The 121896-nt window shown below is 52.9% G+C and overlaps 1 protein-coding gene across 5 annotated transcripts; it reads right to left on the minus strand.

Annotated features, from left to right (window-relative positions):
• Positions 1–955: 955 nt before the first annotated feature.
• RIN3 (Ras and Rab interactor 3) lies at positions 956–120184 on the minus strand. 5 transcript variants are annotated; one of them, XM_033850700.2, is made up of 10 exons: positions 120065–120180; positions 82462–82669; positions 66112–66229; positions 37993–38065; positions 33618–33709; positions 24503–26071; positions 22261–22569; positions 10198–10329; positions 4876–5039; positions 956–2090 (listed from the first exon to the last, which is right to left on the minus strand). In XM_033850700.2, the coding sequence occupies exons 1-10, from the start codon at positions 120133–120135 to the stop codon at positions 1770–1772; spliced, it is 3057 nt and encodes a 1018-aa protein (XP_033706591.1). In that variant the 5' UTR covers positions 120136–120180; the 3' UTR covers positions 956–1769. The 5 variants fall into 5 exon arrangements, with proteins under 5 accessions (XP_033706591.1, XP_033706592.1, XP_073656201.1 ...); XM_033850701.2 differs by lacking the exon at positions 120065–120180 and adding an exon at positions 119460–120057; XM_073800100.1 differs by lacking the exon at positions 10198–10329 and having other exon boundaries at positions 120065–120184.
• Between the last annotated feature and the right edge of the window lie 1712 nt (positions 120185–121896).

Here is a 121896-nt window from a genome sequence, read left to right on the forward strand (position 1 = left end):
AGGGAGCACTGGAAGCTCAGGAAGGCAACAGTGTCTGCACTGGGTGGTGGGTAGGGGGCTGGGGAAGGAAAGGGCAACCTGGGATCAGAGTCGGCTACCCTCAGCTTCTGATCTGAGGGTGGCCTCAGAGCAGCAGCTGTTTGCGTTTTGTCATGTCTGTTATACCGAGCCCCGGCCTGGAAAGTCCTCCAGGGCTGGCCGGCTGCATCCTGGAGCAATCCCTGCATCTCACACAGGGCTGGCCTGGAGCCAGAGTTCGACAGGCGTTTGCTGACTGGTGAACGAGCTGGTTGCTGCCCAGGGGTATAATCCGGGCGAGTCCAGCCCACCTGCCCTGGGCGCACCGCTCACTGCTGTTCACACTGGGGCTCCACGTGAGCTTCGTCTGTTTTGCTCTCTGCTGTTTCCCAGGGCCTAGGAGAGTGCTGACATTTAACAGGCACTCAGCAAACACATATTTTAATCAGTGCTGAGGACACAGACATGAAGGGTCCAAATTCGGTGGAGAAAGCAGAAATATCAACAGACAAATGCAATTTGATGAGCTATCTCTTGTGAGAGAGATGATCCGAGGGGGCTGGGGGCCAGAGACAGGGACTACCTGGCCAGCCTAGGAAGTCAGAGAAGGCTAACTTCCTCCAGGGGGAGGAGACGGGCTTTGAAGGATAAAGAGAGTTGGGCCACGCAAAGACTATATGGAACGGTATTCCTGGGCTAGGCGGCAGAGGCAGGAATGATGGGAACCGTGGGTGGGAGGAGACAGGAGATGACCAGGCTGAGGGGCAGACAGGGGCCAGGGCCCGGAGGGCTGAGAGTACGCTGCAGATTCTGTCAAAACATAGGGCCCTCGGTGGAAAGGAGGTGGTCTTCTGTACTCCACCTGGGAAGGGGATTAGGCTGTTAACGGGGGGCCTGGCTGGCTGAGCAGAGCTCTAGCCCAGGAAAAGGAGACGCCTTTTCAAAAGGACTTTTATTAAACACTCCCCACACGGTGCCTCTTGCCACAGCCGTGGGGTGCCCCCCAAGGCGACGGCCCTGTCAGTGTCCCCCGTGGCCGAGGCTGCGCTCACCCACGGAGCCACGGAGCCGGCTTCACTTGGAGGTCCCAGTGCACGTCTGGCTGCTCCTGGAGGGGCTTGGGAGCTGCGGCGGGGCTGCGGGTGCTGAGAGCCAAGTGCAGGCTCTTATGCAGGGATCGGGGGAGGGCTGTCTCCCCACACACCCTGAGCTGCTCCTGAGATGCTGGGAGGGTCCAGAGCATCCCAGCTCCATCCTGTGGGAAGAGGGGCGTGGGAGCAGCTGGGGCCAGGCCACTCCTCCTGAGGACAGTCCTGGGGAAACGGGAAGCCCTCCCCGGAAAGACTGAGGATCGGGCGGGCATGGGGGGCAGGGGCAGAGGGACTGGCCTGAGGGGCTGTGTGTGAACAGGGGCCGGGCTTGGACTCTGCTTCAGGGGGCTGGAGAGTCCCTTCTCCCTCTGAGACGGTTCCCTTTCTGCCTAATGAATAACGTGGCCTCTAGGGGGCTACGACTCTCCTTCAGGAAGCAAGCTGGAGGCCACTGATCACGTTGCTTAAGTCACGCTGGTCTACGCGCGCTCAGTGGGTTGTGAGCACGTGTGACGCGTGGGCATTCCTGTTGGGAGAGTGTGTGCGTGCGTGTGTGGGTGTGGCTGAGTGTGAGTGTGTGGGGTGAGGGCGCGGACCGGCTCTTCTGACGGCTTCTCCACCTGGGTGAACACTGCCTTTGGAGGGGCTGCAGCCCCGGCCTCACAGGAAGTTGGGCTCCCGCACCACGAGGCAGGGCGGCCCCCCGCTGCCCCCGCCGCCGTCCAGGGGCCGGTACACAAAGTGGAAGTCGCGCTTGGGCTCGCTCCGCAGCAGGTAGCCCTTGATGCGGTGCGGCAGCGCCTCGTCGGCCAGCTGGAAGCAGCGTCCGTCCACCAGCACGAAGAGCCGGTGGTCCTGGGGCTGCACCACCTCGAACTTCTCTGCGCACTGAGCGCACAGCACCTCGGCCAACGTGTCCGCCCGCGACGCCAGCGTCCGTGACTGCTGCTCGGGCTCCAGGTACGACACGCAGATGAAGTCCTATGGGGCGAGATGCAGGGGGCGTGGGTCACCGGCGTCGGGTCTCACCCCCGTCCCGATGCTGGGAGCTTGGGCAGGAGTGAGGAGCTGCGTGGTCTTGAACAAGTCCTTTGGACTCTCTGTACCCCAGGGGTCCTCTCTGTAGAGAGCGGATGGATGGCAGGAGGGGTCGTGAGGCTGGCAGTCGGGGCACCTGCAGCTGACCCTGCTGTGTGATCTCAGGCAAGGGCCTTCCCTCTCTGAGCCTCAGCTCTCGATGGGGCCGACCATTCCAGGTCAGTCGGTTGGCTTGCAGTCTCGGCAATGAGTGAGAGCGCCCGCCCCCTGGTGGCCAGTCCACGTGCTCGCCATCATTTATTCATCTGTCACTCGCTTTCTCATCTCTTCCTCCCTGAGCCCCTCTTCCTCCCAGGTGCTATGCTGGGCACGCAGGGCAGCATAAATAAAACCAGAGGTTCAGACCCACCCCCAGCATCCATGGCTCAGCTGGGGCAGCTAAGGCAGGTAGAACAGTTCAGGCCTTAGGGCTGGAAGAGCCTGGGGGTGAGAAGCGTGGTGTTCCGAGGGGGAGCAGGCAGGCAGGCAAGGGCGGGGGGGGGGGGGGGGGGGGAGAAGACTTAGGGGAAAGGGATTGGGGAGCTGGGCCTGAAGGATGGGGGCTTTAGGACAGGTGGAGGAGTTGCACCTCATAAGCTACGTGGGCAAGGGTGAGGCGATGCCTGCGAGGCTGGGGATGGGAGCATTCGCACAGAACATCACACTCACACCTTCCTCCACCAGAGATGGTGGAAGGAGTCCCTGCCTGGCTTTGAATCTGCTCCCACTGTGTGACCTACACCTCTCTGAGTCTCCATTTCCTCAACTGTCAACTGGGGATAAAACCAGTCCTTACTACGTGGCTGTGAGGAAGCACATAAAACTAGCTCAGAGCCTGGAAGAGTCCCCCTTCCCCCGAGGACCCAGAGGACGGGTAGGAAGTGGTGTGTGCAGGGCTGCCCCCTCGTGGAAGGATGGTGGCAGCACAGCCGTCTCCTGATGAGGGGGAGGCGGACCATGAGGGCGATGACCGCTTCAGAACGGTGGTAATTATGGCTGCAGAGTAGTGAATGCGTGTGAAGGGCAGGCTCTGTGTCCAGAGTCTTTCTTCCGGGAGAGGAAAGCCCACCCACTTCCTTGGGTCTCAGTGGCTGCCTGTGCTCTCCTTGTCCCCCGTTAGGCCTCCCAAGGGCCCTTTACACCTGATGACGGTCAAGCTCCGGGCCTTCACTCCCAGGGGAGGGATTTAGGGCATGGAGTGCAGAGGAGGCACTGGGGGAGGAGGAAGAGGGTGGTGACCTCCCCCGACCCCAGAAAGAGTGCTGAGAAACTCCTCAGCCCAAGCCTCTTCCTGAGCTTCGCCTCCCTGAGCGGGAGGCACTGATGCGCTGCCTGTCAGCACTGGGAATCCACAGGGTGGAAGCAAGAAGTAAGGAATGCCTGGGTCAGGCTTGGACCAAGAGTGTCCACATTCCAAGAGCTGGTGGAGGGACAGCTGTCCCAGGAGGCGGTGGGGAGTGGTGGTGTGCTGGAGCTGGTACTTGCCAACTCATGCTGGCTCATACCCGCTTCCCAACTCCAAGTTCAGTGATGCCAAGTTAGTAGCTTGAAATCAGCCATGGTGGGAGCATTTATACCATGGAAATCGACAGAAGCTGAAATCAGAGGGTTTTTTTTCTTCCCTCCCCAGAGAACCAGTTACTGAACATTATCAAGACACCATTGATTAGAGGAGAGGGGACATCAGCTTGGCCGCCTAGAACAGGTACTGGGGAGGCAGAGCTCAAAGAGTCCAGAGTCCCCCTGAGCTGATAGGAAAACTGAGTCCCAGAGAGGGCAGACACTGCTCGGGGTCACACAGCAAGCTAGTACAGAGCTGGGTCCACACCTTGAGCCTCTTGCCTCCCAGGCCTGGGCTCTGCTGGTTACAGAAGGGCCATCTGGAAAGCCAGGCGTGGGGTTCAGGTCCAGCGAGCTCTGGGTGCCAGGTAAGTGAGTCTGTAGAGCTGTTTACAGCTCTGGGTTGCAGCCTGGCTCACTGTCCTAACTCTGCCCATTCTGCATGCACCCCAGTCTCACTCTGTCCCAGGCCCTGGGCTTGGGACCCCTAAGACACGTGAGCAATGGGCCCTGCTCTCTCAGGGTGATAGCTTCATACACAGATGGTTACAATACAGTGTATATGTTCTGTAAAGGGCGAAGGAGCAGCAGGAAGCACAGAGGAGGGCATCTAACCCAGACCATAGGGAATGAGGGGCAGGAATGGGAAGGGGTGGGAAGCACAGGTGGGAATGGGCCCTCGTGGGCTTCTCACTGGGACGACTTACTGTTCACATCTCCAGCCCTAACAGCCTGCTGCGACATCATAGGTGCTAAGGAAGAGTGGATAAATGTCCCATATCCCTACCATGTTTGCCCACCGAGGCCTGCTGATACTTTTGTAGTCTCCACCCCTTAACTTCCACTCCCACCCCGCAACCGCCACTGGGCTGGGCACACGCTGGCAGGCGAGAGCCGGTGTCTTTGCCTCCCACGTGAACGCCCCTGGGGGCTGGGCTGGCTGGCCAGAGCAGCCAGTCGGCGTCAGGCTTGTTAGCCGGCGGGCAGTAGGGATGGTCTGGGGCAAGGTCCGCCGGCCCCCTCCCACCGTCTGTCCCAGGCGTCCCCCCTTCCACCGTCTCTCGCAGGCGTCCCCCCCTCACCGTCTGTCCCAGGCGTCCCCCCTCCCACCCTCTGCCCCAGGCGTCACCTGCACGGAGGAGCGGGAGGCCCGGGCCTTGTTGAGCGTGCGCCGGCGCTCCCAGCGGTGGATGGAGTCTTGCACCTCCACGCTCAGCTGCCGGGTCACCGTGATCTTGTCGTAGTTCTTGATGTGCTCCAGGGCCCCGTAGGTGGTGGTCAGATAGTAGGAACCTGCGAGGGGAAAGGGTGTGGAGGCTGAGCCAGGACCGACTCCGCCCACCCCCAAAGGGAGGGGGCTGGTCCCAGCTCGGCCCGCCCCGCCCACCTCTGTAAGCCCCACCCATCGCCGCTGCAAGGAGGCGCCTGCCGCCCCGTTGGTCACCGGCCCAACTTCAGCTCTGTGCCCACCGCAGCCTCACAAGCTTCAAGTCCAGCCCTGATCTGTACGGCCCCGATCAAAGCTCGTTCCTTTTGGGACGTAACTCTTGCTTGTATTTAAGTGATGTTTTAAAATGAGTTTTTAGTTTTACAATGAGCTTTACAATGTAAAGATACACAAGAAGCACGGATGTCTTTAGGGTGGGGAAAGGGGTGCCTTGGAGACATGGGTGGGTGGGAGACTCCACACTGTATGTGTCATATATACCCTATTTTAAAAAACGACTTAAAAATATGTGGAGAAAATTTTAATTACGGTCATACTATCACACACTATTTTTTAAAGATTTAAGGAAAGTAAAAACTTTGATTCATTTATTTCTCCATTTCTTTTTACCTTAAGTTAATTCACACATATTCCTAATACCTAATGTTTCCTAATTTAAGCTTCGAAATACTTCAGACTACAAAATTTACATGAAGTGTTAAGATAAAAGATAACAATTTGCGCAGATGCTTACAAGTTTCCTCTCCTTGGCTCGCTGGAGGCTTTGGTTAAAATGTTTCAGAAGCACTAGCCTTGTTTCGCCCCTCACTCTAGAGGAGGCAGGGTGGCTTGGCCAAGGACTTGCAGTGCTTCCCTGGGCCTCTTTCCCACTCACCAAGCCTCTCCCCAGCCCTTTGGGTACCAGGGCAATGAGTTTTGACATGAGGCCCATCTGCTAGTGAGCCGCCCAAATCCCATCTTCTCTCTCTTCCTAATTAACTGAACTCTACTTTTGTGGGGTAAAGCCGCACTCAACTGAAAATGCTCACTTCCTAGATTCTCTTGTAGTTCAGGGTAGAGGGCAGGAGACCCCGTTCTGGTTACTTAGATGTAAGTGGAAGTCCCTGAGTGGCGCTTCCAGGAAAGCCTTTTGCAAGGGACAGACTCAGTTACTGTATCCCTTCTGGTTTCTGTCTGTCCCCCTTCCTCTTTTCTGGAACACAGAGGTGAGCCTGGCGGCACAGCGGCGGTTTGTGATCAGAGGTGATAGGCACAAAGACAAAAGTTCATATCCTGAAGAGCAATGGAAAGAGCTGGGTCTACGATTTCCTGATGGCGGGGCTAAAAGCTGCCACCATTATCAGCTGCTTACCCCAAGACTTCTTGATGCAAGAGACAAACCAGTCCCTCACTCTGATTTAAACCATTATTAGTTACATTGTAATTATTTGCAGCCCAAAGCATTCCTAACTGCTCCACTGGATGAAGCTGTCTACACATTCCTACAAATTTCACAACCAGTATGGGAAAAGTTCATACCCTGACTGCGGTGGGCGGGGGACGAGATAAAGGGGTTTATTGCCGCAGGATCACTCGCCCTTTCATGGCAGTGTAGGAAGAAGACAGCTTTTGAAATAGGTGTATCAAGGCCAGCATGGAACTTGGCTTGGCGTCCCTTATCAGAGAAGGGCCGGCAGACCTCTCATGGGTCTCCTTTCCCAGCCCAGCTCAAAGCCTGGGTGTGCAAGAAGCCTTCCTTGGTGCCTCCAGCCCTTGCTGGCAGAGAGCCCTGTCCTCTAGTTGGCATTCCCCCATGGTCCTGTTTCCCATCGTGATCACATCCCCCTGGCTGGGAAGGGAGGAGCTGAGTGCAGTGTGCTGACTGCGAATGGTCAGTTTTGGAGTCAGAGAGCAGGGTTTAGGTCTCGGTCTTCGGCAGAGAGCCCTGTGCTCTCAGGTGAGTTAGTGTCCTCTGTGCTCCCATTTCCTCATCTGCAAAATCCATAATGTTGTGGAAAGTAAATGAGATCAATACACATGAAGTGCAGTGCTCGGTAACATGCGAGTATTGCACGGTGGTTAGGTGACCTAAGGGAGCTGCTCTGGAGGTTCCCCACCCTCTTGGGCAAAGGGGAGGAACTCGAAGCCCTGCCAGTGCACTCCTGCCTGCTCAAGCCCTGCTTTTTTTTTACAGCCTCCTGGCTCTCCCAGTAGACCTCCCTTGGACTTGGGGGTCCGGCAGTTCCTGCCATGACCACTAGGTGGCAGGCAACTCCTCGCACTGTGAGTTTTGGAGTCGAGCGTTCTCTTCAGGGAGAGGGTGCTGTCCATTGATGGGAAAACCTCATTGCCTCTCTTAAGAGATTACTAGCCCAGGATGGCCAGCTGTCAGCCAGGGTGCAGCCGGGATGTGGGTAAAGGAATCTATGAGGGTGCTTCTGGAGAGGTTTGTATTTTGAGCTGGCTCCAGCCAGGTGCCCAGCAGGTGCCTGGGTCTCCCATCTGCCCTGTAATTGCCCAGAGTGGTGGGAGCTGCAGAGAGACGGGGGAGAAAGGGGTCAGGGTCCCATCAGGCCAGCGTTCAGGTCCTCTCTACTTCTTACAGGAAGTCCCTGATCTCTCACTCTCCAGAAGCCTGCTGCGAAAAAGTGGGACCCAGTCACAATCTTTGCCAAATTCCAGCACGTGGAACCAGCTGAAAGAATGTGACGGCCTTGCAGGCTTTTTGGTGAATGCAGATGTGTTTGTTCAGACTGTGAAACACAAGAAGGCAGAGGCCCCCTCCACCTCTCATCCTTCCCCCAGCTGCCTCTGCAGAAGGTGCCCAGATGGTCTGAAAACCCCAAACCTAGCCCAATGCCTTCCCTTTTCCAAGCCAGAGAGGTTAAGTGACTTGCCCAAGGTCTCCAGCCGATCAGAGGCAGAACTGGGACCAAATCCAGCCTCCAAACTGCTCTTTTTTCTACACCCTGTGTTAGTTCTCCTCTTAGGATGGAGTAACAAGTTCTCAAGAGCAGGGACTTCCCAGGGGCCTGCCCTTGTCCCGGGCATGTCTGACTCTGCAGAGCATCACGGGCGGGGACTGGCCAGCAGGGGCTCTGCTTCTCCGCACCCCCCCACCTCCCAGGCAAGCCCCTCTTTTCACTGCACCTCAGAGGCTTTGGTGACGGAGCACCCTGTGGGCCACCACCCAGCAAAGACAGGAGGGTGAACCTGGGGAAACTCAGGAACACTGCCCGCCTGGCGCTCCGTCCTCCTGCTCTTGGGCCCAGATATGTCTAGATGGAGGTCTACCAGCTGGCAGACTTGGGTGGAAGCTCCTGCCCATGCTGGAGACCCCCAAGTCATCCTTCTGTCGGAGTCCAACACCTGTGAGGCTGGGCTGTCCTGGCTGCTGTGACCTCCCACCCTGGCTATGGGCGTAGGAAGAGAGAGAGGCACCCATGCCACACAGCCCACCTCCTGGTGCGTGCAGCATGGTCCTCAGAGCTGCCCTGGGCAGGGTCTGCTGGGAGGGGCGGTACGTGGTGGCATGCGAGGCTCTGCCCTGCCATCTTTTCTTCCAGCAAACACCTCATAGATCCCTTAGAAATTTCCCCACAGGTCCAGAGGTGGGGCAGGGGCTCTGACCCTTAAGTCTAAAAGGGGCAGGCTACAGGGTATTCAGGCAGCTTTGGGTCAGAAAATGTGGAATGTTTAAGATCTTTATGTATTCATTTGTACTTGGCTTGCCTCAAAAATACTTAATGTAGTCCTATACATAAAAGAGATGGCAACAAGGATTTACTGTGTGGCACAGGGAACTATATTCAATATCTTGTAATAACCTATAATGGAAAAGAATCTGAGAAACATATATATATATATAATTGAATCACTTTGCTGTACACCTGAAACACAATCTTATAAATCAACCATACTTCAATTTTTAAAAATACTTAATGTAGCCCCGAACAGACTAGCTCTCCTGCCTGCAGGACCTCCGCTTTCCCACCCGAACCCCCTGTGGGTTTCGGGAACAGGAAGAAGGATCGCAGGAGGTTATGACAGGATTGGGGCAGGGGGCTTCAGGTCCATAAGGAGAGGGTAGTTGGGCCAAGGATGTCCCTGTCCTGTCCCTGTCCGCCACTGCGCCTGGCCTGGAGTCCTGTCTGGCAGCAAGGATGCAGGCCGTGGACGGAACAGGAGCCACGGCGGCCAGGGCAGGGCCGACCACTGCCAGAGAGACGGCCAGTGCTGAGATCAAGTGCAGAGCCCCACAGCCTCGCTCCATCCTTCCACCCGCCAAAGGGCTCTTTCCCTGACACTCTCTATGACTCTACAACAAACCACGGGGGCGGGCCAGTCCTGCACAGCTTTACACGCTCCCCTGAGCTTCCAAGAACTCACAGAACCAACCACGTCATACTGTCCCCCCCAGAGAGCGACACAGTCTAAAAATGCAAACAGATGCAAAGAGGGCCAGCTTATCTCAAGAACCACAAAGCCCAAAGGGGCCACTGGGGGCCTAAGAGTCTCTTCACCCTTTTGGGGGTGGTGTCTCAGAGGGAGCCTGGGGCTCCCTCAGAACTGCTATCTGGGATGGCTGCACCTCAGGGATTCTTGGTGGAGGGGTGGCCGAGGCTAAGTGTATGGGACGAAGTGACAGGAAGGAGGAAAGGGAAGGGGAGGTGAGGGTGGGACAAATTACACCCCTGTCATCACCCTACAGGAGAGTGCCTGGCCTCTTGCCCACACCACAGCATTATCCTCCTCCCACTGACGCGTACCTGGCCCAGATCTGGATGAGCAGGGGGCTGAGTCCCCAGGGCCACCCCTGTCTAAGAGCTGACCATTGTTCCCTTATCCTGTACACTGCCAGCAACTGCTGTTCCCTTTGTGAAGACTGCCTCTCCCCCTTCTTTATCTGACTGGCCCCTATTTATCCTTCAATGCTCAGCTCAGGCATCACCTCCTCCAGGAAGCCTTCCCTGATTGCACAGCCTGAGTAACGTGCTCTGGTACTCTCTGGGCTTCCCTTGTCTAGCATAGGTGACAAGGTCTCTTTACTGGCCCAGCTCCCCTGCTAGTCTGTGAGTCCCCCAGGACAGGGGCTGTGTCAGGCACTGTTGTGTCCCAGGGCTTAGTGGAGTCTGGCATCCAGGAGGTAATTGTTGGGCCCTCCAGCAAGCCTTTGGTGTGGCTGGGTCAGGAGTGGGCGATGGGCCCCAGGGTTCCGGAGATGGGCCTGGGGTGGTGACTCACCCTCCCCCAGCTGCAGGGCAGGGTCCATGAGCTCCATCATGTACTCCACGTTGAGAAGCATCTCCGTGAGATTGCTGCGGGCCAGCACATACATGAGCACCGGCAGGAAGTCGTCTGCCCCGTAGGACTTCCCTGGGAGAGGAAGGAGGCAGAAGGTGGTGAGTGTGAGGCTCTCCTTGTGAGCCGCTCCCTGCCAGGGCAAGGGGACGGTGGTTTGCTGGGTGGGGGGTGGTCACCCCTGGAAGAGGAGCCTTCCTGTTTTCTCCTGACTCTCATGACAGGGGGCGACCCTGGGATCAGCCTGGTCGGGAGGCCTGAGACACAGTCTGGGTTTAGGAAGAAGGAACTGAGAAAAGTGCCCTCTGCTGCGTAGGCAAGACCCAGTCCCTTCCCCTTTCCCAGCTCTTCCCCTGCAACGCCTTCAGTTAAGTTCACGTCACACTTATTCATGGAAGCACCCAGAAGCAGATGTCTGTCTAACACTGACGTCTTTTGGGAACCACACATCTCTCTCTCCACTTGCAGAAGTGAAGCCCTCCCTCGACCAGATGCTACCAGGCCTAAAGTTTCCCCTCCAACCTTCATTCTTTTGGGTTAAGCAGTGCCTTTTCCCTAGGGTTTCTTCTAAAACGTAAATACCTCTGAAAGGAATAACTTATCACTACTGCTTTTGTGGGAGATGTTCCCGGGGCTCAGAGCCTCTTGACAGTAATAGATACCTTGGGGAAGGAGGGGGCTGGAGATGGGCCTAAAAGATGCCCTGACAGGGGCTTCCCTGGTGGCTCAGTGGTTGAGAGTCCGCCTGCCGATAAGGGGGACATGGGTTCGTGCCCCGGTCCGGGAAGATCCCACATGCCGCAGAGCGGCTGGGCCCGTGAGCCATGGCCGCTGAACCTGCGCGTCCGGGCCTGTGCTCCGCAACGGGAGAGGCCACAACAGTGAGAGGCCCGAGTACCACTAAAGAAAAAACAAAAAACAAAAAACAAAAAAAGATGCCCTGACGGCCTTTCACGTTTTTTGAGAGAATGAAATGAGAAAAAGAATACGAAAGTGATTCGGTACCCATGAGCGCAATGGAAAAGTCAGCTATTATTGACATATCTGTTCCGCTTTCTCAGGCGGCCTCAGTTTTTCCACCTGTAAAATGAATCGGCTGATGGGGTTGGTAACACACAGCACTGAAAAGCAGAGTCAGACCCGGACTCCTTACCAGCTATAAGACCGTGGGCTAAGTGTTCTAGCTCTCTGAGCCTGCATTTCTAGACACATGTGAACTGACACAGATAGCATGACATCCAATGGGGTTTTGGTGAGAATTCTAGGAAATGATTTACAGTGGAGTGCTTCTGTACCGCCTCCATGGAAATGCCCACTAAGGAAGAATGTCGTTCCTCTTATTCCAGCTCTGTGTTCTGAGCTCTCTGATCATTTCTTTCAAGGTTCTTGTGCCTGTGCACAGAATTAGTCAGTTTTGGAGAACATCTTCCATAAACCTTTATGAGCCTGAGACACGACTAAAGAGTTCCTGGGGAAAGATTATTTTGTGCCTGCAGTTGTCTTCCACGTTGATAATTTAATCATTAGAATTCTGGCACATGGGAGATTCTTTTCTTGTTTGATTTATGAATTAGGGAACAAGGCATGTCCAGCAGCATGGATGTGAAACAGTTCTGTGCCTTTTGGAATTCACCTGTAACTCATGCATTGGTTAAGAGCTGATTGAATTTTTACTCCGCCTCCAAGAACACCAATTTTTTCTTGCTATTGTATTAACAGCTCACCCAAAAATACAATCAGGCAAGTTCATTTGCTTTGGAGCAGTAGTTCTCAACCAGGGTGATTCTGCCCTTCAGGGGCCACAGCACAGCCCTCCATAAAGATGAATTACTCAGTCCCCACATGTCTATAGTGCTAAGGTGAGAAACCCTGCTGGAAGGGACAGTGACGTTCAGCCAGAAGGATGGTCCAGCTCCAGCCCAAGGTCTGAGGACTCAGAGAGATGGGGAAGGAAGCCCTCTGGACTGCGGCTCTGTGCCTGGTGGGGATGGAAAGTGCTTTGCCCTTTTCTTCTTCTCCCCAAGCCCTTCTTGAGGATCTCGGCTGATTCTCAGGAAGGGCTTTGGGGCCCATCTCCTTGGTTCCATGACACTGCGTTCAGCTAGCCCACTGCAGGGGACTCCTTCGATCCCAGGTCTGTCCCTCCAACTACCGGTGAGCACTTCCTCTCCGTCTCCCCAGTACACAGAGCACGCACGGCAGAGGTGGTGCTGGGTGAGTGAATGAATGAATGCTGAGCTCCCAGCAAGAGCTCAGAGCCCGGGCCTGGCACTGACTCAGACGGGCCTCTACACGGACTCCAGGACTCCTTCCCCCATTAGGGGGAACTCAGAACGACAACTTCCTACTCAGAATGGCATTCTGCCACCATCACACTCCCATGGGGCACCCCACTGTGCTGAATATTGGTTGAACTCCTCGGGCACTTTCACTCCTCTGTGCCTTTGCACACACGGTTCCCTCTGCCTGGACCGCCCTCCCTACCTTTCCCTTACTAACTTCTCGTGGCCTTCCCACATCCTCAAGCACAGTTGGATGGTTCCTGCTCTAGTGCCCACACCCTTGACTGTTTCAGAGCCTGCCCTTTTCCTCGGATCGTGAACTCCCTGAAGGCAGGGTTGGAGGCTATGTGAGCTCGGGCAAGTCACTTAACCTCTCTGAGCCTCTGCCCCATCACTGCCTTCCCAGTCTCCAGCACAGAGCTTGGGATGCAGGACACCGACAGTGAGCTGAACTGGACCCACATGTGCTCCCACCAGGCACCACTCTGTCTTGCCCATGGTTGGGGCCATGGTCAAGGAAACTAGGATCCATTATGGGCCTTAGACAGTGGTGTGACGAGAATCCTTAACAACCGGCCCTGCTAAGAAAAAAAAAAAGTTCTGATTTGCTGCATTTGCCAATTTGCATGGCATAAATCTTTCCACAACGGCCAGCTTCAAGCTACCAACATGAACATGGAGTGGGGAAGAGATGCAGATGGCTAGCTCCCATGAGATGGTTCGTATCATCGCTGACTTAGCACACCAGTGGCCTTGGATTCATCAAGTCCAACCTCACTGTGAGGAAACTGAGGCTCAGGGATGGGAGAAATTTGCTCCAGGCCCCACAGCTGGTCAGCAGAATCTGGGTCTCTCTTCCCTGATGTGGTGAGAGATGCCCACACAGGATCCCTGACCTGAGAGCTATTTGTGGACAAACATAAACTTTAAGCATCATATAAATGCACTGGCTCCCACCCGACATCCTAGGGATGGTTAGGGCTGCATTCTCCTTCCCTGAAGCCTGGAGCCCAAGGCTTAGGGCTCGGGGCTCAGCCCTGCACACAGTGGGGCCTCGGGCAGCAACACTGAGAGGCTGGGGCACAGCTGCCAAATAATTCACCTGTGGTCGAAACATCTGTCTTGCGTGGATCAGGGATCGCATCCATCAGGCTGTACCTCTGAAAGGCCTGCTGGGCTGCAGCCTGCATTTCCTGCTGACTCCTGCTTTCTTTTTGCCAAAGTCACATCTGTTTTCCATCTGTAGATGCTGGGGGAGCCGATTATAGTTTAAAGAGCTGGCTGGGGACCTGATGCGTGTTTCATAAGCTGGGGGATTTTGGAGGAGAAGAGCTCTGATAAAAATGAGCTAAAGCGTGCACACCTGGGTCTCACAAACCGTGAGGACACTGGATCAGGAGGCGCCCGACTCGGCCGCTTAACCAGCTATGTGATCTCGGGCCACTACCTCTGAGCCTCACTTTTCTTATCTGCAAACCAGAGGTAATAACAAAACTCAGTCTGTTACTCAGAGCCCTTGTGAGCGTCGAACAAGTGGCTGGATTAAAAATAAAGTGTTGTCTTCTAGGAAGCATTTTCTAAAAGAGGGCTTGGCAATTTTTTTCCATAAAGGGCTGGATAGTAAGTGTTTTTAGTTTCATGAGCCACATGGTCTCTGTCCCAACTATTTGACTCAACCATTGTACAGAAGCAGCCAGAGAGACACTGTGTAAATGAATGAACGTGGCTGTTTCCATAAAAATTTATTTACGAAATCAGGCGGCAGGCCAGAGTTGGCCTGCAGACCCCGATCTAGAGGAAAGAATCTATCATCTTATCATAACTGCCCCTTGAAATGTGTTGACTGGGTTCTTATTGAAAGTGGGTGTGGCTGGTGCAACGATCCTGGGGCAGCACACGGCTGCTTTGGCCCTAACCCTCCGCCACGATTCCCACCTGAAGCCACTTCCTTCCCCCAGGAAGTTTTAACCCAAGACCCCCACTCCCCACCAGCTAGGTTCAGTGCCCTTATAACAGGTTTCCCTGGGCTTGTCATTGAAGAATGGAAAAACAAATACATGTTAACTCAGAGAGGCCTCCCCTGACTTCCCAACCCAGAACAGCAAACTCCTTCACACTCCCCAGACCGCTTAGCCTGTTTTATTCATTCTAGTGGCCTGTTTCAGCATCTGATGATAGATTTTGTATTCCTGTTTCCTTGTTTATTAGCTGTCTCTCCCCAGGTAATGAAAGCTTTACGAGGGCAGGGACTTTATCGTGCTCACTGTTTATATCCGATGCCTCAACAGTAGTAGGTGTTTGATAAATATACTTGCTAAATAGGGCTTCCCTGGTGGCGCAGTGGTTGAGAATCTGCCTGCTCATGCAGGGGACACGGGGTTCGAGCCCTGGTCTGGGAGGATCCCACAGGCCACGGAGCAACTAGGCCCGTGAGCCACAACTACTGAGCCTGCGCGTCTGGAGTCCGTGCTCCGCAACAAGAGAGGCCGCGATAGTGAGGCCCGCGCACCGTGATGAAGAGTGGCCCCCGCCTGCCACAACTAGAGAAAGCCCTCGCACAGAAACAAAGACCCAACACAGCCAAAATAAATTAATTAATTAATAAACTCCTACTCCCAACATCTAAACAATAAATAAATAAATAAATAAATAAATATACTTGCTAAATGAATGAATGAATATCATTTATCTCACTGCACAGTTGTCGCCTGTTGAATGCTCTGTTTTTCCACTTGAACTGTGACCATCCTAAAAACAGGGGCTGGGGTTTCCTGTTAACATCCATACTGTCAATAAATGTTTGTTGAACTGCTGAATGAATGAACTTATCTGATAAAAACACAGGATGGCAGGAAGTAGAAAGCCTCTAGAACAGGAGGTTTTCAATTTCCTTTTGCAGTGGAATCCTTTCGTTAAGGGGTAGATCTTATACAGAACTGGGCTGCTCTGGTTGATCAGAGTCGGACAGCAGGGCTGGCTTGCTGTTTCCCCTCCTCCCCCTTTCCCCTTGCAAGATGTCCCCAGTCCCTCGAGTCCCTCGAGAGTTCCCCGGGACCAGTTGGAAAACCACTGGTCTAGTTTGAACTCCCAGCTGCACGGATGAAAGAGCTGGAGCCCGAGGGAGGGAGGTTCCCTGTACTCTGTGGCTGACGTGAGACGAGAGGCCAGCCTCTCTCCCACTGAGCTTCCCAAAGCGACCCTGTTGGGTTGTTTGTGCTTTTTGCAGATGCTGCTTAAGTCTCAGTTCTGCTTTGAGCAACAGTGGATCCCTGAGGAAATCACTCCAGCTCCCTGGGTTCCTCTTCGGAGAGCTCAGCCCACAAGCCAGTCAGCCACACAGGCTGCGGGTGCAGAGACCAGAGGCCAAAAGTCCCAGCATGGCTGGAAAACGTGTGAAGCCACTGTGATTGGGCCTGGCCTCCCTGAGGTCATCTCTGACCCCAGGGCACCCTGGAGAGGCAGGAGAACACAGCAGTACAGCACAGGACCTGGATCCAAGTCCCAGGGCCCCACTCACCTGCTCAGGTGTGACCCTGAGCTTGCTGCTTCACCCCGCCGAGCCTCAGTTTCCTTGGCTGTAAAATGGGGATAACAACAGTGCCCACACCTCGTGGGGGTGGTTGTGATGTTTCAGTGACAAGACAGATAGAAAGTGATTAACATGGTGCCTTCTGGGTTACATGTTACACATGGTTATTATGCAAGACAGGAGGGTAACGTGGCTTCTAATCCTCAGAACGTGACATCTTAGAGGTCCTGAACCCCATTTCTGTTGTGGGCATAAAAACAAGGTTATGCTTTGTTTCCAGGCCTGGCACATATGTTCTCTGTCTGTCTCTCTCTGTCACCTGCATGTCGATGCCCAGGGGGACTTAGAAAGCCTCCCTCAGCCTGGATCCCTGGATGGCTATACGGAGCAGAGCCCAGTCCCCACTCCCCAGCCCTCCTCCATCCAACTGGACTTCCATGCATGAGAAATGAATTTGTACTGAGTTAGAGATTGCAGGGTTTATCTGTTATAGCAGAAAGTATTTCCTTAACTAATTATCTATTTACTTACCTATCTATATCTACTTCAAAGAGACCAGATAGAAATCTACCGCAATACTAATCATCCTTTTCTACAATAAACATTAGTGACTTTTGTCATCAGAAATCAGTTTAGATTTTTTAACATCGATTTTTAGAAACCAACAGACTGACCTCCCTCTCTGTCCTGTCTACCCTCAGTCAATGTCATAGGCCTGTCGATCCCTGCACCTGGGGTCTCCCAACCCCCGCCTCTGCCCTGCCTGAGCCAGATACAGACTCTCGAAGGAAGAGAATAGCCTGCTGGCCTTCACTGCCCTCTCGGATGTTGCCTGCTCTTTATTCTTTTAAGAAAGAGCCCCACATTTGTGTGCACTGCATTCTCCTTTCCTCCCCCCAACGCCTATCTTATGGAGGAGTTCTTGGGTTTGAAGCTATTTCTCCCCAACAGCAGGGCCAGCCTTGAATGCTGGGTCTTAGACACTGAAGAGGTGGGAAGAGCTTGTCTGTCAAAGTAATGGGACAGATGATTCTAGAAGTTCTAACTGCTCTCACCGAGCCTCATGCAGTCTGCTCCTGGCTGCAGGACAGAGGGCCAGGTCTATCCAAAGCCACTGTCTCTGTGAGCTCCCCACCCTCCCTGACACGGGCCCCTAAACCTGCTACAGTGGAGGAAGCACTTGATCAGGACTCGGGAGCTTTGGGACCCGTTCCCAGGCTGGCTGCTTGGGACAGTGATGGAAGCACAGGCTCTGGAGTAAGGATATCCTAGCTTTGAATCCTGGCCCATCTGTATCATGGGCATTAACAGCAACTACCTTTCTGGAAAAGACAGCCTGGCCGTTACCTCAGGCTTTGTGTCTCTAAGTTCTGCCTTTCCCACTGTCCCAGCCAGTCTCGCCAGCAGCCAGGCCGTGTGGATACCAGTTACTATCGCCAGCATCGTGCAGTGGGAGAGATGGGCCGGTGGAGCTTCTTTCCTGGACTTGAGGGGCTGGGGCAGGGCAGGTGGGGGGAAGGGCAGTTTTCTGCGTAGAGTGGGTGTCGGTGGTGGAGGCCGGCGGCAGCCAAGCCGGCGCTGTGCCCTCCACGGGGTCGCCCATGCCTCCCAGGGCTTCCATGGTGGGGCGGGGGGTGCTGGGGACCACACTCAGAGTAGCAAAGCTCTGGAAGCGTCTGGTGGGTGAGGGGGTGAGGGTGCGGGAGGGGAGCGGGGCCGGGTGGGCGGAGGTTGTGAGCAGAAGACCTGGTCCTAAGGTCACTGCATGTCAAAGCCAGAAGAGAATTTAAGAGTCAGTCCAGATCTGACTGAAAATGCCTAACCTCAGTCTAATCATGCGGAAACATCTGACAAACACAAAATGAGGAACTTTCGTGACAAAGAAAAGATGGGGAGGGGGCAGGGAGGGAAACCTGTATTCTTTAAAGATGCCAATGCTATAAAAGACAAAGAAAGGCTGTAACGTTCCAGATTAAAGGAGGCAACTAAATGCGATACCTGACCTTGGATCGGACCCTGAACTGGAGGAGGAAATGCTAATGAGAGCCTTGTTAGATCAGTGACCACCTGGAATACAGGCAGTGCAGTGGAGAAAAATATTTTATTGATGTAAGTTTACGAAGCAGACAACTTTAATGTGGTTATGTGAGGGAATATCCCTATTCTCAGAAGTATTTAGGGGTAAAGGGCCAAGATGTATGTAACTTGCCCTTATATGATTCAGGAAAAAATTACATATGCACAGAGAGAGTATAAATGATAAAGCAAATGACGTAAGATATTAACAGTCCACAAGGGGTAAGTGGATGTTCCTATTTTAATGTACTATTCCTATTCTTGAAGTTTTTGAAGTCTGAAATGTTTTCCAAATGAAAGGTTTTCTCAAAAGGCCAAAAAATTTAGCAGCAGAACTGGTTATTTCAAACAAAATCCCAGGTGGAACCCTGTGTGTAAAAGAGGGACAAGCAGGTTTGTCTGGGGTCAAGCCCAGTCCTGTGTCCCTCTGGCGGCCCCTGGGGTGCCTCGGGGAACCCAGCTTGGAAACCACTGAGTGGCTGCATCCTCCACATTTGGAGCAGCCGTTCCTGCATCTTCACATCTACTGGACACTCACCCACACACCTGTTTGCCTCTGAGCCTCGCCACAGCCCAGGTGAGAGAGGTGTTCCCAGCCTCTTTTTGAACGGGGCTAGAAACCAGAGGCTCTGGAAGATCAGTACCTCCTTGGGGCCACGCAGCCCAGGTGTTTTCTGTGTGCTCTCCCCACCTCTACCCCGCACGGCAACCTGCAAGGTAGGTCTCATCATCCCCATTTTACACACAAGCAGAGGCCCCATGAGATTCAAGTCTAAGGCTACAGCACCGGAACGGGGTTCAAACCCACGTCCTTGAAGGAACCCTCAGACCCCTGCTCTTCTTGGCGGAACTGCTTCCTCTCAGGGAAGAGGCTGAGGTTCCGAGTGGGGCAGCCCAGGCCTGCAAGATTGGGAGCCACTGGGTTCACAAGGCCAGTGCTCACTCAGCAGTGGGAGGGGAACCCACTGTCTGGCTCTTGCCAAGAAACCCATCTGTTCCTGGTGGGTCTGTTCCTGGTGGGGAATCTTCACACGGAGCCTTGATCCCGTCCTGAATTTCTGGGCTCAGAGTCTCCCTGCCTGGAGCTGGCTTTTGAATCAGCAGAGGTTCCTGTCTTCCTGCCCCTGCCAGCCAAGGACAAGGAAGCTATGATCGTCCTTGTTCTGTTCAGTCTTTCACGGGCTGAGCTCTGGCAGTGCCTCTCTGTCTTTCTTTTCCCTCAGATTTAGCCATTCCCTCCCCCATTCCCTGCTCGCTGGTAAGTTTTTAGTAAGTGAATTCATTGTCAGCAAAACAGTGTTTGAAGTCACTGCCAAGACACTGAGTGTTTAAAAGAACTGCAGGAAGCTCAAGGCTTCTGAGTAAACGGGGACTCGCTGAGGACGCAATTGCCCATTTCAGGCCCAAAGCTGCCTCCCTGATAACGGCTCAGGGTCTGTAGAGCCCTGGGTCCTGACTTTGCCCCGAGCCCCCTCAAGGCAGGGAGAATGACTGCCCGAACGAGAAGTTCAGAGGGGAAGGTAACTGTCCTTGTTAAGTGCCAGCCACTGGGCTGGATGCAAACTGCAGGCTCATCTCAGTCTCACAACAGCCCCGTAACGCGGGTGTAGCTGTGCTGACTTAACACAGGCAAAACTGAGGCTCAGAGCACCGAAGTTACCTGGACACAATCACACAGCTGGGAAGGAAGCCCGGATCTCTCTCTTCCACATTCCCCCAAGGTCCCAGGCCCGCCTGTCTGTTCTCGCTGAGGCTGCTCCCAGCAAAGGGTCCTACGGGGCTTTGTCTCTTTTCCTGCCCTGATCCAGCTGCCCCCTCTGCACACCACGCAGGACACCCCCTGAGCCTGCCTCCCTCCCCCGCTGCTGACCTGGGGCCGCCTCGCTCTGAGAAGGTTCCTGGCCAGCCCTCTGCCACGCCACAGTGGGGACTTAACCTCCAGCCTCACATCGCTGCTGTGGGCTCCTGGACAGCTTCCCAGGTTCTGCACCCCTGGGACAGAGCAGGTCCACCTCTGAGAGCTCTGGGGGGTGCAGGCTGCCTGCTGACCCCCACCTTACTTCCTTGGCGATTTCTGAGGCGGTTTCTCAGCTGTGGAGCTCACACGCTGGCCTGTTCTCTGGACTCTGCACCGCATGGGACATCCCATCTCGAGGTCTGACTCCCACTCCATGAAGAAAACCCTCCACTTCAGCACCCCGACTCCACTGCTGTAACCCTCTCTCTTCCAATCACATTTCCAATATTATGATAAAGGGTTAATGTGCAGCTGTAAGTCAGGGTGGCATCTGCTTACGGGGAACAGTATTCATTCTCACAATTGACTGTTGGACCCAAGTCAGTTTAATCCAAAAGAGTGACTCCAACCTGGAACTGTGGCCTGTTCCAGGCCTGTGAGGAAGTTTTTCTAGGGTGAGGGGACCTTGCACCATCCCCCAGTCACACACTAACAGATGTTTTCTGTTGGCCTGTGGTCACACTGGCCTGCCCTTCTCCAAGGCAGATGGAGAATCCCTCCCCTAAAACAGCCACCACTGGTCGAGCCCGCCAGGCACCATGCACTGAGGTTGACATTTTACATATGCTGTTTCCAATACCCACAAGCGACCAAGTGTGGCTTCTGAACCATTAGCGGCCTTAGTTTTGCCTCTTTGTAAAACAGCTTCCTCAGATGAGGAAACTGGGTCTTATGGGGTTAAGTAAATCACTCAAGGTCACACAGGTAGTAAGTGACAGAGCAGGAATCTGAACCTAAGTCTGTATGGCTACAGAGGTTAAAACTCCCTCCACTCTCCATTACCATGGCTGTCATGTACAGTTACGCAGGTTGCTTACTGCACAGGGACATCCAGCTGAAGGGGTAGTCAGGGGATGAAATCCAGCCAGCATTGTGCTCAGTGTAAGGTGTGCACCACGGTGCAGTGATGCCTGTGCTTGTCTGCCTGGAGGAGCACTGGGACAGACTGATTAGAAATGGTCCTAATGATGCCCTTCCCAACATCTGCACCCCCTGCTAGGTGCCTTTGCAGCTCTTCTCATCAAGCAGGGAAGTCTGGTTCCTCACCCCTTAAATCTGGGCTAGTCTTGTGACTAAACGAGTCAGTGAAATGTGTCAGACCGGCGTTGTGCCAGTTCAAGTTCATATCGAGAGGCCTTGCAGGCTGTACTTGCCCACTTGGACCCCAACTACCGCCATGGGTACAAGCTTGGGCTAACCTGCTGGAGAATGAGAAACACGTGGCCCAGTCACCCCCATCCGAGACCAGTCAGTAGCCAATCGACCACCCAACACATAAGCAAGGCCATCCTAGCCCAGCCGGCCTCCAAACGACCCCCTCCGACCACAGACCCTCGAGTCAGCCCAGCCCAGCTCGGGCACACCTGCCCCACTGGCTTCTGTAACTGAGTTACGTGGCCATTACGGGTGGAATTGTGTCCTTCCAAAACTCATATGTTGAAGTCCTAGCCCTCAGTACCTCGAAATGTGACCTTACTGGGACATTGGGTCTTTGCCGATATAATTAGCTAAGATGAGGTCATACTGTTGTAGGGTGGGCCCCTAATCCAATATGACTGACGTCCTTATCAAAAGGGGAAGCGTGGACACAGACACGTACACAGAGAGCACCCCATGCAAAGACTGGAGTGATGTTGCCACAAGCCAAGGAACTCCCAGAAGCTAGCAGAGAGGCCTGGAGCACCTCCTTCCTTACGGCCTTTAGAGGGAGGAGGGCCCTGCTGACACCTTGATCTCTACCTGCCAGCCTCCAGAACTGTGAGACAATAAATTTCTGTTGTCACCAGTTTGTGGAACTTTGTGGCGGCAGCCCTAGCAAACGAACGTAGCACCTTTGCCTAATTCATACGAAGGTACAGTATGGGCTGGCTTCCTTGGCTGCTTTCAGTGTGGCAGCCAACCGTGGCTCCCCTCCCGGCCCCCAGGGAACCCACGGTGGCTACTCCTGCCCCAACAGCCTTCTGATTCTGGGAAGGCTTCTCCAGTGCCTTCCAAGGGCTCTGGAGTTGTCGAGGGGAAGGGGTCCCAGCCTCATACGATATCGCTGCTCCAGGGATCCGGAGAGCGCCCCCAGCCCGGGTCCCTCCCGGCTGCCCACCTACCTGGGTTGCCAAGGGCCATGGAGTCGTAGATGAGCTTACAGGTCTTGAGCAGGGTGGAGATCTTCTTCTCGGGCGAGTAGGCCTTGTGCATACTGGCAAACTTCTGCAGGATCTTCTCCATGATGGGCACCTCCGGCACGCTAGTGGTCACGCCCAGGTCGGTGGTCGTGGTGGCTAGGATCACCAGCTGGTTCTCCTTGAGCTGCTGCAGCGAGCCGTCCTTCCTGTGGATCTCACGCAGGCAGGAGTTGATGGCCTCCTTCAGGGGCTTCAGGACACACTTGTACAAGGCAGACTCCACGATGGCTTCTGCAGGGGAGCGAGAGCAGGAGGGTGAGGAAACCAGCTGCAGGGATCCTGCCCCCACGTCTTGTTGCCTGACAGTGTGGCTATCCCCATGCCATGTCCCTGGAAGGACATACTCACAGCCCCGGCAGGTACAGCCCACAGTTCTGACAGGTGAGACAGTGTAGTACATTCAACAAAAGCCAACACTGCCAAGGGCACAGGAGCCACGCATGGTACGTAATGCTTTTCACAGGGCCTGGCACACATGAAACTCTCACAGGGCTGCTTACTAGCACACCACCTCAGAGAGCACCATGTACATGGGAGTTGTGCAGTATACAACCTGTGCAGCTGTACCTGGAGGGCCTGGGTGCCCAATAAATGTTTGGTAGAGTTATTCTTGATGTGTCTCTTTCAATGACCAGATCCATCTGAATCTAGTCTCAAGAATACAGTATAGCCAGAACCTGACTTCTTACCATTTCCACGGCTACCACCTTGACCTAGGCTGTCATCATCTCTTACTTGAGTTATATGAATAGCCTCTTGCCCTGGCTTCTTTTAGTCCATTCTCAACACAGCAACTGGCATAATCTTGTTATGCCGTGTTTGATCATGACATTCCTGTGCTCAGAGCCCTGTAAGGGCTCCCATCTCATCCACCATAGAAGCTGCAGTCTTTCCCGTGGCCCACAAGCCCCCTCTGCGACCTGTCCCTGTGACCTCTCTCACTCATCACCCATTTGCTCCCTGTGCTCATGCTGCCCCAGCTACCTTGGCCTTCTTGCTGTTCTGCCAAGCGGCCGGGCTTGCTCCTACCTCGGGGCTTTTGCACTTGCCATTCCCTTTGCCTGGAGAAATGCACGTGGCTATCCACATGGCTTATTCCTTCATTGTTCAATGTCATCTTATCCCAGAGGCGTCCTGATCAGCTAGTGGAATGAGAATTAGTCATCTCTGGTCTCACAGCGGCTGTGCAACACACATGCCATAATCCCCACTCCACACATGGACCAACGCAGGCTCTGCCGGTGCAGGTCGCACAGCTGGTTGGGGCCTGAACGAGGATTTGAACCCACGTCAACTTGACACCAAGGCAATGTTCAGCTTTGGTTGACAGTAGGGAAATATTCTTGGAAAGTCTTTCTGGCTCTGTCCGATCCCCAGGGTCTCAGCTACTGGCCCAGCAGGGGAGGTCCCAAGTCCTGTCCCTGTAGGGAGACACCTGAGCTGCTCTATCCCTGGGAGGTGAGGGAGGGGCCCATGTCCCCACGGCTGAGTCTCCGTAGAGGCCAAGATAACCCTTCCCTGGCACGCAGGCCTAGGCTTGGCCCATGTCTGGGTCTAGGGCTGGTCCTGGCTGTCTTGGTCCTCATCCTGCTGCCTCCCTCTTCCCCTTTGCTTCTCCAGCCTCTTCAACAGGACGACGGCTGCCCTTGCCTCCGTCACCCCACTCCTGTCTGTCCTTCCAGGCCCTCAGAGCCTCTGCAGCTAGAGGCGTGGTGACCCGGAGGCAGGGACCTGCGGTCAGCTTCCCCATCGCCCCTGGCTCCCGTGTAACCTTGACCAAGTCCGTTCCCCTTCCCGGGCCTTTTTCCTCATCTACAGAATAAGAGGGTCCATGCCCTCTAGGGTCTCTACATCTCTGCAGCCACCAGATCTCCTGCAGGGACTGCCTCTGACCCTCCGCAGCCATGTGTGTTCGTGCTTTTTTTTTTTGGCCGCTAATCGCTCCTGCTGACTTGTCTCCCTAACAAAACCAGGAGCATCCTGAGGGTGGGGTCCTGCCCAGCTCTCAGGTGGTTGAGGTTCTGCCATCTAACTGGGCCCATGGGCCGAACTCGGAAGGAGGAGACAGAACAGCAGAGGGGTTAGTTCACGGAAAGGGAGGACCATCTGGGTTTATCCCTGGCTCCCCCCCGCTCCCAGCCCCTGCCCCAGGATGCGGACCGACCTAGCTCCTCCTCGGAGTGCAGGGCAGGGTCCACCAGGGCCTTGAGCTCGGTGCTCTGCAGCAGGTAGCTCTTGAGCTGGGTCATCATGGTGCGGATCTCCTGCAGCATCTCCATGCTGGAGGTCTGGTGCGCCATCATCTCCAGGCTGTACACCTTGTAGTCCTGCACCAGGCTGCCGAAGTACGAGGCCTTGTCCTGGGCCAGCTCCACCACCTTCTTGTACAGCTTGCGGTTGTTGGAGAGGAAGGCGCTGAAGACGCTGGAGAAGCTCACGAAGCTCAGGCGGTGGCGGGCCTTGCCCAGGATCATCGACGACTTCTTCTTGATGCCGGGGCTGCTGAACTGCTCCAGCTCCTCCTCTGTGCTGCTGGTCGAGTAGGAGTCCTGGTCTGTGGCCGAGGCGGGCACCCCCAAGCTGTCCGAGAGGGAGGCCAGGGAGCCCTTGAACTCCGGGGTGCTCTGGGGCCGGGCCCCGGGCCGGGCACGCGGGCTCTGAGTGCCAGCCGTGGGGGCAGGACCTTGGCCTTCTCCCAGTGGACCGGGCCTGGGGTTCTCGGGGGCCTCCCCGTCCGTGGAAAGCTCGGCAGTCTCCAGGGGAATTGGAAGGACCGAGACCAGCTGCCGGGAGAGCCGTTTCTTCCTGGGAGGTGGGACCGGGGGTTGTCGAATCTTCCTCGGAGGCTCTGGCATGCTGCCCGGATCGCCGGCTTTGGCCGCTGCTTCCTGGCCTTGCTCTGTGGTTCTCTGAGGCCCGTCCCCAGGGCTGCCGGAGGTCCCCTGGGGAGGCAGGCGGAGCGGGGATGCCCTGGAAAGACCCGCCGGGTCCCCCTCCGCTGCCGCCCCCCTGTCCGCCTTCCCTGCACTCGGGTCCTCCAGGGAAGCCTTCTCCGCGATGCGGCGTCTGGGAGGGGCGGCGGGGAGGCTCTTCTTCGTGGGCGCTGGAGGGACGGGGGACTGCAAGGGGCTGGGGGCTGCCCCCGGCTTCATCTCTTCCTCCCTGAGGGGGCCCAGGCCTGCGAGGGGACGCGGGAGCCTCTCACAGGCTGTCATGGGTGGCTGGCTTGGAAGCTCCGGGGGGCCTGGGGTGTGGGGTGCCAGGCGGGGGGCAGACGCTGGGGGTGAGGGAGGAAGGGCCTTGGGATGCGGAGGCGGGCGAGCAGCCGCTGAGGGAGAACCAGGCAGAGGGCAGGCCAGAGGGGGGCCGGGGGGAGGAGGCCGGCTGGAGCTGGGGGGATGGAGGGGGAGCGGCGGGGGAGGGGGGGCTGGGCGGCGAGGGGCCCACCTGGAGGTGGGGGAAGTAGCCTCGGAGGCGGGAGGCGACGGCAAGGGGCAGCTTCCCGGGGGTGGCTGGTCAGCCGGCAGGGAGCTGCCGCAGTCCTCGATGAAGGCTGGATTCACAAACCACAGGCGGCCGTTTCCTATGGGCAGCTCGATCTCACACGAGCAGTTTTCGTAATGGGCGGATGACCTGAGAATGGAGGCGGGGGGCGCTCCCGGGGCTGGGTCTCTCGGGGCCTCCACTGGGCTCCCACCTCCTGGCCGGGGGTTCAGCGAGGAGTCCCAGAAGCCTGTCGAGATGAGGGAGGGAGAGGCGGTCAGTCCTGAAGCCGGGCCCCAGCCTGGCCCGGGCGGTGTCTGTGGGCTGCACGGGGGGCAGGGCGAGGGAAGGCCACACAGTGCTTGCTTCACCGCTCAGAGGGTTGGTTTCCCCTCTTGGACTGTTTTAAACCTCTCCCACTACTTCCTGCTTTGAGAGGGGAAGCCCCACGCCATCCTCCCCTGCGGTGTCGGGCTGGGGCCTGGACGGTGCTGGTGACAGGCTCAGCTTCAGTCCTGTCCCCTGGCGTGTGAGACCCCACGGTGGGGGGGGCACCCATGCCCCGGGGTGCAGGTACGTACGGGGATGGAGGGGGCAGAACCCCGGAGCTCCCGATGCTGACCGGCTGGGTGCTTTGGGGCAGGTCACCGGACCTTTCTAGGCCTTCATCTAGTCATCCCTAGGATGGGGTCCCGACAGAGAAGTTGCTTTGGGCCTGTTTGGGCCACTGCAGTTGTCACAGCGGGAAGAATGAACTATGGATTGTAGCCAGTGAGCTCAGACCTGACCACCCAAGTGGGGGAATGCCTGCCCTCTGCAAAATGATTCTGCCTCTGGCCAATCTGTGTTAAAACAGGAAGCTGCCCTGTGCCCCCAGCTCAGAGAGCTGGAGCTCCTGCGCTGCTGAGTTAAGTCCCAGCACATGCCTTGCTCTCGACTCCGCCCTTAGCTGGGGCCACCAAAGCAGGCCTACACTGATGGGCAGCACCAGGCTTGTTCTGGGTAACGGGCATGGGACGTCCAAGCTGAAAGGGCGCCGGGGCTTGACTAGCTCAGAGGAGTTCTTGACCTCTCGGTACCAGGCTCTATGGAGAATCTGACAAAAGCTCGGGATGCTCCCAAAAGGCCACAGGAGCACATTTTGAGAACAAGGTCACTTGGCTGGCAGGTCACTGCAAGCTCCCTTAAGCAGCTCCTTTCGGAGGAGTTTGGAACCCAGGTCTCGTTCCACGCGTTCATTTCAGAGATCGATAGTGCAAATTCATTGTTAGTGATTGAGACAGGCCTCTAGCCTCTCACCCAGGGCTGTTTACCTCTGGGAGGGAGTCATCAGTAAGAAAACCACCAAAAACAGCATCAAAGACAATACGAGGAACAAACGTGCACTGCGTTCTGGCTGTTGGGGATTCCTTGCTCTACAGGGACCATCTCACCGATCCCTGACCACAGGCCTCTGGTGTAAGTCCTCATGTTGTCCCCGTGTGGCAGATGAAGATGAGAAAGCCAGGGAGATGAACGGTCACCGGGGTGGTGAGTGAAGGAGCTGGAATTTGAACTAGGTCACACTAGCTCTAAAGCTGAGAGTGGCATGGACATATAGACACTACCAAACGTGAAACAGATAGCTAGTGGGAAGCAGCCGCATAGCACAGGGAGATCAGCTCGGTGCTCTGTGACCACCTGGAGGGGTGGGATAGGGAGGGTGGGAGGGAGATGCAAGAGGGAGGGGATATGGGGATATATGTATACGTATAGCTGACTCACTTTGTTACACAGCAGAAACTAACACACCGTTGTAAAGCAATTATACTCCAATAAAGATGCTAAAAAATAATAATAAATAAATAAATAAATAGAGCCGTGTGCTGGGCCGCCCTTCATAGGAACTTGCGACACTTCCCATCCTGGTTGCTCTCCTGGCGTGAGTGAGTAGTGGGGTGGTGAGCACCCCAGAACGGGGAATGTGGTAAGAACACAACAGGCTCTTGACATCGAAAGACAGGAGATGTTGCAAGATGGCCAAGGGCAGCCGTGCATGTGTGTGCACGTGTGCGTGCCCGCCCTAAGGGATGGGCACTCTCGGGGCTGTGGGTGTTTGCCACCTTGCTGGCCAAAGGGGTCAGAAACCCAATGAAGGTGAGCAAGGTGTAATCCCAGGACGGTGGGGCTGCCGAGAAACTGACTGAAAGAGAGCCGTGCGCATCCACAGGGGAGCAGGGCAGGACTCATGGTTCAGCCCCGTCCTGGGCAGAGGCTCCCAAGCCTGGAAGTGCCGTGGCCGGCTGTCTCCACAGCATCAGATGACGAATTTTTGTGGGACTTTCTGACATGCCAGGCTCTGTGCCCATGCCAGCCACCACCTGAGGACGTAGAGAGCCCGGAGGGGGAGGGTGCGTCTCCAGGCTCTCCCTAGATCCAGGCGGGTTGTTCCTGAGGGCTGCCCGGGCCCTATGCTTCACTTTCTTGGGCAGCTATGACCCCTCCATGACCGGTCCATTCTCTCGGGTACTTCGCATGGTCTCCTTGGAAGGTTTCTTAGCAAGGAGCAGCAGGCGGCCAGTCTAAGGTGACTGGGCTGCAGCCCCATAGGTGAGCTGAGGCCCCTGAGGCTCACCTCCAAGTTCTCATAAGACCCTTCCTTTGGGAGAAGGTGCAAGTTATGGGGTAGACGATCAAGAGAACCGCCCACCCATGCTCGGACACTCCCATTACCACTCACCTAGCTCGTGGCCATAGGCTGCCTCCATGCCCCCATCCCGCCCCCAATCCATTCTACTCCTTGTGGCTCTATGCTGGGCGTACGGTGGGCCGTTGATTTCTATTTGTTCAGAATCGCTTCCCAACCTTTAGCCTGGCATTCAAGGCCTGTGGGATCTGGCCCTGCACACCCTCCCAGCGCTGCCTACGGAATCCCCACCCGCTCTCTCTGCTGTTCACTTCTTCCTGAACACGCCACGGGCCACCACACCTTCAGGTCTTGGCTAATGTGTTCCCTCTGCTTGGAATGCTTTTCCCACCCTCTCCACCTGGCAAATTCCTACTCATCCTCCAACACTCAGGTCAAATGTCCCCTGTTTGGTGGAGCTTTCCTGACACGTTCAGGCCTCACCTACACTCCCCTGGGCTCCGCAGTCCTGGTGCACACTGACGGGAGAGACCAACCCTAGGACTGTACTTCTCTGGTTTCATCCTGAACCATGGGAAGAGGTCTAAAGACAAGAAGAGAAGAAGTGAGAAAATGAGAAGAGGGAGGCAAAAAGGAGGGCAAAGAGCTCCATAAGTGATGGACCACCAGCTGGACTGCCCGCCTCAGGAGAGCAGGGGGGGTCCATCATGCACAGAAAAAAAGAACACATTCTCCACCGCCCAGATCTGTGTTCCTACAAGAGTGGAACAGACAGTGGGGTTCACAGAAATGGGCCCGGGGCCTGGGTGATTAGGAACCACTCCCCTGCCCCTAAGATAGGCCTGGTGGTTGTACCTCGCAGGGCAGAGGCCCCAAAGCGAATGCCGCTCTGAGGGGTGAGGAGCTGCACCCTGGGGTCTGAGGGCCTATTAGGGAACTCAGTGGCAGCATAGGTCTTTATGCTTAAAAACAAGGAAGTAGGGCTTCCCTGGTGGCACAGTGGTTGAGAGTCCGCCTGCCGATGCAGGGGACACAGGTTCATGCCCCGGTCCGGGAAGATCCCACATGCCGCGGAGCGGCTGGGCCCGTGAGCCATGGCCGCTGAGCCTGTGTGTCCGGAGCCTGTGCTTCGCAACGGGAGAGGCCACAACAGTGAGAGGCCCGCGTACCACAAAAAGAAAAAAACAAAACAAGGAAGTAGGTAACATTCTCTGCAGCCTACACAATGCCAAGGCCAGGGGAGAAGCAGAACGCTGTCATGCAGGCCTTGCGGTTGGCCCGGCTGTGGGCATCTGTGCCCACCGGCACTGGGCAAGCTCAGCTCAGTGGTCGCAGTTCCCCTAAGGGCCTGTGCCCTCACTGCCTCTGTGCTGCCCTCGGACTGAGGCAGATGTTTTGCTGGCCCTGTGGCTTCCTGTGTCTCAGCTGGGGATGCCTTCTGCCAGGCGTCCACTCCTACAACCCTCAGAGGCCCCGGGCCAGGCCAGGTACTGGGCTGTAGACCCTGAAGGCAAAGGTGACAAAGGTTGCACACTTGAGGAGCCCTGGGCTACCGGCAGAACAAAGAGGGGACGAGTAAATGCAGCCAAGTATTCCAGATGCCATGGAAACAGCTAGAAAGTCTGGTGAGATCAGTGGGTGAATGTTGTTGTGGCATCCTAGAGACGGGCTGTTGGACAGCTGTTCAATCTGGAGTTTTCAATGAATTTTTAATAAGTAGGAAAATTCTCATTACATAATGTAAAGGAAAAAGCAAGTTACAGGCAAACTTGGAAGCACTATAGAACATACGCTTTTTCTAAACATATTTTAAAAATATTAAAACATATACATACTACAAATATGTCTGAGAACCTCTGCAAATCTAACCCCTATCTGTCACCGCTTTCCCTAGATCCCTTTTGCACTCAGATTCAACTGCATGCAGTTTAGTGCCGAGCTGCCCCCTATGTTAGTTTTGCGGGCCCAAGCTTACACCTACATAGACCTTTTGAACGTTGGCTTTTCCAAGGCCAAACTCAGACTTTCTTACATCAGCTCACGAGCAAACATTCTGTGCGATCCCATGGTGCTGAGCCTGTAGGTCGGTAGCCCCGTTTCAGCAACGTCATCCCTGTCTGAACAGCAGGGCTTGTGCAATGATTTGGATATTCATGACATTCTATTCATTTTGTAAAAAGTGAGTAGACTGCCAGAAAAAGAACCACCGCCGACACTAGCGACAGAAGACACATACGCCTCGTAAACGTATTCCAACTATGAGATCACCAGGTCGGGAGTCAGAGCCTGGCCGGTGGCAGGTCGGAGCGGGAACCAGGGCTTAGGGAGGAGGCTGAGCTGCGTGCAGAGATGAGCGTCTGCTGCCTGCAAAGCCCGGCTGACCTTCTGCTCCTATCACGGAGATTTCCCGGCAGCCTTTCACTAAGCCCCCTTTTATCTAAGCTCGTTTGAGTGGGTTTCACTTCTCTGCCGCAAGAGTGCCTTGCCCAGAACAACGTGTGATGCGCTGGGCACAATGCCTGGTGTGTCTGGGCCCTTGGCAAGTGCTGCTCTTGGCATACTTATCATCACAACCGCAGGTGAAGGTCAGGGAGGTCTGCACATCCCAGAGCCAGGGCCTCTGGCCTCTGACAGGATGTGCCCTTTTGGCTCCGGGTCTCCGTCCATTCTGGGGAAGGACTGAAAAGTTAACCGTTCCTCGGCTCCAGGCAAAACCTATTCTGGTGAACCTCGCTTCTGACCTTCAGCCCTTGGGGACACCAGGCCTGATCAGAACCCTCCGGTTATTCGGATTTCCCTGGCAGTCCAGTGGTTAAGACTCTGTGCTTCCAACACAGGGGGCGCGGGTCCGATCCCTGGTCGGGGAACTAAGATCCCACGTGCCGCGTGGCGTGGCCAAAAAATTAGAAAAAAGAACCCTGATTCCTAAGCTTCAGTGCACTCAGATTCCATTTAAATCCCCTTCGCAAGGACACACAATCGGAACTGCCACCTGCTTCCCAGAGGGCGCCTCCCCTCTCACTTCCTCAACGTGCCCCAGGTGAAGCTCACCCAGGATAGAAGGGCTTGTCTATTCCAGAAAGGAATGTGCTTCTTCCCAGAGGAGCAGCTTGTCTTTCATACAGCCGTTCCTAGGGCTTAGGGGCAGCCCCGTCCCTGCACCCCAGGTGAGAGGAAACTGCGGGTCCCTGGGGCAGTGGGTCTTAGGGACGCCTGCCCCAACCTACCCACAGTGAGGCTGCTCACTGACCCTCCTCTCAGAGGTAAGTCTCTCCTGATGCATCTCACTTGCCCTCCCAACTTGGCCTCAAAACTGGCAGCTGACTGCTCGTTGCAAAAGAACTGAGAAGGTCATGAGGTGCAGCTGAGGGGCAGTGGAGGGGCTGAGCCGGGAGTCAGAAGCCCCTGGCATGCATCCCAGCTTCGCTCTTGCCTGCCTGGAGCACCCTGGCCAAGTTTCTCGGCTGTGCTAAGAACTGACTTTCTATCTTTAAAATGGGGATGCAAGGATTGCACAAGATAGCGCCAAGGGCGCGGCAATGAGAGCGTCACCTGTGGCATTTTAGACCTTAGGAGGGGTGTCACTTGGACTGTATGAGTTACAAGACTCTCACCTGTCCCACATGAAGCTTCTGGAAGGGTAAGAGCCCAACAACTATAACATCTGGGGCCCAAGTTCAGTGTTTATCCCCAATATCAACTGAAAACTGGCCCTGAAGTTTATAAACTGGGTCAACCGGACCTAGGAGAGCCTGGATAAGGAGTTAAGGGGCAGCACAAGCTAGTGGGTGAGGGCTGGAGCCCAGCTGCCCAGCCCTCCATGGACCCTGTGACACTGGACATGTCACTCAACCCCTCGTGTCTGTTTCTTCTGCCATAAAGTGGGGATCACAATAACAGAACCTGCTTTCCAGGGTTGTTTGAAGATCTGATGCATCAGTGCAGATGAAGAGGTCAGTGCTCAGTAAACGCGGACATCCGAGGGCCTGGACTCCTCCTACTTCCTGGCCTTTGACCACGAGCTGCCTGTGGCATCTCTTGCATTGCTGTCTAGAGGCCTCTCTGGGTGGTGGACAGTGGCTGGCTTGGGAGCCAGGGGGGATCGCCTCTGATGCCAGGTCTGCCTCTAACTTCCTCTACACCCCGGGTCCGCCCTCTCCATCACCCTCTCCTCCGTTCAACCAGCACTGGTGAAGATGTGCTGCTGTGCTCAGCCACGTGTGGTGCAGGTTCCTGGGTGCGGTTTAGACTTTTTAATAAAAACATCGAGGTACAGTTGACTTACAATATTATGTTAGTTTCAGATGCACAATAGAGTGATTCAAAATTTTAATAGATGATACTCCATTTAAAGTCACTATAAAACACTGGCTACATTCCCTGTGTGGCTTAGTCTTGATGAGGACTTATTAACTGCTTTGTTTATAAAGAGACCTGACCTCTGCCTAGGACTGGGGGCCCGCAGAGGCGGCTGGCTTGTCTTCCTGGCAGCTCCAGACTTGGTGAGCTTGGGCTCCCTGACGGTTAGCATGGAGAGGCCGTGTCAGAGGTTGGCACTGGCTCCGCGAAGCCCATCCCATGGAAAGGGCCCGGTAAACGTGAGCTCTTCTTACTATTACGTGGAAGGGCTGGGATCAGAAACGCTCCTGTCTTTTACTCTCCCCTCGTCATCCCTCAAAAGGTCAGAAGGGTAAGGGGCAGGGTGGGTGTGCTGAATCAGGACAGGCAAGGGAGTGGGGGCACACTCTAGCTCATGATCACGTTCACGCTGCTTTTCCTTCTGACGAGGGCGGGGCTGGGGCCCAGGTTCCTGGCCATCGCTGAGAAGTCCCCTGGCGTTTGGTCCAGCTTCTCCCGGGCCGCGCCCTGCCACCAGGTCAGCCTGTGTGGGTCCTGACCAGACCCAGCTCCCTCAGACCCAGCAAGGCTGTGCATCAGACCTCCTGACAGCTGTTAAGGGCGCCACTCCGAAAAGAGGGAGAATCTCCCTGCTACAGGGGCTCAGCACCTGGGGCAGGGGTGCAGGTGGTCCCGTGGGAGCTGGGACTCAGGATCCAGCTCGGGGTCAGCCTGACGGGCCGTCCATCTGCACAGGCGGTCAGCGGGGGGCAATCCAGGGGCTCCATTTCCTAAGGCCCAGCCACCTCCCCTGACCCCAGAGGGGACTTACCCAGGCCCAGGTTGGAGATGGTCTTGAGGTCTGTGAAGCTGCTGGCCTCAAGGATGGCCTGGGGCAGCCTAAGCTTGAAGGGCAGTAAATCTCTGTGGAGACACGAGGGGTCGGAGGTCAAGTCCGGGGAGGGGCCTGTGTGTCCATTCTCGGCCCCCCACCGCCCCCAAATCCTCAGCCCATAAAGGAAGAACTCTGGCAACCCCGCTGGCGGCTGGGATCGCCACACAGACTGGAAACTTCCCTGGGGCCAAGGGGAGGAGTCCTGAGACTGAGGGAGCAACCAGTCAGATCCGGGTCCTGTGCCTGCACTGGCCTCAGGGATGCTAAGACCCTCCTTGGGCATGGAGAGGGTCGGGGGAGAGGCTTTATCCCCAGTTTTCTTGGCCCTGGAAGTCCCGGCAGCTTCTTCTAAAGGTGCTATTCTGGGTAAGGCGAGTGACCCACCCCTTCCAGTCCTCTGACCCCCGCTGCTCCGCGCTGAGACCTGCAGCGGGTGCACAGACAGACTCCCCTGGTGAACCTACAGCCAGGAACCCGCTGGCGAGCACACAGCCAGACAGACACCTCTGACGACATAGCCAGCTCTATCTGCTGCCTTTGGTCTGAATGGGGATCTTTTCAGCGATCTCTCCAGAGATCTCCCAGAAGGGATCTAGACACTCTCCCCCTTTATTGTACAGATGGGGAAACTGAGGCCCAGAGAGGGAAAGGAAGATGTCCAGGTCTGGACACATGGTGGGTGGAGGGCAGAGTGTGCTGAGCCCCAGGCCTCCTAACTTCAAGCCCAGGGCTGTTCCTTGGGGCAGGAAGGCGAGTGTGGCCCTGCAGGGGCCCCAGGATGGCTGGTCCCAATTCTACGTCTCAGACTGGCATTCAAGGCCTGTCACAGTCTGACCCCGACCCCCATTTTCAGCCGTATCCCCAGCTCTGTCAACCTTCTCCCCAAACCCTGATTCGAGTCATTGAAATCCCATCCGTCCAGGCCCACTGACAGCCTTGCGTGATGGCCGCCTGTCCCCGGGGGTCTTCATGGCCTTACTGTCTATACCGCACCCGCCGTCTCCTCCCTTTGAACTACATGAGAGCCCTGGAAGTTCCTGGAAGGGGCGGGCAGCTTTGCACGTCTCTGATGCCCCCAGAGCCCTTAGCACACACCACAGAGGCTCCAAGAGTGTTTGCCGAATGGACCCGTCTAAACTTGGGGAACTGGATTGGGGGAGAGCAGAGCAGAGGCCGCCTGGGATGTGGGTCGCCGGGGAGCTTCCCAGACCACCTCTGCCCATCAATACAGGCTCTGCTGCTCCGCGGGGTGCCCCCACCCCTTCATGGGAAGTGTTTTCACGGGGGAAAAACACTCTGCTTATGGAATAGCAGGATGGGGGAAGGTGGGAGAAGATCCTGGGCCCTTTTTTGAGTTCCTGGGTTGTGGCCTTTGGCTTCTCCATTGTCAATGGGGTGGGCGTGGCCCATCGATCTTTGCTTCATTGTCATAGTTGTGTGATTCTGAGCATCTGAGGCCGTCTGTGGGCCTCCAGTCAGCCCTTCCAGCCAGGCCAGGCCTGGACCCAGACCGGACGGGCCCTCAGTGCCGCATCCCCGCCTCAGGCCCTGCCCGGTCACCACTACCTCGATCTCTCAGTTTGAAGGGTGGCAGAATTCATCCCGGTGTTGCCTGTCTACCTGGTTGGCTGTCTGGCCTGCCACTGGGGTTTCCAAAGGCTCCTGGGCCACTGCATATATTGAAATGGCCAGCAGAATCGCTCGGCTCATCCGGCAGCCACCCCCTCCCCACCTCCTCTGCGTACTGCTCAAGATGCTGCAGTGGCGGCTGCCGACCACGGCCCAGCCCGGGACCCCGGCGTCCAGGGCCTGCCCCAGCCTGCTCCCCCCTCCTGCCCACCACAGAGCCTTCCCTTGCACTCGGGGCCTCCTCGCTGCCTCCCAAAGTGTCATCTTCCTACAGTGACTGTCCCCTGCTCATTGCCACCTCTGAGCTCTGCAGAGAGGGAACGCCCCCTCGTCCCTTCCACCTACGTCTACTTAGACCCTACACATTCTTCCAGGCCGCACCACGGGCCCCCTCATTCTCCATAAGCCAGTCCTGCTCAAGGATTTCACGCACGTCTGCCACCCCACCTCCAGCATCCAGTTCAGCACTTTATCCAGGGGCCACCTCTTCTGATCCAAGGAAATGCATACACAGGATGGGGGTGTTCGTTGAGCATCTACTATGTGCCAAGTATCGGGCTGGGTGTTACCCAGTTTGGTCCTTATATCACATCATGTTATTATTATTACTACTACTGTAACACAGCAACCCTATGGACAGGCATTAATACTTTTGTATTAGTTCATCCTGGATCAGCTCCTGGGGGAGCTGCTAAGATGCGGATTCTCAGATCCACGCCCAGGGGTTCTCAGCGTTGAGTCTGAGTGTGGGTCAGGAATCCACATTTTTAAACACCTCCCCGGCAGCACCGTGCAGGGTTAGAAAGAGCTCTGTGGGCAGCGTGCAGCACAAGCCTGACTTAACACAGACGCCCGGTCCACAGAGCTGGTTGTAGCAGTCACTGCCACAGTCCCACCCGGACCCCTCGGATGCCTTTCACCAGCTCTGTGCACCCATAGCCCAGCCTCGGAGGGGTTTGCTCCTGAGGGCCAGCACCCGTGACCCTCAGAGGCTCGTCCTGACACACTGGAGCCTCACTGCCTGCCCCAGTGGCCCTACAGAGAGCCACGAATGCCTGGGTGTGCTGGCTTGGGGGTACAGAAGCCCAGCCCCGTGGCTTTATAGTGGACCCCGAGGTCTGCTTTATGCTCCAGAGCTGCTGGAGGGATCTGGCTGAGGCTGGGACGGCCCCTGCAATGGACCCTTGCTGGGTTTCTCTCCGGTCTCTGTCCTGCTCCCCACTTCCTGGTCGCTTCCTCCTTGGGGGCAGGTCCTTTAGCGCCCCCTGCACATGGATCCTCCTTTCCAAGTGTGCCCCTAGGAGACCCCCAGCTAAGCTGTCACTATCATTTTCTTAGAAGCGGTTGCCAAACCCTGGTTTGCAGAGAGGTTTGTTATAAATGCAGATCGTCTGTCCCTTTATCTTACTTCTTCCTCCAGCCTCTACAGCATGGGTATTATCGTTCCCATTTTACCGAAGAGGTAGTTGAGAGATTAAGATTAGCTCAAATTCTGGGCTCTGCAATGATGTCATCATTCATTCACTCACTCGCTCACTCGAAGCACCCAGCATGGGCCAAACACTAGACTAGTGCCTTGTACTGAGGTAGAACTTCTCAGAATAGGAGAGGGCCTGACTCTGAGAGCTTGACGTGTCGTAACTTGCAAAGGGTCAGGGAGCCGCAGATGCTTTGCTTTGTGGGCCTAGAAGGACACGCCAGGTCACAGGAATCATCGTGGAGTGCACACAGTGGGGCGGCTGTAGAAAAGATCATGGACCTTGGAGCTCTATCTACTTTGAATCCCCACGCTGCCATTTACCAGCTACGCGACCTTGAGCAAGTTCTCAAAGTCTCGGCTTCCTCATCTGTAAAATGGGACTAAGAAGAGCACTTACCGGGTGGAACTGTTTGCAAGATTTAAAAAGAGAATGGATATAGAACTCTAGCGCCATGCTGGGTACCTGGAGGGCCCTCAACAGGCAGCAGCTTATTGTCAGCGTCACCTGTTCTGCCCACGGGGTCCAGGAGGGTCCTGGTAGATGGGGGTGGTGGTGTTCTGGGTTGAGTGAGGCTTTCACCAGAGGCAACATGAATGGTCTCTTTGAAGCAGGGGGAGGTGAGCCTGGGGCCCTGGACCCCAAGACATCTTGCCCAGCTCTGCTTAAGTCCCTGTAGCTTAAGCCATTGGGTTTTGGCACCAAAATGTAGTTTTCAATTCGTGTCGACCTGCCACCGGTCCTGAATAAATAGAGCAGCTCTGAAGGTGGTTACCAGACACCCTCTCCACCCAGCAGCTGCTTCACAATCACAAGCCCTCTCCCACGGAGGGAGGGTATCAGCCCTTCCTGCTGTTCCCACAGGAAGTTCCTTCTATAACTCCTCCAACGGGGCGGGTCAGGTCCACACAGGACTCCAAGCTGTCCTGGAAGCCGGAATACAGGAAGCTGCTATGACGGGCAGTGAGCAAAGGGGGCAGGTGGTGGTGAGGGAGGGGACTTTACTGGCCGGTCCAAGCAAGCAGCAGAGCCAGCACCCCCCTTCACAGTTACCAGGGTGAAGCCAGGGGACTGTCCCCTCTCTCTGCACCCTGTGGGCGGCACACTTCCCTCTTGGGGCTTCTCTGTGACAACCCTGTCCCCACCCAAGGTCGCATGGACATCTGTTGCCATCAGATGCCCTCCTGGGGGCCTGGGCTACTCACCTACTGACACAGTAGAACGCGATGAGTCTGAAGATGTCCTCAAACACAAGAACCGAGCCTTCCAGGTACAATACTGAGGAGAGAGGACAGAGGCCTTGGATGAGTGTCCCTGTCAAAGGGGAGGAAGGTCCCTGGAGGGCGTGTCTGCCCTGTGCTCACGGTAGGTCACAGCACCTGCTGCGGCACCCGGCCCGCTGCGGCCGCATGTGCATCTGCTGCCCATTGGACCACAGGGAGGTGAGAAATGAACTTCTGTGGTGTTAATCCACTGAGATCCCAGGGGCCTTTCTATTACAGCAGATGGTGTTACCTTACGTAACACACATTCCTCATTTTGAGCAAAATAACACAGAAGGCTCTAGATTGTAAAAGCAGAATTTGAAAATGTCTTGAGGGAATTCCCTGGCGGTCTGGCGGTCAGGACTCGGTGCTTTCACTGCTGAGGGCGCAGGTTCAATCCAGGGAACTAAGTCTGGGAACTAAGATCCCGCAAGCTGCACAGCGTGGTCAAAAAACAGTCTTGAATTAAACTTTCAAGGTCATCTCCACTTGACAATTCTGAGGGCTGTGAGGGGCCAGCAGGAGGACAGGTTCCCTGTTCTGCTGTGGCCTCCAGGAGGTTCACTGGTCCAGGGGTGCTAGACTGGGGTCACTGGCCTTTTACCCAAGAACCCCAGGGCCTGTTAGAACCCCACTTGGTTTGATTACACATGTAATCCAAGAGTGAGGGTGACCCAAATACTTTCCAGCTTTGACAAGGAAGAGGGGTCAAAGCATTTGCCAAAGAGCCCACCCCAGGGTGGACACGGCTGCTCGGAGGGGCAGGGCGCCGGGGTATGGCAGGCAGTGCCCGAAGCTGGGGTGGACGGCCCAGAGGAAAGCGTGGCACTACACCGTGCACTGCTGCAGAGCCCCAGGGCAAGGGGCCCAGAGCACCTGAGTGAGCTGCGCCTCAGGAATCTCAGCATCTGTGCATCGCTCATCTCCCGACTCTCGTCCCCGGGTTCCACATGCCCAACAGGTGATGCTCCCTGCACGTGGGACCCCACAGGGTCCTTTCTTGGGCCTCAGAGGGGCCAGGAAATATGTGTGCATCACACTTCAGTTCCAATTTCCTGAGGTTCTTCTAGCGTCCATGGGGCAGAGGCGGAAGGCAGGACCCAGGTTCCAGGCCTGGCTCCAATCCTGGGATCAGCAGTGTGATGCTGGGTACACCCCTTCCCCGCTCAGCACCTCAGATCCTCCACCTGCAAAGGGAAGGAGCCCTTCCAACCCTAAACACTCGTGCATCTAGGTGACAGCAGCCTGCTGTCCTATTTTCAAAGCCTAGGACAACTTTCCGCTGCATTGGTGATCTGTGAGATGGTCACAGGGGACACATGAACCAACACGTTTTGTTCTAATAGCTTTATTTTAATACATTCCTTCCTTCTAATACTATTGCACTGTTCTACACAGTTAACATGATTTTTTAAAAGATTACATTCATCATTTATGGCAAAGAGACCATGGTATCCCATTAGGATAGATATAAAAATTTAAAAGGGAGTTTAAAGAAAAATATTAGATAGATTACAGTACTCGGAGGTACCGGGAAGATGCCCATAAAGGACAAGTCTGCGAAACATCAGTGCATGGAATTACCACCCTCTATGAGTTAACGGCCATGAGGCAGCCCATGGCGCCACCTAGTGGCCCGTTAGTGCATCGCCCACTCTCTCCACAGGAAGCAGCACAAACTGGCCAAAAGATCTCCCGTAGTTGGGAGATATTGCTCCAACTGCAAAATGGGAATGTAAAGACCTTTCTCAAGAATCCTTCAAGGGGGGATTAGTGATGATGCACGCAAACAGCCTAGCCTCCTATGCCGGGCCTGCTCAACAATTAGCAGGTTTTCTTCATCATTGAGACATGGTCTGACCTCTGCAGACACAGATTAAACCCTTAAGATAGTCAGTCCCTCCCTCTGCTGTGCCCCTGGCACTTTCTATAAAGCCTGCAGCTCCTTTAGACTTAGTTTACCCCACTCTGGTCCGCTCCTCGGGTGCAGGGACCAGGGCTCATTCATTTTTGTAGCTGGGGCCAAGCAAACGTCTAGCGACCCAATCACATTTTTATAGTGAAAACTGTAGATTTGTCAAAGCACAAGCAATGGTCAAGGCTCATGTCTGTTTCTTTGTAACCAGGTCTCTTCTGCCCCAGCCCCCAGCTCGTACCTTCCCGTCCTGCTCGTGGGAATAGCATCTCTGCACACCAAGGACACACCCGGGGGAGCTCCTGTATGCCAGGGCCAGGGCTTTGCCCACATGTGAGTCTCCCTCAGTGCCCAGCACAGTGTGTGGCATGCGGTTTGGGAGATAATAAATGTCTGCTAAAAGTCTGTCTGGGAGGGAGATCCCAGAGGAGTAGAGGCCCCCAGGGGCATCTGGTTAGAGTCTCAGACCTCCCACTGTGTAGATCAGGGTCTTCCTTGCAGGGGCCCCACGGGACACCTGGGACTTGAGGGAGTCCCGACAGGCAGCCTCCCACTGTCCTGGAGCAGAGGTGAATGCAAACCGGCAAGAGTTAGACAATCCTCTGTTCCGGTGGGTGGTGGTAGAGCTCAGCTTCCAGGACCGCCCTGTGTCCTGCCCTGGCCTGGTGGTTGTATGCAGGTGCCCAGGCCACACAGCCTGAGTGTGAACGTGTCTCCAGCACATTATTGCTTATCCTCCCTGCGCCTCGGTTTCTTCAGCTGTATAACAAGGATAGTAAAGTACCCACATGTTGTGGGTTGAACTCTGTCCCCCCCAAAATACTTTTCAATCCGAACCCCAGGTACCTATAAATGTGACCTTATTTGGAAAGAGTGTCTTGTCGGGTGGAATCAAGTTAACACAAGGTCAGAATGCATGGGGTGGGCCCTAAATCCAATGATTGGTGTCCTTATAAGAAGACAGGTAGGACTCCCCTAGTGGCACAGTGGTTAAGAATCCACCTGCCAATGCAGGGGACATGGGTTCGAGCCCTGGTCCGGGAAGATCCCACATGCCAAGGAGCAACTAAGCCCGTGTGCCACAACTACTGAAACCCGCGAGTCACAGCTACTGAAGCCTAGAGGCCGTGCTCCCCAACAAGAGAAGCCACCACAATGAGAAGCCCGTGCACTGCAATGAAGAGTAGCCCCTGCTCGCCGCAACTAGAGAAAGCCTGTGTGCAGCAACAAATACCCAACACAGCCAAAAATAAATAATAAATTAATTAATTTAAAAAAAAAAGAAGACAGGTAAAGACCTGGGACACAGACACAGAGAGGAAAAGACCATGTGAATGGAGGCAGACACTGGAATACAGCTACAGGCCAAGGATTGCTGGCTGTCACCAGAAGCCAGGAGAGTGCCTTGAACAGATTCTTCCTGGTCTCCAGCAGGAGCCAACCCTGCCAACCTCGACTTGGGATTGCTGGCCTCCGGGCCTTTGCTCGTGCTGTCTCCTCGTGCACGGAGGATCCAGCTTCCCCCTTCCCTGCCTTGAGGGATCAGCTCCAGGTCCACTTTCTGCCTCAAAGCCTTGCTGGTACCCTGACCTCTCCCACAGGAGAGGCCACACGCAGGAGGTACTGTCCTAATCACACATTCTGGCTCAGGAAGCAGGGGATATGTGGTCACATTGTGACGTGCGCCGAGGCTTCTCAGACGGTGAGACTGAGAACAGGAACGGGTCTCACTTTGCCCATCACCTACACCGTGCCCAGCCCTGCGCCCGGCATGCAGGGAAGGCTCTGAGAAGGACAGCTGGGCTGACCAGGCCTCCTGGTGTCAGAATCAAGAGTGAACCAAATGTCCAGAGATAGAAAGTACATCCTATCTAAGGAGAAAGGGGACAGGGGACAGGGGATGGAGTTTCTTTTTTTTTTATTGTGCTAAACTATGAAAAACAAAGTTTAGCATTTAAACCATTTTTAAGTGTACAGTTCAGTGGCATTAAGTACATTGACACTGTGCAACACGGGGCTTCTTTTCTGAGGTGTTGAAAATGTTCTCACATTGACCTTGGTGAGGGCTAGACAACTGAATATACCAAAAGCCACTGAATCGTACACTTTAAATGGGTGAATTGTATGATACTGAATACATGGAATAAAAACATGTCAATAAAGCCATTATTAAAGAAAAGAAAATGCACACATACAGAGTGGACTGAATTTCACTTCCTGTATTACGTTTTTCTGGGATTTTTACAATGAGCATATATGAGCATTTATAATGAGCACATATGTAAATTCTCTAAATTTTTCTTGAATTTCCTAAATCTCTCCGTAAATTGTTCTCAGAAGCCGATGGGTTTCCAGAGTCCTCTCACTCATGCTGCTTCGGTGCCCCTCCCAGCACTGCGGGCACAGCTGACAAGCTCCCCGTGTCAGCCACTGCCGGCTGGCTCCTCCCAACAAAGATGCCGGCTCCCCTCTGCTCACCTTTGCGTCCTTGAGCAGCAACTCCTCCACTGTATACAGCTTCCAGCCTCCTCACCAGAAACCACAGTGGGAATACGCCAGACCCTGTCTAAACCATCCCGCTTTCAAAGAGTGAGGAGAGAGATGACCAGACCCACCTGCTAAGTCCCGAGGTGACAACAGGTGACAACATTGGGGCTCTGTCCCTGCCTAGAGAAAAGGAAACTTTTCACCTCATGACTCACCATCAAGGCTGAATCGGGACAAGGTGGAGACTCCGGGTCTACACATGCCGGCCTGGCTTCTAGCATTTACAATCTCAACGTCAGCTGTCCACGAAGAACCGAAAGCCGTTAGAAGATGTTTTGTTTTAAGAAATTCCATTTTCTCACTCAATAATACAAATGAACTGCCGAGGCAGGAACTGTGTATGTATCTTTTGTTCTCCATGGTACCTCCGGCACCAGGCATGGCGCTTTTAGCAAATTGCTCCATCTCTGTGATGACATTATTGAATGTCGTAAATGGAGTCATGCAGTACATATTCTTTGGGATGGGCTTTTCCCACTCTGCATAATTTCCTCGAGGGTCATCCAAGTTACTGAGTGAATCGATATCCCGTTCCTTTTTAGTGCTGAGTAGTAACCTATGGTCTGGATGTACCACAGCTTCCTTGGTCATTCACCCACTGAAGGACATCTGGGAATTTCCAGTTTTTAGCTATTATGCACAAAGCTGCCGTGGAACATTTATGTACATGCTTCTGCATGAAAATATATTTTCCTTTCTCTGGGGTATGTGCCCAAGAGTGCAACTGCTGGGTCCCATGGTAAGTCTCCCCTTCATTTTCAAAGAAAGGGCCAAACTGCCCTCCCGAGTGGCTGTACCATTTTACGACCCATCAGCGATGAAGGAGTGATTCGATTTCTTCCCATCCTCGCCAGCTGGGTGTTGTCACTATTTTTTACTGTGGCCATTCCACTAGGTGTAGAGTGATATCTCATTGTGGTTTTCATTTGCATTTCTCTAATTTGCATTTCAAGAAGATGTTGCATGCCCTTCCGTGTGTACATCCTCTTTGCTCAAGTGTCTATTCATGTCTTTTCCTATTTTCTAATTGGACAGTTTCTTTTAATGTTGAATTTTTAAAAACCGTTTAATTAAGATATCATTCACACACCATACAATTCACCAATTTAAAGTGCGTGATGATCTTAGTATATTCACAGGGTTGTGCAACCATCATCACGATCACTTTTAGAACACTTTCATTAGTCCCCAAAACAAACCCTGTCCCCATCAGCAGTCACTTTCCACCTCTCCCTCCTCCTAGCTTCTGGAAACCACTAATCTACTTTCTGTCTCTGTGGATTTGCCTGTTCTGGACTTTTCATATACATAGAGTCATACAGTATGTGGCCCTGTGGGTCTGGCTTCTTTCATTTAGCATCATGCTAAATGTTCATCCACGTTCGTCCATGTCCGCGTTGCAGCAGGGGTCAGCACTGCATTCCTCTTTATGGATGAATGATATTCTGCTAGACGGATACACCACATTTTGTTTATCCATTCATCACTGATGGATATCTGGGTTGTTTCCACTCTTCGGCTACTACAAAAAATACTGCATTGAACATTTGTGTACAAATTTTTATATGGACATATGTTTTCATTTCTCTTGGATATACTCCTAGAAGTAGAATTGCTGGGTCCTACAGTAACTCTACATGTTTAAGAAACCGCGGGACTGTTTTTCAAAGCAACTGCACCATTTTACATTCCCACTAGCAATGGATGAGGTTCCACTTTCTCCACACCTTTGCCAGTACTTTGTCTGTCTTATTGATTCGAGTCATCCTAGTGGGTGTGAAGTGGTATCTCCTTGTGGTTTTGATTTCCATTTCCCTAAGGATTAGTGATGTCAAGTATATTTTCATGTGCTTATTGGCTATTTGCATATATACTTTGGAAAAATGTCTATTCAGATCCTTTGCTCATTTTTATTTGGGTTGCTTGCTTTTAATTTTGAGAGTTTTTTTTTTTTTTAAAGACGATGTTGGGGGTAGGAGTTTATTAATTAATTAACTTATTTTTGCTGTGTTGGGTCTTCGTTTCTGTGCGAGGGCTTTCTCTAGTTGTGGCAAGCGGGGACCACTCTTCATCGCGGTGCGTGGGCCTCTCTTGTTGCGGAGCACAGGCTCCAGACGCGGAGGCTCAGTAGTTGTGGCTCACGGGCCTAGTTGCTCCACAGCATGTGGGATCCTCCCAGACCAGGGCTCGAACCCGTGTCCCCTGCATGAGAAGGCAGATTCTCAACCACTGCACCACCAGGGAAGCCCTGAGAGTTCTTTATATTATAGTTACAAAGCCTTGGTCAGATGTGTGATTTGCAAATATTTTCTCCCAACTATAGCTTGTCTTTCCATCTGTGAACAGGGTCTTTCAAATTTTATGTTAAGAATGAAAAAAATGGGACTTCCCTGGTGGCACAGTGGTTAAGACTCTGCGTTCCCAATGCAGGGGTCCCAGGTTCAATCCCTGGTCTGGGAACTAGATCCCACATGCATGCTGCAACTAAGAGTTCACATGCCACAACTAAGAAGCCAGTGAGCCACAACTAAGGAGCCCGCCTGCCACAACTAAGCAGCCTGCCTGTCGCAACTAAGACCCAATGCAACCAAATAAATACATAAAAATTTAAAAAAAAAGAATGAAAAAAATGAATACTGTTCAAGTTTGCGAAATAGTAAGCACTCAGCTGGTGCTGCATAAATGATTCCGCAGGGATATTTCCAGCCTGCTTTAATGAACAGTCAACTCTTCTTTGCATTTGGCCGTATCTATTGTTATAATTGATGTATGAGGGGTCTTTAACCCGTTATTATCCTTATCTAGACCAAAGTCCCCTGTGCAATCTTACTGGCACTATTAAGTCCCTCTGCAGACATTTTCTTCATAGTTGGTCCAAAGGTAAAGTTTAGCCAAGCCTGGCTTAATTACCACACATTCCTAGTGACTGAGGTGAGTGAAATCGACCAGTGAGACATTCTACGTCATGTTCATTTTAAGCAGAGAATGGCTTTGGCATGTGCCTTCTTTAGGGTCTGATTTGTCTTTACTAACAAGTGAAGGATGAGCATCTGTTCACCTAAGCTGACCCTGGGCTTTGATGAGGAAAAGATGGTCACACGAAAACGTGAATGAAAATATGCCTTGCCAACAGTTATTAAGATTGTGAAACGTACAGATCACTCGGGAAACGCAAACCGTCTTCCTTGTTGGCAGACGCCCTTGTTAACCTAAGAGATCTCTGTTCAAACACAGTTCGGTTGACAACAGGAATTATACCTAAATCTCCAGGTATGACCCTCATTTGAAGGGCTGGGTCAGAGTTATTCTTTAGCTAGGACACTATGTATTCAACCACTGACAGATATTTATGTGCTCATATCTGTAGAAATAAGGGGAAATGGATTTAGAAATCGAGAGGAAGGCTCACGGTGAGCAGGGTGACAGGGAACTGGCTGGTGGTTTTGGCCACAGGACCCAGCTGAAACTCCTTCCTGAGGGGCAGAGATTCTAAACAACCCGCTCATCCTCTTTTATGATTGAAAATTTGGTTGGGTGAGGGTGGGAGAGATGTTCATTGATTTTTATCTGAGAAAAAACCCTGTACTCAGCAAGGCCTGTGCGTTTATGGAAGGGACACATTCCCAGATGGATGAGAACTGCCCGGGAAGGACAGTGTCCCCAGAGGGACACAGGAAGGGCCGGTGTTGGCAGAAGAGATCGGGTCTCGGGCCTCTCAGAAAAGGCCGTCACATCTGGCTGGGGGAAGTCTGGGCCCAGGAAGTGGCCTCACTCCAGAGCCTTATGTGACACTGTCGAGCCAACCTTCTCTAAAACGGATCACCCTGAATGGGCTGGAGGACAGATGCTAGTGGATTCTGATCCCACTTCCTAAAAGGGGCCCTAGGTCACCAAGCTGGGTCCCTGACAGAAAAGGCCAGGAGTGCAGAGCCTGAGGATAGAAAGCCAATGTGACCAGAGGCTGGGGAGTGGTTCACACCTGGAGCAGGACTGGGGGGTCACCTGCGGGCCGGACAGGTGAGGCCAGGCCCATTCTTCCAGGTGTCCCTCCCATGCCCCCTCAGCTCCTTCCCCACTTGGAAGGTCACAGGTGCCTTCTGGCTCGTGGGACCCACCGCTGCACGGCAACACCATGGTTGCCAAGGGAGTCACCACCTGGACAGTTTGTGGCTGAGGAGTAAAAGGACTGTTTGCTGCTATCATCAGGCCCAATTTTCTGTGACAGATGAAAACTACCTGCCCCGTTCCCAGGGGTGGAAGTGGGGAGAGTGGCAATTTCTCTGGAGTCCAGGGGACCCCGTGACTCCAGGCCCAGCTGTGGTACCACTTACTTCAAGATGCTGCTGCAGTGCAGCTGGGTCACCTGTGAAATGGGAGAATGGCTCTACCCCCTCCAGAAGGAAGGGTGCTCCTGGACTAGGGCTTCCGGAAGCTCTGGCTCGAGCAGAAGGAGAGTTGCCAGGAGAAGTGAGAACAAACAGGCCAGCGCCAGGCAGCAGATCTCCTGTGCTCTGGGAGCTGACTTGCTGCCCAGCCATACAACGACTGGAGCTCGGAGCGGGGCAAACTCCTGTTCCCGTTCCAGGCAAAGCCCAAACCTAGACGGTACCGACTGGGCAGGGGCTCCTGGTTCCATCCCCCACAAGCCTGGAGACCAAAGCCTTCAAGTCTCTGAGACTTGACTTCTCTAATGGCCAAGTGAGGATACGAGTAACTGAGGCCCTCCCGGGCCCTGCCGCTGGCTGTGCAGAGGCTGAGTGGTACCCTACAGGCAGGCCCTGAGGGAGGAATAGCAGCTCCTCCGCCAAAGATGACACAGAGGTCTGGAAGCTCTGGGGTGGGGAGTGGAGGGCAGGGGGGCGAGTTAGAGCTCAGGGACCTGGGAGAGGATGATGATCTGCAAATGTGCTGAAAGCAGTTCCCTTTCTCTGTCCCTGGCTCTTACTGTTGGTCCAGGGTGGGCATCTTAGCCCCTGGTTCACTGGCTGGGCCTGGAGTCCCTTCCCTGTCTATTTACCAGCCTGTCCTCTGTAAATCCCGCACACCCCCACCAGCCCTGAAGCCTCTCAGTGTACATTATCCCTCCTTAGCCCTCAGTCTCCCCCATCAGCCATGGGCCCCTGGGGGCAGGACTTGCTGCAGGGCCTTCTGTTCAGAGTTGGGGCACGGCAAGCCTTTGCCCTGTGTACCTTTGACTAGAGGCCAATGGGAAAGGAACACGGGAGGATCTAGCAGCCACGGCCAGGGGCCCAAGCAGGGGGCCACTTCCACATGCTCCCAGTGCCCCATTACAGCGTTTGGCAAGGGAGCAAAGAGGTGGCTGCAGCCCTGCACAAAACTGCGCAACCTGACGAGCAGAACGTCAGCCGGATTTAATCCTACCCGGAAGTTTTGAGCAGTGCACAAGCTGGGCAACTGTCCATGGCAGCCCTGGGTATGAGTCATGGCCATCTATGCTGGTTGTTCTCGGCATAAGGTGCAATCTCCTCTTGATTTCATCTTAACAATTTTAGGATGTAAAAGAAAGCAATGTCTTTTTACTGAGTTCTCTACCACACCCCAAATTTGCCCCGACTAGACCCAAGCACACTCAACTATGCCTCCCAGTGGATGGGGAACTATTGAAAGTCAGAATGAAAGGGCCCTTAGAGCCAGCTCTGGTTCAAACTCCCTCACTGCACAGATGGGGAAACTGAGTCCAGAGAAGGTGAAGCAGCACCAGTGAAAGAGGATTAGCCTGGGTGTTTTCTGCAGTTCGATTCTGTTGCTCTCTGGAATCTAGATCCTGAGCCTGGACTACTGTTGCTCTGCCCCCTTCTTCCAACTTCGCAGTGTGGGCTTTGTTCAGATTTGAGCCTCTTGACTAGTAACAGAGGGTTATCATTTTCAAAGTTTTAACAACAACCATAATAATATCATCTACCATTTACCAAGTGCCTACTGTGTTCTAGCCTCTGTATTTCTAATCATCATGGCAACTCCATTATCCTCGTAAGCAAGGAAACTGAGGCTCAGAGAGTTGAAGTAACTGGCCCGAGGGCACAGCCAGCCATGAGCAGGTACCACCAGCCTGGGAGCCTGGAGCACTAGGCACCTTTTGTTCAGCAGAGGTGGCATGGGGCAGAGGGAGGGCATCCCGGTGCTTCACACCCAAATGCACTCAGTGTGACTCCCTCACCTATCAGCTAACAGAGACACCTTCCCATGGGTCACACACCTCCTCAGTCACCAGGCAGGCCCCCTGTTACCCTCGGAGAGGGCTTCCTGCACAGAACTATGCTCCCTTCCCTCTGGCCCCAGCACTGGACACACGCTCCAACGTAGAGCATGACTACACCACATCATGATGTGTTCACAGGCCTGACTCTGGCCCAGAACGAAGATCCCAGAAAACAAGGGCCAGCCCTTTCTTCTTTCCCAGATCCAGGGCCTCGCCTGGATCACCCCCTGTGTTTAACCGGTCTTGCCATTATTGAAAGCCTTATCTCTGAATCCACATTGGCAGCCACATCTGCAGCCACTGCCACTACACTGTCCAAGCTGTAATAAGAGATTCCTCACATTGGATGGTGCACTTCCGTATTTAGCAACCGTGTCGATGAGGATTTCGGTCTGGGAAAAGGAATACAGGATGAATGGTCACAATGCAGGTGGGACTTGGCCTGGGAACTATTTATAGGTTCAGATGCCGAAACAGAAGAGGAGACATTGGACAGATGTGCGAATTGCCAAATGGTGGGGAAGACTAAATAAAGAGTAAGCAACAGGGAGGTGTTTGGGGGGAAGGAACAGGGAGGGGTGGAGGAGAGATGCTGAGCAGAGGCCCGCCATCCCAGGGCTTGAATTACCCGCAGGGAACGGGCTGCAAGGCTGAGAAAGCAATCAGCCAGCTCCTCTACTCAGACTGTAGGGGCGGGGAGGCATCTTTGATTGTACCCATCATGAACAAACATGGCTCTCTCTGGGAGCAGAAAGGACAGGCGGAAAGGGAGGTGGCCCAGGGCACCACCCTGATCGCAAGAACAGCCCCGAGGGCCACGGGAGGACCCATCGAGAAACTACCCCACCCAGAAAACAACCCAGCTTCAACTTCAGGAGCTTATAAGGTTCATCCCACCTCAGAGTTTCGGAACTTTTATCTGCGGTCTAGAAGAACGTGACTGCCACTTATGAGAGCTGTGAGACCCAGAGAGGTTAAGTGGCTCACCAAAGGTCACAGAGCTGGGAAGTGGTACCAGGATGTGACCTGCAGCGAGCCTGACTCTGCAGCCCGTGACCTCACCCAGCACACCGGGCCGCTGGCTGTCTAGACCCTGTTGTCCAGCAGAAATATGATTCGAGTCACGTGTGCAATTTAAAATTTGCTCATAGCCATGTTAGTAAACAGAAACAAGTAAATAGTAAAATTCATCTTAATAATATATTCTATTTAATGCAACATGTTCAAAATAGTATCATTTCAACAAACCGTAAATATAAAAAAATTACTGAGACACATCACGTTCTTTTTTTCATACGAAGTGTTCAAAATCTGGTATAGCTCATCTCAATTCAGACTCACCACATCTGTAGTGTTCAGTAGTCTCACGTGGCTCACGGTTGCCGAACTAGTCGGCTGTGCTTGACCAGGAGCAAATCTACCCCCCAGGGCACATGTGGCAGTGCATGGACACATCTTGGGTTGTTGGCGGGGATGGGGAGGGGTTGGTACTACAGACATCTAGTGGGCAGAGGCCCGGGGTGCTGCTAAACCTACTATAGTTCACAGGACAGCCCCTCACAGCAAAGAATGATCCAGCTTCAAATGTCGAGTGCTGAGTTTCAGAAACCCAGCACCAGAGGGAGAAGCAGCTTGTGCTCCTAGGACAACCGGCAGGAACCCAGGGGCCCTGTGGATGCCGACACCTAGAGCTGCCTGCACGTGGTGGGTGCCCGACATCAGCGCTGGAGCGGAACTGAATGCCAGACCGGAGTGTCCGCTAGGACTCAGAATCCACGACCTCAGCCTCACAGGAATCACATTCCAGTCCGCTTCCCCAGGAGCGCAGAGCCACTGAGTGTGGAGTCAAGAACAGGGGACCAGTCTCAAGTCAACCGACATTTCACTTGCTTTGAGATGCTACTGAAACACCTGCTGGTAAAGACCCAGCCAGCTGGCCTCAGGAGGCAGCTGTCTTCTCGCCTGCCCTGGTGTAAGTGCCCCGGGGCAGGCTTGGCCCTTGCCGGGGGGAGGCCTGCGGTTTCAGGGAACAAATTCCATGAGGGGCGTGATGCTAGGGCACTTGAATTCAGCTGTAGGTCAAACTGCTTCCTTCAAATCAGTCCATCAGTAGGAAAGCTGATGTTCTGACCCTCTATTTCCTCACTGGCTCTGAACACAGGAGTGGAAGAAAGGGGTGTTATTTATAGAACCGCCCCCATTCCCCAAATCCCCGGCAGGCATAGGGCTGGGAGCTCTCCTGAATCATCATAAATGCCCCTGGACAGGGAAAGGGACACGACTGCTGCCGCCGCAAGAAGCATCTCTGTGGGCACAGGGATGTTCCCGTGACCTACTGGGGGTCAGGGCTCAAAGTCCTCCGGCAATTAGATTCAGAGTCTTAGGTTTCTCTAGCCCGTCATCTAATTCAAGTTCCCCTTTAACTACCACGTGGCACTTTTACCGCCCAGTGAGAAGAGTGGACTTATCTCTAAGCACAGAGGTGGAAACGGGTCTCTTGAACCCACAGGACATGACCACCACAGAGGGACAATGCAGGCTTAGCATCTCACCCCTGGAGACTCTCAGATCTCTACCCCGGGCTCTGCCCTCCGTCCAGAGGCCTGGACCCAGGGGGTTATTCAGTTTGCATTCATCAAATATTTACTGAGCACCTACTATGTGCCAGGCGCTGCTCCAGGCACCGGGGTGATGGTGGTGGGTTTCTTTCTCGCCGGCACGGTGGCTCCCCGTGTTCCCTGCTATCATCCCCTCCAACCACCCTTCCCCTGGATCTGCGGTGACGCTGCCACAGGTCCCCCACACATAGGATCCTCTTCCCTCCTCAACCAGTTCTGCCAGCTGGGCTGTCAGTCTTCCTCCTGGATATCTCTGGCCGGGGCCCCTCCTCTCCACGCCCCACATGCTGCCCCTAAATGGTTGCCGAGTCCCCTCTGGTGTTCGCCCCCGGGGGTCTCCCCTGCCTTCCAGCCTCCATGCTGCCCCCAGTGGCATGGGACTTCTGTTTAAAAGGAGCGTCAGATCTCCTCCCCACCGCCCCCAGCCTGGCCCCATTCTCTGTGGCCATTTAGATAAAGGCTGAGCGGCAAGACCTGGGTGCACGCCCCACTGTGATCAGCTCTGGCCAGTGGTCCCATTCTCTGCCTGTCCCTCCCTCCGCACACCTTACACTCCAGCTGACGCCACGTCCCTTGGACGGACCCCAACATCCTGAAACTCCAAGTCCTCGCACATCCCGTCCCACCACTTCACATGTTCTTCCTCCTTCATCCAAACGGGACAGTTCTATTCATCCTTCAAGACACAGCTCACATGTCCTCACTCCCCAGAGGTGGCCCCCTGGGGTCTCACTCACCCTCCAGCGTTGGGGTGGGGTGGGGTCCTTCCTCTGAGGGCAGTAAAATCCTAACACTTTCTTAATGTCATCACCTCTGTATCCCTAGGGTCTAGTGTTCTTAAATTGAGTAAAAGAATTAAGCGAAATGTCTCACGCGATTCTCTAATTATGTAGTGTGTGTGATCCTTGCACCCAAAGGAGACAGAAGTTTCCCTGAGAGCAGAGCCATGTTTTCAAGTTAAGAGCAAGTAGTATGACACAGTGGCAAGAACGAGCTGGGGAGCCAGGCTGCTGGGGTTTAAATCCTGGTCCCGCCACTTACTAGCGTGTGACCATGAGCAAGCCACTTAGCTTCTCTTTTCCTCAGTTTCCTCATCTGTAAAATAGGATAGTACTTGTTGTGGTATCTACTGCTGTGCAATAAACTACTTGCAAAATTTAGTGGCATAAAGCAACCACCATCTTATTGTAGCTCATGATTTCCTGGGTCAGGAATTTGGGCAGGGCTCTGCTGGAAGACTCTTCTGCTGCTCCTAGCACTGACTAGGTCACTTGCTGATACTCAGTGGGGGACTGGTCTGGTCCAGAGGGTCCAGGAAGCCTTTAATCATGCCTCTGCCTTGGCAGGCATAGCTGGAAGGCTAGACTCAGCAGGCCTCCTTGGGCCTCTCTCCCTGTCCATATATCTCTGGGCCTCTCCAGTATGGTAGCCTCAGAGTCATCAGACTTCTTACATGGCAACTCAGGGCTCCCAGAGTCCAAGCAGAAGCTGCCAGTTCTCTAAAAAGCTGCACATGGAACTGGCATAGTGTCACTTTGGCCTTATTCTATTGCCCAAAGCAGTCCCAGCCTGACTCAGATTCAAGGAGAGGAGCCATAGCCCCCCACCTCTTGATGGGAGGAGTGTCGAAAAAAGCACAGCTATTTATAATCTGCCTCATGATAGTGTCTGTATCCTAGAGCTGATATACAGATTAAATGAGTTAATTCATATAAAGGGCTCAGGGAATGGTTGCTCTCAGCATCCCACTTCCTTAGAATCTCTCACTGTACTCAGCAAAGTTCTCAATAAATATTCCATGTCATAACTCAGTAGAGGAAGAGGCACAGGGAGAACATTCTAGGTCGGGCTGCACAGAGGGAGCTTCCTGTACCAACCCCTGAGCCACATTCTGCAGACCAGGGGTCCACCTGGAATCCTAAGACAGTGTTGTGAAAACGGAGTTCTGAGGGAGCCCCAGGAGAGAGCGGAACCAACACAAATTCAACATACAGTCCAGGGATGCCAAGACCCACAAGCCCCTCTCCACGGGTCTCCCCAAACCCATATGTCACAGATGAGGAAACCGAGCTCAAAAAGGCTCTGGAGCTTGCCCAGGTTCAACCAGCTAGTAAGCGACAAAGAGCCTTTACATCCAGGGCTGCCTATGTGTCGGCTCTTTCAAAACTACAGCCACTGCCACTGCCACAAAGAAAACTGTGGACTCCACCATGTCTTCTCAGTGACTGACAGGACTTTGGTCCCTGGAACCCTGAAGCCAGTACGAAGGAGCCCCTCAGGCTTCCACTAGAGAGGACCTCACGATCTCAAATGTTATCCCAGGATCGGTTTATAGTGTCACATTACTCCCGATTCCTCGGGGAATCTATGCCACACCTGCTGTACCACTCCCTGGTTCCCACTTATTTCCTGTTTCTGCAAAGATACAGCCCCACCCCTTTCTAAAGAGACAGCTTTTTGTGTAAGGATTACAACAAACTACATAAATACACACATCACATCTACACACACATCATGCTTTAGTCTGCAAAATGCTCCCACATACATCCCCTCCCAATGGTTCCATGAGGTGGGCACTGCTGTCCCCATTTTATAGATGAGGAAACTGAGCAGTGGTGTGCCGGTAATGTTTAACCACCGGCTCTCCAGGGAGAGAAAGCCCCAATTTTACGGCACTTGCCAATTTCCATGATGTAAATAGTCCCACCATGTTGATTTCAAGCGCAGAGCTGGGAAGCAGTCTCACCGGCTGGAATGATCGGGCTCTGGTGCGCCACCAACACCGCGGCTCAGAGACAAACCCACCTGCGATGGTCATCAAGAGGGTGAACTGTTAAGAGGCCCAGAACTCAGGTGACCCCACTGATTCTTCTCCACGGCTGTCCTTATTGAAGCCGTCCAGCCTCTGTCTGCCCCTTTCTCTCCAGCTTTCTCTTCTGTGCAACAAACATAAAGCTCTTGGGTATAATCTCAGCTGAGGCCTCAGACCCTGAGGGCGATTCCAAAGTCCTTACATATACTTGGTGATGTTCTGCTCGAGCTCCCAAGGGGCACCCCCCATCACTCCCTGACTTGGAGCACCACGAGCATGAGGACCACGAGAGGCGAGACAAGAAACAACCCGGCCCAGAGGAAGCCGCTCTGAACGTGGAGTCGACGACCCGGGTTCAATCCCTGTTCCATCCTTGGGCACAATTCCCTCAGCTGCAAAATAGGGGTCTAGCACCTGCTTCCTAGGGCCATGGTGAAGACAAGAGGAACAGCTTCCATGAATGCCCACCTCGTGCCTGATACACAGCAAGTCTGGTACAGGGCCCGGTACACAGGGAGTTTCCCCAATAATGGGGGGCTCTAAGATTTCAAGGGCAGGGCCTAGAAATGAGGAACTGGATCTCACCTGGGGGTTGCCCAGGGCAACCTTGGACTGGGAACAATGACTACATTAAAGGAACATCCCCAAGACGGGAAGTTCCCTGAAAGTTTCCGCTGTGAAAACCAAGGCTGAGACAGCAATAAGCACACAGCATGTACGCAACAGGCTCAGGACTACCAATAAAAGCAGCGCAAACTATTTGCTGCTGCTTAACAGATCCAGGGAGACGGACACACAGAAAACACTGAAGTCACCAGTCCATTTCTACAGAACTTGCCAGAAGGTCTCACCTCTGACTGCTTCCTTAAATAGTTTGGGCAGGAAGGAGAAGTTGGTGGGACAGGCATTATACTGTGGCTTCCCAAGTGGCCAGCTGGGCTGCATGAGACACTGAACAACATGTATTTTCCTCCACCATGGTGCGGCTTTATATCCAAGTGCTTGGGATGTCTGGGGCCAAGCAAACCAAGAACAGCGCCTTCTCTCTGTGTGGGGCTTCATCCTTCTAAGGCATTTTATATCCATCTCTTGCCTGGTGAGGTCAGGGGTCCCTTTTCACAGGAGGCCCAGAGACTTTGAGTGACTTGCTAAAGGTCACACAGCAAGTTACTGAGGTAGCCGGATTAGAACCCTATTTATTGACACCTGCCATGGCTTTGCACACATTCACACCGACGATGCTGTCACTGTTCCTGGTGGTGAAGCTGTCTGGGAGCTTCCAGAGCCAAGCAAATCTGGGAAGTGCTTCAGAAGTGCTCAGAGGTGACAGTTAGCTTTCCCTTTTGGGAAAAACCCCAAAGCTGAGTCCCCCAGGAATATCTCCCTAGGAGTCCTGAATATGGGGCGCCCCTCCCAGAGCAAGACTCTGCACAGGAATGCCGTGAGAACTACAAAGCGCTCGCGAAAGCACTTGGCTTTGTTTCTTCCACTCTTGCCTCAACCCACTCAGCTACCCAAGTGACCCTTTTAAGAGCAGCATTTGGTCTTATCTGAGCTTAGGGCTCAACAGATGCTAGCTATGTATACATGTGAATGAACGGATGCAGTAGTATTCAGCTCACTCTTGCATCTCTGCCAGGTTTTAGATATGTTTGAATATGTTTTCTTGAGACTGGGTTCAAGATGGCAGAGCAGAAAGATGTGCGCTCACTCCTTGCGAGAGCACCAGAATCACAACTAACTACTGAACAACCATTGACAAGAAGACACTGGAGATCACCAAAAAAGATACACCACATCCAAAGACAAAGGAGAAGCTGCAGTGAGATGGGGTGTGTGTGTGCAATCACAATAAAATTAAATCCCATAACCGCTGGGTGGGTGATTCACAAACCGGAGAACAATCATACCACAGACGTCTACCCACTGGAGTGAAGGTTCTGAGCCCCATGTCAGGCTTCCCAACTTGGGGGTCCGGCAACGGGAGGAGGAATTCCTAGAGAATCAGACTTTGAAGGGCAGCAGGATTTGACTGCAGGACTTTGACAAGACTGGGGGAAACAGACACTCCACTCTTGGAGGGCACACACAAAGTCTTGTGTGCACCAGGACCCAGGGGAAGGAGCAGTGACCCCAAAGGAGACTGAACCAGACCTACCTGCTAGTGTTGGAGGGTCTCCTGCAGAGGCAGGGGGTGTCTGTGGCTCACCGTGGGGACAAGGACACTGGCAGCAGCAGTCCTGGGAAGTACTCCTTGGCGTGAGCCCTCCCAGAGTACACCATTAGCCCCAACAAAGCGCCTATAGGTTCCAGTGCTGGGTTGCCTCAGGCCAAACAACCAACAAGGCCCACCCATCAGTGGACAAGACGACTGAAGTTTTACTGAGCTCTGCCCACCAGAGCAACACCCAGCTCTACCCACCACCCAGTCCCTCCCATCAGGAAGCTTGCACCAGCCTTTTAGATAGCCTCATCCACCAGAGGGCAGATAGCAGAAGCAAGAACTACAATCCTGCAGCCTGTGGAACAAAAACCACATTCACAGAAAGATAGACAAGATGAAAAGGCAGAGGGCTATGTACCAGATGAAGGAATAAGATAAAACCCCAGAAAAACAACTGAATGAAGTGGAGATAGGCAACCTTCCAGAAGAAGAATTCAGACTAATGATAGTGAAGATGATCCAGGACCTCGGAAAAACAATGGAGGCAAGATGGAGAAGATGCAAGAAATGTTTAACAAAGACCTAGAAGAATTAAAGAACAAACAAACAGAGATGAACAATACAATAACTGAAATGAGAAATGTACTAGAAGGAATCAATAGCAGAATAACTGAGGCAGAAGAACGGATAAGTGACCTGGAAGACAGAATGGTGGAAATCACTGCTGCGGAACAAAATAAAGAAAAAAGAATGAAAAGAAATGAAGACAGACTAAGAGACCTCTGGGACAACATTTAACGCACCAACATTCGCATTATAGGGGTCCCAGAAGGAGAAGAGAGAGAGAAAGGACCCGAGAAAATATTTGAAGAGATTATAGTCGAAAACTTCCCTGCCACCCAAGCCGGGAAGTGCAGAGGGTCCCAGGCAGGAGAAACCCAAGGAGGAACATTCCAAGACACATAGTAATCAAATTGACAGATATGTTTTCTTGTCTATTCCTCATAACAATTTCCTTGGAGGCATCTTTTTTTTTTTTTTTTTTTGTGGTACGCAGGCCTCTCACTGCTATGGCCTCTCCTGTTGCGGAGCACAAGCTCCGGACGTGCAGGCTCAGCGGCCATGGCTCAAGGGCCCAGCCGCTCCGCGGCACGTGGGATCTTCCCAGACCGGGGCACAAACCCACGTCCCCTGCATCGGCAGGCGGACTCTCAACCACTGCGCCACCAGGGAAGCCCCTTGGAGGCATTTTTAACCCTATTTGTGGTTGATGAAAGTGAGGCCCAGGAGTCAAACACCTTGCTTGAGTTCCCAGAGCTAGTTAAGCAGAAGAACTAAATGCAAATCCAGGTTTTCTGACCCCAAGACCTAGGCCAAGGGTGAAGGTGGGCAGTCAGAGAAGGGAAAGAGGCAATTAACTTTTTATGAGCACCTACTGTATGCAGTTCCAGTTAGTCATCGCTACAGTTATGAAGCCATTTCACGGATGAGAAAACCAAGGCTTAGTGAGGTAGAGGATTGAGCAATGTTGCCAAGACCTCACAGCTGATGAAAGCAAAGGGGTGGGTTTCAATTTGGGTCCATTGGGTTCAAAGCCCACTCTCTCAGTCTTTCCAGACCAGGCCGTCTCTCTGCACAAGTGTGAGGTGTGATTAACCAGCTGAGCGGTGGCCCTGCCCTCTGCTAGGCTATGGGGACCACGGATATTGTATCGGACACAAGCTCTACCCTCTCAGCCAGCTAGGGAAGTAAGACATGAAAATATGAAATGGACAACAAAGAATAATGAGAAGAACTGACAGGCCCGGAGGAGTGGGCTTCGAGCCCCTGAGAACAGCACAGAGGTGGGGTGACACGGCGAGTGCAGAGGAGGAGAAGAGAAAGGGGGCAGGTGGTGCCAGATGGGGATGCAGGCATTGCTCCTCTTCTGGGAAGGGGGGCCTCCACGTGGAGATAACCTAGGAGAGACTGCCCCAAACAGGCGAGATCAGGCAAGAGACGCAGCATGAGGGCTTCCCTGGTGGCACAGTGGTTGAGAGTCCGCCTGCCGATGCAGGGGACACAGGTTCGTGCCCCGGTCCGGGAAGATCCCACATGCCGCGGAGCGGCTGGGCCCGTGAGCCATGGCCGCTGAGCCTGCGCGTCCGGAGCCTGTGCTCCGCAACGGGAGAGGCCACAGCAGTGAGAGGCCCGCGTACCGCAAAAAAAAAAAAAAAAAAAAAAAAGAGATGCATCATGAAACTTCACCGTCAACCTAAGTAGTCTCCTCGGAAAGTCAGCCAGCCTGGGTGGGTGGTGGGCGTGGGAGGATGCTGGAGGCCAGATGCACCTTAACTAGAACAGGTGCCCCCTGCTCTGCTATTTCAGGGCAGCCAGGACAAACTAACTCCCACTCTTTGCTGGCTGAGGCCTGGTGCTCCACCCCTGTAACATCAGTACAATAACTTTATTTCAACTGCGATGCGCACCCTCATGGCCGGGAGCAGTACTTTACGGGGGTGTTAGTCTTTCACACATCAGTATAAATCTGTTTTTGGCTAGAGAACTTCCAGAAAGCAGCTATTCATGGAGGGTGACAGAAGGAGGCAGAAACAGCTGGAAAGGAAGGTGGGAGCTCCAGACACAAATATGAATAATCCACACGCAGAGCTTTCCTGTGACAGGAAGCCCAGGAGGTGCCTGACCCCTCTGTAGTCACCCTTAGAAGAGGGGTAGCTGTGCAGAGGCCCCCAGCTCTCTGCAACAGTTGAGTTGGACTGTTTTCCCTTAGACACGTTTTCTGAAGCTGCAAAGGCCCTGAAGGTGGCAGTCACTGTACACACAGGCTGAGGCCACTCACTAGGGCCTGGTGCTGGGATGAGACATCCCCTCCCCCCTCAACCCATTTCCCTCTTCTCTTGCTCCAAGGCCATGTGTCCTAGATCCTCCTCCCAGCTCTGTCAAAACCTCCCCGCCGTGTTCCATTGTCTCAGAGCAGGACAAACTCCTGGTACCCTCAAAGCGCGCACTTACGTTAGCACTTAGGACTGTCTGGCTTGCATTTCTGGTTAAAGGCGTGTGTGTCTGTCTCACCACTGGGCCAATGTCAGGGGCCATGTCTTACAGAGCCTTCGTAAGTGTCATTCAGCACGCAGTTCATTGGATATAAAGTCTTTGAAATGTTTAATAACACAGAGAAAGCTCATAATAAAATGTTTTAGTGAAAAAGAAAGGCTAAAAAATATATGCACCACTATGATTCAAAATCTATTTTCAAAAAAACAGAAACAAATTCACCAAAGTTTTACAATCAGGTTCTTGGAGTTAAACTAGCTGGTGATGTAAGTTTTTCCTGGACCAACCCCAATTTTGGAGGCTGAAAAGGGAATTACTGAAAACAGAAAGATACAAACTGCGGTTAGTTTTTTTTTTTTTTTTTTTTTAACCAAAACCTCCATGGGTAATGACCAATGTGAGATAAGCAGAATGAATTAACTTCTCAGAGGAGCCCTGCAGAAGCAAGGTGCTGAAGGAAGTGATGGTTTTGAGGTCTGAGCTGCCTGTTACTCAACAGCTAATTATAACTGCTAGTATTTATTGAGTGCTTACTACACTCAGACACTGTGATAGCTTTTCCGCATCAACGTCTTCATTTTGTCCAGGAGACAACACTAGGATGTTAGAGCTACTTCCATCCTGACAGCAATCCCAATGTCTGTTTTTTCCACACCACCAAGCAATTCTCCAACACCAGCTGGGTGTCCTACAATTTAACTCAATTCTGACCCCATGTACCTGGAGACAGTGTCAGATCCCACGGGTTAAGGGCTCAGTCCCACAAGACTCCCCCCCTCCGGCTCCGCCCCCCACTTCTGACACTAATCACAAGTCCAGGTTGTCACCTGTGCTCGTGACCAATCGGCTACAGACTGGAGGTTCCAACCACTTGGGTTCAATTAATTTGCTACAGTGAGTCACAGAACTCAGGAAACCCATTTACTCACAAGATCAGTGGTTTATATAAAAGGTTATAACTCAGGAACAGCCAGATGGAAAGGATGCATAGGACAAGGTACGCAGGAAGGGGTGCAGAGCTTCCGTGCTCTCTGAGCGCATCAGTCTCCCCAGTCTCCGTGTGTTCACCGACAGGAAGCTCTCTGAATCCAGTCCTTTTGGGTTTTTTACAGAGGCTTCATTACACAGACATGACTGATCAATTCATTGGCCATCAGTGATTGACTCAACCTCTAGCCCCTCTCCCCTTCCCAGAGGTTGGGGGTGGAACCGAAAGTTCCAAAGCTCCAATCGTAGGGTTGGTCTCCCTGGCAACCAGCCCCCATCCTTAGGCACTTTCCAAAAGTCACCACATGGACATGAACTCAGGTGTGGTTGAAAGGGCTTGTTTTGAATCTCAAGACACAGTTATGGCTCTTGTCACTTAGGAAATTTCAAAGGTCTTAGGAGCTCTGTGCCAGGGAATGAAGACCATGGATATATTTCTTATTCTAAGTCACAATAGCACGATGCTGAGTGCTTCCTCTGTGCCAGGCAACACTGTCCCACGTCCCTACCCGAGTTCACTCATCAATCCTCCAAAAGCTGTGCTGCAGATCTTCCCATTTTGCAAATGAGGAAACCGAAGCACAGAGACGTTAAGTAACTTGCCTGATATTGGAAGGTGACAGGGACAGAATAAAAACCTAGAACTGTCAGCCTTTCCAAAGCTCATGCTCTCAAATGAGGTTTGCATTGACAAGAGCACAAGACTCACTCACGAGGCAATACTTGCTCCCTGATAAAATATCAAGAACTTGCCTTCTCCACACCAACCTGACTTTAATAATAATCATTCCTTACCTTTTTATGGACTTCATACATTTTGGTCCAAATACAGGTTCAATCTCATTCTAGGATAATGGGTCAGTTGGTGAAAGGGTCAAACCCAAGAGCACAGAAAGCAAATCTCCCGTGTGGACCTCAAAGGCAATTTGGGTGACACTCTGCCCTCCTGTACATACAGATCTCTACTGCCCAGGAGGACTCATCTAGAATTTCTCCCCTCCTTCGTTTAAAAGGTCCCCCCAGTCCAGCGGTGATAATCATTGACACCAATCAACACAACATTCACCGCATGTGCCCATGAGGTGGGCTCCGTTCCCAAGTGCAAGTGTATCTATCCGATTCAACTACTTGGCCTAAAACCTCAGCCCTAAGAGTGGGAGATTTGCTCAAGGCAAGAAGAAATCCTAACTGAGTTCGACAGGCCAGCCTTTCTAAAACCAGGGGTCAGTCCAGCATAGGGAACAGGCAGGGAGTGAAGTGGGGCTGCCCCCCGAAACTCGGCCAAGTGGCTCAGGCCAAGTACCAGGCAGTCACTTCCTGTAGGGGCCAGACCACACCATCCGCCGCTGTCTCACAGCTCCTCTTCTACAGATGGGGCCAACTGGTTTTCTGTTATTTGGCGGCCAGCAGGAAAATGCCATCCCATGAATGTGTCATTGCCACCATCTTCAAGGGTGCAGATTAATGAAAAAGTAGCTAGTGTGCCCCAGCCAGGTGGCTAATTTCAGCTATAAAGGGGCAGGGCTGAGCCTGGAGGCGGGACTAGCCTCCATCTACCCCGTGTCCTGCTCCTTCGTCTCCTATATCCCCTGAGCCAGTCTCTTCTGCTGGTTGTCTGCCCCCACCCGCCAGACACACATCTGGCCTCTGAGGGTCCCTGATGAAGCTAAGTGGTGACCCAGACGGCGCAAAGCCTTCTTGTCACCTTGGTGCAGCACAGAAGGGGATCGGGGATGCAGTAGATGGTAACAGTTGTTCAAAATAGTCGCTACCCCTCCCTGCTAGTCACATGCTGGCGGGAGGATCATACTTTCCTTTCCATCCCATGGAGTCTGACCTGGCCATCTGACCTGCTTGGCCAATGAAATGTGATGGGAAGTGACACCTGCCACCTCTGAGTAAACCCTTTCGGCTGCCCTCCTGGCATTCTGCCATTTCTCTCCCTTCCCTCTGCCCCCAGCTGGGTGCTGCTCTTTCAGCCCGGATTGCAGAGTGAAATGTTTTTGTGAAGAGCTTCAGCTGACAGGTGACGTGAGTGGGGAATACACTCACATTACTGTGTGTGCAGTGCTGTGTGTGTACAGCCCACTGCAGTGCAGGGCTGTTTGTCACCACAGCATAACCAGCCTGAGCTGACTGGTTCAGAGTTTTGCCATGAAACGCTTCCCAAGGAACTAGAGGATGACCCAAGCACACAGAAGCCCAGAGGTGGTCCACGTGGGTCTTTCCCTTTCAGAGCAAACGGAGTGGGGTCACAGATGAGGCTGACCAGCCACTTCGGGGGATCCCCTTGTCTCCTTCCTTCGCCTCAGCTCTGTGTGGGGAACCCCAGCAAAAGGTCCCGGTTCCAGGCTCTGGGCCTTTCCCTTGCCCACTTCCTCCTCAGGCCATCCCCCCGCCGCAGCCACCATGGCCACGGGAGCACTGAGGAAGTTGGTGGCTCCTTCCTCCCATGAGGGACTAGAAGGCAGGCCCCACACGCTGGGCTGTGATTTACCCAGAGCCTTGGAACCCTGTGTGTCGGCTTATTCCACTCCTCCTTTTGCTTTAATCCTGCAGGAGGCTCAATTATAACAGCAAGAACAACAACACAATTATGACCCTCTGTGGTGCTCTGGGTACCACCCACCCTAAGCACTTCAGACACACTAACTCCTCCTTCCAGCACCCTGGGAGGCAGGCACCGTTATCACCCCCATCTTAGAAGCCTGGAGAGGTTAAGCAAGGTGCCCAAGGTCACACAGGTGGTAAAAGGCAGAGCTCGGATCCGACACAGGCTGTGTGGCTTCCATGGTCCATGCTCAAACACCATGTTCAGGAGGCAGGTACTGAACAGAAAGGTAGGACAAAGGTTGAAGCAGCGAAGCAACATGGCAAAGAAACACACGACCTGCTGATTTCTTGCTGTTGTCTGGTTTCTCTGGGGGAAGATCTCAGGGGTCTGAGGTTTGGGGAGCAGTGGAGTAAAATTAAAAAAGCGAAATGAAACACATGCAAACTTATGGCATCTGTGTAGTCACAGTGAATGGACACGAATCGTGATTTGGAACAGTTATGTTTCACAAAGGGTGTTTGGTTTGCTCTTTTCAGCTAAGCTGAGCGTAAATTTTTAAAGGTTTAAAAATGAAAAATGGAAAATGGGAGGAAGACAGGAAACCAGGGAAGGAAGCTTCCTCCATCCCGAACACCTTGGTTTATTCCTTGGGCTCCTAATCAGAAATGAGACACATAGCCAGACATGACATCCTGGCTGCACGGCCTAGATAGAGCTTGTGCATGCTTCCTGACCGAGTTCCAAAAGCCTGGGGCAGCCAGGTTGTCGCTGGGTTGGGCAGACCTAGAAGAGATTACCCTGGAGATGGGGCAGGGAGGTGGAGAAAGAAGCACAGGGACAGAGGAGGGAAGCAGAACTTCCAGACGTTCCGTCAGTCCAGCCCAACTCCCTTTTCCTCCAAGAAGCCGCCCTGGTCAGCCTTCCCTTGAAGCGACGCTCCCTCCTTCCATTTCTAGAGCACATGCTGACGTGAAACAGGCTCAGCACAATGCAACTCCCTGCTTTCAGCTACGTTCCTAATGTTAGTGTTGAAATTCAAGAGCACAACTGGCTCCTGGACTTCTAAAGGATTGTAGATACCTGGTGTCTGGGCAGCGAAGTCCCCGACAGCCTGGCTACTCTCAATAAGCAGCAGGACTGCACAAGACCATAAGCAGACAGGCTGATGGCTGTCTCTTCTCCCAGGAGATCAAAAGCACACCCGGGGTCTGTGCCGCCCCAGGTGCCCCAAACAACCTCACCCCTTCTGCAGTCATCAGAGGACGCTATATGCTTGGTCTGGGGAAACTGTAACACTCTCCTTCCTCTCTGAGATCCCTACATTGTCTTCCCCGCTGGATGCTGTAAGGCAGGAGTCATTAAGGGTTGCTGTATAAATTAACAACCCCACACACTCCTTACCCCTTACCCAGAGAGCAGACTCCAAGCAGTTCACCAAGATTCAGGCCCTCTGCGCCTCCCTGGACAGGTGTCTGGACCACATTTCCCAGTCTCCCTTGCAGTTGGGTGTGGCCATGTGAGCAAGTTCTAGCCAATGGAATGTGAGCACAAGTGACACACCTACTTTCAGGCATTGAGGTAAGACCTGCCCACAAGCCTCCTCTTTCGCCTTCCAGCCTATGGCATGGAGTCAACCACAAGAAACTGGGGGCTGCGTGCTCCAGATGGGGTCCCTGAATGAGCCTTCCACACTGACCAGGAACCTTGCACATGACTGGGAAACTAGCCCCTTCTGGGTTTAACCCATTACATTTTTTGTTGTTATTGCAACAGCTGGCTAATCTTCCCACTTATGTGTTCTCCATAGCATGACTCTCCACGTTTGTTTAGGGGCAGGGACTGTGTTTTGTTCCCTGCTGTGTCCCCAATGGTAGAACAGCTCCTGAGACACAGAGCAGACACTTAATAATCAACTGTTGAATACACGAATGAGTGAACTGTTTCACCCATTCAGTGTATGGCAAGAACGGGAAACTGCCCCTGCTTTTGCTTTCTCCTCTACCTCTGGAGCTAGAAAAGCAGCATTTAATTGAACTAATATCCTCACCCTTCTGGAGCCAGCCTGTATTCCTTCCTCTTTGACACCCTCCCGGAATCCTTCCCACCGTGGTCTGCATCCTCTGTGCCCCTCGGCCAGAGGTCCCTGTGCAGTTAAATCTGTCACACTGCACAGCAAGTGTTGAGATCTGTGTCTCTCCCACCCACCTTGCCCCCCACCCTCCAACTACACTGGGAGAGCCTTGAAGCCAGAGCTCTGTCTTTTTCATCTTTGCATCTTCCCAGTGTCGGGCACAAGTGTCTCTTGAGAAACAAGCACCCTAAAATATTTTAAAAATATTTATTATATTTATATAACATTTAATTATGCAAATATATGATGAAAGTATATATTTCTATCATACACTTACAATATTTATAAAATACTTAAATATTTTACCTTCTTTAAATGTTGTCGCTCTGCTGCTAACCAAGAGTAAAAAGCTTCTGACATCCCTGGATCAATCTGTAAGAGGATCTAAGCCGGTGCTTGGAATTGTCTACAGATTCTTTCAACAAGCTTTTTGGATCTTAATACCTGGCGTGGCCCACGAGAGGAGGGGCTTCGGAAGCCCAAACCCTTTCAATTGCGTACAAACCCACCCTTGTTTGGGGGTCCCCAAACATTTTTCCACGGAGGCTCAAGCCTGCTCCTGGCAGCCCTGGGCGCACACAGGATTTTTGTCTTTCAAAGTGCTTGCCCGTTTGACCCTCACAAAGGCCCTGTGATACAGACAGGAAGTGACTATTATATCCATTTGACAGATGAGCAAACCGAGGCTCAGAGAGGTTCAGTGACTTGTCCAAGATCACGGTTTGAGTGTGCGCTGAGCTGTCACTAGGACCCAGGGGCCCAGACATGTCCTCTCTTTTCTTTCCCTTTCTCTACCATGACCTAACAAGAGGAGACTTCATAGAGGCCTTGAGGAAGCACAGCCATCAACCTGTGACATGGGTGAGTGGAAACTCGCATTGACTTTTGAGTGATAAACCGAGTTCAGAACAAACCGGGCCAAACAACTTCAGCGGATGAAACCTTCCCCCTTCTTCTAATTTTAGACCCTCTGGCCTGGGAGGAGTGTCTGTGGTTACAGGGCGTAGCATCTGCCGCTGCTGTGTGGCTCCAGGCAGAACGGGGACATGGTACTCACTTGATTTTTCTTCTTTAATGGTGTATTCCAGCACCGCGGATGAGCTCTCGTTTGGGGAAGGGAAGTGCACACAGAGCACCGGGTGCTTCAAGCTGCTGTCCCGGCGGACCAGGAACGTCTGCAATGGAGGAAGGGGGAACTCCATGAGTCAAAGATTTGGGGGGCAGGTTATTTAGAAGGACAAGAGTGAGATGGAAGTCATCTGGAATGTTCCAGAAACAAAAAGGCAAGGTGGGGGAGTCTAGCATCTCGAGGTAGAACTAGGGGTTCTGCCCCCAGAGCCATGTGTCACGTGGTCCATGTGCCCTGGCTCCTTGAGTCTCAATTTCTCATTTGTCCATCGAGGGGGGTCAACTAAATCAGTGTAGATTCCTGAGTCCGTCCCTTGAGATGCTGGTTAGTTGGGGGAGGGGAGCGGGTCTGGAATCAGCTTAATCTGGTACAGGCAGTGATCCAGGGTCACGCTTAGAAAAGCTCAAATGGACGGGCTGAATTTCAACTCACACCCCAGCATGTATGCCCTGGGGGAGGCTGCTGGAAACAATCATAAATATTAGTCAATTCACACTATTTTTCCCCCATGGAAACAAAAATAACTAATAACTAATATACACAGCTTTCTCTGTGACAGGAACTGTTATGAATACCTTGCATATATTCACTTGCTTGATTCTCTCAATAACCCTGTGACGTGAGTTTTGCTGTTATCCCCACTTCACAGATGAAGAAACTGAGGCGCTCTCTGACTTTAACAGGACCTGGCTCTTCGGGCTGGTGTGAAGATCAACTGAGGAAATACCCATATGGGCTTGGCCCCTAGGACATACCCTGGAGGCCTTGCCTGGCCAAGGCCTCACAGCTGAAAGGGGCAGAGCTGGGATTCAGCCCTGGACGCTGGTGTCCATGCTCCAGACCCCATGCTATGCAGCCCCTCTCTGTTCTATACATCCTGCCCAGGGAGGGACTTGCCCTTTCTTCTCCTGTGGGTATACTCTAGTCGAAAACGATGCTTCTGGGACTTCCCTGGTGGTGCAGTGGTTAAGAATCCGCCTGCCAATGCAGGGGACACAGGTTCGAGCCCTGGTCCAGGAAGATCCCACATGCCGCAGAGCAACTAAGCCCGTGTGCCACAACTACTGAGCCTGCGCTCTAGGGCCCAAGAGCCACAACTACTGCGCCCTCGTGCCACGACTACTGAAACCCACGCGCCTAGAGCCTGTGTTCCGCAACGAGAAGCCACTGCAAGGAGAAGCCCGCGCACTGCCACAAAGAGTAGCCCCCGCTCACCGCAACTAGAGAAAGCCCACATGCAACAACGAAGACCCAACACAGCCAAAAATAAATAAATTAAAAACAAAAACAAAACGATGCTTCTGAGCCCCAGGGACCTGTCTGTGCTCTAGTAACCCAGCACCACCCGAAGTCTAAACCAGAGCCAGGGCGTTTACAGACGCCTCACTCTCACTTCTCCTGTTCTGAACGACGGTTCTGCTCAGTTAAGGGGACTGTGACTCTGAAGTTTTCCACTCTTACACCCACAGCAGCCCTGGGGCAGTGCCCTCCCTGTGGCCATCAGGGGGAGGGGACCCCTGATTCCTTTCATAGACTGTGTGGTTTTAAAATGTTCTTTTTAGTCTGCACTGGCCCCACCCAGGCTCGTCCCTTCTTCCAGGTGATGACAGACACCTTCTGGGATCTCCCCAACCTCCTGGGGCACAGCTCCCCCTGGGGAAGAGGAAGAGGGTTGGTCCTCCCCCCAGGAAGGGTCACTCCTTCCTTTCCTGAGAAAGGACTTGGTCATGGTGTCCCCCCTCCCCTCCACCCTCGTCCACACGAGGGGTCTAAGCCGTTCCCACTCAGGCTCTAAGAGCCCGGTCTAGAGTTTGGAAGACCGGAAGTCTGGCCAAAGATGCTGAGAGAAGACTGGGGAGCAGGGCCACTGGGCCTCCAGAGGATGTGGCCCCAAGCCTGACAGGCTCTGGAGAAGCACAGAGATGGTGCTTCTCCCCTTCCCCCACCAAGGCACACTGTCCTGCCACCCCGTGGGTGATGCCTCAAATTACCCGCCATTGTTATTGATTACTATTATTATTATGATATTGCTATATAGTATTTAAATTGTTATTACAATGTCATTATAATTGTCAATAAAACATTATAATAATATTGTTATTATTGACTAGCAGCAGCTAACACATATCGCTTCCCTCCTCTACCCAAGCCTTAACCCCAGTTCATTAGATTCCATGATCTTACTTAATTCTCATACGAGAGGGTGATGCTATTATTATCCCCATCTTACAGATGAGGAAACTGAGCTACAGAGAGGCAGGTAATGCCCAGGATGACAGAGCTGGGACCTGAGCTCAGGCCCTTCGGATCTAGATCCTGAGCCGTCGGCTGCCCTGCGCCCGGCCCCCAGAGGGCAGTCCCTTGGCTGAAGTGTCTGCTCTCCGTGAGAGTGCCTCTTGGGAGCGAGCAGGGACACAAGGCACCCATCAGTCATTGAACCGCGGTCAGAAATGAGTTTGCCAGCCCCTCTCCTCGTGCAGGGCAGGGTGGAGAGAGCCTGAGAACCCAGCGGATAGAGGAAGGCGAGAGAGAGGCTTCTGGGGCAGAAATGCAAGCCGGGCGGGGGTGCTGGTGCCCCACCTGGAAGGACGGCCCTCCTAGGGGACCCAGCGGGAGGCCAGCTCTCCTCTAGACGCTTCTCTGCAGTCCCGGCACAGCCTCGCCTGCTGTGAGCTGATGCGTCCACCTGGACCTGGACTGCCCCCAGGAATGCGTCTTTCCAAGAAAAGGGGTCACTTTGGTTCCTCTTCAGAGATCCAAGGCCGAGCTGCCGCCTACCCATCAGGTCCATGGGACCCAGCATGTGTGAGGGAGTGTGTGTGTGTGTGAGAGAGACAGTAAGCCTATGGGTGCTATAAAAAATACAGCTGGCCTTTGTCTCTGGCTCCTGGCACAGAGTTTCTAAAACCCTTGGATTTTCCTGAGTGATGGGGGTCTTTAGTAATTCATAAAGAGCCCCTTTGGGCCATACCTGAGTTTATGCTAACAGTCGGCTCAAGTGGGACCTTAAAGGAGGGGCTGCCCCCGAAAGCCAGTCGCATAATTCTAGAGGGTTGGAACCCGAACCCCACCCTGACCTCTGGAAAGGGGAGAGGGACTGCAGACTGAGTTCAAGCACCGGGCAATGAGTTAATCTCCTGGCTGGTGAACACACTGACACGTGGGGAGGCTGCGTGCCCGGTTTCCATCGGGAGAGGGTATTGGGGCTCCGTGTCCCCCTCCCCAGCCCAGACCTCACCCCCGTGTCTCACATTCAGCTGATCTTGAGTTGTATCCTTTATATTCAAACTGTCACCATAAGCATAGTGCTTTCAGTGAGTTTTCTGGGTCTTCCTAGCAGATTATCAAACCTAAAGAGGGGTCACGTTTGTGACCAAGTCAGACAGAAGAGTAGGGAGCCTAGGGACCCCACGAGTGTCTGGCATCTGCAGCGAGAGCAGTCTTTTGGGGACCTTCCCTTTAACTTATGGGGTCTGTGTTCGCTTCGGGTAGTCATGTCAGAATTGAACTGAATTGTAGGACATCCAACTGGTATCAGAGAACTGTTGCCCAGAGCATAGTGAGTGTGTGCAAGTGTGTGAACGTGTGTGAGTGAACATATGTGGGAGTGAGTGTGGAATAAGGGAACTCTCGGCTGCTGCCGGGGTCCCCCCTGCTGGAACTCTGGGGAGCCGGGCACAGGGAGCGAGGCCCGAGCGGGAGCCGGTGGTGTCCCTGGGAAGGCAGACAGCAACGTTGGATCCTTGACCCTGACCGGGAAGGAGCTGAGGCTGGCGCTCCCCTCAACTGAAAACAAACTGGGGGTTTCTATCCTTGTAGGGCACATGTGTGAGGGACACAAGCCAGGTCACTGGTTCAGAAGCACATGCACGTAGCAGAGTGGCCCCTCGCCACCCTGAGCGTCAGGAATGGCACAGGAAGGAAAGCAGTGTTTTTCAAACTGTGGGTCATGACCCATTAAGGCAGATGCCACCAACCATTTCTCTTTCCAAAAGAAAATACAAGAGAATAAAACAAGACAGTAAGGATACCTATCCTAAGGATGGACTTTTTGTCAGAGAGATCGAGTGAGAGACGAGTGGACGGCCGGGGCCGCAGGACGACATAGACTGCCTACTCCACTGATGGTCAACTTCTTCCTGGACTATCTGACCCCCACTGATGTCTCTCTAGGGTGACTGCAATGACAAATCATGGTCGCCAGCCTCAACTGGGACCTCCAGCAATGCCGCCTTGCAGTCTAATTGGCTCTTTCACACCCAGCACGCAACTATTTCTGGACTTAGTCACTCCGCTGAGACATGGACCCCGTTCTCCACCCTCCCGTTCCACAGACAGAAAGAAAGGAGATGAGAGCTCTCGGACAGGAACTCCTCCAGCTGCGGGGAGAGTCACAGTCTCTCACAATCTGCCTTTCTTCTTGGGCTCCCAGAGGGCCCAGAGCAGCCAGCCGTGAGCTCTGTGGCCCTGGGTAATTCTGTGGCTTCTCCGAGCCTCAGTGTTCTGAGCTGTAAGTGGGGATAACACCCACGACCACCCAGCAGAAACAAGAAATGAAACCAAAGCCCCACGCCTCCGTGTTGGAAGGGTAAATGAGACGCTGCATAGGAAAGCACCCAGTGGGATACACGTGTCTCCACCGATGCTCACTGAGGATTAATTCTCCATCTGCTTCCGCCCTCCTTCCCCATGGCTGGTTGACACTCCTCAGTCTCCCAGTCTCGGGCTCAGTCTAGAACTGGGGATCGGTCTACCACATGTGTTTGCTGTGAAAAAAACCCAGAAGGGACTTCCTTGAGGGTGTGGCGCAGCGGAGGGTAAGGAGCCAGCAGCTGAAAAGAGCGGCTGACGTCTGCGCTCCGGGCCAAGTACCTCACGCTCGGCATCACCAGCTCTCCCCACAGCCCCAGGAAGCAGGCACTACTACCATTCCTTCCGATGGATGAAGACTCAGGGCACAGGGAGGTTAAATAAACCCAAGGCCACGCAAACAGGAAGTGCAGAAGATGCAGACCCAGGTGTCGCCAAGAACATCTCCCTTATCTCTTGCCATCAAGTCTGTGTTATCTACTCACTACAGGCCAGGGGTGCAGACGGGGGTGGAAAGTCCCCAGGCTGGGCTCAGGTTCCCAGTTCTGAGCGTCCAACACCCACCCTTTCAGCATGGCCACAGAGCCTCCTGTAGCACTTCCTTCTGCCGTGGCCAAGTCCTGGGGCTCTTATCTGAAAAGCCAAGATAAGGTTCTGGGTTGGGGGTTTAGGGGGAGGAGCAGGGACAGAGGCTAGAGGAGTCCTCTGACCTCTCCCGCCCAGATGGCAGTCGGGGAGGGGGCACTGACAGGTGCCTGCTATGGGCAGAACCCCAGTCAGTGGTCTGCCTTGGCCACTGTCCTTCGGAATAAGATGGTCTGTTCCACGTTCCCCTTTGGGGAGGTTTAGCACCTCAGCTAGTCACAGGGTCCCTTCTAGGAAGTAGCCACAGACAGCACCTCAAAAACAGTGTCGCCGTGCGGCTCACTGCGAGAACGTATGCAGACCGGTAACTCCTACAAAGCGTTCTAGATTAAGGTGCATCTCCCATGCTTAAACCCAGCAGAGTTCAGCAAAGCCAGTGCCAGGAGAAGGGCATCTGAGTGAACTGCCTGTGTCCCTATCACACCCCTCCCCCACCAGGTGTCCATTGCTTATCCTCTAAGGAGATGTTGCCCGTGATGGTTGTTGCAGGTGAGCACCCAGGGGGCTCACGGGCTGGGTGTGCCTCCCAGAGCTCCTTCTCCAGCACCCTTGAGGGGGTCCATGTGCAAATTCTCCAAGCCCCTCTTACTTCTCTTTCTACCCCCTGCAGCCCACTTTTTAGAGCTGCAGGGGGACTCAAAGCTCAGCTCTGCTCCTTACCAGCTGTGGGTCTGCAGGCAAGTTACTTTTACTCCTCTGGTCTCGATTTCCTCGTCTGAGCCTGAGAATAATCATCTCCACCTCTCAGGGCTGCTATGAGAATTGCTGGTCATATATATAAATGCCTGGCATAGAGCATGCACTTGATACTTATTATAGACTGCTACCATTTACTGAGCACTAAACCAGATGCTAAGATTTTTATCTGCATAATCTTGTTTGACAAATAAATGATAACTATTAACACGATTATTATTATGTATCTTTTTTCCAAACAAAGAGATAGGAAAACGGGCTCAAAGATCACTCACCTATGCGGTAGATTAAAATGGCCACAAATTCTTTGCAGCTCCTCCCATCGAGAGGTGGGGTCTATTTCCCTGCACCTGGAAGGGTGGCCTTAGGATTTGCTTTAACCAAAAGAATGTATTGGGGACTTCGCTGGTGGCGCAGTGGTTAAGACTCCGTGCTCCCGATGCAAGGGGCCTGGGTTTGAGCCCTGGTCAGGGAACTAGATCCCACATGCATGCTGCAACTAAGGAGCCCACATACCGCAACTAAGGAGTTGGTGAGCCGCAGCTAAGGAGCCCTCGAGCCACAACTAAGGAGCCCTCGAGCCGCAACTAAGGAGCCCATCTGCCGCAACTAAAAGACCCAATGCAACCAAATAAATAAATATTTAAAAAAAAAAAAAGAATGTAGCAGAAGTGACTCTGTGGCGGGCTAAGCCTAGGCCTTAAGAGGCATGTCTGCTTCCATGCTCACCCTGTTGGACCACAGCTGTCATGTGAAGAAGGCTGAGTGAGCCCGCTGGAGTCGTGAGGCCCAGCCCATAGCTGGTACTAACCGCCAGACAGGGGAGCAAGGCCATCTCTGGCCAGCTGGCCAGATGACTGCAGCTGCCTGACTGACCCCAGGAGAGACCAGCAGAAGAACCACTCAGCAGAACCCAGTCCAAACTGCTGACCCACAGAATCCTGAGAAAGTTGAATAGTGGCTGTTTTAAGCCACTGGATTTTGGAGCGGTTCGTTATGCCACAGTAGGCAATGCTACAGCTGTGGGTTATGTGGAGGTGGGGCCTCATCCTTTGGATACCCCCCTCCTCTCTTCCTCCTATGAGGTGCTGTTGAGGGGTCCCCAGAGCTTGGTGGGGAAGTTTGAAAGCCACGGGTATGTCCAGCTCCTCACTCTATAGCCAAAGAAACCAAGACCCAGAAATGCAAAAAGACATCCTGAGGTCACATTATTTGTTCGTGGCAGAGCCAGGACAAGAATGCAAGGCCAGTGACCTTCAGATCAGGGTTGTGACCATTATAGTACATGTCCTCCAACCCAGCCAGCCCACCAACTGAGCATGTGTTTTATGCCAGGCACCTGGTTAGAGGTTTTAGATACCTTGCAGCAACTCCCTCCCTGGCGTTTAGAATATTTTACCCCTTGTACAGATGAGAATACAGTGTAGGAAGAAGACTGGCAAAGAGGGAGGGAAAGGGGAAGGTCCAGAGCATCGGGCCTTGGGCCCTTCTGTGGAAGACTTTAGCCCACGATCTCTGGAGCCAGGCTCTCAGAGGTCAGTCCTTAGTCGGCTACTCTTGAGCTGTGTGACTGCTCTGGGGCTGCTTCTTCCTCTGCAAAATGGCATCATGATAGTTCCTGCCTGTGATGGTCGCTAAGAGTCAGCCCCCCTGAGAACCAGTTCCCCTCCCTCTCCTGGCTAACTGACCACAATTCTGGCCTGGGAGCAGTGCATTCTGCCTCAGGAGATGAATCCTGTTTGGTCAAAGCCAATCATGGCTCTTCTGTTCCCCTCTGCCACTCACCCCCTTCCCCAGCCTCCCTCACAGTCAGGGGTAGCCAATAAAGTATCTGGAAAAACATCTGTTCCCTGACAAAAAGGCTGAGCCTAAGAGAAGAAAGCCTTTTGCCCATGACCTCCTGCTTTTAAATGGGTGAGATGGCTGGAGCTGCAGCTGCTATTCTGTAACCGTGAGGAGACAAACAGAGGACAAAAGCTAACCTTGAAGATGGAGGAACAGAAAGGTGGAAAGGACCTGGGTCTTGAAGACATCACTGGACTGCTAAACCAGCCCTAGACCCCAAACCTCCATATTTCTCATTAGATAAACAACAGTAGCCTTATGGCTGAAGCTACCGTAGGCCCAGTGCCTCAAAGGATTAATGAAAGAACTGCCCACATGACTTCGGCAGAGGGCCTGCTATATAATAAGCACCCAGTATATGGTGTCTCTACCTGCCTCAGAGCCCCCTGCTGTACGGAGGAAGCGTTTCCACCCTCCTGTTCATGGATGGCTCTATGATTCAGAAAGGCAACATGGTGGGGCACCAGGCACCCTGGAGACGGAAAGAGACCCTCACTAGCAGCTCCAGACTTCAGGTCTCAGCCCCGAGTGAAAGGATGAGCTCAAGGTGAGCAGTGAGGGAAAGTGAGGTGGCAAGTCCAGGCACCGGAACCTTCTCTGTCCACCTCCAGGACCCTTGCCTGTGGGCTGCCTGGGGTTATTAGGAATGGAGCAGCTCACACTACTGCTCCCAGCTCACACTGGGACCCTCCCTGAGCCACTGCTCCCGAAAGCCTTCCCTGATTAACCGGGCCACCCACAAAGCTTGCTGTGCCCCAGTGTCCTCACTCAACGTCTCTCCTCTGTGGGAACAAGCGTCGTCTGGTGCCTTGTTGAGCTGACATCTGAGTCACCCATTCCTTCTGTTCCCTCTTTATTTTTTTCCCCTTTTGTCAGCTTCCCCAACATACCGGATTAGGAACTCACCAAAAGCAGAAGAATCCTCTTTCCCCAATTGTACAAACTGACGGGCGACATGCCCACTCTGAGGGTCCGGTTTTCTTTGAAGAGCTAGGATTCCCCTACCACCACCCCCTGAAACAACAGTGGGTTCATGGTCAGGTCCCTGGGCTGTGAGGCAGGACACAGTGTCCCTCTTGGTGCGGACCCTGGCTTGCTGTGCCCTTCGGCAAGTCACTTCCCCTCTCTGAGCTGGCTTTTCCAGGCTAGCGAAGTAGGGGGACTAAAGGGTCCAGGACTCCTTCCTTCTAGAAGATTCTCTCCCAGCATCAGTGTCCTGGGGTCTTTCCCAAACCCCCAAGAGGCTTACATGAGGGTTAGTTTCACAGGTAAATTACTGCAATCCAGGAGGTTCGAGCCCCTGGCTGGGTTGGAGCCCTTCTGTATCCACCTTCAGCCAGAGGGGGTTTGGAAAGACCAACTGATTTCAGAAACAGCTGGGACAGAAATATGCTTAGGGAGAGAATTATGCAGCCACTGCATTCCCCTCCTCCTCTTCAAATAATTACATAAAAACCCAAAGCTAAATACACTCTAAATGGTTTTGTTTTTACTATTCCTTCTTGGCCCGGACAATCCAGAGCTGTGTCTGCTTTTCTACTCTTGTTATTTTAGGACTATTTTCCAGTCGCTTGGGGAAATTTTCCAATCACCCTCTTTAGGGCTGGAACAGAAGTGGCTGGTTCTTCCGAGGCACCACAAGTGCCTGTGGAGGTCAGGGGTCCAGTGGCCGAAGCCCCCTCTGGACACGCGTGGCCCACCTTTCCCATTACTGATAACGAGGCTGTAGCCTGGCATGGAGCAGCGTTTCTCATCCTGGCTGCCTATCAGAATCGCCCTGGTGGCTGAGCCCCGCTCTAAGCCAAAGAAACCCGCATTTCTGGGGATGAGGCTGACACACTGTGGTTTTTTTTAAAAAAAAAAGTCTTTGAAAGCAGTCAGTTGGTGGGTTCAAATCACCCTCTATCACTTAGTGGCCATATGACTGTCAGAGGTGGGTTTCCTCACTTATAAAATAGAGAGCCTGCCCCCTGTTCTGCAGGGCTGGTGGAAAGATGAGAGACGGTGCTTGGCACACAGGAGACCTGCTGACTATGCCTTCTTCCCTGGCTCTGGCATCCCGAAGGGGCAGGAAAGGGGTTTCACCGGTGCTTTCGCCAAACTATATTGGACATAACTGGTATTCCTTGGTCTCACAGCAGGGGAAGATGCCTTGAACGTGGGCTGGTCCATATTGCAACTCAGGCTACTGCAACTCTTTTTTTTTTTTGCGATACGCAGGCCTCTCACTGCTGTGGCCTCTCCCGTTGCGGAGCACAGGCTCCGGACGCGCAGGCTCAGTGGCCATGGCTCACGGGCCCAGCCGCTCCGTGGCATGTGGGATCTGTGGGATCTTCCCGGACCGGGGTACGAAGCCGTGTCCCCTGCATCGGCAGGCGGACCCTCAACCACTGCGCCACCAGGGAAGCCTTGCAACACTTGAGCTAACCCCTCACTACAAAAAGCAATCTTACAAGAGGTTTCTTTCACTAAAAGACCACCTCTTGGCCTAGAAGCAATGACACTTCAGTAGCAATGAACACACATAGCGCCAGATCTTGGTTTCTAACATTATTCTCCAATAAAAGGAACAAGGGTTCCTTGGAGAAATGGCCGATCCTAGGACTGAGGCAAGAAATATACAAGACAATGTGGAGCATCTTTTAGTGTAAGAAAGTAAGGAAGTGCTCTGAACAAACAAATAATCAAAACACACGCACAACGATGGGGTTATGTCAAAGGGACACAGGAGTCAACTGAAAGAGCTCCCGGTGGCCAAATTTGGAACAATTTGAGCAATAAAATAATTATGGTAGTATTGGATTATAACTCAAAGCATAAAATAAGTACCTATGAGTCTACATCGATATTAGTAAGTGGTCGAATAAATAAATAAATGGGGGAGAAGAGACAAATCTCTTGTGCGTAAGAATTCCAAGTAGTTTATGTAGACGCTCTGCCCTCAAGTAGGTGGAGCATAAATCCCCCCTCCCTGAGTGTGGGCTGTGCAGAGTGACTTCCTTCCAAAGCGAACTGTATGAAAGGGGGAGGAGAAGGAGTAACTTTACAGCGGAAACTGACAGCTGATCAAGGTCAACATCAACAGTGACGTCATGTTGACAGTAGGAACCTCTGTCATGATGTGATGAGAATGGCGCTGTGCCTATGGGATCTTCCTCCCCCAAACTCATACCCCCAGTCTAACCATCTGACAAATCCCAGGTGAGGGACATTCTACAAAACACCTGACCAGTACTCCTCAAAACCATCAAGGTCGTCAGAAACAAAGAAAGTCTGAGAAACTTGCAGCCAAGAGGAGCCTAAGGAGACCTATGACTATATGTGATGTGGTGCCCTGGATGGGATCCTGCAACAGAAAAAGACATTAGGTAAAAGCTAAGGAAATCTGAATAAAGTATGGGCGTTAGTGAATACTAATGTATCAATACTGGTTCATTAATTGTGACAAATGTACCATACTCATGTTAGATGTTAACAGTGGGAGAAATTGGGTGAGAAGTACATAAGGGAACTCTCTGTACTGTCCTTGCAACTTTTCTATAAATCAAAAACTTCTAAAATAAAACTAAAAGAAAAAACACCCCAGCATTTGGGTGCAGGATGAATAAAGATGGCTTTTGATTGCCTTGCTCTGGATATACGCGAATCAGAAAGGGGCCAATATGTTCCCAGAACCTTATCAGAGAAGCAGGCTGCAGGAGATGGGGAGTAGTAGAGGGGGTGGGACATGGTCAAGGTCATACAGATATTTGGGACAAAGGGGCTGGATCTCCAGTCTCCTGACCACTGGCCCCAGACATGATGAAGCACTGTCTCTCACTGGTGCCATGAGGGGTGGGTCCAGGTTATTTCTGAGGACCCTCCGAACTCTCACAGCCTGGGGGCTACCCAGTGTCTATATCTTAAAAACGATGAAGCCATTGCACTGGTGGAATTTCAGACAGTTCCACGAGAGTGATATTATGCAGCAAAGGGCCTTCCCAGCATCTCCTGAAGATCATACTATGCAGACTCTGCTCTTACTAGCTGTGTGACTTCAGGCAAGTGACTTAACTTCTCTGTGCCTTCATTTCCTTATCTGGAAATGGGGACACTAATAACGCCAACCAGACAGAAGTTGCTGTGAGGATCAATAAGATCATGCAAAGAACAACTTTGGGTAAAAGTTGGCCAGTCTTTTATCAGAGTGTGAGCTTTAGGGCTTTGCTTTCTGCTTGAAAATACAGAAGCTCACGGGGAAGAGTGGGGTGTGAGGGCAGAGAATTGAACAGAAGGTGCATCTCCTCCAATTTTGTTGTCCTCGGGGCTGACCCAGTCCCTGTGGTCTCAGAGGGAGAGTAAGGGGGCAATAGCAGGAAGGGCCCGGCTGATCTCTTTTAGCCCATCACCTTCAGTCTTAACAGTAGCCTGTGGTCTCATTCCTGGGATTAGATTCAAGGCTCTGGACAAGGGTGTCACTTCAGGACCCAGCCTGAAGCTTTCTGTTTTCTATACTCAGCCCCTGAGTTGTAAAACAGCGACCTGGGTACCTCCACCTACTTGGGGTGAAGAGGTGTCTGGGCCTCTTGTAGCCACGGAGCCTGGGATGAAGGCTTAAAGCCTTGTGTGATGTGTGCTCACCTAGAAAGTAAACACAGCCACGTGACCTTCGTCCCTCACTGCAGGCAGGCCCTGAGCAACTGGCCCGGCTTTGCCAGCTCCCCAGAACCAGCCCCATTCTCCCTGCCATCCTTCATTCACTTGTTCTAACGAACACCCAAAGCCAGACATACCCTGCACCCAAGCCTGAGCCAGACGCTGGCATTGCAAGGCAATGAATGCATCTTGGTGCTGCCCTCCAGCGACTCCAGTTGGCTCCAATCCCTGCGGTCATGCCCTCTTCCCTCCCTGTGTGCCCCAGCCCAGCTCATGCCCACTTCTGGGGCTCAGCCTGTGCTGTTCCATCACCCATCCACCCACTCAGCTCCCCCATCCCAATCCTGCCCGTCCATCCTGCATGGCCCAGCTCGGCATCTGTCTCCTCCAGGAAGTCTGCCCAGATCAGCCCACCTGGACAGGCTCCCCGCCTCCTCTAGGTCACTCGCTGTCCTGCCTTTTACCCAGCACTGAGACATCCCCTCCCCATGCCTTCCCATTCATATCCGTGCATGAAGCCCCCACTAGACCCTCTGAGAGGACAGTGGTAAGATCAGATTTTATCCATCTTTATAAACGTGTCTTATACCCAAACCCATCTGGTATTGACTGACCTCAAAACATTACTTCTTTTTCTTTCCGGCTACTAACCTTCACCCTTGGGAGGGGTGTGCTTTGGCTTAGCCGAGACTGGGATCAAATCTCAGCCCTGTAACTCACTAGCCATGTGACCCTGGGCAGGTGACTTCACTCCCAGTGGTAGAGGCTGCTGGGGCCCTGCCCACTCTTTTTAGTGGACCCCAGTCCTGCTTCCAACAGCCAGCTTGGCATCACTTTGCTCACCGGCTGTTTCTGGCCAGAGTCAGATTTTCTCATACTGAGAGCAGAGAGGTGGTGCTGGAACATGAATCCTCATCCCCCATTGCCTGGAACCAATGGCTATCATCAGTCAGTGGATAATATCAGCTCCCTCAGCCCTCTGGGCAGAATGACCTTGAGATGTGTTTCTACCCTGGCTCCCAAAGTGCCCCAGCAGAAGCCAGCTCCACTGCCCCCAGGGGTAACCTGCATCAACACAGAACTTTTTTTTTTTTTTTTTTTTTTGCGGTACGTGGGCCTCTCACTGTTGTGGCCTCTCCCGTTGCAGAGCAACAGGCTCCGGACACGCAGGCTCAGCGGCCATGGCTCACGGGCCCAGCCGCTCCGTGGCATGTGGGATCTTCCTGGACCGGGTCACGGACCCGCGTCCCCTGCATCGGCAGGCGGACTCTCAACCACTGCACCACCAGGGAAGCCCCACACATACCTTTTATTAGCTGCCCTCCCTTCCTTGTCTTATTTCCCCCACTGGTGTCCCCTGGGGTCACCTCCCAGATCCTCTGCTTCTGGGAACCCCAAGGGCACTCTTCATAGCCACAGTTTCATTACCAGTAAAATGAGGATAATGGCAGAGTCCACCTCACAGGATTATAGCGAGGATTCAATGAGGTGACGTTCATACAACACTTGGTACAGGGCCTGCCGTTAATAAGCAATCTCCACACAGAACCACTACTGTTGTTTTGAGTTGGGCTTGTCGTAAACTTTTTGAAGAGAGTATCGAACCTTTGGACAAAGTGGGCATGACTTACACCCAGTGCAGCTCACCTTGGAGACCCACTTGCCGTCTCCCGGGACGGTCCTCACTGTCTGGTCCACCCCCATCTACACGCATGCCTGGACACACCTCTCCTGATGACCAAGTAAGGTCCAGAAAATGGCCATTCGTCACACCACAACCTTGCACTTGGGCCTGTTTCTCAGCTGCATCCTCCCAAGAAGGGTGGGACGCTAATCCCCTCAGATCCTAATAGGAGAGTGGACGACCAGCTGGGGCTGCAGCCTGGGAATACCGACTGGAACACCTGCTGGTATGAATCTCTGATTTTATTTTCTATGCAGTTTCATAATCTGCTCTAAAGCCTCAGGCAGTTCGAAACTGAAAGCCTTTAGGTGGGGAGGAATGAAACAACAGATCTTGTTTCCTTGAGGATGCGGGTCTCCCTGCCTCCCCACCCTCGCCGCAACCCTCTCCCCAGCTGGGGCCATGCCTTGGGGGAGGCCTCCCCTGGCCCCGGAGGGATTCAGCTGGGTCTTTAGGCCTCTACGGTCCCCACTCACTATGGCAGGAGCCTCTGTGGGACTTCGTGGTACTTTGCTGGAGGCCCCATGAGTTCCAGTTATTCCAAAGTTCAGGTACAACTGCTGACTTGATGGATTTTATCTAGTCCAGGATGAATTAGTCTGCTAACTACCTGAGCCCCCTGTGTTTAGGAGCTTGGACTATTCCCCGGACACAGTGTAGCGATACACACCACATTGAGGGTTAAGAACGGCAAAAAATGGCTATAAGATGCAATTCCATCTCGGTCAAATACAACCTGTGTGTATGATACAGCACGGGAGCTCCCCGACTGCTCAGGCACGCGATCGCTGTGTCCCCTGGGGGAGGTCACTTAACTGCTTCGTATTTCAGTTACTTCCTCTGTGAAACGGGTATATTAGTATTACCTACCTCAGAGGGCTGCTGTGAGGATAAACTGCTTATACACGTGACAGTGCCCAGAACACAGTAAAGTGCTTGGTGAATGCTAGCTGTTACAGATGTGGGTGTCTGCATGGAAGATGAATGGACAGATACGCCACACACGGCCAGCAGAAATGACTTCTGGAAGCAGACCGGTGGCTACCAGGGGCCAGGAGAAGAAGGAATGGGAGTAACTGCTTAATGGATACGGGGTTTTATCTTGGGGTGATGAAATGTTTTGGAACTAGATAGAGGTGGTGCTTGCACAACCTTGTGAATGTACTAAATTGTGCACTTAAAAAATGGCTACTTTTGGGCTTCCCTGGTGGCGCAGTGGTTGAGAGTCCGCCTGCCGATGCAGGGGACACGGGTTCGTGCCCCGGTCCGGGAAGATCCCACATGCCGCAGAGCAGCTGGGCCCGTGAGCCATGGCCGCTGAGCCTGAGCGTCCGGAGCCTGTGCTCCGCAGCGGGAGAGGCCACAACAGTGAGAGGCCCGCGTACCAAAAAAAAAAAAAAAAAAAAAAAAAAGGCTACTTTTGTGTTATGTGAATTTCACCTCAATTTAAAAAAAGCCCCAAACAAAAAAAGACTTCTGGGAAATAGGTTAGGTGAAAAAGAGTGGGTGGCAGAGACCTTATCAGACACTTTACTTCTTACTTTATCACTTCTGTCCAGCTTGATTTTTTTTTACAGTAAATACTTGTATGTATCACTTTTAAAATTAAACAAATTAAAAACAATTTTAAAGGAAGTAGCACGTAAGAGAAAATGCATGGTGCGTGGCATCTATCTTCCTCTGTAATGCTTACACCACGAGGAGGAAAATACTATTAATGACCCCATTTCAAAGTGAGAAAAGTGAGGCTCAAAAAATTGAAGCCATTTCCCAACTCACAGAGCTTGACTCCAAAACAAAACAAAACAAAACACTTTCGATTCCATCACACAGCCCCTCATATTCACATGTAAAATAAGGGGGTGTAAAATGATTTCTCAGTTCCCTCCGGCTCGGAGACTCTCTAGTCCCTGGCTGAGTTCTCAAAGTGTCAGTCCTGCCGCGGGCACCCATACGCCCAGAGAGCCCCCGCCAGCCGTACAGCCCCAGTGGGACACCTGCTCCCCAGAGCAGAAACCACACCTCCCACCAGTCCCTTGCTCCTGAGTTCTGGTCGAAAAGCTGATAAAACCTAAGAAAAGAGAGCAAATGGGCAGCTGTCCAGAGGGCAGCTACTTCCGTGGGAGCCCGCGCAGTTCCCGACAGCCGTGCCCACCTACCGGCCATGAGAGACCCCGACTCACCCCGGCCGCCTCCCGGTGCAGGATCCTGGTCGCCTCTGCCCGGCCCAGACCCACGTGCAGCCACACCGGGCAGGTCTTGACGAGCTTCTCCAGGACGCTGATGCCCCGGAGAGGAAGGCAGTTCTTCGGAGTGACTGGCAGACGAGGCCCCACGCCATCTTCCTCCTCCTCTTGCTGTCCCTCTCCTTTGCCAACATCTGGAATAGGACTGAGAACAGAATCAAATGACCAGCCCGTCCTGCCGCTAGCCCAGAGAGGGGTTTACAACAAACGGCGATTCACTTCAACCATGCTTATTTATTCAGCATCTAGGTAGCCTGGGGCCCTTTGGGGAATTAAAAATGAACAAACCGGGATCTTCGCCTTAAGGCGCTTATAATAAAATGAGTGAGACATACACAGAAAAAACCAGCTGTAGCACAAGACTGGAATAAATATAACAGAAGCACAGTGCAACGGAAGTAGCTAATTCCAAGCCAGGGTGGGTTCAGGAAAACAACGGCATTTGAGCAGAGCCCTGAAGAGGGTTTTTAAAACTTTTTAATTGAAGTGTAATTTATACACAGTGAAATGCACTAGTCTTTAGTATACAGTCAGACAAAGTTTTACGTATGTCTACACCCGTGTAACTACCACCCAGATCAAGAGAGAGAGCTGTGTTACCCAATACCATAGCCACTAGCCACATCAGATCTTAAGTGAGTTGTCTGAACTGAGACATGCTCTAAGTATAAAATACACACAGGATCTCAAAGACTTGGTATGAAAAAAAAAAAGACCACAAAATAGTTCACTAATAATATTTTACATTGATTGTATATTGAAAGGATAATTTTCAGATATATTGCGATAAGTAAAACATTATTAAAATTAATTTCACCTATTTCTTTTTACTTTCGGTGTGGCTACTAGAAAATTTAAAACCAAATATGTGGCTTGCATTATATTTCTATTAGATATGCTGATACAGACATTTCCAGAAGGCTTTCTTGTGCCCCTCCCAGTCGACACTCCCTGACCCCCAAGCTGACGATGTAAAACGTCAGGGTCCCTGGGGAAAGGAGGAGAATCACAGGCCTGAGAAATGGCAAGACAAAGTAGAGGTCCAGTCTAAGAGATCCCAGACCGTTCCCAACACGCTCCCTCCACCCGACCCCCTACACACTGGCATGTGAGTTTTGATTCCAGAAAAGGAGGAACAGCATCTTGGTGCCTCAAATCCTGAGTCGGGTGGGCTGTGTGGTCTGTTTGCCTTCTACCTGAGGAACGAAATCTCAGGATATCTGCAGGGGTGAAAACCTTAATCAGACAGAAGGGGCTAGTTATAAAGCCAGGAAGATGTGGCTGGTGCCTCTCCTTTGCTCCATGTCCCTTGATGTTGCCCACGGGCACCAGAGATAAAGCTGGTTGTTAAGGAGCTGCCGGGGGGTGGGGCGGGAGGAGGCCAGGATGAGCCCTGTTAGAGGCACAGAAAAGTGGAATCATTTGCTGAGGTCAGAGGGCAACGGGAGCCAGGAGTCCTGACGAGGGGATGAGCATTTCCTCAAGGGGAGGGCGAGGGTCCTGGTGGTTCTCTGGGTGGTGGGGAGACTGGGAAGTGTGGGATTAAACAGGTCTAGCGGTGTTGGGTTTTGCAGAGACCAGACTAGAAAGGTACGTGGTGATGAGAGATCCGGCAATGTCAGTGTGCTAAAAATTCCCTCCTCTGACGCCTCCACTCTAAACCTTCCGAGGAGCCCTCCCTCCCTGGATGCTGCGTGTGCCGTGGGTTCCTACGGATTTCCCCTCTGGGTCCACACAGAAGAGTGTGCCACGTCACCAGGCTGACAGGAGTGTCCCAGGCAGCTGCAGGCGTCATGGGTCTGGAAGGGGCAGCAGGGCAGCCCCATGGGTGTCCACAGGCTGTGGAATTGGGTCTCATTTGGAGCTCAAGGCCAGGGCGGCCCAGCTCATACTGATGTGACCTCTTCCCAAGCCCTGAAATGCGGTCCAGCATCTCCTCTGGGAAAGCAGTGAAAACAGTGGAGGCCAGAATTACCCAGAAACAAGCATTCGGGGCCTGTTAGGTTTTTCCAACCTCCCTTGGAAACACAAAACATCCTTGGCACCAAAAAGGCTTTATAATCATCCTAAAACCTTCTCACTTGGCCCAGGGCTTCCCCCAGAGGCCAGTTAGGACTCTAACGGCAGCTGGAGTGACAGCAATTGGCTCTCTCTCTGCCACTAACTAGGCTTAGGTAGCTTAGTTAAGTCCATGGGTAAGTCCGTTCCCTCTTAGGGTCTCAGTTTCTGCATCTATCTGCTTCTCAGACTAAACCACTCAAGAGGCCAAAGGCTCTTGAGATATTGCTTTCCAGGAACTGCCCAAGTCTTCCAGTGTTCTCCCTTCCCGCTGGGTGGGCCAGGGCAGGAGTCACAAGGGCTTGCTCAGGGCCCCCTAAGTGGTGGCTTGGCAGGACCTGAGGCTTGGAGTGGAAGCCGTAAGTGTCAAAGGCCGCAGCAAGGTCTAGACGTTACAGAAGGAGCAGCTGAGGCTAGGGGAGGTTTGGGCCTTGCACCAGGTCACAGGAGCAGCAGAGCCCTGAAGGGACAGAGTGACACGGACACCTGCTGTGACCAGGCCAAAGAATGGTAACGGGACCAGGAAGTTGCCTCCTAATCTCTGAGTCCCTGCTGACCTTGGGCCTCTAGATGCCCATTTGCGACCATTAAATGCTGGTGCTGATGCTGGGGCTCCAGGCTGGACTGCCGGGCTCGAGCAGGAGGGCAGAGAGGTGAACGCCCTGAGCCGGCACCCGGGCAGGCTGCTTCCCTGCCATGATTACTGCTGTTAAACAGCTTGGCCACACCAGCTCTAACTGCCAGGGACCATCACTGAGCCCACAGTGGCTATGTCATCTGCTGGCACGGTCGGCCACCCCAGCTCCCGTGCCCTCCCTCTCACCAGCCAAGATCCAGCTGAGGGCCCTGCGGAGGCAGCCACGGGGGCCCCGGGTAATTAATGGCACTGTTAGCGCAGAATAATGAGCCTAAAAACTTTAGAGCAATTCCACCGGAAAGACAAACCATTCCATGACTGTTTTCCTTCTGCTTGCTCACGGGAAGTAGAGCAATTAGCTCTCATCAGCAGTCCTAACAGCCTTCCGATTCAAGGGGCGGGTCGTCCGTGCTGCCCCACCCAGACGCAGTGTGGTCAGACACCAGGGAAACCTTTGCCCTGGGCCACAGGGACAGGGCCTGGGCTCAGCATCCTGGCCTTAGCTCCCAAGGGAAGGAGTGACCTGGCGTGGTGCCGCATCCAGCCACCGGCCTATGCAACCTGGGTGAGGTGGAGAGGAGAGCTCTGCTCTGGGGTGGAGAGGCCGCCCGAGGGGCCACCCAGGTGGTGTGGTGTCAGCTCGGGGTGCAGCACCCTGGCTGGATGCTGCCTGTGTGGAAGAAGGCCCCGCCGTTTCCCAGCTCATGAGGACGCCAGCTTCGGGCTGCCTGTGTGGGTCCCAGGGAAGCAGCTCAGAAAGTTCCAATGAAGCCTCATTGTAAGGAGAACTGAGGCCCCCTTGTACAGACTTGGCCGGAACTTGGGGGAGTGTGGGATGGAAGGGGAGGACCAGGAAAAGGCCGTCTCCGTCCCACCCACGATCCTGACCTCAGGCCGGCCTCACCCCAGCTTCAAGGCCAAGTGGCTGTATTGAGATAAAGAGACCTGGTCCCAGCAATCAATGTTATGGGACGGCCCGATCACTCTGTGCAAGGTGCATGAGTATACAAATGACACGGAGGGCCAGGGTAGGAGGGGCCCTGGTAATGCCAATCAGGGCAGCAATGCGCCTCTTCATCCATAAGTAGCCCACAGCACACAGGCATCCTCACACCTACTGGAGTGGGCTGCACTGTGTCCCCCAAAGAGATATGCCCAAATCCTAACACCTGGCACCTGTGAATGTGACCTCATTCGGAAAAAGGCTCTTTGTAGATGTAGTTAAGTTACAGATGACATCATTCTGGATTTAGAATGGGCCCTAAATTCAATGAGAGACAGAGGAATTCCCTGGAGGTCCAGTGGTTAGGGCTCCGCGCTTCCACTGCAGGGGGCACGGGTTCGATCCCTGGTCAGGGAACTAAGATGTCACAATCCACGTGGCGTGGCCAAAAAAAAAAAAAGACACAGAGATACAAGAAAGCCATGTGAAGGCAGAGGAAGAGAGTGGAGTTATGAGTTTTGAACACCAAGGATTGATGGTCACCACCAGAGGCTAGGAGAGAGGCATGGAACATATTCTTGGTTTAGAATCCGCCTGCCAACGCAGGGGACGCGGGTTCGAGCCCTGGTCTGGGAAGATCCCACATGCCGCGGAGCAACTAAGCCCGTGTGCCACAACTACTGAGCCTGCGCTCTAGAGCCCCTGCTCCGCAGCAAGAGAAGCCACCGCAATGAGAAGCCCACGCACTGCAACGAAGAGTAGCCCCCGCTCTCCGCAACTAGAGAAAGCCCGCGCACAGCAACAAAGACCCAATGCAGCCAAAAATAAATTAAATAAATAAATAAATAAAAAATAAAATAAAATAAAAAAATAAAGACGAGGATACTGAGGCACAGAGAGACTAAATAGCTCATCCAAGGTCACACAGCCTATAAGTGGCAGAGCTGGCGTTCAAACCCAGACAATCTGGATCCAGAGTCTGTGGTTATAACCTCTACACTATTCTACTTCTTGAAGAAATTTTAAAAATTTCCCGTGTATATGTATCCTTGTAGTACCTGGCAAAGAAAGAGCGTTCATTAATGTTTTTTATCCCATTTGGAATATATACAAACACACACTGAGACACAGAAATATAACTCTACACAAAAATAATTTCCTGAAGGCTCTGTGAGACATCATTAAGGACAGTTATTTCTGAGAAGTGCAGGGGAGTTGTTTCAAATTTGTATGCTAATTATGCATTACTTATAGGATTAAAACTCATTTTAAATAAATATGTGAAAATACATCTGTTTGTCACAAAAATGCATGCAGGGTGGAGACCTGGTGGCTTTGGGGCCTCTCGAGCGCGCGTGTCATCCCAGCTCTGCACTGACTCGCTAAGGGGCTTAACTGCCTACGTAACCACGCTGACTCCAGTTTCCTCTTCTGTAAAATGGGGAGTAAGTAAAACCAGCGGAGAGGGTTTCTCTTGGGCGTAAATGAGATGAGAGGGCACACCCTGCTTGATGATTATCTCTGGAGTGATAAAGAGCAAACCTCTAAGAGCTGTAACTGAATTGCCCGGTGGGGCTCCTGTGCCCACCGTGAGCCTCCAGAAGGCCAAAGCCTTCCTCCTTTTGAAATGGCGCCGACTTCTCGAGCTGGGGCTGGACCGTCCAGAAGCCCCAGAGGGGAGTTTTCTCTGTCTCTGACCTTGGAGGCCCGGAGAACCAGCCGTGCCTTGACACTCCCAGGGTGAGGGAGGATGGTCGCTCATTGCTGTCCCCCACCCCCACCCTCTCCCTTCTCCTCCATGCTGACTGCTCTTAAATGAAATGACTCCCTCTGTAGAGAGAAGAAGGGACCAGATGACAGGGACAGGCGTGTAGGGGTGTGGGGGGAGGTGGGATGTTGCAGGAAGAGGCAACAGCCTCTCAGTGGACCCCTCTCACGACAAACTCACAATCAGAGATGCGGTGGTCATTTCACACACTCTGCATAGCCTGAAGATGAGGAACTAGGACTCACACAGCCTCAGTCCCAATCCCTGCCATATCTGGCCGTGGGACCTAGGACAAGGTATTTAACCTCTACGGGCCTCAGTTTTCTCATCTGTGTAATGGAGCTGGTAATACCTGCCACATGTAACATGCATCAAGCATCGTCTGATACATGAGAACACCTCAAATAGGTCATTATTCTACCTGGAGTAACCACGCACATGGTCACGCCCTGTTTCTCTTACGAACACCAGCAACATGAGAAATGGCCTAAGATAGGCGAGAGCCCATTGCTCAGCCCCTAAGTGGTACTAGAGCACCAACGGGTACGCACTCCATGAGAATGAAGACAGGTGCACCTGCTCTGAAAATGATTTCCAAAATCTAAAAGAGACGGAGGTGCCGTAGCCCAGGCCCCAGCAGCCCCACTCCCAGGACGCACACGGGATAAGGAGATGATTGATAATGGAAGCATTTATAGGGAGAGAAAATGGGGACAACCAAAGTCCGTCCATGAGAGAACGAGAAATAAGCTGTGATTAGTCCACCCTGGACTATGGCACAGCTGCTGAAAGGTAGGAACCAATCGCTACACAGTTAAATCTCAAAATCCTGTCAACTGCATGAATATTAATTCCCTGATCTTGATTCGTGTGCTGAGGTTAGGTAAGAGAATGCCCATGTTTGGGAAATACCCACTGAAATATATGGGCGTAAAGAGGCACAATGTCTGCAAATTACTGTCACAAGGTTCAAAAAAAAATGAAGGAGACAGAGAGGACCAGCGGATGTGACAAAATGTTGATAACTGGTAAATCTGAATGAAGACTGTACTACAGGAATTCATTGTACTAACCCTGTAACTTTTCTGGGAGTCTGAAATTATTTCAAAAGAAAAAAGTTAACGAGTTTTTAAAGTCAAGCAAACCAAATCCCCAATGTTGAGTGAAGAAAGCAAATTACAGAAGGAATGAAAATATTTCTATAAAGTGCAAAAACGTACACAACAGTCCTGTGTCTTGTTTGTGGATACACATGCACACCAAATTCAGGATAATGGTGGCCTCGGAGGGGCTGGAAGAAAATGGGGTCAGGAAACTGTGTGAAGGAGGCTTCAGCCAGTTCTGTAATGATTTGTTTGCTTGTAAAACATCTGAAGCAAATATGACAAAAGGGTAGGATTTAACAAAGCTGAATTATGGGTGATCAGGGCATTGCTATGTTTTTCCTCTAGATTTCGCTACCTTTGAAATATTTAATTAAAAAGCAAAACAAAAACTCCACATGCACACACCTTCTCCCAAGGTCCCAAAGCATGTCACGAGCCAAGGCGATATAGAGCGGGGGTGGGGGGTGGGGGGGTGGGGGATTGGGGGGTGGGGGATTGGGGGGTGGGGGGTGGGGGTGGGGGTTAGGGGGGTGGGGGGGGTCTCTGAACACCTAAGCCTGTTCTTTCCACCACGGCAATTTCCCTGGGATTCACTCCCGCTATTTTTTCTTGGCATTTTTAAGTCAGTTCTGGAGCCTTGAGGGCCTGTGTTGAAAGGTCATCAAGATGAGTCCATTCAAAGAACCAGGCCCCAGGGGACTTTTAGGAAAATCCTCTGACAGCTGCCACAAGGTCACCAGAGCAGAAGCCAGAGGAGGTCACTGGGGCTGTTTCTCTGCCCTGTGGCAGCACAAGACTTGGGCCAAAGAGCAGCAGCTGATGCCACAGGGAGTAACAGCTTGGAGTTCCAACCACAGGTGAAGATGCCAACAGGAACAGTCCAGCACAGGCGGCAGGCATCTGGGGCTGGGAGCCGCCTCCTCCGGAGGCTCTGATACGATGAACAAACACCCCTCCTGGGCTCAGTGTCCCCCACTGTAAACAGGAAGACTATGCCACTGAGAAAATAAACTTCATATTTTATGGCAAGACGAGAAAATTTAAACATAAAAGTTTTATTTGCCGGTTTGGGCCTCCTCCCTCCTCTTTAGTGTGTGCTGTGCATCTGCATTAACCAGACCTCCTTAGGAGATAACATTCCTTCTTAATCTTGTAAGGGGCCACGATGACCCATGACCCACTGCGTGCTTTGTAATGTAGATCTGGACTGTGTAAACTGTCAATTATATGGCATTTGAGTATGGCCCTTTGTCTCAAAAACGTATCTACCTGTGTTTTGACCTCTAAAGGATGGAACAGTTTTCAGAGCTCTCTGAAAGACTGTCTCCAGGGTTATAATGCTCAGGTTGGCTCAAACAAAATTTTCCATTTCTTTCCAGATCAACTACTGATTAACTCTTTCATCTACACCACTTACCTCAAAGGTTGTGTGAGGGTCAAATGGGACAGCATAAGGAAGAACCCAGACACAGCGGACACTTAAGTGGTAACTCCTAGATGAGATGGAGAGCTCAAGACAGTTCATGGGGGAAGTCAAGGCTCATCAGACCCTGGGGCAGAGCAGGGAAGGGGTTCCCGCTGGTAAAGGAGAAGGATCTGGGAACTTTAGGGGTGGGGGAGCCCCCCTGGAACTGAGTTCCCCTGCCAAGTTTATGATTAACCTCAATCCAAAACTTTATTCCCTTTCTTGTCCCGCCCCTGTTCCCCTCAGGATTGAGGTGTATCAAAGAAAAGTGGAAATTAAAACTGAGTAGGGCACTGTGGAGCCTTCCTGGATACAAAAGCCCCTCGTTGTCCCCCGTTTCTTGTTTGTAGAAAAAGGCTTTGGTCTCCTAGGCCTTCCTTGAGTTCCAAAGAGCAGATTCAAGCAGTTACTAATTAGGGAAGTGAAAGAATGAAGAAACAAAGGGAAAGTAGTCAATCAAGAAAAGTAAAGACAGCTTAAACAACAGTTCAGTGATAAAACAGAGTCCTAGTTCCTCCTCAAGGGATATACATAACAATCGTTCTGCAGAAACTAAGACAAGCCATCCAGGTGGAGGATGGTGACTACATGCTGACCATAATAAGCAGTAGACCCCAGACTGGCTGGAACCAGGTTGATGCTTAAGATTCCCAAAACACCACCCTGATACCTCACCACCAACGAATCAGAAGATCCCTGAGCTGCAACCCTCACCCCAAATGTTACCTTTAAAAACCCTTCCCTGGGCTTCCCTGGTGGTGCAGTGGTTAAGAATCCACCTGCCAATCCAGGGGACACAGGTTCGAGCCCTGGTCCGGGAAGATCCCACATGCCACGGAGCAACAAAGCCCGTGCGCCACAATACTGAGCCTGCACTCTAGAGCACGCGAGCCACAACTACTGAGCCTGCGTGCCACAACTACTGAAGCCCGTGTGCCTAGAGCCCGTGCTCCGCAACAAGAGAAGCCACCGCAATGAGAAGCCCATGCACCGCAACGAAGAGTAGCCCCTGCTTGCTGCAACTAGAGAAAGCCCACGCACAGCAACGAACACCCAAGGCAGATAAAAATTAATTAATTAATTAAAACAAAAACTAAAACAAAAACCCTTCCCTGAAAGCCACTGGGGAGTTCGGGTCTTTCTTTTGAGCATGAGCTGCCCATTCTCTTTGCTTGACACCTACGGTAAGCGCTGTACTTTCCTTCACTACAACCTGGTGTCAGTAGACTGGCATTGCTGTATGTGGGTGAGCGGACCCAAGTTCTGTTGAGTAACAAGCATACCAAAAGACCTGTTGGAGCAGTTGGTCTGGATCAGTGATGTGCTAGTAAGCACTGGTCTAGGACAAAAAAAAAAAAGTCCTGATATGTAGTGAATGCTGATTGCCATTGTAAGTACTCCCACCATTGCTGATAACAAGCTATCAATGGCTTAACAATTAGCTTAAAGTTCCTAAATATTGAACAATAGGCCTTTGTGAACCTATCAGCTGCAGCACACCCCCTGGAATTTTAACACTGTCCTCTACCTCAGATGTTCCCCTAACACTGGAGTCCTTTCTGTACCATCCCGACACGTAGTTGTATCTGTTTGAAGACCTCTAATGACGGGGTGCTCACTACCTCACTGGGAAACCCATTCCAAGAAGCAATCCTCAATTTCTATTGAGATGAAATCTGCTCCTCTGAAATTTCTCCTTCTGTTTCTTTCTCTACAATTTTTAAGGCCACAGGGACAACTCATGCCACCCCCACACAGCCCTTCAACTATGTGGAGAAGGCCAGCACATCTCCTCCCCCCACCCCTAGTGCCATCTCTTCTCCAGGTTGAAGAGCCCCCCTCTTCCACGTGGTGCCCAGAGGTAACATTTACCAGCTATTCCCCTGTGGCCCACACTGTGCCCCACAGTGGTTTACACACATCGTCTCCATGAATTTGCATACGGAGTGGTTTGCTTTTTAATAATATTTTAAGGTGTACAATGCAATGGTTTTTAGTATAATCATAGAATTATGCAACTGTCACTACAATCAATTTTAGGACGTTTTCACCACCCTAGCAAGGAATCCTGTTCTCATTAGCTGTCATTCCCCATTTCCTCCTAATGCCCCAGCTGGTGTCAACCACTTATCCATTTTCTGTCTTAATAGGTTTGTCTTCTGATACTTCATATATGGAATCATACAATACGTGGTCTATATTTGGTTTCTTTCACTTGGCATAATGTTTTTAAGGTTCACCCCTGTGGTCACAGCTCACTGAATGCATCAGTGCCTTATTCCTTTTTATTCCCAAATAATATTCCATTGTACGGACATGCCACATTGTACGTATCCATCAGTTGATGGACATTTGGGTTATTTCCACTTTTTGGCCATTATGAATAATGCTGCTGATATTCGAGTATGAGTTTTTGTACAGATATTGTTTTCAATTCTCATGGGTATATACCTAAGATTAGAATTGCTGGGTCATACGGTAACTCTATATTTAGCATGTAAGGAACTGCCAGGCTGTTTTCCAAAATGGCTAAATAACTTACAACTCCACTGGCCGTTCAGGATGGTCCCAATTTCTCCACATTCTCATCAACACCTCTTATTATCTATCTTTATAATTATAGCCATCCTAGCAGGTATAAAGTTGTATCTCATTGTGCTTTTTTTTCTTCCAATTTTACTGAGATATAATTCACGTACAACACTGTATAAGTTTAAGGTGTACAGCATAATGATTTGGCTTACATAGTCATGAGAAGATCACCACAATAAGTTTAGTGAATATCTCATTGTGATTTTGGTTTGCATTTCTCTGATGTATAAGTACGTTGAGAATCTTTTAGTTATTGGCCATTTGTATACATTCTCTAGAAAAATGTTTATTCAGATTCTTTGCCTGTTTTAGAATTAGATTATTTATCTTTTTATTATTAAGTTGTTAAGTTCTTTATATGTAGATTCAAGTGCCTTATAAGGTGTTTGGTTTGCAAATATTTTCTCCCATTCTGTGTATTGTCTTTTAATTTTCTTGATGAAAAGGTGAAGGTGTCGTTTGAAACACAAGTTTTTAATCTTGGTGAAGTCCAATGTATCTATTTTCTCTTTCGTTGCTTGTACTTTTGGTGTCATACTTAAGAAATCAACACCTAATTCAAGATCATGGAGATTCACTCCTGTTTTCGTCTGAGACCTTTGACACTTAGGTCTTTGTTCCATTTTGAATTAACTTTTGTGCATGGTGTGAGGTAGGGTCCAACCTCCTTCTTTTGCATTTGGATATCCTGTTGTCCCAGAGCCATCTGTTGAAAAGACTGTTTTTTTCCCCATTGAATTTTCTTCACACCCTTGTTGAGACTCAGTTGATCATAAATTATGGAGTGGTTTTGAGCCCCCTCATCTGCACCGTTTTTATCCTTCTGAGTATCCACTGTTTTATCATCCTGTCTTTCTCCATCTGAAATGTCGAGTCTCGAGCAGGGAAAGGATTCCCCAGGTGTGCCTTGAGCAGCTCAGAAAGGAGCATGACCATCACCTCCCTCAATCTAGATAGTTTACTCCTATTAACATGACCTAAGACAGCATCAGCTTTTCTGCAGCTGCATATATAACATTCTTGGGGAACTATAGGAAATTTTTTTGGATTCTGAGGTTGCGTTCACACGGTGGGAAGGAAGGGAGATAACAAGAGTTTAGGAGATGAGTAGTTACGTGCAAATCCTGTATTCATCAGGAGAACGGGTATGATATAAAGGAAATGGCACTGAGCTCAGACTCAAGAGGCCACGGTCTGGTTGTGTTGTTCACTCTGTGACCTTGGGTAACTCACTTCCCCTCTCTAGGCTCAGCGGCCTCTTCAGTAGAATGAGAAGACTAGACTCGATCTGGAATGCTAAGTAGGTTGGATTTCCCTGTGAACCCCAGTTGATAGGCAGCAGCTGCCTGGACTGTTATGCTAAAGGCTCAGACGAGAAAGACTGCTAGGATCTCCTAGTGATGTCTGCCACGGGCTCTGTCCTGGGCTATGCGTCGTCTAGCACGGACGAGACCCAGGACTGCGGCCCCTTCCAGCACTATGCATTCCATGATTCTGTGACTCAACTGACCCCTGGCCCGGTGCCACCGGAAGGCACTCTGCCGAGCCAGGCTGGCTCTGGCCCAGCAGACAGCCTGAGAGAAGGCAGGCAGCCAGGCCAGCTTCTCTGTGGCTTCCGCTCCACCAAGTGCTTTTTCCTGGACATGTGGAAGCTGAGCTACAGCTGCCGCCTGGGTGCACCTCCGGCCCAGCCTTTGGAGGACACAGAACCGACAACGCAGCTCCAGGATGACCAGAGAGGTCACGTGGAGATGGAAGAGAGGCAGCCGGTTTCAGAATCAGCATCTCTCACATGTATAATGTGCAGACGCTCGGCCAATGCTTCCAGTCCAGTTCCACAGGCCAAATAACTGCAAGAGGCCCTAGCGGGTTCCCACAGACGCCTGAGGATCCAAGGACTGTGCTTGGAATCCTGTTGTGAGAAAGCTCCCTACGTGTCTCCTCACCCCGAGACCAAAAGGCCTTCCAAGGCGAGGTGGAGCACGGGTGCAGCTTGAGCCCGACCCCTCGGTGGGTCACCCCAGGGAAGCCGGGACTGGGCTCGGCAGGCCGCGGCCCAGAGCCTCACAAAGGGGAAGTCAGCTCAAGCAGGTCTTCCGGGCCCCGGAAGTGCTGAGAACGGGTCTGGCTGTCTCAGTTCGCACGTCATAGCCCACATCAAGGGGTCGAGTGGGTCAAAGGCCTTCAAACTTTCCACACCTGTGTGCTGCAGGACTCTGCCACCCAGCGTGTGTCAGGCAGTGCCCGGCTCGCAGCCCTGCCCCCAGGCAGCCTGCTGGGTGCTCTGCTGTCCACCTGTCCACTGGGGCCTGGGTGGAGCCCACGGGAGGCACCTGGCTTCAGTGCTAAGGCCCTTCTGGTGGCTGTTCCCACACCCCGTTTCTCAGATGCTCTGACTGCTGGCTCACAGCTTCCCTCCGCCTGGCCTCTAGCCCTGGATGCCCGTGGCCTTCCCGGAACTGGGGCTGAGTTCCTCCACCCTCCCTCTGTAAGCTTCTTTGGCTCACGGGTGCCAGTCCCTTTCCCGATCCCAGCCAGGCCCTTGAATCCAGCCTGACGTGACCCAGCCTGCTTGTCCTGCTGACCTCCCCTCCCCCAATGCCAGGCCTAGGTTAGGACTGGCCACTCCCATCAGGACCCGGTTCATAGATGATGGTACCAATTCTGTCCCCAGTGCTGTGTGCAATTAGGCCTTGAGTGGTATGTCGACTAGCAGTTTAAGTATGGGCTCGGGAACCAGACAGCCTGGGTTAGAATCCCAGTTTAGTGGCCTCGGCAAGTAACTAAATCTCTCTCGCCTCAATTTCCTCATATTTAAAATAGGAAATATAAGCATCACTACATTATGGAATTGTTGTAAGAGTTCAAGATACTGCCCGGCATATAGCAAACATTCAATGATGTTATCATACATTCATTCATCCAGTAAGTACTTACTGAGCATCTACTATGGACCAACACCATTCGAGACTTATCATAATAATACTTACAATAATAGTCACACATAGTGAAAGAGCACTGACGTTCCCTCCCCCGCCCCCTCCACCCTGAAAATTCTTGGAAATTTCACTGAACATGGAGATGGTTACTGGAAAAGACAGAATTTGGGGGACCAATTTCCTGGCTTAGACTGAAGCTGGAGGCAGTGGGGACACAAGAACCCTGGTCACCAAGGCCAATGGGCAGGCCCCGTGCATCTTTGTGACGCGTGCACATTAGGATGCGCTGAGGCACCTCCAAGGAGACGGGGGGTGGGGGGTGGGGCTGGGAGATGAGCAGACAGGGATGGGAGGGGAGGCACTTCCCCATATATCCTTTTGTGCCTTTTGGATTTGAACCATGTGATTATATCACCTATTGGAAAAAGAAGTAAAAGAGTTCGTAACTTTGAAAAAGAAAAGTTCTCGTCAAGGGGGTTTCAGATGCGGAACTGAGCTGCGTTCTGTACAAGGAGCACCAGAGAACTCTGCTTTCTTGTTTTGGTGAAAACTGCACAGTGTAGGTCATGCCCCTTCTAGAATCTGTCTCAAAGAGATATTTTTAAAATGCGGATAAAGCTTAATGGACAAAGATGTTCACTGGAACGTGACTCACAGTGTGAGTCGTCAAAAACTGGAAACAATCAAAAGGTAAACAATACTGCTTGCTACATGCCCGTCTCTTCCCCTCCCCAAACTCTGTGTTCTGGTGTCGGTCACATCTACCGCTGTGTGTCCAGGCTCAGCATGGAATAGGTGCTCAATAAAAATTTTTAAATGACTGAGTGGTTAAGGAAATATTAGTACTATATGAAATTGGCAACATTCCACCGTTTTTGACCTACAGAGAAACTGATTTTAGATATTCAACCTAATACAAACACTGGAATAATACATCTGTAAAGACAGAGTCGCACATGTGCAAAATGATGCTTGGACAGAGATACTCATTGGATTCACTGGAGTATTGTCTGTAATAGAGAAAAGACTGGAAAGGATCTAATGTCCATCATAAAGGGACAGGTAAATCAATGAATACAATGCCTCTGTAAATACTACGCAACTGTAAAAAAAGAAAAAACCAAAAAAAACAAGGAAGCTCTCTGTGTACTGACATGGAAAGGTTTCCAGTGTATGTGGTTAAGTGACAAAAGCAAAGTACAGAACAGTATGTAGACTGTGCTCCCTTGTTGGAAAAAAAAAAAGAAGAACTTCCTGTATTTGCATAAAGTCGCTCTGAAGGAAAACAGAAGAAACTAATAATTAGTGGGGCAGCTATGTGAACGGCCACAGGGGGGATAAGGTTGGTGGGAAGACTATTTCACTGTATGTCTTTTTTTTTAATACATTTTTATTTTGAATCCTGCGAATGTATTACCTACTCAAAAATAAATTAGTAATGTTTCCAGAGATTTCTGTCTGCCAGGCATTGCTCTAACTGCTTCACATATATTAACTAAGTTAACCTTTTCAAACAACCCTAAAAGGGACTTCCTTGGCGGTCCATTGGTTAAGACTCCGTACTCCCAATGCAGCGGGCACGGGTTCAATCCCTAGTCGGGGAACTAAATCCTGCATGCCACACAGAGTGGCCAAAACCAAACTAAACGAAAACAAACAACCCTACAAGGTAACTCTGGTTATCGTTCCCATTTTACAGAGGGGGACACTGAGACACAGAGAAGTTAAGCAACTCACTGAGGCTGTGGAATGTGGCAGGGCTGGGATCTGAACCCTGGCCTTCTCTAAGTCTATAGTCCATGTACTTAACCACTCTGCCACATCCCTCCAGACTCCTACTCACAATGTAAGGTTAAATATTAATCATTATAATACAATACAAGAAAGAGATGGAGGGTAGATCTTGTCCACAGAGTGGAAGGCTTAATACTCTCACGGTATGGATTCTACACAAACTGACTGAAAGAACTGGTGCACTCCCAAAGAGAACCCCAAAGGTGTTCTGTGAAAAGGCACATGTGATGCAAAGAGCCAAGAACATCCAAGACACACCTGAAGAAAAGGGTAGGATTGGTCTGTTGGATATCAAGACTTATGATGGAGCTACAGTGATTAAGAAGGTGTGGTACTGGTGCAGAGACAGACACGTAGGTCAGTGGACTAGAGGAGTCCAGAAATAGACCCCACCCACACAGTCACTTGATGTACATATGGTCACAGTAGAATGTTGAGGAAAGGACAGTCTTTGCAACAAACTGTGCTGAGACAACTGGGTATCCACATGGGACAAAGACAGAAACGTGAACGCTTATTCACAGTTCATACAAAAATCAGTTCCACAAAGACTCTTCTGACTTAAATGTAAAAAGCAAAACAAAAAAGTTTCTAGAAGGAAATAAAGAATACCTTCATAATCTGATGGAAGAGAGAGACTTCTTAAACAGTACACACACACACACACCCCAACCTTAAATAAACTGTTAAATTTGACTGCATTAAAGGACTTCTCTGGTGGTCCAGCCGCCACGACTCTGCGGTCCCAATGCAGGGGGCCCGGGTTCGATCCCTGGTCAGGGAACTAGATCCCACATGCCGCAACTAAAAGATCCCGCGCGCAGCAACGAAGATCCCTCGTGCCGCAACTAAGACCCAGCACAGCCAAATAAATAAATGATTTAAAAAATTGACTGCATTAAAATGAAGACTTTCTGTTCATCAGGACACCATCAAGAGAGTGAAATTTAAGCCCTGCATGGGAGAAGACATTTGTAACACAAAGGGCTCAGAACCAGATTATACACAGAACTTTGACTCATCAATAATGAAAAGACAAGACAAACAAAAATGAATATAACAGAAAAATGGGCAAGAGGCTTGAGCCGGCCCTTCACACAAAGGCTATCCAAATGGCCAACAAAGGTCTGAAAAGCTTCTCAACAGCCTGAGGAATCAGGGAATCTGGAGTTTAAACTACAAGAGCCCATGAGAACGGTTATCATGAGGCAGACCTACATGACGGGGCTGTGGAGGAAGCCGACACTCCTGCTGCACCGGCAGGAGTATAAGCTCGTCCACGAGCGAGCGGCTGTTAATCCTGGGATTAAGTGATTTCTGTCTCCTTCTTGACACTTTTTTTTTGCACATTCCCAACTTTTACACTGAGTGCGTATTACTACGAAAATCAGAAAATAACAGGCGAACATGGCAGGGGACACAATTAAAATGGAAGAATAGACGCCCCGCAGAGAGTCTTCCTGGAAGATCAGTGTGCTTGTCTGGCCTCTCCTTCACATACCACTGAGTGAAATGTGCAGGGATGTGAAAAGATCGCCGTAGGCCCTGGCTGGCTGCACCTCGGCCACCTGGACACACCAAGGGGAGGGCCTCCGGCCCTAGGGAACAAACCCATGCTGACCCCCCCCTTACCTGTGGCCCATTTACCTTCTCTGAGACTCAGTTCCTCTTCTGCAAAAAAAAAAAAAGAAGAGAGAGAGAAATGTCATACTCATAGGGCCAAGTAGCTGGGCAGATCAGACAGAATTGCGTATGGGAAGGGTGGACACCCAGACGTAAGTAAATACATAAAACAGGTCCAAAGGAACCAAACTGATTCCAGAAATTATTTTTCAGTTGGTAGGGTTTTCCCCGTTCGTGACCTAGCCAGAGCTGCCCCAAAGAACTTCGTGCAGTGATAGAAACGTCCCATGTCTGCACCGTCCAGTATGGCCACCATCAGCTGCCTGTGGCCACGGAGCATTTGCAATACGGCCAGTGCGGCTGTTACCTCATTTTAATTAATTTAATTTGTAAAATAGCTACATGTGGCTAGTGGCTATTGTATTGGACAGTGTAGGTCTAGATTTTTCTATTGTTTAAATCTTTTCAGCGTGTGTGAATTCGTGTACTGTGTGTGGGATTTGTTTTTAATTAGAAAGAAAGAAAAAAGAAAGAAGATAAAAAAAGACAACGATATACATGTCAATGTTATTACCATTAGCCATTACCTTACTTGGAAAGTTCTTCGGGAAAGGAGACTGTGCCCTCGGTCATTTGTTCCAGTGTTTAAGGCCCCCTTCTCTCAGGAGCTGCCCCCCGCAGCTGGTTGCAGACAAGGCCCCTTTTGCACATGGATCCCAGCCCAGGCCTCCCCAGGCCTGTCCCTACAGAGCTGCCAGAGTCCTTGCCCACCCTCCTTCCGCTGCCTTCTCCTCCCCAGATGAGCCAGGCTTGGGAAACAGGAGGCCTTGATAGCTCTGGGGAGGCCCTCCCTCTGCCCCTGCCAGCCTCCCTCCAGGAGCGCCCACACCACGTGGCAGCCCACAAGTCACACCGTGACCTTGGTCTCTGGCCCGGCCTGCTGCTTACTCAGCGGCTCCCCATCATCTGGGGGAAACGGGAAGGAGATCTCCTCTCGGGCTTGACAGTGGGGCTGAGGAGGGAGCAGCAGCCCCACGGCGGACAGGACTCAGCCCAGAAGGGGCCAGAGGGCCCTCCACGCCCTCACCCAGGCCCCCACCCCCAGCCCTGCTGGACCTCTGCTGGCGTTTCTCTGTCCCTCGTCCTTAGCGTCCAGGGCTTGACTGAATTCTGCTCTGACACCAGCCTTTCAAGGTCTGTGAAATGAGACTGACAACTGTACAGACCCCATAAGGCTGCTGTGAGGACAAAACAGCCGACTGCATCTGGAGCTTCACAATGGCTCCGTCGACGGTTGCTGTGGACGCTACTCATGCTGGACAGCTCTGAGTGGTGCAGAAAATGCTTTGCCCTGGAAAGGGAGCCGGGCTCTATTCTAGCCTCTGCTACAGACTTGCTGTGTGTCCTTGGGCAAGCGCCCCACCCACCCCGGGCCTCAGTTCTCTCAGTAGTGAAACAAGTGAAAGGATACCCATCCCTCCGCTCTTTCAGAGGTTGCCAGAAGGGTGAAACATGACCACAGAGCGAGAAGGATGTGCTTTGACAAAGTGAACCCCCATTTCTAAACTGGAAGTGGGGTCAGGTCCAGGGCCAGCCCAGGGCTTGGGGCCGAATGCAACGCTGACGCCCGACAGCTGCCCTCCTGCGGGCACTGCCCGCACCCCGAGGACACAGGCTGGGGACGCCAGGCCCCGACCTGCACCTTGCAGGAACTGCTACAGCACCACATTCCTCCACCCGCTGGCAACACTGAGTTACCCTGCAGCCCACCTTACACTTGTCGTGACCACACTTCCTCGGCTTGGTCACGAGCACGTCCCAGGCTCGCTGGTCCTGATGCTTCTTGGCAGGGTGCCTCCTGGGCCCGGGCCCACCTTACAAAACTAAACGGATGCCCCACCTCCCGCCTGAAATTCCACCCTCAGGGCTGCATCCTTTCTAGGGTTTTGGTACCCGGCTCCCGCCCGCCTCCCCCCGGCAGACTTTACAGTGTGCATGGTCCCTCGTGCCTTAGCATAAGGGAAGTTACTGGTGGTGAGTTTTCAAGTGTGGGAGGTGGAGGAAGCTGAGGCCACTGGCTCATTACCTTGGGGACCATCGAGAGGCACTGGGGCGGGGAGACAGGAAGGTGCACTGAAGAGGAACACGCCATCCCTCCGGGTTAAAGTGTTTCCCAGCGACTCCAAGGACAGGGGTCATAGGGCGTGATTTGGTCAGTGGATGACAAGGGAGAGGCTGGCGGGTGGGGTCGGTGCCCCTTTCTGCACCTCCAAGGCTCTCCTCCTGGCCCATCATATATGGCCAACTCGGGGAGGGGGCTATGAGGTCACCCCCTCCGTGGGGCTCAGAAGGCTGGGGGCAGCACCCTCCCAGGATCCAGGCACACCTGGATCTAGGGGAGGCAGCAGGGTCTTGGAATCTTGGGATGCAGCACAGGGATGCAGGGAGCTCAGGGGTGAAGGCCAGAGGCTCTGGACTCGGACAAACCTGGATTCGGGTCCCGGCTCTGCCATGGATTGCCGAGGGCTTCCACTGAGTCGCTTGCTGTGCCTCAGTTTCCTCACCTGTAAACTGGGCACTGCAACCCCAGCCTCACAGGGCTGTGACAATTAACTGAGAAACAGCTTTTAGCAAAGGGGTCTGACATAATCGCTGTAATATTAGTGTCAAATCTGTGAATGCCAACGGTCCCCGATTTTTATGCCTTGATGGATACGCTGCTCCCTACAGAGACGCATCTGTGAGAATCACAGAACGTGACATCCCGGCACTGACCGCTCCCCTCCTTGCAAACTGTCCTTTCCAAGCCTTGAATTTCACTGGAGGGAGAGAGGACCAAAGTCCAGGGACAGAAGGGATGGTGCCTATCTCAAGGACGCGTGCATCTTAAAAACAGACCACGCACAAGTCAGGCACTTCGTAATCCAGAGGAATGAACTGCTGATACTGACGTGCAGACAGTTTAGCCGAGAGCTAACTTATCTATACGACGTACATATAGTCCATTCTCAGCATTTGTAGTTGGTATGTTTTACAAAGTCGCCACGGACTCTGAGTTAACGGAAACAGAACCATTGCTTCTGGGGGAAACACACGGGTAGGTTCCTGCAAGCTGCTGGTCACAACATTTTCATCAACTGATCAAGACCTATCTTATTTTATGTGTGTTTCTGTTTAAAGACACCTTATTTACTACATATCGCTGATTCATTAACCTTGACCTTCCGGCCAACAGCGCTACAATTCATGCCTGAGCAAAGCTTTTCTAAGACCCGTATTTTCTCCACGGGGCCCGTCACAGCCTTCTCGCCCTTAGGAACCCTAAACAGCACTGCAGCACTACGCCCAGGGGACATTTTAAACAGCGAAAGCATCCGCCAAAAGCATGAAAATTCAAAAAACATAACAGACCACGACGAGGACACTTGTTTGAAGTGTGAGAACGGAAACTAGAAGGCAGATTCGCCTTGCTCGGCGCCTCAGGTGGGAACATGAGTGTCAGAAGATCTTTCATCACTCTGTGCACGGCTGCAAATGACTTCCAAAGCACTATGACTTGGGGGTTACGAATAAATCTCAGCCAGTAGGCCAATTTGCAAATACAGAATCTGTGAATAACGAGGATTGACCATAAACATCCCTTCGCTAGGCTGGCACCAACCGTGGCCGACCTGGACACGCACCCTGGTCACAGTGTAGGGCCCAGCAGACCCTGGGAGCTGCCGTGGCGTCTGAACTAGGACCCAGCACACCTCTCGCCCTGGAGCGCAGGCCAGGCCCCAGCTCAACACCCAGCCTGTAACTGCTGAGCCTGCTGGCCTGCCACCGTGGTCAGTTCCCGTCCGAGGTAGAGGACAGATCTGGGAGAAACAGGGGAGGACGGTATTAGTGGCGGCTGCAGGGGAGCCTCTGGCGCCCCTAGCTGCACTCTTCCCCGCTCCACGTCCTCATGTCCGGACAGCCATGCTGGGCCACGACTGCCACTGTCTCCTGCAGAGGTGAAGGGCGGGCTGGTGGGAGATAATAAAGGTGGCCTCCTGACCTCAGGGGTGCAAACGCAGTCCAGCACTAGGTTCCATCCTAGATACACACCAGTAGGCTCCTATCCCCCCGTCCCCACTGCCGAGAGCCTGGTCCAGGGCTCCATCACTGCTCGCCCCGACCCCTACAGTAGCATCCTTCCGGTCTCCCCATGGGCTCCTCCCCCAAACCCCATGCCCTTCTTCACACAGCAGCCGATGCAAGCGGCCATGTGATTCCCATGCAAAAACCTATACCTCATACGCCAACGTTGGCAGCAGCTTTATCTGCAATTGCCCCAAATCGGAAACAACTCCAGTGTGCCACCAGGGGTGAATGAATAACCAAACTGTGAAGCATCCATGTAATGAAATACTATCAACAATAAGAAGGAGCTCAGTACTGAGATACACAACACGGATGGGGCTCCAATGCCTTCCGCCAAGTGAAAGAAGCCAGACTCGCAAGGCAGCATTCACATGACGTTCTCGAAACAGCAGAACTCAAGGGTGGAGAAGAGACGAGTGATGCCAGAGTTGGGGCGGAGGAGGGGCTGACTACAAAAGGGCAGAGGGGAATTTTGGAGGGTGACAGAACTGTTCTATATCTTGACTGTGATGGAGGTTACCTGACTCTCTACGTTTGCCAAAATGTATAGAAAAGTACACAGAAAAGGGTGAATTTTACTCTATATAAATTTTACCTTGTTATGGCGTTGAAGTGTGTCCCCCCAAAAGATATGTTGAAGTCCTAATCCCCAGAACCTCAGAATGTGACCTTATGCGGAAATAGGGTCGTTGCAGATGTAATTAGTTAAGATGAGGTCACACTGAAGCAGGGGTGAGGGCCCTAATCCGATACGACTGACATCCTTATAAGAAGGGGAGACACAAGGACATGGACACACAGAAAGGAGATGGCCCTGTGACCAGGCAGAGACTGGAGGGATGCAGCAGCAGGCCAAGGGACCCCAAGGACTGCCAGGGCCACCAGAAGCTGAGAGGAGGCAGGAAGATGCTACCCAGAGTCTCAGAGGGAGCACAGCCCTGCTGTCACCTTGATCTCAGAATGCTCCAGAACTGCAAAAACAAATTTCCGTGGTTTTAAGCCACCCAGTTTCTGCTACTTTGTCAGAGCAGCCCTAGGAAGCCAATACACAGCCCAACTTTAAAAATGGGGGGGACAAGCCTGTCTCAATCTCCGTGGCCTTCAGGATTCAGCCTAAGAGCCTCTGGTGCCTGGTCCCCTCTCCCGCGCAGGCCACGCGGAGAGCAAACGCCAGGCACACTGAGCCCGCGGCACCCGCAAGAGGGCCACGCTGGGTGCCTGCTCCCACCCACCCACCCCCAGGTTTACCTGGGAAACTCCTAGACGCCACTCAGCTCGGCTCTCACCTCCCTGGGAAAGCTCCCCCAGATGCACCCTAGTCTGAGCAGGACACCCCTGAGCCAGCTGGGGACCCCAGCACTCCAGGGGACCATCCTGCACCCTGCAGGCACAGCACTGCCTGTCACTCCTGTGGCCCACAGGACGGGGGATCTTGGGACAAGGCTGAGTTGTCGGGTACCTGCTGGACCAGCACTGTACAGGCCGGAGAGGGGCTCCAGGACTTGGCTGGGTGGGAGTCTAAGGGCGGGGGAGGAGCTGGGAGGCTTTGGCAACTACCCACACTGTGCCCCGCTCGGCCCTGGCCCTGCAGAGTGGAGCCTGGGCGAGGCCAGGTGTGGCTCTGGTTTCTCCGGCCACAGCTTCTGCTCTCAGGGCCTCCCGCCCAGAGTCGAGCGCGACGTCCTGCCCAGTCACCCCCCTTCACTCTGCTACTCAGGCTTGCACAGCCCACGCCCCCTCTGCAAGCTCCTGGCTGGCCCCTCCCCGTCTCTCAGAGGCCCTCTATCCTGGTCGATCCCTCCTCACCTGTCTCCTGGGCAGTAACCTGCCATATATGCACTCGACGAACATTTTCCAAGCCTGTGCGGGACACGCCTCTCCAGCCCTTACAACTCTTGCTCAGCACGGCGTTCTCTGAGCCGCGTGCTCTGTGCCCAGCACAGTGCTGATCTGACAGTGACACCTGCCCGGAAGAGTCACTGTCTCTGCCCTTGAGAGCTTACAGGCTAGCGGGGCCACAGACAGAGAATACGCCGCGACAGGCATGAGGAACGTGGCTCTGACGGTGCCGATGGGTCTTCTGCTGGCCCAGTTGTTGTTTAAGCCACACTGGTGTCCCCAGTAGCCTATGCGTCACCTCTGTGCAAATTAGGAAAAGATGATCCTTGCTCCCCACGGATGCAGGCAACCCCACCTCCACTCCCGCACACACACCTGACTCACACAGGGCTTGGCAAGAGGAAATTTCAGTGCCCCCTTGTTTCTCTCTCAGCAGGTGCCTGTGGGCAGTGAACAACCTGCATGACTGCATGCAACAGCCCTAGAGGCTCGACAGCCTGGAAGGCTTTTGCAGGAGGTTGGAGGTGGGGAGTGTATGCTTAGTCCCCGAGGCAGGAAAGAGCTCAGCACTTCCCAGAGGCTGGAGGGAGAGGCAGCCAGTGATGGCTGATGTGTCTGTGCCCACCCCGTCACCCATCTCTAGGGCCTCGTGCAGAAGAGCGGCCTAGGCACCTGCACAGAGCCTTGGGAAAAAGGCTGGGGGTGCAGCTGAGAGAATTTGGGGTGACCACTTCCCCTCTGTGAGCCTTGTTTGTAAGCGGGGGCTGGATTAGGGGGTCACCAGAGCAACACTGAGCTCTGATGCCTGACGAGGCTAGAGCCAGGGATGGGGGTCTGCTTTGGCACGTGGAAAGAAGCCCCCTGCCCGCCTTTCAAACCACTTCAAAGGCACTCGCCCAGCCTTTCAAGACAGCCCACCCAGCTCAATCCCAGGTCTCACACGTGGCCTCTCAGGCAAAGCCCTGAGGCCCTCCTCATGCCCGGGGGCAGGGAGGGGTGGTTCTGGGCTGTGGGATGGCAGCTCGGAGCAGGGTCTTACAGGCTCCAAATGAGCCTGTGCTGTCCCTGGAAAAGGGAAGGCCAGTCCTAGCCGTCTCAGGACAAACCTTTCTCAAGGCTGAGCAGAGAGGTGAGGTGACCACTCAAGACCCCTGGTGGCCAGTGATCAGCACAAACCCAGCCTGGCACCCAGCAAGTGGTCAATAAGGAAGCCGTGAAAGAAAGAAAGAAAGAAAGAATGAATGGCAGCGGCCAGGCACTGTATCAGATGCGCCCCGGCTTTTCTTATGCCGGTGCAGTGGGAGAACCAACATCGCAACGTCAGCACAAGGAGGGCTAACCTAGGAGAGTTCTCCATCAAACTCACGAACACTCAATATGAGAAAAAAAAAATGTTTGCAATGTAGTCCTTGAAATAAGAGGCTTAGTGATGCAAAGCGCCTCTCCCCTCTCCTCCTTTTCCTCCTTCCCACCTCCACTAGGAAATAAAGATTTGCAGGTAGCCCTGCAAGGCGGCTTTAGTATTTCTGGCATATACTCTGGTGCTATGTGACAAAAGATAACTGTGTGTGTGTGTCAGTTAGGATTAAGTTTGTGATAGAAAATCTAAAAGAACAGTGATTTAAATAAGGTAGATATGTATTCCTCTCTCATATGCAAGTCTGGGTAAGTAGTACAAAGCTGGGATGATGTGTCAACATGTCTGACACCCTTATTATATATTATATATTATATATTATATTGTTGTTGCTCTACTCGGCATAGCTTCCATTCTCAAGTTCACCTCAAAGTCCAAGATGGCTGCTTCAACTCCAGCCATTACATTCCAGCCAAGGGGAAAGAAAACAGAAAGCATGACCCTTCTCTTTAAGGACATCACCAAGCAAATTTTACACCCCACGTCCAAACTTAATCACATAGCAACACCTAACTGCAAGGAAACTGTTTAGCTAAAATTTATGCCCAACTGAAATTCAGGGGGCCAATCAACAGGCTCTGCTTCACCCCTGAACTCAAATACCCAAGATGGTGATCGATCTCAAAGAAATGGTCCCCGAACCCTAGACCCACATAAGTTCTCAGGGGCTTCATTTAAAACAGAGGGGACTTGGAAAAAAGTTGACATATGTCTATGCCAACTCCAACCATTAAAATGATTATAATACGATAAGGCCATCAAAGATGATAGGTAGGCAACATACGTCCACAGCACGGCATGTAGAAATAGGTACAGGAAATAACACTCAGTGAAAAAAGAGGAACACAAGTCAACATATACACACAGCTCAAAACTGTGCACCAAAGATCGAAATTAAGTTAAACATGCACTTGGACTGGTGCAGCCTCAAAAAGATGAAGTGTTTGATGCTTTAAATTTCACCATTTGTGCGTCTGTGTGTGAATTTTTTCAGGCATAAAATAAAATATTTTTTGAAAATCAACAGTACACACACACACACACACACACACACACACACACACACACACACACCATATACAGAGAGGTAGCAGCCCCCACCTGGTCTCACAGCCCAAATAAGTAAGAACAGCCTCTCATGTAACAAGCCTGTGAGGTAGGGATCACTGCTTAATTGGCAGAGGAGGAAGAGGGAGGTGTCCTGGCAGGTACAGGCCAGTGACTTGCCCAGGTTGCCCCGCTCTAAGAGGGAGAGCAGACTGTGGTCTTCATCACTGTGGTAAAATCCACCTCTTCCACCTAGGCCCCAACTCCCTTTCTAGGCCCATTGCACAAAGAACCCTTCTTCCCTGTCCCCAGACCAAGCTCTTTAGGGCTCCTGCATACAACTTGTCCTTTCCCGTTTTCCCTGCTTCATGCTTTTCTCCTGTCTAAGACACCCTTCCCTGCATAAGCCCGATTTCAGTTAAAATCCTACTCATCCTTCAAGCCCCAATCCAGATGCCACCTCTGCCAGGGAGTCCTTCCTGCTCACCCCAGCCCAGTGTGACAGAGCCCCGGCAATTTTTAATACAGTGCCCTGTACTTTTATTCTGTGCATGTTTCTCTTATTTTCCCTAGTAGATAAACTGGAAACTCCTAGATGTACAACAAATGTTTGAGAAATGAATGGGTAGATGAATGGATGGGTGTATGCATGGGGGAACAGATGGATGGATAAATGGATGGAGAGCTGGAGAACTGGATGGATGGATGGATAGGTGAGGATGGATGTGGAAGACGTTCATTGGGAAAAGAATCCCTGAATATACTGTAGATGGCTGCTCCGTCAAAATGTCAAGAACAGAAGAGCAAGCGCAGTAAACGCTGTCCTCAGGCGCCACTGGTAGAGAGTTAAGTCCTTGCTTGGAACCGCAACATCCCTAGAGAAATTTACAGTATCCATCTCTGACGCTGACTGAGATTAAGGAGCCTGGGGCCCTGGTGGTTGGGGAAACAGATCCCCAGTGCATTCCTTCTTGAGAACTTGCCCCTTTAGCCAGAGATCGTCAAATTGTGACTTTCAGATGCAAAGGCCTTTATTGCTCTGGTCCCTGGACGTGGGTGAAGATGCACATTTACTAACCCAGGGAGCAGCCCAGCCCTGGGAAAACCTGTGCAGGGAGCAGCCCAGCCCTGGGAAAACCTGTGCAGGGAACAGCCCAGCCCTGGGAAAACCTGTGCAGGGAACAGCCCAGCCCTGGGAAAACCTGTGCAGGGAACAGCCCAGCCCTGGGAAAACCTGTGCAGGGAACAGCCCAGCCCTGGGAAAACCTGTGCAGGGAACAGCCCAGCCCTGGGAAAACCTGTGCAGGGAGCAACCCAGTCCTGGGAAAACCTGTGCAGGGAACAACCCAGCCCTGGGAAAACCTGTGCAGGGAACAGCCCAGCCCTGGGAAAACCTGTGCAGGGAGCAGCCCAGCCCTGGGAAAACCTGTGCAGGGAGCAGCCCAGGCCTGGGAAAACCTGTGCAGGGAGCAACCCAGCCCTGGGAAAACCTGTGCAGGGAACAACCCAGCCCTGGGAAAACCTGTGCAGGGAACAGCCCAGCCCTGGGAAAACCTGTGCAGGGAACAACCCAGCCCTGGGAAAACCTGTGCAGGGAACAGCCCAGCCCTGGGAAAACCTGTGCAGGAGGGAACAGCCCAGCCCTGGGAAAACCTGTGCAGGGAACAGCCCAGCCCTGGGAAAACCTGTGCAGGGAACAACCCAGCCCTGGGAAAACCTGTGCAGGGAACAGCCCAGCCCTGGGAAAACCTGTGCAGGAGGGAACAGCCCAGCCCTGGGAAAACCTGTGCAGGGAACAGCCCAGCCCTGGGAAAACCTGTGCAGGGAACAGCCCAGCCCTGGGAAAACCTGTGCAGGAGGGAACAGCCCAGCCCTGGGAAAACCTGTGCAGGGAACAGCCCAGCCCTGGGAAAACCTGTGCAGGGAACAACCCAGCCCTGGGAAAACCTGTGCAGGGAACAGCCCAGCCCTGGGAAAACCTGTGCAGGAGGGAACAGCCCAGCCCTGGGAAAACCTGTGCAGGGAACAGCCCAGCCCTGGGAAAACCTGTGCAGGGAACAACCCAGCCCTGGGAAAACCTGTGCAGGGAACAGCCCAGCCCTGGGAAAACCTGTGCAGGAGGGAACAGCCCAGCCCTGGGAAAACCTGTGCAGGGAACAGCCCAGCCCTGGGAAAACCTGTGCAGGGAACAGCCCAGCCCTGGGAAAACCTGTGCAGGAGGGAACAGCCCAGCCCTGGGAAAACCTGTGCAGGGAACAACCCAGCCCTGGGAAAACCTGTGCAGGGAACAACCCAGCCCTGGGAAAACCTGTGCAGGGAACAACCCAGCCCTGGGAAAACCTGTGCAGGGAACAGCCCAGCCCTGGGAAAACCTGTGCAGGAGGGAACAGCCCAGCCCTGGGAAAACCTGTGCAGGGAACAACCCAGCCCTGGGAAAATCTGTGCAGGGAACAGCCCAGCCCTGGGAAAACCTGTGCAGGAGGGAACAGCCCAGCCCTGGGAAAACCTGTGCAGGGAACAACCCAGCCCTGGGAAAACCTGTGCAGGGAACAACCCAGCCCTGGGAAAACCTGTGCAGGGAACAGCCCAGCCCTGGGAAAACCTGTGCAGGAGGGAACAGCCCAGCCCTGGGAAAACCTGTGCAGGGAACAACCCAGCCCTGGGAAAACCTGTGCAGGGAGCAACCCAGCCCTGGGAAAACCTGTGCAGGGAACAACCCAGCCCTGGGAAAACCTGTGCAGGGAGCAACCCAGCCCTGGGAAAACCTGTGCAGGGAACAACCCAGCCCTGGGAAAACCTGTGCAGGAGGGAACGCATCTCTGCTCCCACTGGGGTCTCCTCTCCTCCCTGAGGGCTGTCCCTCCGCATCCCCTTTTCTCTTCTTTCTTTCTTGGGAAAACAGCCTCTTTCATCAGCCCTGACACCTCACACTGAATGGTAGTCGAGGAGCTGAGGTGGTGTCTAGCATTTGAAGTCCCATCTCTTAACTACGGAATACAAAGTTGAGATGTCAGAGTCGGTGATGAAATGGGGGCCACGTTCATGGGGCAAAGTGTCCCCTAAGAGAGCCCCTCAAGGCCAGCCCCTCAGTACCCTGGCCTCCCTCTCCTGGAATCCTGGGCTCTACACCCAGCCCCCACCCCCCAGCTCCAGGTTGGCGGGTGGAGCCAGGTTCTGGGGGAGCTCTCACCCTGCCTGGTCCCAGGATGTAGGACACAAGCGGCCCTGTCCTCGGGCTGGCGCCGTTGCCCTATAGGATGTGGCCTGAGCGTGCGCCGGTGCCGTTGCACCTATAGCAGCAACAGGCCTTGACCACAACCGCTCCGTAGGCCGTTTCTTCTACAAGGGAACTGACATTTCATAGCAGGCTGGGTGGGTCTTTCAAACACGGACAGATTGGGGTAGGGGCAGCCCCAGGAGCTACTGGCAAGATGGGGCAAGGGGCGCTGCCAACACTTTGGATGCCCCTGACCACCGGAGCTGTTCCAGCCACGGGGGACAGCCTCCTCCAAGCCCCGGCCTAGAGAGGCTGCTCGGGGCCTTGCTGGCAGGTGGGGGGAGACAGAGGTGGTGGCCATGTGAAGGGCTCCTCTGGACCTGCCCACTTCCTTTCTTCTCCTTGAAGGCCACACTGGCAGGAGGGAAAGGGCTGGTTTCAGTGTGTGTGTGTGTGTGTGTGTGTGTGTGTGTGTGTGTGTGTGTGTGTGTGTGTGTGTGTGTGTGTGTGTGTGTGTGTGTGTGTGTGTGTGTGTGTGTGTGTGTGTGTGTGTGTGTGTGTGTGTGTGTGTGTGTGTGTGTGTGTGTGTGTGTGTGTGTGTGTGTGTGTGTGTGTGTGTGTGTGTGTGTGTGTGTGTGTGTGTGTGTAGCAGCTTGGGGGGAGGGGAGCAGGCACACTGTGTCCTCGGCCCACCTCCCCGCCACGCGGGGACAGGCTGGTCCTGCCAGGACAGCACTGGGTGCGTGTGGGGAGACCCGGCCTGCCTGGCAGGGAGCCCCTTCCCTCAGTCAGGGGGCCTGCCCGACCCCTCCCTTGCTGGGCCTTCCTTCAGACCTCGCCCCTCTCAAACCCCTACGGGAGCAGCCTTCCCAGCCAGGAACCCGGCGACACCAGGCCTCCACCACCTCCTCTGCACCCCCCACGGCTCCCGTGCCAGCCAGCACCAGGGCAGGCGCCACTCACGGATCCAAGTCACACTCAGACAGGCCACTCCAGGGAAACTTCCCAATCTGCCGACCCGGCCGCGCACGCTACCAGGAAGCCAGGGGTCCTTCCCCAAAGTGGGCTCCCAAAAGACACGTGCTTTTTGCAACACCAGTTTTTCAAAAATCACCCCACAGCAGTGAAGACATTTTCTTCCAGGCACTTGATCAGGGTGATGACCCAGAAGTCTCCATTCTGGGTCTTTGTTTCTTATGAAAGTATATTCTAGACTGTTGTATCAGAGGAAAGAAGAGCCGTCTCATCTCCGACTGGCACTCCAATATCGCTCCAAGACACCTGTTGGCCAGTAATTCAGGGAACCACTGAGTGTCAGGAGGAGCAGGGTCCTTAGAGGTCACTGAGTTTATTTCTCAGATGGGAAAACTGAGGCCAAGGGAGAGTAAGGGACTTGCTCCCTAGAGTACAATCCCAGATCAGCAGAAGGCACGGGACCCTAGGGTAAGCTCCAGCCCTACGGATGTTCCACAGCACGCAGTCCCCAAGCATCTTCCAAATCAGCAAAGGACGATACAACTAGGTCAACTCTCTGATTGCCAGGTGTGGCAGGGACGGGAGAGGGGCCGAAGGGGACACAAAATGGATAAATTCCACTGAAGCAGCTTGAGCAGTGTTTCCGACTTTCCTCTAGCAACTTTTTATTTTGCCCGAAGGACATTAAAACCTAACTACCACCATCAACGTGCCCAATCATTTCATAAAAGAAAGGAAGCTTAATACGGCAAAAAGACCTAACCTCAGAATAAGGAACAGTTCTGCCCAAGAAAAGATAGCTTGGCAACCTTGGCTGATACACACACACACACACACACACACACACACACAAAACACAACAACACCTTATTCTCCCAGTTTCTCAGTGGACCACAGACCTTCATTTGGGACCCACTGACCAGCCAGGGTTCCCCCAGATCCTGTGCACCCAGCTGACTGCATTCTTTTGGTTGAGGACGCATGTCTATCCGTGACCCAGAGCTTCACCTTCTCCCAGCCTCTCTTCCACAGAAGTGAGGGACACAGACAGGGAGGATAAAATGAGGGGAGGGGGGTCCCTACTCAATTCCCTGGGTGGCCAGTCCCCTCCTTGTTCCAGACTAGGAGAGGGGTGTGGTGGCCTCGGCCTCACCTCTTGCTGCAGAAGGGGAGCTGGATTCCTCACCTCCCTGATCTGGGCCCTCCTACCCCTGAGGTCTGGGCCGCCCTGCAAATAGTTCCAGAAGTTCAGGTGCTTCAGGATACAAAAGAGAAAGCTGCGAGGCGATTTTTAGAATCCTGTTCAGTATACCGTCGTTTTCAAGCATCTACTGAGTGACAACTGTGGGCAGGACAGAAAGATACGGAACAGTTCTGATCCCTTTTAACTGGAGGTTTATAATCTAAATAGGAAGACATAATATTATAAAGGGGTTTTGGCTTCTCTAAAATCTCCAGCTGGCATGGATGGAAGGCTGCATGGAGGATGTGGCGGCGTCCCAAGGATAAGGTGATTCCTGACCCCTAGCTCACTTCTAAAGGCGACTCCCGGGACTTCCCTGGTGGCGCAGGGATTAAGAATCCGCCTGCCAATGCAGGGGACGAGGGTTCGATCCCTGGTCCGAGAAGATCCCACATGCCGCAGAGCAACAAAGCCCGTGCGCCACAATACTGAGCCTGCGCTCTAGAGCCCGCGAGCCACAACTACTGAGCCGATGCACCACAACTACTGAAGCCCGCAAGCCTAGAGCCCGTGCTCAACAACAAGAGAAGCCACCACAATGAGAAGCCCGTGCACCGCAACGAAGAGTAGCCCCCGCTCGCCGCAACTAGAGAAAGCCCGCACACAGCAATGAAGACCCAACGCAGCCAAAAATAAATAAATAAAAGAAAAAAAGAGGGCTGCCTTTATAAAAATAAATAAATAAAGGGGACTCTCTAGTGGAAGGTAGAGAGCAAGGGACAAACAGGAAGTTTGGGTCTTTTCTGGGTCACCTCTCCCGTGTTGGGGCTCTTTCTGGGCATATAGGTGCCCCAAACTCCTAGAGTAACCTGGGATGAGGATGGGTCCCCATGGGCAGTCCCCTTCATACTCCTTGCCCCTTTCCATCAGTCCCTCTCTGGCCCAAACTTGCCTTTCTTGTTCCCTGGATCCCCGCTATCTGATAACCAGGGGGTAGACCCCCTCCCTCCCGAGTCCCACTCTAACTGTCCCACCTGCAAGCCTTTGCTCAGGCACTTCCCTCCTCTGAACCTGCCCGCCCCACCCCCTTCACCGCTGCTCATTTGTCACTGCCTGGACGACACAACCTAGGGGACGACTCTCACTCAGGAGAGAATCTCGCCATGACAGATGGAATCTGGGAGGGGTCGGAAGGACGGAATTTGTGGTTGTCTTGCACCCGTTCTCCCCTTCCCTCTGCTCTGGCCCATGGCTGGGAGGCACCGCAGGCCAGCTCAGACTCCCGTCTATTAAAGGGAGCTCCTGGGGGGCCTGAGAGGGCAGCCAGGGCCCAGGGTGGGTGCCCCTCTTCAAATATCACACCCATTCCCGGCTGGTTTCCGATTTGGTTTCCTGATCTCCTAGATTAAAACGCAGGTGTCCTTGTATTTTAACACTTGCTGTTTCAGTGAAGACCACAGTATAGGCCTTTCTCACCTTCTGAGATGGCCCACACTGTCTGTGGAGTGTGTTTCTCACTTGTTACCTATCACTTTGTCTCACTGAATCCTTTCTGGGATGAGACATCAAGAACCTGAGCTTCATTAAGTCCTGAAACCAGGTGTGTGATCTCAGTTGGAAGACTGGGGGTTTTGGCGGGGTTCTAGTCCCGGCACGTGGGTTCAAGTTCCAGTCTGAGGTGCACGGTTTCAGAATGACATATAAAACAAGACTATCACAGTATTTTGCTATATTCTCAAATTTTCTACAAAGAACACGTGTTGTTACGTGTATAATTTTTTTTTTAAAGCAGTAAATGACAAAACCACCATGAGATACCACTTTGCACCTACGAGGCTACTAGTTAAAATAAAAAAGACAAGAGGATGGGCTTCCCTGGTGGTGCAGTGGTTAAGAATCTGCCTGCTAATGCAGGAGACAGGGGTTCGAGCCCTGGTCTGGGAGGATCCCACATGCTGCGGAGCAACTAAGCCGGTGCGCCACAACTACCAAGCCTGCGCTCTAGAGGCCGCGAGCCACAACTACTGAAGCCCGCGCGCCTAGAGCCCGTGCTCTGCAACAAGAGAAGCCACTGCTATGAGAAGCCCGCGCACCACAACAAAGAGTAGCCCCCACTCAGAGCAACTAGAGAAAGCCTGCGTGCAGCAACAAAGACCCAACGCAGCCAAAAATAAAAATAAATAAATTTATTTAAAAAAAAAAAAGACCACAGTATAGGGACCAAGGCCCAGGATAAGGCCTGTCAGGTGGTAGGGGAGATGGGAAGGGGGCCACGGGCAAATGTGCTGAGACTCCCCTATCCCAAGCAGCCCCTGTGCCCCCATCCCCTGCACTCCTACTTGCTTCCCAGGGGTGCACTGGGGCTTCTCAGGGCCTGAATTGAAGGCTTAAGCTGGTGAGGTACCTTTTGCTTCCTGTGGGCCAGAGTCTCTTTTAGGGTCTGGAAGGGGGTCGGTATCCCAGCTGAGTACCAGCCAGAACCACCTGGGAGCATTAGCCCCTGACGGCAAAGAAACCCGGGGCAGTGAGCAGAGCGGTAGCTGGGACCCTGAATTCATCACTGGATCCTGTTCTGGGTGGGTCTTGCCCAGGAAGAGTCCCCATTTTAGAGCTGGGAGTGGCTGAGGGGCTCCTCAAGGGGGCCTGCAGGCCCCCTGCATTATGTCAGGCATGAGGCAGAAAGCCAGGGCTCTCGCAAGCCCTGAGGCCTTGTGCAGGCAGCCCCTTGCAGGCCCAAGGCTCAGGACACCCGAGTCCTAGGCCCAGCTCCCCTGACCTTGGGCCAGGCACTTCCTCTTTCTGGGTCTCCGTTTCCTTGTCATCATATCAGGGGATTGGATGGGGTCTGTAATGGCCACATTTTTTCCAAGAGTGGAATCCTTTTTCAAATAAAATCTTAAACAGACCCTCAACTGATCAAACATATGAAAGTGCGTGGGCTCTGAGCACACACATCCGCAGGACCCTGCCGTCCAGTTTGGCGTCTGGCCGCCTGGCACTCACAGCTTCACCCACATTATCCCGACGCCCCTGTCTCCCACCTTGCCTCCAATCAACCCGCGTGTCTTGCGGCTCCAGCTTCTCACATCTCCACTGCCCGCTCCACCCGGGGCCCCAGCCCTCTCTCCTGGCCACCACAGGCCCCCCCCTCTTCTTCTGTTCCTGTTTCCCCCTACAGCCTGTCCTCAATACAGTCCAAATCCAAACCAGGTCACCTCTCTGTGCAACACCCCCCCATGGCCCCTGCTCACTCAGAGCACCCTCCAGAGCCTCTACCCACAGACTAGCCTTCTTCTGGCCTCTTCTCCCTCACTCCACTCCAGCCTCTCTGTGTCCGACACACAGACCACACCCCACACCCCCCAGGGGCTTGACTCACTCTCCCCACTTCCTTCAGGCCTCGGCTAAACACCGTCTTCTTGGAGTGGCCTTCCCTGACCACCTGCTACAGCACAGCCCCCAACCCTGACTTTCTGTCTTCTGGGAAAGTCACCTGCAAGCCGCCAGGGGCTTGGTTTAATGCTGGGCCCCCGCGTCCACCTAACGCAGATACTATTCGTTGAACGAACTTGAATGAATGGAGGGAGAAAAGTGTCTTCGTCCAGAGTACTGGGCAGCCTGTCGGCATTTTCTCCCCAGACAGCCTTTTCAACAAGAAGTAGACAGAGAGCTTGCTTGCCAAGATCCTCATACGCCTATTCCAGGGGTCTAACTTTCAAGCGACCCCCACCTAGCCCCTGGGTGTGGGGTGGAAGGCGTTCCCCTAGCTGTCTGGACATCATATTCTGCCAGCAAGGAGGTGGGGGCTTCGGGAGCCAGGTGGAAAGATGAGCTCTGATAAGGACTCAGGACCCAGCCCTGAGTGGTCGGCAAGCTCTGTGGGTGGCCTGGGGGTGAGGGGTCATAGATTATTGGTCCTCGTCATCTTTGGGCACTGCAACACAGGTAGATGTGCAGCCCAGGGAACAGAGGATGCAGGGGTGCGCCTGGGAACTGCCTTCTAGTATTTGAGAGCCAAGAAGGATTGGGCTCCTCTGAACAGGGTTTCTAATGGTAGAAGTTAGAAGGCAGACTTTCTTTGATATCTACCTGTCAGAAAGGCTACCACAGTGGTGGCAAGTTCTCCATCACTGGAGGTATGCAAGTGCCTTTCAGGAATGTTGTCAAAGGGATTCCTGTACTGGGTGCAAGGTTAAATGAGATACTATCTCATTTAACTCTTCCAACCCCAAAGGTCCTCTTAAATAAAGCGACGTTTTTAGCAACAAACCAATATTCATCTAATATTTATGATATGCCAGACGCTGTTCTAAGCAGGCTTGTGTTGGTGTGTTAACACTTAGCTGCCTGTGGACAGCTACTTAAATATTAACTCATCCAATCCTCATAACCAATCTTAAGAAGTAGGTGTTATTATTATCCCCATTTTACAGACCTGGCCGAGGACAGTTAAACAGTCAGCAAACAGAGGGGTTACACTCAACAAACGATAATAGTTGTAATAATAATTATTAAACGTTTGCCCATGGGCCCATGGGCAAAACTTCTTATGCATTATTTCATTTAATCCTCAAAACAACTCTAAAGGCTGGTTACTATTACTTATCTTCGTTTTCTAGATAAGTATTGAGGCATGGAGGGGTTAAGTAACTGGCCTAGTAATGAACAAAGAAAGGCAAGGAAGTGGGTAAGGAGAGGTCATCCTGGGGGAAATATGGGAAGTCAGAGAGATCAGGACCCTGGCCCCTCACCTCCCCTTCCTTCCTGGGAAACTCCTGCTAGCTCCACCCATCAGTACTGGGTGTGGTAGATACTTGCCCCTGGGGAAGGCCCCCCTCCGCAACAGAATTTCCAGCTCCTCCAGCGGATGGCATTTGTCTTTCCACTTCCAGGGGAAAGCATCTAGGCAGGGCTTCCCAGCTGGGGCGGAAATGGGGGAGCGGGGACGAGGGAGACATTCAGATCTAGTTGCATCACAGGCCCCTCTGAGACACTCCCCCCACTAGCGTGGGGGCCAGTCACCTCCAGCTGCCCCCCAATTCGGGACTGCACAAGAACAGCTCACCCCTCCGTTTCACACAGCAGAGAACTGAGGCCCTGGGAGCCGAGGTCGGGAGCTAGGCCAGCGAGCAGCTGGCTGTCCATCACAGCAGTAGCCCGGGACTTTTAAACCAAAAAGCCAGGACTGGCTTCCCCGGGGGCGCCCATCAACCTTAGCCCCCAGAAAGGTTCTAAGAGGCTTTCCCAGGAATCCGCCTTTGAACCAGAGCCTCCTCACCCCCCTGAAGCTTCCCGGGACGTTGGCTGGGCTGGGTGGCACGAGGGAACCTACTTCGGGAGCACAGCCCTGAGCAATGTCCACAAGTCCGAGGTTGTGAGCTGGGGGGTGAGGGACATGAAACTAACTAGACGCCACAGACCCCTCTGGAAAGCTAGTTCCCAAACCGGTTCGGCTTCACGCATTCCAAGCTGTGCCTTCTCCCGGTGTGTGTGTGAAGGGGGGAAATCCCGGAGGCCACACGCAGTTCGTGCACCCTGGACCCTCCCCAAGCCCTGGGTTTCGCAAAGGCCGGTCCGAAGGTCACTGTCCTTAGACCTGCAAAAGGGGTGGGGGAGGGGCTCCCGGTGGGTCCTCGGTGTAGGCGGGCTGGTCAGCTGTTAGGCCGCGGGCGTCCAAACTTACGGGGACCCGGGACCGCCGCCCCTTGCCCTACCGAGCTCCAGCCCCCGAGGACGCGCACGGGGCACAGGCGGATCGGCGGGTGCGGGAGGTTGGCGGGGCCCGGACCGCGAGTGACTGCATCTGAAGTTCAGGCGGGACCAGAGCCCGGGGAGGGGCCGCGTCCACACAGCCCCTCCGCTTCGACTCTGACTGGTAGAGGCGCCCCTCTGGCACCCACCAACCTAGCCGCCGAACGTGCCAGCTGCTTTTCCGGCGAGCGACAGCTGGGCTTAAAAGTTTCGCCAAGTCTCGGAGTACGGCAGAGGCACCAGGGCCGCCCCCTTCCGCGAAGAACCGGGAGACCGGCCTTGGCCGTGGCCAGGGGTTCGGTCTCAGTCCGACACCCCGAGGTCCCGCAGCCGGGGCTACTCCGGAGCTCCGAGCACCCTCGGGGGCGGGGAGGGGCAGTTGGGCGGGAGGGACGCGGGCCGAGCGGAGCCCTGGGGTACCGAGGGAGGAGGGGGCGCCGACCCCGGACTCACCCCGCGGGGTCCGCGCACTCGGGCGCCCCGGCCCGTCGGATCATGCCGCCAGCAGCTCCGGGACGGTGAACGCAGGGGCTCAGGCACCGGGCGGCGCGCGCCGCGGGGCCCCGGGCGCCCGCATGCCCTTGGCGCTGCCCTGGGGAAGGGCCCGCGCGGGCACCGCCGCCAGCCCCGCGCGGAGTCGGGAAGCCACAGCCGCCGCGGCCGCCACGCTCTGGGGCGCTCGCTCCCTCTACTTCCTGTATCGGAGCGAGCGGGGCTTTCAGGAAGAGGCTGGCCTTGGTGGTCAAGAGGTTTTTTTTGTCAAAAGCCTTCGGCGGCAGCTCGCAGGCCGGAGCCCCCCAGGGGCACACGGAAACCCCGGCAGCCGCGCCCGCGGGGCCGGACCTGGCGGCGGGGGGTGTCGGGCCGGGGCGCCGGGCGCGGGCGCTCAGCCGCGGGGTGCTGCCTCCGCCGCTCTGGCGTCTCCCAGAGACCCGGGAGAAAAACTTAGAGAAAAGTTTCCAGCTTGGCGAAGAGTCGCGTGGGAAGGAAGGCGCTCCCGCTCCGGACCGGCAGGTGGGGAAGCCAAGAGCTTTACGCAGGGCACTCTCCCGCTTTACCTCCTGCCCGAAGGAGCCTCGAAATCGCCACTAGACAGCCTCAGACCAGAGGCAGGGCGCCTCCTCCACATCTCTGACAGGTGGCCATGCTGCCTTCTCTTGGATGCCTCCACTGACGATGAACTCACTACCTCACAAAGCAGTCTGTTCCTCCACCAAGCCAGGCGTCTGATTCACCTATCCTGGGTACCACACCTAGATGGGAGCAGATGGAGAAAGTCAGTCGGTTTACACAAATACAACTACAGCAACTCTGGTGGGACCAGGAGGCCTCTTCTCTAAATGCCTGGGCACTAAAAACTGCCTCCTGGGCCCGGGCTGCCCTCAGAACCTTTCACAGGAGTGGTCAGCACCGCACCCTACAGGGTGACCTCAGTCTAATGCAGGTTTCTCAGCTTTGGCACTTGATATTTGGGGCCAGATAATGCTTTATTGTTGGACCTTGTAGGACGTTTAGCAGCATCCAGGGCCTCTGCCCACCCTGCCAGTAGCATCACCGTCTTCTTGTAACAACCAAAAATGTCTCCAGACATTGCCACATGTCCCTGGGGGCCAAAATCATCCCCGTTGAGACCCACTTATCTAACTCCTTTATTTTATAGATAAGGAAACTGAGACCTAAAGAGAGGAGGTGACTTGCCCCAGGCCACACAGCAAGTTGAGGTGCAGACAGGACTGACACCCAGGGCTCTGGTAGAAACATCCAGAGACCTCTTTGCCCTCCATACCCCTGCTTGTTTACCTGCACAAGTGATAGTAGAAATAGGGCAGTACTCCAGAGTGCCATTATTAGTCCTTTGCTGTTCCTAAAACAAGTCTGTAGGCTACTCCCAGGGCTCCCTGGGCCCCAGGGACGAGGTCCATCTAACTCTCACACCTAGGGTAGTCTTTCAGGTCCTTCTAGGCTGATGTGGACTGTGGGCAACCTCACTCTTCCATGGCCCCCACAAATAAGGTTTCCTTCAGCTCCCTGGACCACCCCTGAGAAACTCACGACAAGCTCCTCAAAGCCTGGGTTCCATGGAACCAGCCCCAAAGCTCTCACCACGTCCCCTCAGAGGCCTCCACAAGGCCCACTGTTCACCTGCCCTGTGAAGATGAAATTCCTCAGGGGGACACCGGATGGGACCCCCACCCTGACCCTGTTGCTAGTAACTGACCGAGGAAGAGGTTGCCAAGACTAAAATCTGAGAAGCCCCTTTCAGTTGTGGCCTCTGCCACCCTTGTCCTTAGATCCCTTCCTGGGTCCCCTTTTCACTCCCAAGTCCTCACCCCCACCACTTCTCTCCCTGGAATGGATCTCAGGACTCCTACTGGGAAGTGAAAATCTACTGCCGTTTGGGCCTGCAAGCTCTTTCCTTTACCCTCACCTTTTCTGGTTAACAGTACCCCAGTACCTGGTTTCCATTTAAGGAGTCACCCCTCCTCTGTTGGGTTCAGGTGGAGATAACAAGATTCTACCCCCATTTTAGAGGGAACACATGATTCTAGTCTGGCCAATCAGAGACATGATTCTAGTCTGGCCAATCAGAGCCTTGCACTTACCAGGCCCAGTGATTGGCTCATGGATGAGCACATAACCGAAGTTAGGCCAATAAGATCCCTCCCTGGGACTTTTTGTTGGCACTGTCAGGAAATGCCAGCAATCTTCCCCCCCACCCCAAGCTGGCCTGATGCTGAGAGAGTGTAACCTTGGGGCAGCCCAGCAACCACCTGGGCCACCATGTGGTAAAATTGTGCTCAAGAAGACAGCCAAGATGGAGGAAAGCAATGCAGAGAGAGACTATGCCCTATTGACATCCTTTGAGGCCTAGATTCTGAGATGCTTAAAG

The sequence above is a fragment of the Tursiops truncatus genome, chromosome 2, assembly GCF_011762595.2.
Source record: "Tursiops truncatus isolate mTurTru1 chromosome 2, mTurTru1.mat.Y, whole genome shotgun sequence".
Taxonomy (NCBI): domain Eukaryota; kingdom Metazoa; phylum Chordata; class Mammalia; order Artiodactyla; family Delphinidae; genus Tursiops; species Tursiops truncatus.

What these genes read in the sequence shown, in the direction of transcription:
- RIN3 (XM_033850700.2), bottom strand. Translation starts at nt 120,135, where the DNA reads ATGTGGAGGAGGCGCCCTGCCTCTGGTCTGAGGCTGTCTAGTGGCGAT. An exon ending in GAGGCTCCTTCGGGCAGGAG is followed by an intron (nt 82,670 to 120,064) that starts GTAAAGCGGGAG and finishes TTCTGTTCTCAG; the next exon opens with TCCTATTCCAGATGTTGGCA. An exon ending in CATGGCCCTTGGCAACCCAG is followed by an intron (nt 10,330 to 22,260) that starts GTAGGTGGGCAG and finishes TTCCTCTCCCAG; the next exon opens with GGAAGTCCTACGGGGCAGAC.